Source organism: Barbus barbus (genome assembly GCF_936440315.1).
Source record: "Barbus barbus genome assembly, chromosome: 9".
Lineage (NCBI taxonomy): Eukaryota > Metazoa > Chordata > Actinopteri > Cypriniformes > Cyprinidae > Barbus > Barbus barbus.
The window spans coordinates 14382505-14511960 of NC_136737.1; the positions used below are offsets into that span (position 1 = coordinate 14382505).

At 37.3% G+C, this 129456-nt stretch overlaps 8 protein-coding genes across 10 annotated transcripts; 4 read left to right on the forward strand and 4 right to left on the reverse strand.

Annotated features, from left to right (window-relative positions):
• Window positions 1-2300: 2300 nt before the first annotated feature.
• Window positions 2301-6611, forward strand: amh (anti-Mullerian hormone). Its single transcript, XM_079426035.1, has 7 exons — window positions 2301-2454; window positions 3647-3958; window positions 4076-4245; window positions 4469-4580; window positions 4665-4800; window positions 5084-5505; window positions 5651-6611. The coding sequence occupies exons 1-7, from the start codon at window positions 2337-2339 to the stop codon at window positions 6070-6072; spliced, it is 1692 nt and encodes a 563-aa protein (XP_079282161.1). The 5' UTR covers window positions 2301-2336; the 3' UTR covers window positions 6073-6611.
• LOC306875457 (uncharacterized protein) lies at window positions 6131-8634 on the reverse strand. Its single transcript, XM_079426036.1, has 5 exons — window positions 8576-8634; window positions 8160-8195; window positions 7887-8021; window positions 7354-7424; window positions 6131-7279 (listed from the first exon to the last, which is right to left on the reverse strand). Coding segments are annotated over exons 2-5 (384 nt in total). The 5' UTR covers window positions 8161-8195; window positions 8576-8634; the 3' UTR covers window positions 6131-7102.
• A 740-nt stretch (window positions 8635-9374) lies between these two features.
• On the forward strand, window positions 9375-13896 carry oaz1a (ornithine decarboxylase antizyme 1a). Its single transcript, XM_079426038.1, is given in 6 exon segments — window positions 9375-9529; window positions 11236-11281; window positions 11283-11369; window positions 12851-13026; window positions 13135-13220; window positions 13309-13896. Coding segments are annotated over 6 exon segments (645 nt in total). The 5' UTR covers window positions 9375-9410; the 3' UTR covers window positions 13440-13896.
• Window positions 13897-13962: 66 nt separating this feature from the next.
• On the reverse strand, window positions 13963-18310 carry LOC306875458 (inactive tyrosine-protein kinase PRAG1). The gene is made up of 4 exons (XM_079426037.1): window positions 18068-18310; window positions 17733-17884; window positions 16821-17332; window positions 13963-16388 (listed from the first exon to the last, which is right to left on the reverse strand). The coding sequence occupies exons 1-4, from the start codon at window positions 18145-18147 to the stop codon at window positions 15330-15332; spliced, it is 1803 nt and encodes a 600-aa protein (XP_079282163.1). The 5' UTR covers window positions 18148-18310; the 3' UTR covers window positions 13963-15329.
• A 3805-nt stretch (window positions 18311-22115) lies between these two features.
• org (oogenesis-related gene) lies at window positions 22116-25567 on the forward strand. Of its 3 annotated transcripts, none has more exons than XM_079424929.1 (6): window positions 22116-22910; window positions 23012-23092; window positions 23644-23872; window positions 23965-24119; window positions 24193-24297; window positions 24387-25567. In XM_079424929.1, the coding sequence occupies exons 1-6, from the start codon at window positions 22857-22859 to the stop codon at window positions 24405-24407; spliced, it is 645 nt and encodes a 214-aa protein (XP_079281055.1). In that variant the 5' UTR covers window positions 22116-22856; the 3' UTR covers window positions 24408-25567. The 3 variants fall into 3 exon arrangements, with proteins under 3 accessions (XP_079281055.1, XP_079281054.1, XP_079281056.1); XM_079424930.1 differs by having other exon boundaries at window positions 22720-22910; window positions 23015-23092; window positions 24387-24594; XM_079424928.1 differs by having other exon boundaries at window positions 22707-22910; window positions 24193-24592.
• A 26494-nt stretch (window positions 25568-52061) lies between these two features.
• On the forward strand, window positions 52062-88034 carry LOC306874762 (leucine-rich repeat and immunoglobulin-like domain-containing nogo receptor-interacting protein 3). Its single transcript, XM_079425000.1, has 2 exons — window positions 52062-52483; window positions 84394-88034. The coding sequence occupies exon 2, from the start codon at window positions 84438-84440 to the stop codon at window positions 86253-86255; it is 1818 nt and encodes a 605-aa protein (XP_079281126.1). The 5' UTR covers window positions 52062-52483; window positions 84394-84437; the 3' UTR covers window positions 86256-88034.
• Window positions 88035-95345: 7311 nt separating this feature from the next.
• LOC306874526 (nuclear factor interleukin-3-regulated protein-like) lies at window positions 95346-105168 on the reverse strand. Its single transcript, XM_079424643.1, has 2 exons — window positions 104867-105168; window positions 95346-98768 (listed from the first exon to the last, which is right to left on the reverse strand). The coding sequence occupies exon 2, from the start codon at window positions 98639-98641 to the stop codon at window positions 97865-97867; it is 777 nt and encodes a 258-aa protein (XP_079280769.1). The 5' UTR covers window positions 98642-98768; window positions 104867-105168; the 3' UTR covers window positions 95346-97864.
• Window positions 105169-106958: 1790 nt separating this feature from the next.
• Window positions 106959-109334, reverse strand: LOC306875209 (uncharacterized protein). The gene is made up of 2 exons (XM_079425672.1): window positions 109161-109334; window positions 106959-108386 (listed from the first exon to the last, which is right to left on the reverse strand). The coding sequence occupies exons 1-2, from the start codon at window positions 109226-109228 to the stop codon at window positions 107429-107431; spliced, it is 1026 nt and encodes a 341-aa protein (XP_079281798.1). The 5' UTR covers window positions 109229-109334; the 3' UTR covers window positions 106959-107428.
• Window positions 109335-129456: the final 20122 nt, after the last annotated feature.

Below are 129456 nucleotides of genomic sequence, written 5' to 3' on the forward strand. Positions count from 1 at the left end.
GTCCATCGACGCTGTTTCCTGTTGGGGTGGCAATTCTTGAAATTGATGTGAAGCTATTTAAAATGTAAACGGATCATAATTCTTGATGTTGCGTTTTCTCAGGTACATGTATGAGGTTGCATTGCAAAGGGCAACTCAAATCCTTTCGCATGTTATAAAAAGAATAAAGAATATGTTCTGAATATGTAAATTTAGATATGTCTAAACATGTAAATTCATATAGGCTTTGTCTAGTGTCTCGGGAACGTCAGTTCTGGCTTTGTTAATAGTTTTGCATATTGAAAGGGAATGTTGAAAATATTGGCTGTCTTTCTAGATGACGGATATAAGTGAGAATGAGATTGCTTTACTGTGCATTATTTACCTGTGATAGAAATTTCCACTGAGCGGCATTTACTATTTTGTAGTCACAACTCAAAGTTTGTCTGTTGTAATTTGTCCCTTTTAAGTTATTATTTGTAACACATGCATTCCCATTTTCAATTAATTACATTCTTATGCTTTTTCATTGGTCAGTAGAAATATCACAGGATAATTGTGCAACAACAGTAAACTCCTAAGAGTTGTCATATTTGTGACACTGTTTGGTGCTTTTAACTTAAAGACTTATCAACTGAATTAGGCTGTCATTATAAGTTTTTAAATCTCAGCTTTTTGTTAACAAAGTTAATAAAGTGTTTCTAATGAAAGCTCAGTTTGATCGGTTTATTTTATTTTTATTGCCTTACTAGCATAATGTACAAAGATTAATGCCCAGCTGGGAAAGGAAATTACACAACCATTAAGAAAATAAAACAATTGCAACCCAATTTAAAAATAATCAGAGGCAATGCAGGTGAAGGTCACTATACTGTGGCCGCATATTCCCTGGGACCTGCTGATAAATCATAACACTTGCTGAATGAAATTAGAAAAGAATGAAGATCATTCCCTTGCAGCAAACAAAAAAACAACCTTTCTGCTCTTCTGAGTACTCGCCGAACAGGCTTAAAACAGACTCATCTGTTTTGAGAACTACTTATCTTTTAAGAGAGCACTTGCAGTTTGATTGACCAATATATACTTAATCGGCAACATTTAAAGTATAAGTGTGTTTACGTTTTTGTAGAAATGCATCACGTTGTACTAAAAATCATAAAACTGGAGCAAGCTTGTAAGCATTCAAGAAATACCCCTTTCATCAGGAATCCCAGATATGGCAAACAATCTATCATTTTGTCCTCTGTGATTTGTTCCTGTTCTTTTGGCTAAAAGATACCTGCCTTATCTTTTGGGACTGGTCAAACATCTAGCAAACCAGCACTAGAAGGACCTTGAAAGTCTGGAAAACAAGTGCAGCTGTATGTCTTCCAGAGACCAGGACTAGGAGTAATGAAAGGATTATTGTTGCTGTTCATTTCACAGTCAGCAATTCACCCAAGTCAACCTTTATCACTTCTATTTTCGAAGTCTATCATAAAAGAGAGATAGGGAAGTGTTAGAGGGAATTGAGAAATGGTGCAGGCATATTTGAACCTAGGTCCCCTTAAGCACTACGGCTCTTATGTGTTGTAATCACCCTTGCACATTTATAGTACGTATCTGTAAATATAATGCCCAGCAAGGCACATAAACTCAGGTTGCTAGCAATAAGAAAACTAAAAGTTGCAGGTGTCATGGCACTGTCTTGTCTAAAATGGTAACCCATGTTTTGCAGAAAGTCTTGCAAACTTAAAAAGCCATTGAGATTCTCTTGAGAGTTTTTCGGTACAAGTTTTTTCGGTTTGCCATATAGACATAACAGTGCCCCTGTTCATTGTTTTTGGATCAACTCCATGAGGGGTTTGACCATACACCCTTTCAGTTACTGACCCAGATATGCCCATTTGCCATGCAATGTTTAATGAAGTCAAGAGCAAAATATAGTAATTTACAATGGGGATAACAAAAATGTACCCCAAGAGATGAGGACACTCTCTGAACTGCATCCCATGGGAATGAAATGAAGAAATTGTGTACAAATTTAAAAATATAATTTTGTTGCAGTTTGCCGGCAAGGAGGACCAAACTATTATCCGCTACTACAGCTGTGTGTCTGGGGTCTACAAAGTAATCCATTGTTTGGAAGAATTCCTCCTCACCTTATCAAAGCTCAAGAGCATGTGATGTCCATTCACTATCCCTCGAAATTCACAAATCCACCTCATGCCTCAAATACCCACTGTTACTCCAAGGACAAGATTTCTTGGCAGGCTAGCTCCACTCTGGAGCACAGGAGGGGGTGTATATATAACACATCCCCGCTGTTGCCCACCCTAAAACAAGTGCTGGGTTTCTCTGCATGTGAATCAGAGAAGATGCTGTCCCACGCAAGATTCTTACTAGTGCTGTTGCTGACTGTGGCGACTGGGTTATATGGTGCCAGCGTACGACACGAAGAGCAGGATAACAGCCCGAAGGTCACCCAACTATCAGGTCAGTCTCTTCCATTTGTCCCGAATCTGTCTTGATGCACTAAAAGGATATTCACACCAAAATTAAAAATGTCATTAATTATTCACCCTCATATCGTTCCAAACCTGTAAGACCTTTGTAAGATCTTCTGAACACAAATTAAGATAGTTTAGATGAAATCTGAGAGCTTTCTGACCCACCATGGACAGCAATGTAACTGACAGTTCAAGTTCAAGGCTCAAAAAGGCAAGGACATCATTAAAATAGTCCATGTGACATCGGTGGTTCAATTGTAATTTTATGAAGCCACAGAAAAAATAATGACTTCATTCAATAAATCTTCTCTTCCGTGTCAGACTTCGACATGCGTTCACGATAGTACCATGATGCATGCATGTGATGCTGCTGACGCAGGAACAGTGAATGCACATGCACGTGTCCTGGTTCTGTCGTAAATGTGCGTTAAAATCTGACACAAAAGAGAAGAAATTGTTGAATAAAGTCGTTATTTTTGCTGTAGCTTCATAAAATTAAGGTTGAACCACTGATGTGTCACAGACAATTTTAACAATGTATTTACTACCTTTCTGGGCATTGAATGTGGTAGTTACGTTGCTATCTATGAAGGGTCAGAAAACGATTTCATCAAAATATCTTCAATTTGTCTTACGGGTTTGGAACAACATAAGGGTGAGTAATTAATGACAGAATTTTCCATTTTAGGTGAACTATCCCTTTAGTTGAACTTATTGCGCTTTTAGATCTCACAGACCAACTAACATGCTAAAGCAATAGCTTTTAACTTGCAGTGTGCAAGTTTGTTTTCTTGATTATATTTTTATAAAATAGTACCCTGAAGTGGTTGCAGGGGTGTAGGAACCATTTGATAACTTTTGGGAACACGTTAAAGCAGGGGTTAAAGTACGTTAATCCTGGTTCTGGACGGCCACTTTCCTGCAGAGTTTAGATCCAACACACTTGACTGGAAGTTATTAGTTGAAGACCTTGATTAGCTGGTTCAGGTGTGTTTAATTAGGTCTAGAGCTAAACTCTGCTGGGAAGGTGTTAACTCATCTGCAAGATTTGAATTGGGTGTGACCAATGAGAAAGACATCCAAAATGTGCAGTGATGAGGGGTACCCAGGACAGGGTTGAGAACCACTGCTTTAGGTAATGTGTTCTGCCCTTGAATGGTTATCTGATTGACAAACAGGATGGAATGGAGATGAGCAGGAAGTTGCAGATATGGTACGCGTACCCCGCAGTGCCAGTGAACGGCCGATTGGTCCATCTGCCCATTCAACACATTCCACTGAAGACGTGCCATGTGATGAAGAGCAACTAGCTCACAGTCGTGACATGGATGAATTCCTGTCAGCCCTGAACAGGGAGAGTGAACTGGGGAGGATGGATTCCCAGAGGTTCGGAATATGTTCATCTGGAACTTCGGGTTTGCACATTTCACATCTAGTACAGAGTTTGGACCAAAAACGAAGTGGCCTCAAGGGTGTACATGCCACAAAAGGTAAATCCATTTTTCTTGGCTTCGTAATTTGATTTCCAACTAAACCCTGGTTTAAGTTGGATGTTCATCCTTCTCGACTAGCTAACACCATTAGTTGAGTTGTTTATTTTTTTATAGATATTTGGGATGCTGAGAATGAAGGAGCGATGACTTTAACCCTCACATTCCCAAGGCATGCTAAACCAACCAGCCAAGCCTCTGTGACGCTCCTGTTCCGTATCGATTCCATGAAAGGAGATGGTTTGAGAGTGAATTTCAACAGTCATTCCATCCATCCAAATACACAGGTTAACCTCAATGATGATTTCATGATGGTAGAGAAAGAACATGAAATGATGGGGTGAAAATGGGGCAACGGGATTGTGAAATGTCATATTGCTGGCATGTCAAATCAGGGGTGTAGCAACATTGCATGTCTTTCTTCCTCAACTGGGTAAACATTATCTTCCCTTATTAATATTCATTATAATAATGTATGCCCTCAGTATTCCTGTGCTATTTGCTTTTCAGACGGTTTGCATTTCTGAGGCTACACGTTTCCTGGTCCTTACAGCAGGACAAAGTCATGCCCATGTTCACCTTAGACTAAGTGTAACAATTGAGACATGGAAAGATGAAAACAGTGAGACCTTTTTCCCTTCAAAAACAGACTTCTCTTAAGAGGCCTTTCACAGTGTAAATTTGAACTCATTCTGTTACATTTCAGAGCCGAAACCCAGTGTGTCTGAGCTTCAGGAAGTGTTGATGAGAAAGGAAGATGGCAGCAATGTGTCGATGAGGCCAATCTTAGTTTTCCTCTCTGACCGTGATGAGCAAAGGACACCGCACTTACAATATCAAGGGTAAATGATTCACTTGCTAAAGGTTTAAACTTCTCCATTTAATCCTGCATTATGTGATTCGATAATAACCAAGCTGTTAAGCCATGACCCATTTAAAATTGTGGCTTCTTACAGTAAAAATGAAAATGGGATAACATACTGCAATACAACTCTATTACCTACTACATGCATCAGCAAATTGTATGGAGCTCTATATCCCATGATGCTGATACATATACTACACAGTATTCACTAAGATAATATTCCATTCAGAACATTGCCAGTGTTTTTTTTTTTTCTTCAGAAATCAGAAACTCCCATCCAGAACTTATCTTTTCCTCTGCGAGCTGCAGAAGTTCTTGAGTGATGTCCTTCCTCAGAAAGAGGGACCAACTTCTCAGCAAGGTGCAAACAGTGTCTCTTTGGATGTGCTGCATTCCCTTCCACCTCTCAGCCTTGGAGAGTCATCCACAGAGTCCCTGCTATCAGGACTGGTGAATTCCTCCACGCCGACTGTATTTGTCTTCCCTGAGAGGCAGCAAGGCCTGCAGACTCACAGAGTGGAGGTGACACTAGATTCTCCTCTGTTGTCTGTGCTCAGAATAAGACTGGATGAAGCCATGGCTCAGGTGAAACAGCAGGAGGCGGTGCAAAAGGTGATTGACAGGCTTCAGAAACTGAGTAAACTAAGTGGCCTTTCTCCAGAAGGAGAGGACGAAGAAGCAGGTGAGCATTAAATATATTTTCATATACACTACCTTTCAAAAGATTTTTAAGCACCAGTATTTTTAAATAAAACCCAGTTTTATATGTTCCCATTGAATTGCATGCATCAAAAATACTATTCATTTAAACTATGATTCATTTATAGTCACCAAGGACCACAAAGAGGCCCAGTACCGGTCTGTTTTGCTTCTGAAGGCCCTGCAGATGGTACTCAGTACCTGGGAGGTGGAAAGAGCTCAGAGAGCAGCCAGAGCGGATGAAGATGGCCCATCAGTTCCCAGTCCGTGTCGGCTTCAGAGCTTGTCCGTGTCTTTCAGGAAGTTCTTACTTGAGCCCTCTAAAGTCAACATCAACAACTGTGAAGGAGCGTGTGGATTTCCCCTGACCGGCAGCAACAACCACGCCATCCTCCTGAACAGCCATATTCAGAGCGGCGAGCCCATCAATCGCTCTCTCTGCTGCGTACCGGTGGAGTTTGATGATCTGAGTGTGATCGAGCTGGAGAGCGAGAGCACCAAAATCTCCTTCAAGACCAATGTGGTAGCGACCAAGTGTGAATGTCGCTGACCCCCTCCTTTTGCTCTTTGAAATGCGCTTATGGATGCGTATATAGCAACATATGAATAAAACCTCATACATCTGCATTTATTTTTGCTTGTAAATACACAAAGCTCTAGGTTTTCTCAAACTGACCTGATACATATGCAAACATACAACAAACTGTCATTTGAAGTGTAAATTAGGTAATTAGGGGAATATTTTGCATATGCAATGATATAAACAAAATTTTAGACCACTTTAGCTGTATGAAATAGTTGTCCTGTTAACAGATTTGCAACAGTGCTGAGCGCATTAAAATATTTGGCTGTGTTAGAATAAAGCAAATATTCAAAAAGCACGTTTTCTCTGTCTATTCACTTATGATTCCTGCAAAATTCTCTCAAAATGTTACAAGTGGTTTTAGGTTTATATGAAACATTACAGATGAAAATTTGTATACAAGTAAGTATATATATATACACTAACAGTCAAAAGTTTGGAATAATTAAGATTTTTCAAAAGTTTTTGAAGTCTTGTGATCCTTTGGTTCTCATTATTAAAAATGCAGAAAAGAGTTTTGGCTGCTTAATATTTTTGTAGAAACAGTGATACATTTTATTCAGGATTCTTTGACCAATATCAAGGTCAATGAACAGTATTTATTTGACAAGAATCTTTAGTAACATTATAAATTCCTTTATCAATTTTGATTGATTTAATGTTTCCTTGCTGAATAATTTAATAATTTATTTTAAATCCTGTTACTTTTAAATGGTAGTATATCACAGTTTCCACAAAAATACTGAACAGCTCAAATGTTTTCAACATGGGAAATAAGAAGAAAAGTTTCTTAAGCAGCAAATTAGCATATTAGAATGATTTCTGAAGGATCATGTGATACTGAAGACTGAAAATTCAGCTGCGATCACAGGAATAAAGTTAATAAAGGAAGGAATAAATACATTTTAAAATATATTTCAGAATATTACTGATTTTACTGTCATTTTTTGACTGGTAGTGTATACTTATATATAATATTTATTTCATCTTAACTGTTTTAGGAAAACTCCCTCTCCTTGAGAAATCCTTTAGCCATTTCTTTGTTACGGATCTTCCGTGGTCCAACCTTCTCTCCATCCTGCTTAGGCCTTGCAGCTCTTTTCTTTTTAAACTCCTCCAGTTTATCCTCAGATCCCCAGTTCCAAAATGCAAAGGTGTCCCACCATGAATCAGACTACAGCAAAGACAGGCAATTCAGAAACGATGAACTAGCTAAAAGCTGTTCAAGCAGATTGAAATGAGCCTTACCTCTGCTTCACCAGCCTGAAGCTCTGATCCAGGTTCTTCTTCTGTTGCTTCAAAGTATGGCTCTATTGTCTCTGTTACACAGTTGTGGCAGTTTTGATCAATTTAATGTGTACTTGCTAAATAAATGTATTAGATGACCCAAAACTTCTGGGCCAGTATTCACAAAACATCTTAAGGCTGAAAGTAGCTCATAACTCGCAGATTTAGGAGAAAATCTTACAAATAATCCTAAATGTTTGCTCTGAGAGTATTTCACAATGCGTTTTAGCAGTAAAACTAGCTCCTAAATCTGTGAAACGTTAGGAGTATAGTGAAGAGGACTACTAAGACCAAGCCACAAACTATTCCTAAAATGGCTGTTGCCTCTGAATGTAAACATTTTAGAAACATTTGACAATAATGACCTTTTAAAAAGGTACCACCTTTAGTTTTGGAGGTTATCCAAACTCTACGGCCAATCACCTTGTGCATATATTCATTTTGCAATAATAACTGACAAATATTTACTACATAACTCATATTCAAGAATTCACCTTGTACTATCTCAACCGTTGAGCTGACCATCACAACGACCATGGCCACTAATATACAGCGGTTGAGAGTGATGGCCTTCCATGGATTTTCCACCTTACTCAAGGATTCCACGGGAAATATGCGCCGATACGTCACTGTTGAATGGAGATAGTTGAGTAACTCAGAAATGAAGTGTGATACAGTTAGAAATTCAATGTAATGACAGATATACAGTGAATTATTTCAAAATATTTAAGTTTTATAAATGTAGATCACAGGTCAGTGATACATACTTGTTCTGATGATCCTTTCTGGAAGTTTCTGTGGAACTGGAGATTAAAACAACTTACTTGTAAATATCTTACACTTAAATTTATATATTAAAGTGCATTTAAACTTAATTATGTACGCTTATGTTATTTATTATATGATTTTATTTTATAGATTCACACAAGTCTGTCTCAGGTGTCGCACAGCTCAACAAGTGATGTTCTCGAGGTGGCTATAACATTAAAATGCTAACTTAAAACTATTTAAGCTTGTGTCAAAAATTCCTAAAAATATAACAGAAAACATCTACAGTCTTTTACAGCTGCAAACAGTACAAGAGCTGGCAAATGAGTAATAGGGCTGATTAATGTAATGCATATAATTCTGAGTATAAACAAACTGCATTACTGGTAGTTAGTATTAAACGAGCAGTTCTTACCAGGCAAAGCTAGAGTGGTCAGGCAAAAACCGTGTGTAAGGAGGAGTCTCAAGTTCTTCAGAGCCCTGATGGACAGGAACAGCTGAGACTTTATTATTAAAAATACAAGCACTTATGATTTTACATGGCCGATTTGCAATCTTGAATGTTGGTAATATTTATGTCCATGTACATACAAAGTAGCCATTTTTAGATGTTTTCCAGTTATTTTTAAGTTAATAATATAAATACATTAATTATAATGAATCTTAGATTGGACTGCTTATCATGTTGAGTACTGTAACAATGAGATGTATAATTAATTATTTACATTTAGTCATTTAGCAGACGATTTTATCCAAATCGACTTACAAATATGAACAGATTTTTCAGATATAAATTATAATCTATCCTATGAATGGCAAATATGCATTCATAAACCAAACGTTACGGCTTATCATAACATTGTGTGACTACAATCTTTTTTTTTTGTTTAGTTTTTTTTGCAAATTGTACATGAGACAGGGAACATCCAACAACATAAGGCACATTCACCATAAATAATATAAATAATCAACATAAATAATAATTATTATACTCACAAGTTACAACAAAAATAACAATGAGGGAAGGGAGAGAGAAAATAAAAAACGACACAAGGAGCACGAATCAATAGAATCATCACACTCAATTTTAATTCGTTTATTTCCACTTTTAGTTTGTTTGCTAAAGCGCATGACGCACCGCAGAAGCCACGCCCACTCGTGTTTCAGACTATAATAACTGCGGGCCTACAGACATTAACACTTTCAGTCGGCGCTCGGACAGAGAAGAGTAGGGCCTTGACGTTGGCCGGATGGTTAAATCCAACCTCCAGACGATCCTGAATAGCCACTGTTTTGTCAGAGAAAAAGAGAGTAATATATCCAACATGCCAGTGAACGAAATGACCCGTAATAAACCAGAGAATGAAAGGTAATGTGGGACTTTTATGTAGATAGCTCGCGCGCGGCCTTGTTTTAGCTGTACAGCCTAGCGAGCTTTAAATTGTATGACGAAATACAACGTAATGTATATTAGATTGAGATTTAAATCGACCCATCTGTCAAAATTCCTTCTGTAGAGGTATTTTAAATGATTTCTGTTAAATATCACGCGAGTAAGCCGCTGTCTGTTCAGGTGGAATCGTGTTGTCAATCATTCCCGGATTAGAATGATTGACAGGCCTGTTGCCAGGTAACCGCTTTTGTCAAATTCGCTTAGCGTTCTAGAAACTTCCAAATCATGTCATAATTCTGTCATTATTGCCAACGGCTGGTTTAATGTATTTAGGAGTTTATGTAGTCTCGGTTTGGCTTATGAGATTTAAACATCATTATGTAGCATCATAACATGTTGTTCGTTTTATATTACTTTATAGATTTGCAAAGGCTTCGCGGGTTTATTCAGGTGTCGCACAGCTCAATAAGTGATTGACGGGTAACGTTAGGTGTTCGCGAGGTGGCTAACGTTAAAATGCTAACTGGATAAAGCGAAAACGGTTGGGTGTATTGCTCTTTTGTCACTCTTATGAATAATACGTCGCGTAAGAATACCCAAACGTCATATAAATGAGTAATTGCCCACAAAATGGCTGTTAAAACCGGTTTGAGGCGAATTATAATGTGCTAATGGCTAAGCGTCGCCTCGCCCATCCCCCCCCTTGTTTGTTTGTCTATTATGCGTCATTGCTGTACTGTATAGAGTACCATGATGATTTTATTGTTTTAAGCTAGAGTTGACTTCTTCAACAGTTGATTTGTATCTGTATTGTAGAATTAAATCCGAACGTTCTCATTGTAATCTAAGAGAAATCTATTTTGGTTCTGTTTATCTTGATGCATTCTCCTCAAAGAATAGCAGGTATAAAGGGGAAATGTCGGTTAGTACACGTGAATATTTTTTTTTTTAAGATGTAGTCATGTCTAAACTTGTATGTGTGTTGTTTGCAACACCAATTACCTCTAGTCTCCTTTTTGGTAGGAAGTTGCCCACCAGGTTATTCATTTGTGTTTCATGCAATGATGCGGCACAAATCCAGGTTTAAAAATATGGGAGGAGGTTTTAGCTTCCTTTTACTTCGCCTACGCTTTCATCAGAGGTGTTCTGGTCTTGCAGTAACCCCTTGTACTCATTGGGTTTGAATGATGTCGGCGTTCATTCACCTGCTACAGGCTGTTGTGTAACTACCGTTCATCCCCTCCCATGTGATCCCAGCCTCTGTAACAGGCTCACTGTGTCTCTTGTGAATAGTCAAGGTTGTCTGACTTCAGGGATTAGGCTGTTTTCAGTAGCACAAAAGAAAGTTCTTGTTGCTTTCCTCACGTTGCTTTGCTGAAGTGAAACGAGGTTTGCACAGACACATTCATTTTTTGTTCGGGTTAAAGATTTGCATACTCTGTTGCGTTTTTTTTCTTTTCTTTACAAGTATGGTCTGCAGATGCACCATTTATAATTCAAACCGTCATGGTCTTGCATAGACCGGTTTATTTTTAATGCAAAGGACATACAAATATACCTTTTTATATATAATTATTAGTTTAAAGCTTATATTTAGCTTTTGTTTATTACGTATTTATACATTGTATATTGATGTAATGCTGTCTGAGTATTAAGAAGTGTATCGTGTTTTATGGTTCCAGTTCCCATCGCTGCAGTAACCCGTGTCCGGGGCCTCTGTGGTGTTCCTGATGTCCCTCTCCCACCCCTGAAGATCCCAGGTGGGCGAGGGAATGATCAACGGGATCACAGTCTTTCAGCTAAGCTATTCTATTCTGTGAGTACAAAGGGTTTGGTTCACATTTCACATCACATGAAAATGTATTTGTGTGAATAAATGAGTTATTTTTTTTAATTTTTTTTTTTTTTTGGTCTGAGTTTTACTAATGGCTCATTTCCACTGAGTGGTACGGTTCGGTACGCAATTATGTCAGTTTCCATTGTCAGAAGTTGTGAATGTTACCAAAATAGCGAACCGTACAGTACCACTTTTTTGGTACCCTTTCCGTTGGGGTACCTAGCACAGCAAATGGTACCAAAAGGGTGGAGCTAAACTCACCGCAGAACGTTGATTGGTTGACTAGAATCGTCACTTTTGCATGATACAAGGGGATAAAGCTTCTTCACTCGTTCCACTCTGCTGTCCATGAATGTTGGGCTTATTTACATCAGAGTGCGCAAACACAAAGTGTACTTTATATTTTCACCCAGACAACAGACATTTTTCAATATGCATTGTCTGTTCTTGTGGACTTGTGAAACGTTGTTGCCCAAAAACCTGTGTAATTCTCAATTACGCCACTATTACTGTTAATGTGTCATGAAATGTAGCTTTAAGAGTTTTTCAGGCCAGAATGTAGTTGTTTAAAACTCAAATCTGCGGTTTATTTATAAAGAGCGCCTATTTGAAAATTTGCCCATTTCAGAGCTCCATGCGATCACCAGGTGCTCTGTTCTCATCCTCGAGCAGCCTTGGCTCGTCTAGTCCTTCCAACATTTGCCACGGACTCCGATGTCTCTGTGATGACTAAACGTGAGCTACAATTAGTTTTGGGTATATTTAACAGGCCTTCGTGGTCTCATGAATCTATTATTTGTTCCTGGTCATATTGTTTTGGCTGGTCACAAAGTTATATTTAACTTTATATTTATTTTGAACTTTACCGTAGTACAGCACTGATTTTGTAGCGTACGTTTTGTTTTTTATTTAACTTTTAGGCTATTTAACCAGGAAAGAAACGGAATTGTTTGCTTTTGTCTTTTTCTCTTATATAAGCCTCTTATACTTTGTACATATGCATTTTATAATGGTGTGTATTGTTCATTAAAACTGACATTTAAGGCAGAGTTGTGCGTATTGTCGCACTTTATCATCGATCACTACTTTCCAGCATACGCCACACCTATCAAGTAAGGGCATTGTTGGTGTTGGTGGTGGAAACGCAAGCTGGATCAGGGTGTTTGGTCCCGAATTGTAACGTACTGTAATCTACTGACCCGTACCGCCCGGTGGAAACGAGCTATAAGTGTCTTTTAACTGTGTTCCTCATAAAGACAATGTGTGCATGATGTATGCTGTTAGATATCCCACTGTACAAGGGTCGTCATATCTGCATATTAATATCATCACCTGTGGAAACTGACGTTGGACATTTCACCTTGCCTAATTTCTCATGTTAATGATTTAAATGCTACAGTTTGTTGCTGTAGTAATTGTCCTTGACTGCATATATGCATAACTGTATTTTGTTTTTGAAGGATGCTCAGTTACTGGTTCTTGAGGAAGCCCCTCAGTTGAACAGCCGTGTACGTTTTTTGCTCTTTGAGCGGCGCTGCTCTGTGAGCAAGCACTTAGTCTGGAGGGGAGCACTGAAGGGGTCAGACCTTTACATCGAAATCCCCACTGGTGTCCTCCCAGAAGGGAGCAAAGATAGGTTTGTCAATTGAACCCTTTATCTTTTAAATTTTCTTTTCTCTCTACAGAAAGTTATATGTAGCTTAAACTGATTGTTCCCCTTTTTTTTTTTTTTTTTTGGCAACAGTTTTTCACTCTTGCTGGAGTTTGCAGAGGAGAAGTTACAGGTTGATCACGTTTTCATCTGCTTCCATAAGAGTCGAGATGACAGAGGTAAGGCTTTTCTCTTCCTGTATTCTTGCCTTTTTTTATTTTTTTCTTATGAATTCTCTTTAACTTCCTTTTGCACTTCTGTCTCCAGCATCGCTGCTGCGGACGTTCAGTTTCATGGGCTTTGAGATTGTGAGACCGGGTCATCCCCTCGTCCCAACCCGCCCCGACGCTTTCTTCATGGCTTACAGCATCGAAAGAGACTCCGATAGTGAAGAATAAAGCTTATCAATCACATATTGCTTCTAATTACTATGCTGTATCTCACTCAACATGGTCACCATTAAAAGAAACATAGTATGAATGTCAAATTTGATTAGTTTTTTTTTTTTTTTTTTTTTTTTCAGTTGTATTTGCACTAGTGTAAACCAAATTTCCACAGTGACCATTAGTTTAAGCTATTACCACTGGGCTTAACTTCCAATGTAATTGGATTCTTTGCTGATTTCCCCTTCACCCATTCCCACACTAATCCTTTTTAGTGCATATTTATGGATAAGAACGCTCAAGCAGCAACGTTTGTAGAATCATTGTTTTCATTGCTGATGTTTGTTTTTTTTAAACCAGTGTCTTCAAGTTTTCTTAATGTGTGCATGAATTGGAGTTTTTAGTTATGACTTCAATAGGATCTGTCTGCATGTTTGACAGTGTGCAGAATAAAAATGCTCACCTTACACCACTACCTTCGTTTTGCTACCTCTATTCAGTTCCATGAGCACAATGTAAATTATTAGACCACGTCTTACTGGGTTACTGGAAGACTTTATTGTTGCACTTTTAGCCCTGTTGAATGTTTCGCAATGCTACTTTTTCCAGGTATTAAGTAAACGCCACAAGGTCAAACTCCAACAAGCTGATTTTGCAATATGTAGTTTAGTCACACCTGCGAGATGTTTGCGATTACACATTTCTAACTATAATATCTTGGTCTAAACTTAAAGTAATCTTGATAAACTATATATCATTTGAAAGGTTTTGGACTCTAGTTTTCATATTTGGTGACTGTTTTTTCAAAGAAATGACAGAGCAATAGATAAATGTCGATAGATTCTCCATTTGTGATATGGTGCCAAACACATTCATACTATATGCATGTTTTTATGTGTTTTACAGATTGAATTAAAATCAAATATTAAAGTTACCGCCCAAACTATTTCTGAATATGACTACTTCATAAATATTTTGAAAATTATGGAAATATATGGTTCAGAGCACTCAATGGATTTCAAGAGTCATCTAGTGGAAACGTTTGGTACCGCATCCACAAAATTGTACTTGCAAGTAAATTTTTTGAGAACCTAAAATTTGGCACAACTTGTTCAGATGATTGCCATTGATTTTCTTGAAGATTTGGTGTTAAACGTGTTTTGTAAAATCGCTATTTTATATAAAAATAAAAATATATATATTTTTGTTTTACTTTTTCATTAAATTTCTAGTTTTTTATAAATCTATTTTTTTAACTTCTACAATAGTCTGTGATGTTTCACCTTTAAAAAGATACCAATCTTAAATCTGTGCTCTGAAGTATTCAGGTTTTATAACAATAGCTGGAAAAGTCATTTTTATTTCTATGCTCAAAAAGTGGGACTTGCAGTTTAAAGGTTAAACAGTTTTGTTTTCACAAACTTTGAAATTAAAAGTGGTTAAACTCAAGACACTGGCACTAAGAGGCACTTCAGCACTAGAGTTGAGGAGCTCTGATATACAAAGGAATTTTTTGTCATTTTGTGTCTGTACAGTTACTTTTGAATGGCTGCTTGTTCCTTTAAATTGTGGCAAAGATCTACCTAAATTAAAACAAATTGGTACAACATAGCAACGATTTACCAAAAAAACGAGGTAACAAAATAATCAAACTTGAACCCGATTTAATTAAAATAAGGGACAAATTCTTAATTTGTGGCCACGATGTCTAGATTTTTCTGCGTGTTGTGCAGGGCTTCTGAAGTATACAGCAGCTCATGAATATGAATTACAAATATGGGACAAGGTGATCTGTTCTTAGGATTGTAAAACTGTAGATCATATCAGTGACATTACGAAATACAGATCAGTTAAATCTGAGGCTTACCAACTCATAATTGCTGTCATTACTATTTACATTATCTGTTAAGCAGTTGTAATGAAATCATGAAGGACCAAACGTTCAGTTATGCTACGCATAGTCTCTGGGTTAGTAAGGGACAGATATTGCAGACAGAGATAGTCTTCCCAGTCCAAGCCAGTCTGATACTGAAAGAGTCCTTTTCCGGCAAGCTTGAGAACCAAAAGAGAACGCTTAATTAGTAGCCAATTAGAAAGCACAGAGTTCTCCATTGGATTCTGCTGAAAGAGTCCCTGTCGAGGACCCCAAAGCAGGGCCTGGAGGACACCCACCACATCAGCTAATAGTAGCCCAGGTTTCTCAGATGTCAGCTGGGTGACCAGCCATAGCAAGCCTGGAGTGTATGGAGTGTCTTGGGGCACCTTCCACACAGATGAGCAACTGTCGGTGAGATGTAGGCAGTACCTCAGCAAAGTCCCGAACTGGAACTCTTGGGATATTGGTTCTTGCAAAACCTCATCCTCAAAATGACTCTTCAGGACCAAACGAGGTGTGCCCCACTTCTCCCATAAGGTTTGACAAATCTCACTTTTCGTCCTTTCATCGTCTGTGTGCTCTTTGGACACTGTGATCATGGATATACCTGTAAAATAATCTGTATTCATGCTTCCCCTTTTCATCTCACTAGGGTAATCATTAAAGTCAGCCTCTTTGCGGATGATACTAGGCCACACTAATGTCACATTCTGTGGTTTCAATTCCCTGTGAATGACTTTAAAATGTCCCAGTTGCTGTAGTCCTAGCACCAACTGGAGGGCAAGAAGACAAAGCCTCCTCTCATAAACCTCAGGAAGGGTGGAGTGCAAAGAGTGTCCTTCCTCAACAAAGTCCTCCAGTGTTTCCAATGTAAAGTCTCTTACCACAATCACACTAACACCTTTCTCAAGAAGATCAGCAACTGTTTGCTGTTGGCATGTGTCCCCATGTAAAGGCTCTGGAGTTGTCTGAGCATGCTGTGAAGTTTGATCTGTAGCTGTGCACTGTGGAAAATGGACCAACCCTTGCTCAATGTTAGGATGTTGCATGGACATGGTGCAGTCTGATACTGAATCCCCTCTGTGAACCTGACAAAATATTTAGGAGTAATTTTGAGTTTTCACACATAAGTAACATGCAACATATAGGATTCTTTAAGTTCTCCAAGTCCTTTACCAGAAAACTGTTGCACTGTGACTAAAAACATGCTCTTGGTAGCACATGTCAAACTGTTGATGCTGTTGCTCAACACCTGGCATGATGAAGGAAGTGTGTTTTTTTTTGAGGGTTTTCTACTGCAAGCTAGGGCTGCCTTATAAGGGTGTGCATTCTGTTTGTGGTTCAGGGGCTCTGCCTGGGAAGCATTGATGGCCTACTTACAGCTTTGGATTGAAAACCCTTGTGCATTATTGCCACATATACAGAAACAAATTCAGATTGCTACAGTTACTAACTAGATTCCTTGTGCATCTAATTTAGATCGATGGTCTCTTATGATATTATACTGTTGATGTTCTTACCTTCGCTGAAAACAGTCTCCCAGGAATCTTTAGACAATGCACCAAGTAGAAACCATCCCTCGTAGCCCACTGCTGCTCACACAATATAAAATCATTAGGCTGAGAAGTCTTTGCCATCTCCATTTCCAGTTCATTTAGAAAGACGCTCGATTCAATGTTCTGCAACGTGTTCTTGAGAAACTGAAGGTAACACTCTTGGATGCCCATGGAAACTTGCTCATGGCTCTGGAAGCTCCTGAAGACACTTTGAAGTTGCTCATCTGGTGTATCAAAGGTCACCTTGTGCAAGGACAGACTCTGATATTTCTCCTCTTGTACCTCTTCCTCTTGTAGTGTAAGTGTTTCGTGGAATGGTGTTATCATATATAGGGGATTTTCATAGTTGCAGGTTCTTTTATGATCGTGGTAAGGTGGGTTCAGAGTCTCCTCTGGGAGGGACAGGGTTCTCATTAGACTCTTTTTGGGTACTGGAGGAGGAGTTTCGTCTGAGAAGAATCTCACCTGGTGATTTTCTGAGTGACAAGATATAGGTAATACATTTAGCAATGGAAGACACAACAAATACACATAATGCATGCACACATACATGCTCAGATGTTGTTTCATGTCATGCATTATGGAACCATGAAATGAAATTCAGTGGAAACTGTCTCAGTTCCCACATTACCGTGAAACACAGACTACATGTGGGATAATTGTCTGTCTAGTGACTAACTGTATTGGTTTCAGGTGTTATATCCTTCAATAATACTTTTGTATTCAAGAAATAAAGTGTAAAAGCACATAAACAGAAATGAGGAAGGCTACGCATGTGAAGTTACAGTAACCAGTTCTCATTTTATTTAGATCCTTATCACTTGCCTCGGAACCTTTTTGTATTAAAATAAACTTGTAAACGTTGTCAGTGCTTACCATAGCGATGATGTATTGGACAGTGGACTGCATTACAGTAAGCAGGAGTAAACACTTCAATAAATGGAGACACAGGGGTCTGTGGTCCAGGCAAGTGTAGATCTCCCACTTTCAGCTCTAGATCCTGGATGGAGCTTGAAGAAGACCTGCTCCTAAACGTGCATATTCGTATTTACAAAAATCCAGAAACATTAGAACATTATGAAGTTACTAGGCCAGACCTGCTTCACTTATGTGATATTTCACTATACTGAGTGTTGAGTAACTTTCGTGGTATGAGGTTTCCTGTAACACAGCTCACATGTGTGTCAAGTCATAACACTAGCATCTCTTACCTGCGCTGTTTGATGGGCAGTGCAGGTGGCAATGTCCCTCCTGATGCTCCCAGGAGAGCGTAGTCTGTTGCTTGATGCATTGTAGATTAGCATGTGACAGCGTGAGCGTTCGTGAATATGTTTCACCCAACTCCAACTGTCAGTTCCTGTAGTTTTCTTCTAGTTCATTAGCACACATGCAGTTACCTCATTTACTTTCTCTCTGTGGCTGTCTGAGACATCGCCACAGCATATCTAGCATCTGAGGTTGGTAGCGGAAAAGCAGAGTGCATTTTGTGCACATCTGTTCACTTTACTTTCAAATAAGGAAACTATGAAAGAAGGAACTAGTTCTTACTGTCATTGGATGACATGCATATGTACATTGTGCTCATGTACTAAGAAAATTGTGCTCACTAAGGAGGTAGGACCCAGCTCACCAAGGTGAAGAGTCCTTACTGCGTATCTATAATTTGGGGAATATTTTATAATTTTGATATTATATGTTTATATTTTCTACAGAACATAAAATTAAGCAACTTAAAGTACACCAGTCAAAATAACTCCTTGCAAAACTGATTTGAAAAGTGCTTGGACGGAAATAAACACTTTGCAAGATACCAGAGATAAGAATAGATATGTAAAAAAAAAAGCATTGTTATTATCAAGTCACTAGAGGATGCTGTTGCTTCTTTATACACAATGAGCAACCTCGACTTGAGACCTTGGCTCAAATGGGCTCAATTAAGAGTTGATTCTGTTGACCAAGGGTGCATTCACACCTGTCTTGGTTTCATGTGGGGTTTTGTTTACAGTTTCTGGTTCACTTGGAAAAAGGGCAGTGTGAAAGCGAACAGCACCAAAAAAAAACAAAACAAAAAAAACAAATCAACATTGTATTTGGTCCGGACCAAAGTGAACTAGCGGACTTTCCCTTAAACTGAGTTTCAGATGATTCAGTTTAATTTGACTGCACCATTTACACATGACTTTTAACAATGCACAATTCCCCATTTGAGCTTTACAGAGTGACACTAGCAGGAACAAAACCCTCCCCACGTCTAAGAATAAAACCTTAGGAGGAACCAAAAATCAACACAGAAGGTGGAACCAAGAGGTATATCAATTTAAATGAGCCTATTAGTCCATTATTTATTTTACTTTTGAATGGTGAATAATAATAATGTGTGAAGTGTGGTTGGGTCATATGTAATTTAATATTTTGTACAGGTTGGCCCTTGTTACCCCCAGTTGGTAGATTCTGTAATTACACCATTTGCACTGCATAAGGGCTTATGCTGTGCACTAATTGCAATCATAATATGGCCTTGAAGTATACTGACCTTTAGTATTAATGCTATTGTCATTAAATATTGGGATTGTGAAGATGTGATACTTTTACATTTCGAAATACAACATAGCAAAAACATTGTATTAAATTCATCTGTAGGTGGACCTAGATTATTCAGCAAAAATATACAAAAAGTGTTGTCAGACTGAATTTACAAAGCCTCCATTCAAACTGAGCTCTGTGAACAATCTGTAGTGTCTTCAGATGGCTCTGGGTGTAGCTCTTTTGGCTGGAGGGTGAGAGTGAGTCAGAGAGGGCTTATTGTTTGGGTCTTTTGTCGTCATTATGTATAGTTCAATCTGCAGAGTGCTTGAAAACACCCATAGAAGACCTATGACTAAACAGATTTCATAAATTTCCTTAAACGGTGAACACGGTTATGAAATACTAGCTGCAATAAGACAACAAACAGCTGACGGAAGGATTAAACCAAAGGTGCAAACAGTAATTTGTAAATTAAAAAGGTGAAATTTTCTTTAGTTTCTTCCAGAGTGCAATATTTTTTTTTTCTGACATTTTTGGCTCCCACAAAATGGGCATATTCCTCCATAATAGTAATCATTCTATACTATGAATGCATAGAAAATATAAATTACAATACACTCAACTCTTAATTTTGGGTTCAGTGCTATGTACTGAAACTTGAAAACATGTATTCATCCAGAATTTTTGTGTTGTTTTACGCATTTTCCAAAATGTTCTAATGCGCAAAATGAGTGCATTTCTTACAAGTCCATTGTGTTCATGAAGTGCAGATCAAAAGATGAATTGCCCAGTTCTAATTTAAGACATGGGTGCAGGGAAGATGCCCTCATCAAAATGAAAAAGAAACAAGGAAAGAGTGCGAGGGTGAGGAGGATACAATAACAAAGCAAGCATTGAAGAGACCCTGAAGTGGACCATCATTAAGCTCATATGCTGCTCTCACTAAAGAGACTCTTCACATGCTGTGGTCCTGAGTGCTGGGGGTTCCTTTTGCAGATTTTTACCACAGATTTACGTAAGCAGCCTTGTAATGTAGTCAGTCAATACTGACGAACTTCAAACTGTCTTAGGAACCCACTTAAACCCAATGGATTCTCACTAGTACACCGCATTCATAGTAAGGATGGCAAGCGGATTTTATCATTTTTTGTAGTAAAATTTAAAACCAAAGAAACATATTTCAATAAAATGTTTTGTTTAAAATGTGTGTTTGTGCTATATTTCTTTAAAAAAAGTCAGTTTAATTTACATTTTATCTAATGACATTTCTACATTTTAATTAGCAGGGTTTTTGGAGTCACTGTAGATCAGAAGACTGAGGCTTTTGAAATAATTTGTATGTTCAAAAAAATTATTTTCTTCATAGGGTCATGCATTCATTTCACACGTCCAAATGTTCAGATTAGTCGTTATAGATGTTATGCATAAAATAAATAAATTCTCACAAAACAGACAGCTTCAAAAACGAGTGCATTTACAATAGAAGGCACTTGATAGTCATGTTTATGAGCAGCACTGCTCTGGGTTTGTTCATTTGAGGTTTGAATTGAAATCGAAAGACTTTCTGTCGGCTTTGCGAAGAATTCCCCAAAGGCTTTGCTTGCTTGACTCATTGCTCTGAGCCAGTTGCTTCTGGATCTTAATTCCAGTAATGCTGTGGCTTCTAAAGAAACGATGAGGAACGGGAGACTGATGTGGAGGGGTGCTGGCATGTGTCTGGATGGGTGATGTTCTGACAGTGATGCTTATTTTCAGTTCCAGCTTAGGGTGTCTAGACAGGTTTATCTCTTCATCATGACCCCAACGTCTATGGCCCTGGAAGAAGAGCGCCTCTTCGTTGGCCATTTGTGGGCTTTTGCTCAAAGTTACAAAGCCGTATGGGGTGGTGACTTTGGGAAGGTGCGGTAAAGAAAGAGCCGCTCGGCTGGCAGGGTCAGAGCAATGTTCAGCTTCCACCAGACAGTTGCTCTGAGTTTGAGCCCGTTTGACGTCTGAGATGACTTTTCTTCCAGGTACAGGAGATACATTGAACCCTGAGGATGATGATGACGATGAAACTGATGATGAAAGAGAAAGCCTAGGATGATAGGATCCACTAATGTCATCAATGCTCCCCCAGTCCTCATCTTCTTCACCTTGTCGTTCTTTCTCATTCACTCTGGATCTATAGCTATCCTCCAGGGCGAGTTTAGGAATGGTGAACTGTGGGATGCTGTCTGGTGTCACGACGATACTGAGTATGCTGCCTTTACTCCCGCGGTTTTCTGACCCAAGCGAACTTCCGAACGAACTACTTCTCGCGGTGGCCCATTTGAGCGCGAGTATTCCCGCGGAACTGTGTCTGCGCGGGAACGGGAATCCCGCGCTTTCTGGCTGGCTTTCGGCGCTCGTCCCCGTGCAGATTCCAGCACTGATGGTGCGCGTAACCGTCATATTCTTGTGCAATGCTGCCATTCTTTGCTCTGTCTTACCATATAAAATATAGAAAAAGTGATGTTTATTACCTGTTTGTGGAACGTTGTGACTGACAGAGCAGCCTCAGAGATTTATAGTCCTCCAGACCCTTCAAATCTGCCCCCTCTCTGTTTGTTTTAGACGTGCGTAAATGTGACAAGGGAGCCGTGAGCGGAAACATGCCCAAATGTGGCTCTCTCCCGCCTGACGGGGCTCCTCTGATGACAGAGACTGCACCCTCAAGAAATTGTAGTTTGGTAACCATAATTACTGCAATTACTGTTAATAGAATAAACCGGAAAACAAAACCAAACAAAATGGCATAAAGATTATGAAAACTGTTTGAAGAAATATCCTATGTTGATGTATTCATTTTAAGTCGATTTCACATTTACATTTTTACTGATAGCATGGTACTGTCATAAATATACTAGTTAAATAATTACTATACGTATTTGTACTCAAATAAAGTAATGGTAGCTTATAGCACAAGGTTTTACTTTTATGTTAAAATTTGTATGAATGCATAAGTTATATTTTAGGAATATTTAGCTTGACGTGCAATCATTTTGAGCTAATTTATTTATTTTGAGGTAATTATTTAAGATAAGTTATACACTTTAATTAATTTAAACGAAACGGAAAATGTAGGCTACCTTATATTAAATTATTAGAAATAGGCCTATAGCCTACTTATATGTATGTATATGTATATATATATATTGTTGAATTTTTCATGTTTGTTTTTACCAAGTTTTAAACATGAATTTGTTTTTATGTAACAAGTTCTAGTAACTGTTGCTTTGTATGGTTTATCGAACACGCGCATAAGAATATTTGTGTATTTTCCCCGCATACTTAATTTTTTTTAAGTATGTAGTGTGCAGTACGCAGTACAAAGCATGGGCACACGCGCGCAAACCGCAGTGGGCTGGAAAAACGCACCTGTTTTAATTAGCACGTGCGTGGCTGCCTGGTAAATTGGCGGTGAATCGGGAGATTAGTTCAGAGCGCATCGAGATGACTGGCCAGAGCAACTACTCCGTTGAGTCTGAAGCCGTCGAGGGCCAAGAGGCAAGTTTATTTGACCGAGATAAAGCAGTGTTTATTTGGTTTCTACTAGACGTTCAGGACAAAATGAGCGTTTATAACGACAAAACTTTTGTTCTCAACAGAAGAAAGCTGTGGTGAAGAGAGGTGGAGTCGTGTCAGCCATCTTCTGTCGAATTTCACAGTTTTGGCCAGTCAGGTTCACTGTGAGTAACCCCGGGTCTGAGTACTTGTTTGGGTTGGTTAATCGTTAGTGCACATTGTCAGTCTTAAAGTGAACAATTAATCCGTGCAAGTTAATCCTCTGAAAGAGTTTTTGTCTTGGTAAATTTGTGTAACTTAATCCTCCTTATTTTGCAACTCCGAAGAAAGCGGTGTTGTGCCACCAACCGGTGTCGATACATTTTAAATTATATTGTAACGTACCAGTTTGCAATCGGTGTTATTTTTATTTCATTAAGATACTGTAATATTTTTAACACTTTAAATCTGTTTTTAATTTTAAAGTTTTTTTTTTTTGTCACTTTTAGTAGGTTTTATGTAGTTTTAATTTGTATTTCAATTTATTTTATCACGTTAAACTAAATTACATTTTTTCCAGTAATGAAAAATATATTTTTTAGTTTGTGTTTTGAAATGACCTGAGGGTGAGTAAATGAGTTTTCTTTTTTGGGTGAATTATCCCTTTAAGAAAAAAAGGTGGATACTGTATCTTCAATAGATATTTTCTGTTTGATCTCCTACACCTTTTCTACAGATGCGGGCTCTCTGTGGCGTGTGGTGGCTATTTGGGTTCTCTGCACCAGTGAAGGCCATCTCTCCGGCTCGGGAGGAAAAAAGTGGCTCCCCAAAAGAAAGGCAGTGCAGAACAGTCCGGAAGCGTCTCCACAGGGTCACACGGCTGCTGTTGGCCATTCTTCCCCGGCACATCCAGAGCGCTCTGGGTTACTCGGTCTGCACCAGCATTGGCTGCGGTGTGTCCCCTGGTATGATTATACCTTTTTTTTCAGGTAAATACGTTTTGAGATGTATAAAAAAAAAAAAAAAAAAATGTAGCAGGTGTTTGTTTCTGCTCTAGAGGTGCGTTGTTCCCCTACCAAGCCTTGTGGCAAAGGCAGCAAGAGAAAACAGGATGATCTGGATGAGGAAGAGGAGGTAGAGCAGCCGTCCTGGGTGGAGGCGCTCAATCAAGATCTGGCTGAGGAAGACCACGCAGTTGATCCGGACTATGAGGTTTGCTTTACCTTCCAAAATCCTGTTGGTATGCATCACTTGTGCCAAATTTCGGGGTGCTTTTCTCCTGCAGCCCAGCGCAGTTGAAACGGACAGTGAGGAATACAGGTCACACAATGACACTGAGAGTGATTTGGAAGTAGAGAAGAATGTCGTGGTGATCAAAGATTTGGAGACGGTACAGATCTCCTTGCTCACCCACCACCCTTTTGCTGTTTTTCATTCGTCTGAGCTCTGTATTCCAAGTCACGTGTTTCTCTTTTTTAGGTAGTTCCTCCTGAGGCCTAATGAGGGCAGTGTGTACTAATACTAGTATGCAAATCAAGAATAATGCAACAGTTGCAGAATGTGTTCGTTCTCTGGCTTTTCTTCTGACAGACTCTTTTGATGGCTCCCAAATTGCTGCTTGTCTTCAGTTAATTTTGTATCTTGTGTGTTTCAACGTTAAACTGCCAAATAAAAGGATTTGTAGTACATCTAGTTGATTTAAAGTGTCCTTTGCAGTTATGGCCAATAGGTGGCAGATGATCACAGATTTTGATTGATAGGTACACAATTTTGATGCACCAAATGTTTAAGTGTTAAGAATTCGGTGTTCATTTAAAGACAAATTTTCAAGTTATGGTTTTGTGCGCTTTAATGTTCATATACATACACAATGCAAAAAATATATTGCCTATTTAATTTATGTGTGCATGTGAGTGCAGTGGTGTGAAGTAACGAATTACAAATACTCATGTTACAGTAATTAAGTAGTTTTTATCAGTAATTGCACTTGAGTAGTTTAAAAATTGTGGACTTTTACTTGAGTACATTTTAAGTGATGTATCGGTACTTTTACTCCGCTATTTTCCTCCGTTTGTGGTCATTACATGCTAATTTTATTTTTATCCATTAATATGATTGGATAGGGAGATAGTGTCTCGTGACTTTCGTCAAATCAAATTGTGCATAGAAAACTTTAACCGCCAACTGCTGTCTATCATGGCTGCTGGAAGTGCATTACTCAAGCATCAATGCAGTCACATCTTCCTCTAATATGTTAAGGTAAATTCTGGATTTCTGCTTACTAAATGATTTGTATATATGCTTGCCTATCTACACGACCTGAAATTTGGTGTGAGGTCGCGGGTATTGCGTACAGTGTTAACTCCCGCAAGTGCCACGTTCAGTAAATTCCCACTCACTTAAGAGCCGCGCGATTTGCGCTGCTTCGTCTCTCTCACGCGCGTTCAGCTGCAGTCACTTGGATAAGTTTTTACTTGTTGACTTCATGAATTTGAGCGTGTGATGCGCGCTGTGAAAAAGTTTGTTGGAAACACTGTAAAACGATTTGCAATATTGTACTCGAATTGAGGACCAATCTGCACCTTATTGATGACCTGTGGCGTTAATACTGCATCTGTGTCAGCGCGTGATGTAATAAAACTGCAGCTCATTAATAAACTTAAAAAAAAAAAATGTATCTATTTTATTAAATCCACCTTCATTTAGCATGTGCACTCGCGCACAGGGGCGTGTCTAGAGCATTTTAAATGGGGGGGCCAGTCTGGGGCACTGCCTTAAAAGAGGGTGGCCGGGGGGAGGGGTTGGATACACGATGTTAATAGGCCAATCTTATATAGGCTATTAATTGCACAGTGTGAGATTCATTGGTCCTCACAGAATTTTGTGAGATCGCGATGAACAAAGAGTGACAGCTTTATTGGTCATGAGCACTCTTTGCAGCTTTCTAAGCAATCCATTTAAAATGTAGAACTTTGTTTTTTGGCCACACACACGTTGCAAAGTTTTGGGAATGACATCTGCATATTTATGCGGGATTCGCTCTCGAAGTAGCAGCATATTGATAGCAATAGAAGGGACAAAATATGTGAAAATGTGCATTAAGAGAGCACCCCCACTTATTTCAGAAGCAGCCTTAGTGATTATTTCTGGAACCTGGTTGATTTGCTTCTATAACTATATACAAAAACCACAAAATACAAATGTACGACATAAAATAATTTAAATGCATATTTACAATTTAAGCACTTAACTAAAATAAGTATTAATAAAATTAATAACTAGAGAAGGCTAACTATATTCAGCTTGCTTCCATTTAGTGAGAAAAGCCTACTCTTCACTTGAATTAGAAAAAAAAGCTTTTCTGGTCTTCAGTGATGCGAGGATAACGTTTGAGCATACACACAATATCTGAGTGAGACCCGAGCCAATTCATAAAAGAACAACGTACAGTCTTGGCCAAAAGTTTTGAGAATTACATAAATATTGGAAAAGTTGCTGCTTAAGTTTTTATAATAGCAATTTGCATATACTCCAGAATTTTATGAAGAGTGATCAGATGAATTGCATAGTCCTCCTTTGCCATGAAAATTAACTTAATCCCAAAAAAACCTGTCCACTGCATTTCATTGCTGTCATTAAAGGACCTGCTGAGATCATTTCAGTAATCGTCTTGTTAACTCAGGTGAGAATGTTGACTAGCACAAGGCTGGAGATCATTATGTCAGGCTGATTGGGTTAGAATGGCAGACTTGACATGTTAAAAGGAGGGTTATGCTTGAAATCATTGTTCTTCCATTGTTAACCATGGTGACCTGCAAAGAAACGCGTGCAGCCATCATTGCGTTGCATAAAAATGGCTTCACAGGCAAGGATATTGTGGCTACTAAGATTGCACCTAAATCAACAATTTATAGGATCATCAAGAACTTCAAGGAAAGAGGTTCAGTTCTTGTTAAGAAGGCTTCAGGGCGTCCAAGAAAGTCCAGCAAGCGCCAGGATCGTCTCCTAAAGAGGATTCAGCTGCGGGATCGGAGTGCCACCAGTGCAGAGCTTGCTCAGGAATGGCAGCAGGCAGGTGTGAGCGCATCTGCACGCACAGTGAGGCGAAGACTTTTGGAAGATAAAGAAGCCACTTCTCTCCAAAAAAAACATCAGGGACAGATTGATCTTCTGCAGATAGTATGGTGAATGGTCTGCTGAGGACTGGGGCAAAGTCATATTCTCCGATGAAGCCTCTTTCCGATTGTTTGGGGCATCTGGAAAAAGGCTTGTCCGGAGAAGAAAAGGTGATCGCTACCATCAGTCCTGTGTCATGCCAACAGTAAAGCATCCTGAGACCATTCATGTGTGGGGTTGCTTCTCATCCAAGGGAGTGGGCTCACTCACAATTCTGCCCAAAAACACAGCCATGAATAAAGAATGGTACCAAAACACCCTCCAACAGCAACTTCTTCCAATAATCCAACAACAGTTTGGTGAAGAACAATGCATTTTCCAGCACGATGGAGCACCGTGCCATAAGGCAAAAGTGATAACTAAGTGGCTCGGGGACCAAAACGTTGAAATTTTGGGTCCATGGCCTGGAAACTCCCCAGATCTTAATCCCATTGAGAACTTGTGGTCAATCCTCAAGAGGCGGGTGGACAAACAAAAACCCACTAATTCTGACAAACTCCAAGAAGTGATTATGAAAGAATGGGTTGCTATCAGTCAGGATTTGGCCCAGAAGTTGATTGAGAGCATGCCCAGTCGAATTGCAGAGGTCCTGAAAAAGAAGGGCCAACACTGCAAATACTGACTCTTTGCATAAATGTCATGTAATTGTCGATAAAAGCCTTTGAAACGTATGAAGTGCTTGTAATTATATTTCAGTTCATCACAGAAACAACTGAAACAAAGATCTAAAAGCAGTTTAGCAGCAAACTTTGTGAAAACTAATATTTATGTAATTCTCAAAACTTTTGGCCACGACTGTAGATTTAAAAGCACACGTCCAGTTTTGTGCGAGTGAAGGAAATCCGCTTGCGAGTGGAGAGATTCGTGCTCGCGCATTTCATGATCGCGTAACATTATGCGCTCTCGACATTTGTCATTTAGATCACGCTAAAATGCCTAAAATTAATAAAGAAGAGAAGAAAGCGGCCCTAGGCAGCTGCCTACACATGCCAAGATACGCCAGATGCAGTTAGAAACTAAAAACAAGCTTATCGCAAGACATCTGGTAGGGGGGGCACCTGGGGTGGCCAGCCAAATTTCAGGGGGGCCGGTGCCACCCCTGGTCACCACGTAGACACGTCCCTGCTCGCGCATAAACAATTTTCAAGGGCAACACTTTTTGTTGCATTCAGTTGTGGATGCTGCTGATTCACCGAGACCGCCGCGGCTCAGCAAGAGACGTGCGTTTGTTTTCTTTTGAAAATGTTTCCCCAGAAATACTTTAATGCATTTTTCCTTACTAATTGTTTTATCGACATAATTCGAGTAATGTACATGTAATGTGCATGATGCCATCCTTCTAGAACAATGTGCATTTGTTAAAATTGTAACAAATTATCAAGTTTAGTTTTTCTTGTTTCTTTATTGCAAAACGCTAAAACTGGCACCATTTTGGAGAAAAATGGGCTCTCATTTGAACCCATATCATGGTGTGTGATGCTGAACTATGAGTTTCTAATCGTGTTTGTATTGGCACTATTCTAAACATTAATATTTTATGTGCAACAACAGCATGCTCTCAGTGGCCTTACACATGATTTTAAATCTATTTTTCAAACTTTATGATTTAAATGGGGATACTATTTTTACTATTTTTCAAACTTTATGATTTAAATGAGAATAACTTTCATCTTTTCTTCAACTGAATACTGTTTCCGTGCTGTTTTGATGTGTTTTAAAGAGTTGGCAGTCAAAATCAATCAAAACTGCTGGATTATAGATATTCTTCATTCTTTATGACAAACAAGATAATGTGAATTCCAGAATGTACAACGTTTTTTAAAGGTGACCCAGGACCACAAAACCATAAGTGTCAATTTTTCAAAACTGAGATCTATACATCTATACAAAGCTGAGTAAATACGCTTTCCATTGATGTATGGTTTGTTATGATAGGACAATATTTGTCCGAGATACAACTATTTGAAAATCTGGAATCTGAGGGTGCAAAAAAATCTAAATATTGAGAAAATCTCCTTTAAAGTTGTTCAAATGAAGTTCTTAGCAATGCATATTACTAATCAAAAATGAAGTTTTGATATTTACGTTAGGAAATTTACAAAATATCTTCATGGAACATGATCTTTACTTAATATCCTAATGATTTTTGGCATAAAAGTAGAATCTAAAATTTTGACCCATACAATGTATTTTTGGCTATTGCTACAAATATACCTCAGCGACATGGTTTTGTGCTCCAGGGTCACACATGTGTAGAGCAGTTATTATGAGGGGGTATAATCCACAGCTCAGTACTCACTACTCAATACTCATGAGTACTTTTAAATAGGCTACTCTTTTACTCTTACTCAAGTAGTTTTTTTGGACAAGTACTTTTACTCTACTCAAACTACATTTTTTGGAAGGTAATGGTACTTTTACTTGAGTATATATTTTCAGTACTCTTTCCACCACTGTGTGAGTGTGTGCTATATGTACATTTTTTACATTATGAAGTGTTTGCACATTTTGATTTCCATACAAAAATAGTTAAAATTAACGTTTGTATGCGTACACGTGTGTACATGGATATCTATTTTTGCATGCTAATAATTCACATTTTTTTTGCATTTTACTCTGTGCAAAAAAGTAAAACATTAACATGTGCCCATATATAAATATTTAAAATCTGTTTTGCGTAATTTATAATGCAAAACATTGTTCCATACGGAAACTTATACTAACATTTGAAATGCACACCTAATGTCCCCGCATACTTAATTTTTTATATGTAGTGTGCAGTACACAACATGGGCACACGCGCGCAAACCGCAGTGGGCTGGAAAAACGCACCTGTTTTAATTAGCACGTGCGTGGCTGCCTGGTAAATTGGCGGTGAATCGGGAGATTAGTTCAGAGCGCATCGAGATGACTGGCCAGAGCAACTACTCCGTTGAGTCTGAAGCCGTCGAGGGCCAAGAGGCAAGTTTATTTTGTTTCTACGAGACGTTCAGGACAATAGCATTTATTAATCTTTCGTCATTGGTGAGGTAGAAAACAGCTTACAAGCTCTTGGGTGTTTGCTTCTCAATGCACTACCACCTACACTGGCTCCGGCCTCAGCTCCTCATGAGAAGACGAGGGGGTGGATTGCTGCCAAGGACTTTCTTAACGGCCCTTTGTGCCACAAGAAATAATTTTCTGGTTGCATGCAAGAAAAAAAACATGCTCTTGAGAACAGTCTCAAGTTCGCAAATGAAACAAGCACATTCAATTCAGTTGTAAGGCGTTGCGGAAGTGCGCACATGTCTGTGTAAAGGAACAGATCGGGTCGGCCATCAAAACAGTTCTTGTTTGTTGACCTAGCTAGGAGGTTGTTTTCCCCAGATGTTTTTTGACAACTATAAACAGGCGGTGAGGAAAAATCGTAGTGAAATGCGATTGTTCTTGGAGGCTTTGAGAAGAACAGAAATGCTGAGGGGGGTAAGAACGGGGGAAAAGCTTCAAAGTATATATCAGATTTACGGCCTGCTGGGATTTCTTAGCTGTTGGCCGTTTTTTGAAGAGGAGCTAGTTGAGTCTTGGGAGAGCCGTGTTTTTAGTGTGCCTGAAATAGCGCTTATGTACCAGGAGCTTCTTATCCCTCATTTCTCGAATTTTCCTTTAATGTAGATGCTGCTTTGAAAGATTTGGCTGTGTGTGAGTTTGGGGCTGATACGATATGTTTTTTTTTTTTTCGTGGTGCAATGATTCACAAGCTCCATTTCCTTAAGCTATGCTTAGACGTTGTCTTATGGACTAGATGCAATTTTATGGTGATATTCTGTCCCTTTCATGCCTTCAGTTTTAATTCTTGTCCTCGGGGTCGAGATACACATTGGCCTGCTTTGATTTGGCACACACAACCACTTCCCTCAGCACATTCTGACACTGGTTCATTGTCACCACCTTTGAATGACAACGGTGTCTGCAAGAGTGCATTGTCTGACCTGAATGCTATTAACAGCTAGATTATCTCATACTCCCTGTGCTTGTAATATGATTCCATTTGTTTAATGTAGGGCTGTCAGTGGATATTTAATTGAATTAGTTACATGGTATGTGGCTTAATTTGCTTAGTTAATGGCATATTGTAGTATTTGTTGAGAAAAGCCCCCAGTTGAAGATATTTTACTGTGGCAGACAAAAACATTAAGTAGACATGTTAATTTTATTTTCATATTGAGCATAAGCATACTGTCCAGAGAAATCCATTTTGAATTTTGTTAGCACGTCTGAGGTAGATTTAGAGAATGTGCCAACAGCACCTTTTTTTTTTTTTTTTTTTTTTTTTTTTAAATGTATTTTTTGTACTATATGCAGTATATAATTTATCGGCTAAAATATAGATCTTTATTTAATTGAATAAAATTTGGATTATGCGTAGATACATTATACATGTAATTACTAATAAATATATTGTAATAACTGTATTTAAAATGCTAAAATACATTAATATAATATAATGCGTATAATGATTCGTATAATGATAAATTGTGTGTATGCATTTAAAATCTGCATAATATAAACCATTTATGATTACATTTTATATATAAATCTTAAATATATCATAATTATAATACTATAACTACAATAATACATTTAATATTCATAACACATTTAATATAAATACAATTATTAATTGTTGCATAATTTATACAGTGCCCTCCAAAAGTATTGGAACAGTAAAGACAAAATTGCTCTGTTGGCTGTGGAGTCAAGACATTTACAAATATGATTAAAAGATGAATATGAGATTTGATTATTTTATACACCCCATTTTATTATTGGGTGATTCAACACAGATGTTTCACCAGCTAAGAAGTTCAGCACTTTTAGAGTTTCATCCCTCTATCTGATGTGAGTATAAGTATTGGAACAGTTGCCTCACAGGTCTTTCTAAGTGATCAGCTGTGTCCTGTTGCATTGATTCTTCAGATATTAAAAGCAGGAAATGTGTCGTATCAGTTATATCCATTACTTCTGTATTCTGAATCCTGCAATCGATGATGACACACACAAACCAGGATGAAGACGAGGGAGCTGACTTTGAGAGAAAAGCAAGCAATTTGGATGCTAAAAGAAAAGAGGAAGTCAATTAGAGCTCAAGCTAAAACAAAGGGCATGGAGAAATCAAGAGTTTGGAAACCACCAGTGACACCAGCAACCAACAACGACCTGATCAGCTGAGAAAACAACAGTAGTTGATGACAGACAAATTAAAAAAGCTATGAAAATGAACCCTAAAAGACGTGTCTGTAAAATCACCAACAACTTCCAGAAAGCTGGGGTGATGCTCTGACAATCTACTGTCCTCAGGAGACTTTGACACAGAATTACAGATGCTACACAGCAAGATGCAAACCTCTGACCTGCACCAAAAATAGAAAGGCAAGATTAGAGTTTGCAAAGAAAGCACAAAGGTGAGCCAGAAGAGTTTTGGAACTGTGTTTATGGACTGATGAGACAAAGATGAACCTTTATCTAAGTGATGGGAAAGCAAAAATGTGGAGAAAAAAAGGGAACTACAAATGATCCCAAGCATACAGCCTCATCTGTAAAGCATGGTGGAGGTGGTGTCATGGCATGGGCATGCATGGCTGTCTCTGGAACAGGCCCTCTCAACTTCACTGATGACTTAATGTATGATGACAGTAGCAGAATGAATTTGGAAGGGTACAAAACCATCTTGCCTACCAATATTCAAGAAAATGCCACCAGATTCATTGGGAAGTGCTTCATATTGCATCAGGACAATGACTCAAAACACCCTGCCAGTTCAGTCAAGGAATTTATAAGGGCAAAGAAATGGAAAGTCTTAGATTGCCCAAGTCAATCTCCAGATTTAAATCTGATTGAACATGAATTTCACCAGCTGAAGAGGAGAGTAAAGGCAGAAACTCCCCAAAACAAGCAACAATTGGGATTGGCTGCATTAAAGGCTGGGAAAGTATTTCAAAGGATGAGACCAAGAGTCTGGTGATGTCTTTGGGTCACAGACTCACTGCTGTGATTGTGCGCAAGGGATCTGCAACTAAATAATAGCTTTTAATCTTTTATATCTGCCTTATGTTCAACTGTCCCAATACTTATGCTCACATCAATGAGTGGGATGAACTCTAAAAGTGCTGTTCTTTTTATTTGGTAAAACATGAATGTGTTGAAACGGCTAATAATAAAATGTGACATTCTGTAGTTTTGTCTCATATTCATCTTTTAATCATATTTGCAAATGTCTTGACTCCACAGCCAACAGAGCAATTGTGTCTTTACTGTTCCAATACTTTTGGAGGGCACTGTATATAATTAAATATTGTAATTAAAATTCTGATAATGTATATTTAAAATATAACATGTTTTATATATTTTTAATTATAATTATATAAATGTATTTTATAATTTTATATTATATTTTCACACTATAACAATTAAATTCCTAAAAATATTGACTGAATTTTGAAGACATTTTTTGTTGTTTAAAAATACTACTTATAAAAATTATTTTGTAACAGATGCTTTTGATTTATACTCAAAATATCTGCTACATTTTATGTACGTCTAAATGTATAGTATTTTAAACGACTGTTTTTTTTCTTTTTTGTTTTTCTTTTATCACTATACATTTTAAACAGCCATGCCATATTTATAAAAAACAGTATGAAATTTTTCATATCCGTTCATCTCTCATATGTGACCCTTGAGCACAAAACCAGTCATAAGTAAAATGGGTATATTTGTAGCAAAAGCCAAAAATACATTGTATGGGTAAAAATTATCGATTTTTCTTTTATGCCAAAAATCATTAGGATTATGTTCCAAGAAGATACTTTGTAAATTTCCTATCATAAATATATCAAAACTTAATTTTTGATTACTAATATGCATTGCTAGGAACTTCATTTGGACAAATTTAAAGGCAATTTTCTCAATGTTTAGATTTTTTGCACCCTCAGATTCCAGATTTTCAAATAGGCCTAGTTATATCTCAGCCAAATATTGTCCTATCATAACAAACCATACATCAATGGAAAGGACATTTATTCAGCTTTCAGGTGATGTATAAAACACAGTTTCATAAAATTGACCCTTATGACTGGTTTTGTGGTCTAGGGTCACATATGCGCATGCAGCCTGACATCTTGCACCACTGCATTCAGTATTCGCTTTTTATCAGCGTCTTGGGCCTCAAACAAGTTTTAAAGCGTGAACAGTGAAGTCTTGATGTTCCTCTGTCCTCTTGTGTGCCATCCAGCAGAAAAAAACTGCATTTTACTTTGCTGTTTGCTCTAAATTGTTCAAATCAGATGAATATGTTTGTAGTTTTTCTTGGTATCAGATCAGATGTGTCTTTAGCTTAACTCTCCCTCGAGCATTGCAGCTGTTACTTCACATCCAGTCAAGGGTTTCTCAAGCTGATTTTGAACCATTCACAAAGGGTTTCTAAACTGCTGCATTGTTTAACATATAGCCGCAGAAAGGTTTAGCTGCAGATGACACAGCTGTCACATCATTCTTCTTTAATCTACGCCGCAACGGCCAACCCCTGCTGTTTGACGATACCGTGACGCTCCGGTTTTCCAGCATCACTCTCAGCAGCCGTTTTTCCCCACGTATCCCAGAGGTAATTACCTAACATGAGCACCACAGATGAGTGCTCTGCAATTGTACTGCAAATTGTTCAATCGATAGGTTTGAGCTCAGGGAGAGAAGACGCCGTGCCAGAGTTTTTAGTATTCAGACTGAAACATTAATTAAAAAGCCTCTCATTGCTACCACATTACACGAAAGGAGCTTTCTGTTGAACAAAGACACTACAAAAGAAAGTTATTCTGCTTTGTGAGTTTTTGTGTTTGACCTACATTTCGTGAAAACGCATTTAAATTCGCTGCTTATGTGTTGCTTGGCAACAGCCTATAATTAGGCTAATGAACTATATTACTTAGTGAAAGAATTGTTTACTTCTATAATGTGTTTAATTGAGCATCTGTGTCTTTCAGTGTTGCGTTTACAGTCGTTGCATAAAAGGAAAATTTGCTGAACGTTTACTTAGCCTCAGGTCATTTAAGATTCTTCATCTGAGCAGATTTGGAGAAATTGAGCTTTACATCACTTGCTCACCAATGGATCCTCTGCAGTGCAATATATTGATTTCTGGAGTAAATAGTCATCTTATCTGAATTAGGAGAGAAATATGCACAGATCAAGCACAAGTGAAAACGGTCCAAAACAGTTTTGTCAGTGGTTTAAACGTGAGAGGACAACAGAGAAACAACTTTTTTTTTTACTGGAGAAGACCATGTTATTGATTATGGATTTGTATTTTGGCTAGAAGCAAGTGTTAAAAATTAAAATGCCTTGAACGCAATGTAAAAAAATGAGTTTAATTTTAACTGTAAAATATTGTAAAAGTGCTACAGGAAAAACTGTTAACTGTAAGTTCCTATAGGCCTACTATATACAGGGAAAAACTGTAAAAGATCTAACCAGACATTTCACATTTTACAGACAAGTTTACAGTAAAAATGCTATTAATTGTACAGTTTTTAGAAGTAAAGAACAAATCAAAACCGTAAACTGACATTCCCAGAATTCCCTGCATGACACTCCACATTTGAAAGCATTGTTTAAATAATCATGTTTCTTAATAGTTTTTGTTGTCAGTTATGCACATTTGGTTTTTGTTATCTTCTGTTGTTTGTTGAATGTTTCTTGCATTATTTAGCTGTTGTGTGTTACCATGATGGTGTTTTGTGTTTGCGTGAATGACCTTCTGTATATTAGTATATACTTCAGCTTGTGGGAAAACTACTTGTGGTGAACTTTGATTCTTCATGTTTTTTCTTTTTCTTTTACCACCTGCATTGGTTGGTTGGTGGTTGTCAGTATGGTACAAAAGATTTTCTTGTTTGTAAATTAGTTTTATACTGTAGAATTTACAGTTTGTTCTGTAAATGTCAGTTTTTCTGTATTTTTTCCAAAATTAGTTTGGAATTTCTTTATAGTGTGGATTTGTTTTCACTTCACAAGTTCACGTTGTGAACTGGATTTGTGTGGATTACTTGTGGATTATTGTAATGTTTTTATCAGCTGCTTGAACTCTCATTCTGACGGCACCCATTCACTGCAGAGCATCCATTGGTGAGCAATTGATGCAATGATACATTTTTCCAAATCTGTTCTGATGAAAAACATGTACATCTTGCATGGTCTGAGGGTGAGTACATATTCAGCATTATGTTTTATACCTAATGCTGTTTTATACCTAATGAACTATACCTTTAAGGCTGTCAGCTGCAGATTTTAAAATGTTTAAGCCCATTTTAGGGTCTTTTGTCAAAGAATGTTTTAAAATCACTGTGATGCATTCTCTCTCTCAAGTTTTTTTTTTATTTTGTGCTGTATTATACTAGATGATGAACCATGCCTACCCATTTTGGCATTTATTTTTGTCCAAGTGTAATTTTTTGGACTTTCCCCCATAGCATTTAAATTCTTCAAAGTAATCAATAATTAATTTCTGTCTTGTCCCTCTGCTGCGTGTGCTTGTCATAATCAGACCTGTCAATCTTCAAGATTTGTTAATCAAAACAGCACAAAGCTGTCACTTCAGATTAGTGTCCACTCGCCAACGTAATTTCTAATGAACTAAAACAGTGTTTAATATCTCTTTGATCACAAATCTTTTAGTGTTTTAAAACTCACAGTTGGCTTCTCCTCTAAAAGCATCCAAGACCCTTCTACTGTCTTCAAGAATTGCGATGGAAATATCCTGAACCGTTTATCTGTCGATGTTATTTATAAATGGATTTTAGTTTACTGTAAATTATTATATTTGTTTACATTAAATATCTCTGCAGTGTATTTTTTTTTTTTTTTGACTGTCTCAGAGTTCAGTTAATCATGCTTTGATAACTTGGAAAATTTGAAACTTAAATGCACTGTAGTTTTCAGTCAGATTGGTTCAGTTTAGGCCACATCTTCTGGTTTCTCAAGCCATGCAGCATGTCTAACTTACTATATTATTTATCTCGCTTTATTAGAGCATAAAATTGCTTGCACATGCAGTGTTAGTTTCATAACCAAGTTGAAGTAGTAATTCGGCTCTCTCATGATGCACTTGTTAAAGAAAAAATACAATCAACCATTTTAAGTTTAAGTTTAAGTCGTGACGTATTGTCAAGTATACTCGAAATTGGTGCTCTGCGTTTAACCCATCCAAGTGCACACACACAACCGTGAGTAGTGAACAAAATGCGCGCGCGCGCACACACACACACACACACACACACACACACACACACACACACACACACACACACACACACACACACACACACACACACACACACACACACACACACACACACACACACACACACACCCGGAGCAGTGGGCAGCCATTTATGCTGCGGCGCCCGGGGAGCAGTTGGGGGTTCGGTGTCTTGCTCAAAGGCACCTCAGTTGTGGTATTGAGGGTGGAGAGAGCGCTGGACATTCACTCCCCCCACCTACAATCCCTGCCGGCCGGGGACTCGAACCCGCAACCTTTCGATTACGAGTCCAATTCTCTAACCATTAGGCCACGACTTCCCCCATTTCAATCTGGAGTAGCAATTCCCAAATAAGCCCTATTATTATTATTTTTTTTTTTTTACTACCCGAACCCCTGATATAGTGTGCAGCTGAAATAGACTCCCTCTGCGATCCCGTCAAGAGACCGTAGCGTTCTCTACCCAATTCCTTTCATGCTGACAATGTTTTGACAAATTAATAAAAGCACAGTTGGCTCACTAAGTGACTTGCAGGAGGCCAAGATTTTTTGACAATCTCAGTGAGTTTTTGCACACTTCTTAATTAGGAGTATCTGTTTCCCTTGTGGATGCAAAGTTGAATTTTGTTTTAGAAACTAATTAGTTATATCTGAAACCACTCTGGACTCTTAACCCACGGGTAAGCATGTATAGCCTAACAGGGTGAAAGTTTCTAACAAGATTGGAACAATCTGATTCAGATGAAGAATTCTAGCTTTTTCATTTAAATAAAAGCATCATTTACATTTTATTACCTTAATTAGCCTTAAACTCCACCGACTTTAATTGACTGGACGAAAATAAAATTAATAGTCATGCAGTTTTGGTACAACATGAGGGTTTTTTGTTTACTGTCCCTTTAATGAATATCTCACCTAAAAGTTTACTCTTGGATCTATCGGCTTTAATGTTCCATAGAATGAATAAAGTCATACAGGTTTGGAACAACATGAGGGTGAGTAAAGTGACAGAATATTCTTTTTTGGTGAACGGTCCCTTTAATAAATAACTCGCCTGGAAGTTTAATGTTGTATCCTTTTTGAAGCTTAAAAGCCTGGACAAGAGCAGCATGGACATTTTGCTAAAATTCTCCTTGTGTATTTTACGGAAATAAGGACTCCTTTGAGGTTTGGAACAACATAAGGTTGAGTAAATAATAACATTTTCATTTTTGGATGAACTGTTCCTTAAATTAAACCCAAAATAACCCATTGTGTCTGCAGTCGGGTTATGGTTCCTCCAGTCACATTGTGTTCATGAATCATGCCATGTCCAGGCTCCAGTGACTGCCTTATGTAAGTGCCGTGGGCTGGACCCTCCCAGCAGGACAGCGGTAGAAGTACATGAGCCAGAGGTAAAAGAATAAAATAAATCCAATTGCGTAGGCTGGAGGCTTCATGAAATAGCTTATTTTTGTAACTTTTTACTACTTTTTCATTTTATTTCTTTTTTTTATGTAGTGTGTTTACTTGAAAGTAAGACTACAGGAGATGTAGTGTCAGTCTGAACAATATCGGTTGGAATGAAGCCTAACCATGCATTTCAATTGTTCTGAACATGCTCATGTCATTAAGCCACCCACGACAGGCTCTTCACTGTCTGAATCTGCATACGGCGTGGGAGGCTATTGTGTGGCCTCTGTTCAGTCCACATAAATAGGCACATTAGACTCACCGCTGCACCTTCCATCTGCATAAAAACACAGTTGTATGGCATATGCAGCAAAGGTTTCAACGTGAAATGTTTACGGCTGCACTGTCTTGTTTATGTTAATGAAATCAGGACATCTTCACACTACGAGTGACTCAAATGCACTAGCTTTTTTAAAAGCTTTTAATCTTGCCCATTGTCCAAAAGAACTGCATAAATCTCCAGCGTGTAACTTAAATATTGGAAGTATCAAACTGTGATGCAGTAGACCCTTGCAGATCTACTGCGGGACGTTTTAGGTCCGGAAAAATAAAACAAAATGATGGCTTGACCCGTATGAGTAAATGAAAGGTGACTTTTATTTACAGTGCGCCGTAAAAATATCCAGTGGCGAGAGTATTTACACAAGTGCTCAGTCCAAAAAAAAAAATAGCAAAGTAACAGCAAACAAAACAAAAAAATAAAAGAACAAAATAAACAACAAATATTATGTACAAACGAGTATCCACAATATACAAGAGCTCTAATTTTGCTTACGGCACCGCAGTAGCACGTTCGCTGACTTGGTAAACAAGCACTTGATGTGAGCCTGGCCTCCCTTCTTATAGGCCAGGCTCCACCCCCTACCCGGAGGGTACCATTATCAGGTAAGTATTTAATCTTATAATCTCAAGTTTAAATCATCAACTTAATGTAAAAACATCAACCACATTATGAAATACAAAAACTAATAAATCATTATTAACACATATTAATAACAAATCAGTAACATTTACCCTCTTTTCTCTCCACAGAAAAGACGATACAGTTCCTTCCACAAAACAACAATGGTTTAGTCGGACTACAATCGCATTGTGCCGACGCGGCGCAGCCGTGACGTCATAAGCGGGCGCCGCCTGATCGTTTGGTTTCGCCGGCGCAACGCGAGAGTCCGACTACTTCCCACACACACACACACACACACACACACACACACACACGAGACAAACCGAACTAACAATCAAACTTCAAACTAAACTACCAACAGTGTGTCTGTGTGGTTTATCCGGGGTATGTATACTGTAGAGGTGGAGAAGAGTGTGTGAAATGTCCGTGTGCCATCGAGATAACGTGTGCACCCGCTCTCCGATGGCTAACCGGCAGGGGTTGGAATGAGGTAAGTGTGTATGTATATGTATACTGTGCGTGCCAGTACTGCCGTTCCCAGCGGTGAAGATCAACTCTTCACACAAACAAAATGCATAATTTTTTTTAACATTGTCCAACAGTGACACCAGCAGGTAAAGATACAGCTGGAGTCTACATCTCTCTGGCCTCCCCTGAGCCCATTAAGTTTTAACAGACCCCCTAAAGCGTGTGTTGAGTTTGTTTGGGTGGGGGGTGGGGTGGGTTTGAGAATAAATGGGAGAAAGTCACGTGAGAGGAGGCAATGCCTCCATCGCGATATGATTGGACTTGACTGGTTATGTTCGGCTGTGATTGGTTCATGCAATAAATCCCGTCTCATGTGTTTGTGCGTTCCACATTCGTAAATCAGTCAATTTAATGGCGTTAATGGGAAGACTAATTTTAAAAGGCAAGTAAACGCCTCTCACGCTTAGATGTAACCACTTCTTACATCAAAAATAAGATTTGAAATGGCCTGAAAACATGGTCTGCGGGAGTTCTTAGTGAGTAATCAGCTTGGTGAAATTTGAAGTAAATATTTACTGAGTTTTGATCATCCGGAAAATTCTAAAATAGTTAAGTTCACTATTAAAAAGAATAGCTGAACATAAGTTCACAAATAAAATATATTGTTTAAATTGTTACTGCCTGGAGTTGTTATTTTGGAATAAATGTAAAATGCTTAACACTAACTTGATGAGATTCATACATGACTTTAGTAAGTGGAATATTGATTTACATTATTAATGTAAAAATATAATTTTTCTTTCTTTTTCTAATAGTGTAAGTAATGTTTATTTAGCCAAGAATATGCGACTGGGTCAGGAATTTACATTTGATATAAAAAATCAGTGAAGACTTTGCCTCATTTCATATCACCACCGCACACCACTATATACAGTATATGGTGTACATGTAAAGTTTTCAATTGATTTGTTTTCCCAGATATACTGTATGGTATTGAACATCTTGTTTTTTTGTGTGTGAGTGTTCAGGAGGCTAGTGCCTAAAGCCTGTGCTGATATGAGTATATGGAGAACAATAAATCCATTGCTATTCTTGGACAGGCTGTGGTGTATCATTCTTTATAAGCTGATATTACACTCCTCCACGGCAATTGTTCCCTCTGATTGCTTTCAGCGCTCTCCGCAATTGTGTATCATCCTATCATTCCGTAAGTAAACATTGGGAGATGGCTTGGCGATGTTGCTGTATCATGAGGGACGGAGGCAAAGGAAATTGCTTGGGCCCTTTTTCAAAAACCTCCCGTCTCATTACGTTCCTGCTGGGCTCCAAAAGCCAAATAAATGTGTTGCTTATTGACTCTAGAATGGTAAATTTCACACTGCCATTTTTGTGATGGATTTGTTTGTAAGATCCAATAACTTTCTGGGCTAGGCTTGGCCTTAAGATTTTCACACATTGACTTTCATAGGCCTTTCATAGTATGTGCTGAATCTGGTAAGTATACAGTTGTGTAGTATGCAGCATTAGTTCGGCCTGCTAGCTAGTAATAATAGTCTTTTTGCAGCGTTCTTGGACATACTACATCCACCATCTTGACATTGTTTTTTTAATGTTTGACGTATTAACAGCAACCCTGGAAAAACAACCCAGAGCCTCAAAGCTCAAATAATGATAATAGTTTTTAGTACCGTGTTGACCAATTTCATCTATGTTAGCTCGGCCTGCTAGCTAGCAATGACAACAGACAATTTTTTTTGCAGCAAACTTAATGTTCTGTTCAGTCTTCCTTGTTTAACTTTTAAGTTGACAATTTACTTGGGTGTTGTGGTGGAACAACTTTCTTTTACATCTGAAAGAAAAATGTTTTAAGCTGTATTTATGCTTAATCATGAGAATGTTCGTCTTCTACTACATAACGCATTACTGAAGCTAAAATGGTCAAGCTACAGATTTCTTCGTCTTTGCTCTCAGTTAGCCTTCAGTTTTCAGTTAAGCCACCTTTTAACTGGTTCCATTTTGCCTTCGTTCATCTTTGGAACGCAAATAGATATTTTAATGAAATCTGTGGGAGTTTGTGGTAGTTCCCTTGCTGTCTATGCAGGGTCAGAAAGCTCTCGGATTTGATCAAATATTTAAATTTGTGTTCCGAAGATGAACGAAGGTCTTACGGGTTTAGAACGTCATGAGGGTGAGTAATCAATTACAGAATTTTCATTTTTGAGTGAACTATCCCTTTAAGCTAACAGCAACAGCATGTGCTTCGACAGTGACAGTGTAGTAAAAACAAGTTTAAGGCCCAAGAACAATAACTGTAATAACTATACTAGTGTCCAAACAGACACACAATGACATTTTATTATAAGTGTTTAAATGCTCAAGCTCTGTACAATGAGAAGAGTTCTGATTGGCTGTCAGTGTTTTTATCAGCTGGAAAAAAGTAAGTGATTCCAGTGGTATCATTTATCATCTTTGGTGTGAATGGCCCTTAAGTGTTTTAAGACAACACTAGCCTTCTAAAATGCATAGATGGCATGGCTTAGTGCATAGTATATAATACATACTGTAACTAGGTATGCAAATAAACTCTTTTGATTAACTAGAACAAGATATTGCAAAAACATGCTGTGTTTTTGATCTTGCATTTAGGATGGGGGTTTGGCTCTCACCCAACAGCGTTTTTGTTATCTCCTTAGATTCACAGCAGAATCTGCAATCTACTTAGGATACTCTGCGGCCTTATAGGATAGCAAAGTGTCCGCTGGTTGCACACTTGAGTCTCAGGTCATCCGTATATTGTTCGCCTACTTATTAAACATGCTTAGCTACTTTTTCCATTCCAAGTCCAGCAGTTTATTAAGTGGCTGGGGTGGTTCTCTTGTTAAAAAGTGTGTTTCCAAGGTAAGTTAAAGTCTCCTTTTGTGCCACTGGTTTTCATTTTGTTTCCCAGTGTTCCTGTTCAGTGCACCACATCTGCCTTATCTGCTTTTTACCAGAGGGACATTTATTTATTTGCGACAGCTTGGAAATTGGGGTCCATGACCGTAACTGGTATAGACTCCCGTCTACCCAGGCTTTTGCTATTCACTCCGACTGTGCGTAATCAAGTTCTGTGTAAATGCAGTGACACCATTTTGACCCCATTTACAATTCCTTGGCTCATCTGGAAGTGCATGCAACTCAAATTTCGAAAGGTCCGACAAAACCATTGGCATCAGCGCTGACTCAGTCCGCCATAATGTTGAGTGGAAAAAAGGTAAGAAATGGGGCCTCTTTCACAATGTTTGCTTTTGCCAGGCAATTCCTCCCTGCCCTGATAGCGTCGCGCTCCTCTGTAAATATTGCTGTGTGTCTTCATTTGAACCGATGCGACACCACTCACGGTGCCACTGGGAACATGATTAAGAGATTAGTTTCCTTGTTAGATGCTCTCTGAAGAAAACAGCACAAAAAGCACAGTCAAGGTACTCGCAGTGCAATGCAGACTGCAATTTCCTCATGCCCCAGGGATGTTTTTGAGACCGCTGGATTTTGTGTTGTCACGTTGGACCGAGAGCATCCCGAAAGCTTGATTACAGAACATGAGCCAGTCATGAAGCAGACAGATGGCCCCTTGTGGAAACACACGGCACTTTTGGCCGATGGCACCCTGTTGCCGTAGTCTGGATTTTGTAATAGTAATGGCTTCGTTTTCTCTGGCGACTCTCCCAGCGCTACTCTGGCATGTATCGCGTGGCAGAATGCTTGGCTGTGTTCTGAATTGCTCATTACATTCCCAGAGGCAAACAGGCCAACCCAAAGATACAAACAAAGACAGACGCAGCCGACAGCAGGGAGACCCCCCCCCCCCCACACACACACACACAATGCATGGTGACTGCTCGCATTTCTCTTGCAGCTAGCATGCAGTCTTAAGACCCACTTGCTGATAGCAAGCCATTAATTCAGTGTGTTTAGAGTAGGGATGTGCAGAACTGGCTATTTTTAAAATCGACTACTTGGTCTCAAGGAAGCCTTGTACAATTTGCCTGATTTTGGGTTCGTTTGGTCCTAAATTGAACATGTTGTTAGGGGGATTTACATGTTTGCGTTTGTGCATTCAAAAACCTCTAGACTTAGCATAGGAATAAAAGTAGGGACTTTGAGAAACATTTTTAAATGTGCATCTGAATGGTTGTAGTAGCAGCGGTTTAAATAATATGATTTAAAAAGAATAGAGAGTCACTGTGCCAACAGTTAGTGCCACATGCTAATTAAAAAAAATATTAGTTGTATTATTGAAACTGCTAATGCACACTTTTTTCCCCAGTTATTCCTCCGTAGCAAGCTACTGGCTTAGCATAGTGTTAACTGGTTAAGAATGGCTCTTTTGATTTACTTTAACAAGATGTCGCAATAACAAGCTATGTCTTTGAGTAGGTAAGAGCGGCTAGCAGTGCTAGGTCAAATTTTCTAGACCTTAGAATAGAAAAGGTTTTGATAGCCTAGATGTTTAACATAGCAACTCTGATCTGTCCCATCATAATAAAGGTGAAAATGACAAAAATAAATGAGAAAAGAGAGATTTGACTTGGAGACAACTTTCCCAGGAAGGGCTGTGCTAAGAGCTAAAGCATTCTAACTGAAGCACCATTGTTAAAAATATCAGTTACATTACCAAAGCTGCTAATGCTCAAACTAAGGGCTTAGCATATAAACTTAAGCCTCGTTTCCACCGAGTGGTATGGTTCAGTACAGTACAGTACACAATTACTTCCATTTCCATTGTCAGAAGTTGTGAATGGTACCAAAATAGCGACTCGTATCATACCACTTTTTTGGGACCCTTTCGGTTGGGGTACCTTGCACAGTAGTTCGATACCTAAAGGATGGAGCTAGACTCAATACAGAATGTTGATTTTGTTGATTGGACACTTGCTTGTGATACAAGGTGAATGACAACACGAGGGGAATGAAGCATCTCCTTCACTCGTTCCGCCATGCTGCTCATGCGTGTTGGGCTTGTTTACATTACACACAGACAATGTTGCACTTTCTTCTTCATGCGAGAATGACGTTGATTGCTACTTTCTGGCATAAACCCCACCTATCGAGTAAAGGTTCTTTTGTACCGCCCCAAATTGTACTGTTCGGCTTGGTGGGAACGAGGCTTTATTATAATGACAATTGGTTAAGAATAGCTGTTATGATAAGCTCAAACAAGGTTTTGTAATATCGCACTGTTTTTGATCAGTCAAGGAAGAAGGTAGAATGTTGTACATTGACTAGCAGTTCTGCGCCAATTTTTTCCCTTGACTTTTCCAATCTGTCATCTCCTCAGCTCATGTGGCCTTATGGGATAGAAAAAGTACTGCTCGCCTACTTGTTTAACAAAGCGACAGGGCTTTAAAGGGAATGACTCATAGAGAATCCAGAGAATCTTTGTCTGTGCTAACAGCTAAATCACAACATGCTAATTAGCGAACAGGCACTAAAAATACAAAAACTAAAGGAAAATGCATACGAAAAAATCGACATAAGTTAACGTTGCTTATGGTAAGTTAGTCATTAGACAACTAGTCCTGGGAGTGCATACTGTATATGTAGCTGCTTGTTGAACCAGATCAAGTGCTCATTTCCACAACTTTGTCCATGTACACACTAGGAGGATAAATCAGCATTTTGGGGTTAGTATATTCATCTGTATGAATAAAACGGTGTTTGCAGAAAGGTATCAAAGTGAGTCTCCGAATTAACCAGAATTGCAGTGAGGCGGCTTGGGGTTTTTTGAGCATGAACGAGTGGATATTAATTCATCTCGACTGTGGAGAGATGGCATGTCGTGTGCGCTGGAACCCCAGGATGTGTAAGCTTTTAATGAATTGCTGTTAAAAGAAGCCAAGGAACAAGTCCCAGCGTCATGCTGAATGTCAGCTGTGGTTACAACTCATCATCTGGATACTTGAGCCAGGTTCTCGTAGATTATCTATTATGTAAATGTGCATATATTTCTATGTAATTTCTCTGTTTCTAGCACAACCACATGAAAATAATGATTATTTCATATGCAGGTTTTCCTTGAATACTCCCTCCATCTACAATTGGTTACATGCATGGCTACATGTCCCGCCCATTAACTCCATTGGTTGAGCTAATAATGCGGCATCAGGCAGGTCAGTATGTTTCCATTATTACACTTTGAGGCAACTAACAAATGACTGACTTATAGGTTTTTTTTTTTTACGTTAAATATTTGTTTTACTTTTTGAGTTTTTCTTTCAGCCTTTCTATGCATCTTAAAGGGATAGTTGGATAGTAAATGAAAATTCTGTCATTAATTACTCATCTTCATATCGTTGAATGTCAAAGTCTGACAGAAAAGAAATTGTTGAATAAAGTCGTTATTTTTGTTTTCTTTGTGCACAAAGTATTCTCGTAGCTTCATAACATTATGGTTGAACCACTGATGTCACAGACTATTTTAACGATGTCCTTACTATGTCTCTGGCCACAAAATGTTTCCGTTGCATTGCAGTCTATGCAGGGTCAGAAAGCTCTTGTATTTAATTAAAAATATCTTATTTTGTGTTTTGAAGATGAATGAAGGTCTTACGGGTTCAGAATGACATGAAGGTGAGTAATTAATGACAGAATTTTCATTTTTGGTTGAACTATCCCTTTAAAGGCAGCTGCAGTTCCAGTTTTGGCTCCAAACAGTGTAGCACTGGCATATGTAAATTAAGTAGATTTTAACAACATTGTAAAAAGAACTACTTTTTTTGACTACTTTTCCTACTCTATGCAGGTTTCCCCAAAGGAAATGGATGGATAGTCTCACCCTCATGCCATTGGTTGAGCCAATACTGAGCTATTGAGCAGGTCAGTATTCTACAGTTTTTACACTTTTTAAAGGGATTTACTAACAGATGACTGACCTATAGTTGTCTGTACACAGCTGAGATACGAAAAAGTATTTTGACAAAAGTTGCACTTTTAAGGATTTTGTTCACTGCGTTTTCACTGCTATGCATCTGAAGGCAGCTTTAGTACAGTTTCAGCATCAAAACAGTGCAGCAATAGCAAATTTGACATTTAAATTAAGATTCTAATTCACATTTTGCATGATTTCAAAATCCCCAAGTTTCTGAGTACAGCTCTTCCCTAGAAATGTACAGTGAAATGTCCATGGATAATCCTGTTGTAGCCCCTAGCATGTATTTTAAGCTTACAGCATGCAGTTAGCATTTACCAGAAACCTGGCTAACGAATATAAATGGCTGCGTTGTCTTAAATTCGTACAGAGGAACAAAAGGTAATGTCATACTTTAGGAGAAGCTGGTTGTCTATTTATATTCGTTAACCCTCTGTGGCTTTAGCGTAATGTGCTAGCTGAAAATAGCATTCATTATTTGAAAGTAGCAACTCAAGGTTCGTGTGTTGGTCTACTGCACTTGATTTGTTCTAAACAGATCATCACATATTTTGCCACCGTTGCTCTCCGAGAGCTTTCTCGTCTTGTGGTGTATGGCTGCATCAGCAGTATTAATGCAGGTGTGCGTGCCTGATTCCCAACGCTGCCTTTGTCTGCAACGTCAGCTTATTTCCACTTCACAGCATTAGTTAGTGTCAAGCTTGAATATGATGTCTTTCTTCAAATTATCTTACCACACGAGAACATGCTCTCATGTGAACCCGACATTAAAGCCCATCTCAACCTCTTCTGTAGTGTAAGTCCAGAATTGCAATGACTTGTAGCTTATTGGATTTTAAAAAACGATGACCATGGCTTCATTTTCCAACTCATGAAATTCATGAGCTCAAGTCTTGTGGTCCTTGACCTCCTTTGGAATGATAAATCTAGAATATTGGATATGAAAGACATTTACACGTGGCTTTGTAGTTCAGCATGGTCAACTTGAGGTCTGAGCGACATCGTAAATTTGAGTCACTTCTGCCTTTCTGCCTCATGGTGATTTCACAGCAGCATGTCACTTTGTATTATTGTGTAATGCATCTCTGCCAAACTATGGCATGTTAAAACATGAAACGCTACAGTTTCCTTTGGTAGTACCACGGGAACTGGCTAGTTAGCCTCCAACTATTGGAATCAGTGGTGGGGAGTAACTGACTAAAAGTAGGCAGTGACCTTACCAAATTAACTACTTTTTTGTTGCACAGTTGTTTACAAAACAGTATAGCTTCTCTGGTAAAAAGTTACTTGTTAGCAAGCTAAGCTAGCAAGCTGATGGTGCAACATTTTACTAAATATTTCCAAATTTTTAATTGCAATTCTAAATATTAAAGGGGTGGTTGATTGCGATTTTAAATTTGTCAGCATTTGTTATTGTGTAATGTTGCTGTTTGAGCATAAACAATATTTGCAAAGTTACGACGCTGAATCAAAATTTAAAAGTTAAATGCAAATGGAGATATCTTTTAAAATTCTGGCAGTTTAACGCCTACAAAAACGGCTTGTAGAGACTACATACAACTAGATTCTTCCCGGGTTTGTTACGTCACAAACCCAGAAATTTATATAAACCCTGCCCCCGGCAACATGCAACAAAGGGACGGGGACATGTTGCTCGGCTTTAGAGAAGAGGAATTTGTAGGACCTGAAGGATGAAGAACAGCAGGTAGTTTAACTGTTCAGGTTAAACAAGGGATTCATGAACAACTATCACAAAACAAAGAAACAGCTGCGGATCATTCAAGTAGCAACACAGTATTAAGAATCAAGGGGATGTAAACTTTTGAACGAGGTCATTTTTATAAAATAAACTGTCGATGTCAAATTATGTAAATGCCATCTGATTTAAAAGAAAAATGCATTGTGTAATTAGCTATCTTTTGTTAGTGACTTATACCTAACTATTTGTTGTTTAGCTGCTTTAAGTTATGGTTAGCATGTAGCTTGGCTAGCTACAGTTTCAGAGATGCTTTAGACTGGAGCTACAATTATCTCTTTATAATTAATGTTAATTAACGCACAGTGCCCCCTAGTGACTAAGATTACCCAACACAGTGTCATCTTACCATATGCAAAAAGCCATCCGGCATTGAGCATGATAAACGCACAAACGTGACTTCTCGATGCTTCTCAATGTTTTGTGGCCACTTTATCACCTTGAAAGCATTTTAACAGGGTTTACCACCCTGAGGGAAAACACACACGCGCGTCAAGGTGACCTCCTCCAAATGCCATGGGAAGACCCTTGCCTTTCCCACATTGAGTGTCCTTATCACGAGTTTATTTTGCTGTGAGCTGTTCTCACTGTTCTCAGTAATGCAGATGGTCTCACCGGATGGAGCTCAAACACGTCCAGGTGCCCTTTTGCCGCCCTCCACCAAGGTTTGTTGCTTCAAATAAAGCGTGACGCACTCAGGCACTTCCACATCTCAGAAAGGTCAGTCAGTCTTTTTTTCCTTGAAAAAGAAGACAAAGGATGTTTTTCTTCTGCTGCCCCAGAATTCCCCTGTCTCTTCACTGTTCTCTAACCATTTTTCACAGCTGCCACTCAAACGAAGCCATCTTAGAGGTTTTAATGCTCAGGCTGAGGTGTGTGAGGGTGTTGAAGTGTGTTTCAAAAAACACCCACATCTAAGGCTGGCTGAAGACATTAGGAGCAGAGACAGCTTTGCGATGTGTGCATTGTTATCTGGTCGTTTTAAAAAAAGGTGCCAAATATTTTGGACTCAATACTTTAAGGAGTCTCAATAGAGTATTGTGGACAGACGCTGATTATGATTCAGTTATGTAGTCTCTTTGTGACTTTGTGTCTTTAAAGAAGGCCTTCAGCAAAACCGAGAGGTGTTTTTTTTTTTTTTTTTTTTTTTTTTAGTTTTTATTTCTTTGAAAGAAGTCTTGTGTTCATCAGGGCACATTTATTTGCTCAGAAATACAGTAAAAATAGTAATATTGTGAAATATGATTACAATTTTAATATATTATACCTGTGATGGCAAAGCTGAATTCTCAGCATCATTACTCCATTTGAAAGTGTCACATGATCCTTCAGAAATATTTGTTGCTCAAATATATAATGCAAATATATATAACTTTTTTAAAAATATAAGCCAAGTATTTGTAAAAATCCCATACTCATGCTTTTGGTGTACTATTTTCAGTGTACTATGATTTATGATTGTTATCTCGCATACTATGTGGGACAGATAGGATGTGAAGAGGGACGAAGGGCCTCTCACACTTATAGTCCAGTGCATGTGTAACTCCTACACCAATAAAAATACTTTGCTGTTATTGCGAGCAGCTGCAGTGGTGTGGTGCTTTGAGTTTTGGCTTAACGTGGCAGATGAATGTAGCTAAAATGGCCATTGTACAGTAGCGGCTGGTTATTTTGGGGATGCAGTTTCCTGCTTCTCCTCTTACTGTTGCTATCTGTTTTTCCTCCTGTTGTAATAAATGCTTCTACTGTCATTCCAATCCTCTATGGCTTTTCTTCCATAGATATGTTTAGGTAGATGCCACGATAAACCACTCCAGACACATCGACATATCCATGTCCGCTTGGAATGATCAATGTGTTGCCACACATAAAAATAAACGAGTTTCAAGATGCAACAACATTGCGAAGCCTCTGGTTGTAAAAACTGTCAAAATGTAAACTTTAACAGGTAAGAATGTGTTGTTTTGTGTTTTTAATATATATTCATTTATTGTACCTTTTTAAATGTCTATTTAGCTAATGGCTTAGTCTTGTATTGTTTTAGTTGAGCAAAACCATCTGCTTAAGTCTATTGCAGGTATAAATATTCATACATGCGTATATAACTAAGGTTGTTGACATACAGATAACTTGCTCTTGAGTGTTCACAGTCCTGTTTTGACCATTACAGTATGGTGGACGGCTTACATATAGTGGCCAATAGAAGCAGCCGCTAATAGGGAATCTACCTATACATATCTAGGTTTTCTTCTATGAAACAAACAAACAAAAGATATTGAAAACATGTCTCAGTGTTTTTGTCCATTTTGTAAAAGTCAGTGGCTCTAAATGTTTTTTGGTCCCCATTGACTTTCATTGTACAGATAAAAACAGTTCTTCAAAATATCATTAGCAGCTTTGATACTATGAAAGCCAGTTTCAGCCTCACAAGACGTGCATTGGCAAACCAAATTATGTCAAAATTATGAGATCATGTCTGAGATGCTAAGTATGTCATAATTTTGATTTATCTCATGATTATGACTAAGTCATAATCTCAACATAAAAATAAAAACAACATACTAAATAATTAGTAAAAACTTGGGTCAACATTGAGTTATTGTTTTTATAATTATGATTTTGACTTTTTTGTAAATTTTGACTTTTTACATCATTATTCTAATGTAATATCTCGCAACGTAGGATTTTAGTCATTTTGATTTACCAAAGCATTGATTTTTTTTTTTCCGTTTTTATGATGTTAAATGGGCTTCCATAAGCTACTTCTCAACAATGATGAAATATTCTCTCTCTCTCTCTCTTTGTCAGCATCCACTAATCTCCTGCTGGGGAACTCTGGAGGAAAACCGATGAAAAAAAATGAAAACAGGATAAAACATCAAAGGATTGTGCATGTCTGCTAAAATTATACGATTCCAGCTGCTGGTCTTTGCTTGAGTATTCAACCCCTCATGGACCTGGAGAGCTTTCAGTGAGGGACTGGCTGGGTTGTGAAGTCAGCGGTGAGTATGAAAATACTACAAGCACAACTAACCAATACAGAAGAGTCAATTCCCATTTAACTTTTTGTAAGAACCACTGAGTCCTTTAGGTATCACCTTAGGAACGCCAAGTGGATTGGCTCCTTATGGATGGCTCTTGATTGTTTTGAGTGAGTTTGCACTTTCGAGACGCTCCCTAAGCGATCAGTTAGCTGGCAGTGTGAGTTTTGAAGCCATACAGCCGTAGTGGAGAGTAGAAGAGAGGCAGGCTCGCTCTCATATCACCTCTTCACAGAGTAAGACTCATCCCGCCTGATACGCTCACACACTTGTGCGAAAAGCCACACATCAACCCTCCTGTCATTGGGACAATGTGTACGGAGAACCTGATGACTACTGGCTGGTGACAATAGAAAACAAAAGAACGATCCAACAGCGGGAAGAGGGACGATACGGTTGGGATCTTGGAAGCCGATGCTGCAGCCAGGAGCATCTGCAGGCTTAATTGGGCGACTCAACCCAAGCAGCTGTGCACAGCCCACACGCAGAAGCTGAGAGGGACAGCCGAAACCGAGCTGTACGCGTACGCCGAGCTGACAGGGCTGGCTGATGTGGACGTACCATCTGTCAAGTTCTTGTCCTGGGTGAGCACTTTCATCTTCTCCAGAAAAGGGGCTGTTTAGTGTGGCAAATTGTCAGTGCCCCACCTGTAATTAGGGCTTAAATATAGGATTGGGGAAGTGAGACCTGTAACTTGTCATCTTTTCCATTGGTTTGACATGGACTCAGCAAATTCCGTACTGTTCATTTCAGTCAGTTCCTATTGCTTTAGGAGCTTCAAAAGCTTTTCTATCCCATGTAATGCAACAATGCTGCATGCACCCACTAACAAGAGCTTAATCACCTCTGCGGTGTTCATGCATGCAAATAACGAGCCTCATCATTTAAATACGACTGGACTGTCTTCTCTGGACGTCCTCTTCAAGGTGGTTTTAAAGGGATAGTTCATCAAGAAATAAGATTTTGTCATCTCTAACTCGCTCTCATGCTGCATCTTAATCCGTACGATTGACATTTTTCATGGAATTGGACAACAGGAGATGTTTTGAAGATTCGTTGCAGATCTTTTGTACGACAAGTTTATAGAAATCACATCTGTCCAAAAAGGAAAAAACGGAAGGGTTTTTTAATACAGAATGTGTTTTTGCATTTAAAAACACGTGATGCATGACTGTGAGGTGAAGAATGGTGCAACGCTTCTCAAAACGCCATTTTAAAAAGTTTAATTTGAGAGAGAATTTTATAGTGACCACATCTGTCCAAATAGGACAAAGACACATGGGTTGATTCACACAACCCACAAAAAAACCACATGATGCAGGGCAGTGAATTGGGAAAAAAGTAATATGTTTTAAGGTATATTGTTTTTTAAAAGTTTAACCAAGAAATAGATAAAAATTCAAGTCAATATTCACAATTTGTTTTTGAAACGTCGTTCACATTCGTTGTCAGATTCAAAAATAGCATGCCAAGGCATCGTGCAAAATTTAACGCCATTGATGCCAAAACTTACCGGTTTGCACGTGTCGCAACTAAAAACTACATTCCAATTTGAATATCAGTGTTGGAAATTTGTGTCTTTCATCACATAAAACCAGTTTTCGGGGATAGTCAGATAACTTTTTTCAAGTAACTAGTAAAGTAATGCATTACTTTTAAATTTACAACAAAATAACGGTTACTTTTTTCAAATATGTAACGCAAGTTACTTTGTTTTCCCATTTATTCACTGATAACTCTCCTGTCCCCGTGTTGAGAGAAATCGGGAGTGAGTTGCAGAGGCACTGCCTTTAGCCTAAGGCTTATTCATTTCACGTTTGGTGTGAAAGAGCCTTTACAGTTGCCAAAAATAAATCTTATAAGTAATGTAATATAAATATAAAGTAATAAAAATATAAGATTAAAACAAATAACTAAGCCCAGCCCACGTGACAAAAACTAACACAAAAGTAATGTAATGCATTACTTTCCATAAAGCAACTAAGTTATGCAATTAGTTACTTTTTTATAACAATCTTGTAATACATTATATTTTCAAGTAACTCAAAAAGACTCAAAGTAGTTCATGTGTTAAGTCAACCGCCTTTGGTCCCTCATATTGACCAAAATAAATTTCTGTGTGATAATTCTTATTTTTCAGCTACTTGAGTGTGAGTAAATAATGACAATTTTCATTTTCGTGGGAATATCTGTAAATCATTTGTTGTTGTGCAACATTAATTTGCACTATTAATAGCATTCATGTCCTGCTGGGAAGTTACGATTCATGAATTAGGATGTTGTAATTACAACATCAGGTTTTCTACCAAAAATACCTCCTCTACAAAATGATGAATACAGTGCATTAGGTCTGTTTTGTTTGCTTAGTTTTTATTGAATTTATGAAGGTGCTTTAAACGGAATTGTATTTTCTAGAATAATATCTCATTATTATTAAAAAAAATAATGCATCTGCATCTGCCATGTTTTCTCCCTGAAACTCTGAATAATTTCTACATTGTGCTGACGTTCATGTGCATTGAGCTCATAAATATAATCTTCCTGATGTGACTTGATTGCACCGAGTGTCCTCACTATTCTCATCTTGAGAACTAGATTACTGTTTTTCACCAACTATTCAGAATTTTATTACAGTGTCCATTCTCAAAGGTCATACATCAAAACCATATTAAACACAAGTTCTGATGGCAATAAAACAGATGTGAGGCAATTTAATTTTGGCATTGCTGGTCTTGAGGGCATTATTGAAATGGGTTCTTCAGCCCCCACTTACTGTAAGAGACAGTGTTTATTGGATCAGCAGAATTAGATTTCATTGTTGCCTTCATGACAACAGTAAGATACGAAGAGCTCCTGATGAAAGGATGATGAGCGGAGAGGATCACGCCGCATGTGGGCAGTGGAGGAGGAGGAAAAGACATCTCTTGTGTTCGGATCAGTACAGACAATAAAGATCAAGCTTGCAGCTGGGAAAGAATAATCACCTTCCTGTCCAATTAGATCAGTCCAGCTTATGAGAAGAACATACTGCGTCTTTAAAAGCTTGTTTGTACGGTTGATCTTTCTTATGTTTAATGCTAGAGTATCATTTTAGATGAGAATCGACATGGAATCAGAATTGACCCTATTCACTTTTTTATTGCATATGATTACTTTTATCGTTATATTTAATTTTTATTAAATATTAAGGTAACATTAAGATTATTTTTCCAGTCACTTGTGTTCTTTATTGAGCCCTTGTAAACTGCTGCCGTGTCTCTTTGGTTTCACGTTTAATGATCTAGCTTGAGATCCCTCTGTATCATCGCAGGACTGGGCCTCCTCCAAGCCGAAGTACAGTAATTGGACACTTTAAAACATCATGAAAAGGAGACAAAAGCAGTTTTGAGCTAATCGTTCATATATTATTCATTGCCTCGGAACAAGGCTTTATTTTGCATATCTGAGGCTACTGATGGTGTACAACAAAACAAGAGATTTGACATTCAGCACATATGACGAGTATGTTATGTTTGTGGTTTGCATATAAATTGCTGGTCAAAGATGACTGTATGTGAGGCCTGCAAACTCATCTTCCAGATTAAAGGATTAGTTCATAGTTTCTCACTCATTTATTCATCCTCATGCCGTTCCAAACACATAGGACTTAATTTCTTCTGAGTAGCACAAAAGGAGATGTTTTGAAGAATGTTGTGGTTGCTCTTTCTTCATGCAGTTACAATAAATGAGGAATATAGCTTTCAAGCTTCAAATATGACACACAACTCCACAAAAGTAGTCCATGTGACTCATTCATTCTATTTTAAAATCTACTGAATCATTGGATAACTTTGTGTGAAGAACAGACCCAATTTAAATTGCTATTTATTGATAATTTTCTGTTAACAGCTTCACTTCAAAAATTACTTAATGAGACTTTAGTCTTAAACTCTTTTAAAAACGTATTTTCCATTTAAAATATCTAAAAATTAAAGTGACACCGCACAAGATATTAAGGCATTTTATAGATTGTATAAATGTTTTTCTTATAGATATTTTAACTTTAAAATAAGACAAAAATACTTGTACATAGCCAGATAGTTATGTATTTTTTCATTTACTACTTTTTATTTTAATAATTTATTATTTCATACTCTCTTTATTCTCAAAATATTATTACTTTATACATTATCTGACCAGTTTTGTGAACAGATTAACTGAAGTCGTTGAAAAAAATAACTCGACTCAGTTTAGCTCATGAACGCACGGAGCCTAAAACCATAAAAACAGTTTCATTACTTGAAATAAATCCAAAATGTAAACTTATTTGAGCTTGGTAAGGCAAAATTTCTCATTTGCATTCAAGTTGAGGGACTAAAATAACTAAAACAAATTAAAATGCCCCCCCCCCCCCCCCCCCCAAAAAAAATACAGCTGTCACAAACACAAAAAAAATTACTAAAACTTCAACTAAAATTGAAATGAAGACTAAAAATATAATTATTTTTAAAAATATGGAACTCTTATAGTATGAAATTAGGGATGTCCCGATTAAGGTTTTTGTGCCCCCAATCCGATCCGAGTCATTAAATATTGAGTATCTGCTGATACCAAGTCCTGATCCGATACATACAGTGGGTACGGAAAGTATTCAGACCCCCTTAAATTTTTCACTCTGTTATATTGCAGCCATTTGCTAAAATCATTTAAGTTAATTTTTTTACTCATTAATGTACACACAGCACCCCATATTGACAGAAAAACACAGAATTGTTGACATTTTTGCAGATTTATTAAAAAAGAAAAACTGAAATATCACATGGTCCTAAGTATTCAGACCCTTTGCTCAGTATTTAGTAGAAGCACCCTTTTGATCTAATACAGCCATGAGTCTTTTTGGGAAAGATGCAACAAGTTTTTCACACCTGGATTTGGGGATCCTCTGCCATTCCTCCTTGCAGATCCTCTCCAGTTCTGTCAGGTTGGATGGTAAACGTTGGTGGACAGCCATTTTTAGGTCTCTCCAGAGATGCTCAATTGGGTTTAAGTCAGGGCTCTGGCTGGGCCATTCAAGAACAGTCACGGAGTTGTTGTGAAGCCACTCCTTCGTTATTTTAGCTGTGTGCTTAGGGTCATTGTCTTGTTGGAAGGTAAACCTTCGGCCCAGTCTGAGGTCCTGAGCACTCTGGAGAAGGTTTTCTTGGCCGCATTCATCTTTCCCTCGATTGCAACCAGTCGTCCTGTCCCTGCAGCTGAAAAACACCCCCACAGCATGATGCTGCCACCACCATGCTTCACTGTCGGGACTGTATTGGACAGGTGATGAGCAGTGCCTGGTTTTCTCCACACATACCGCTTAGAATTAAAGCCAACAAGTTCTATCTTGGTCTCATCAGACCAGAGAATCTTATTTCTCACCATCTTGTGGTCCTTCAGGTGTTTTTGTGTGTCTTGCACTGAGGAGAGGCTTCCGTCGGGCCACTCTGCCATAAAGCCCCGACTGGTGGAGGGCTGCAGTGATGGTTGACTTTCTACAACTTTCTCCCATCTCCCGACTGCATCTCTGGAGCTCAGCCACAGTGATCTTTGGGTTCTTCTTTACCTCTCTACTCCAAGGGTCTTCTCCCCCGATAGCTCAGTTTGGCCGGACGGCCAGCTCTAAGAAGGGTTCTGGTCGTCCCAAACGTCATCCATTTAAGGATTATGGATGCCACTGTGCTCTTAGGAACCTTAAGTACAGCAGAAATTTTTGGCCAGATCTGTGCCTTGCCACAATTCTGTCTCTGAGCTCTTCAGGCAGTTCCTTTGACCTCATGATTCTCATTTGCTCTGACATGCACTGTGAGCTGTAAGGTCCTATATAGACAGGTGTGTGGCTTTCCTAATCAAGTCCAGTCAGTATAATCAAACACAGCTGGACTCAAATGAAGGTGTAGAACCATCTCAAGGATGATCCGAAGAAATGGACAGCACCTGAGTTAAATATATGAGTGTCACAGCAAAGGGTCTGAATACTTAGGACCATGTGATATTTCAGTTTTTCTTTTTTAATAAATCTGCAAAAATGTCAAAAATTCTGTGTCTTTCTGTCAATATGTGGTGCTGTGTGTACATTAACGAGGGAAAAAAACAAACAAACAAAGAGTGAAAAATTTAAGGGGGTCTGAATACTTTCCGTAACCACTGTATATTTTCCTAGTGCCCTCTATTTATTCACAAACTGTATAAAGAAAGACATTGGTAGATGTAAATGCTACAATGATAGACATTGTAAACAGACTGTCTTCACAAATATTAATATAATTATTAATATAAACATCTTGAATATTGTATGTACAATAAGCAGATTAATTACATCATAAATGGAAAAATATTTAGATAAGTTTAGAAAGCATGAAGTTGGCGAATGCCAGTCTTTCAGTCAAGTCCCAGCAAGATGCAACGTGTTATGATAACTACGTCTCATAGTCTGTCAGTAGATAAAACTAAATATAGTACTGTACAGTGATTCCTTACACAAAGTGCACATCAAATACCCTAAACATGCGTGTGACATGCTAGAGCAGACCTCATTGTTCTCGCGTGTCGCGCAAGCACATTTGAGCATCTTCTTTTCCTTTTAATGTCGGTGACTATTGAAAGAACATACCGCCACCAATTGCACGACACCGCCATGACAGCTAATGAACCACCAGTAGATCGGGCTTAGGAGAGCCGATAGCGATCAGTTAAAAATGCTTAATCGGTCCCAATCCCGATCCTTGAGATCAGCTTGGGACATCCCTAACTAAAATATCACAAATGCTGACTAAAGTGAGAGCGAATGTTGAGATTTTTGACAAAATTCAGTTATATGGCTTCAGAAGTCTTGTAATGTAGAGCTTTAGTCGTATGGACCACTTTTCTAATGTATTTTGGTGCTTTTGTGAAGCTGATGTGGAATTAATGAAAAGATGACAAGTTCAATTTATCAAAAATGACCTATATTTCACAGAAGTAACAGTACTACGGTGCTAAATATGTGTACTGTAGTATTTAAATTGTACTTCAAAGAATACTAGGGTATAACAATAATGCCTGGTTCACTCCATACTGGCAGCATTCATTGTAAATGTAGTTTTTTTTTTTTTTAGTTGTAGTTGCTGTTATTGCTTGAGGCAGGTCAGCCTATGCTGCCTAATCGCACCGTGGGGAAATGTGACGCACGTAATGCTTTTCCAAATAACTTCACTTTTAATGTGACCGATTCTTAAAGCCCTTGACATCCGACTTTCTTCCACCGGGTTCAGAGGACGGCGTATAGTGCTTTTCCTCTGCTCAGTCATGGACTAGATTTACCTTTTCACCGTCCTTGGATACTTTCTAATGTCCGTTGTGAGGCTCAGGTTGCATGTCTTCAGTGTCGCCCTGCGCTGGGCCTTCATTTCTGCCAGCTCTTTAATTATGTAATTGGATTAACAACCTACACATCAAACAAGCCCTAAAGCTGTTTGTCCTCTTCTATCAAGTTGAGATTGATTTGATGGGAAGGTATTTGATAACCCGTCCCCTTAATTTCCACTCATTGGTTGCTGGCAGATGGAGGTTGATTAATTTTTTAAATGTTAGTCCCCAAAATAGCCCCTCTGGGTCGAACGTCCACCCACAGGTTACAAAAGAGGCAGATATCTCACGCTAGATGGCATTAATAGACGTTTCCTGACTGCTGCCATGTTGATGTTGACATTAAATCAATTATTCATTGCACTCTACAATTTGCTATCTCTGATCCAACCCGAGAGATGACATATTAAGGCCACGTTTTGAACGCGCCTCCAACTTTCAGCCCGTCAATATCCGGTGCTATGAAGGGTAATGATGTATAGAGACTAATAACTCTATTCCGCTCATTTCCACGCATGAGAATCATAGAGTCAGTTTAAAGACTTCAATCTCCCCTCTGTTCTGCATTAAAGTCGTGACTCATTTCATCAGGCAATTTTACTGGCTGAGACGGAAGGAGAGAAAGCCATTTAGCCTGGTGTCGCTTCAACATATACAGTTGGGCAAAAAAGTATTTAGTCAGCCACCAATTGTGCAAGTTCTCCCACTTAACAAGATGAGAGGCCTGTAATTTTTATCATAGGTACACTTCAACTATGAGAGACAGAATGGGGGGAAAGAATCCAGGAAATCACATTTTTAATGAATTATTTGGTCACCTACAAACAAGCAAGATTTCTGGCTCTCACAGACCTGTAACAACTTCTTTAAGAGGCTCCTCTGTCCTCCACTCGTTACCTGTATTAATGGCACCTGTTTGAACTCGTTATCAGTATAAAAGACACCTGTCCACAACCTCAAACAGTCACACTCCAAACTCCACTATGGCCGAGACCAAAGAGCTGTCGAAGGACACCAGAAACAAAACTGTAGACCTGCACCAGGCTGGGAAGACTGAATCTGCAATAGGCAAGCAGCTTGGTGTGAAGAAATCAACTGTGGGAGTAATTATTAGTAAATGAAGACATACAAGACCACTGATAATCTCCCTCGATCTGGGGCTCCACGCAAGATCTCACCCCATGGGGTCAAAATGATCACAAGAACGGTAGTGAATGACCTGCAGAGAGCTGGGACCAAAGTAACAAAGGCTACCATCAGTAACACACTACGCCGCCAGGGACTCAAATCCTGCAGTGCCAGACGTGTCCCCCTGCTTAAGCCAGTACATGTCCGGGCCCGTCTGAAGTTTGCTAGAGAGCATTTGCATGATCCAGAAGAGGATTGGGAGAATGGCATATGGTCAGATGAAACCAAAATAGAACTTTTTGGTAAAAACTCAACTCGTCGTGTTTGGAGGAGAAAGAATGCTGAGTTGCATCCAAAGAACACCATACCTACTGTGAAGCATGGGGGTGGAAACATCATGATTTGGGGCTGTTTTTCTGCAAAGGGACCAGGACGACTGATCCGTGTAAAGGAAAGAATGAATGGGGCCATGTATCGTGAGATTTTGAGTGAAAACCTCCTTCCATCAGCAAGGGCATTGAAGATGAAACGTGGCTGGGTCTTTCAGCATGACAATGATCCCAAACACACCTTCGTAAGAAGCATTTCAAGGTCCTGGAGTGGCCTAACCAGTCTCCAGATCTCAACCCCATAGAAAATCTTTGGAGGGAGTTGAAAGTCCGTGTTGCCCAGTGACAGCCCCAAAACACCACTGCTCTAGAGGAGATCTGCATGGAGGAATGGGCCAAAATACCAGCAACAGTGTGTGAAAACCTTGTGAAGACTTACAGAAAACGTTTGACCTCTGTCATTGCCAACAAAGGGTATATAACAAAGTATTGAGATGAACTTTTGTTATTGACCAAATACTTATTTTCCACCATAATTTGCAAATAAATTCTTTAAAAATCAGACAAATGTGGATTCTTTCCCCCCATTCTGTCTCTCCTAGTTGAAGTGTACCTATGATGAAAATTACAGACCTCTCATCTTGTTAAGTGGGAGAACTTGCACAATTGGTGGCTGACTAAATACTTTTTTGCCCAACTGTAATTCATATCCATTCACCGGAGGAATGAGTGCGATAATAACAGGAAGTGAATTTGTAGTGCTTTCATTTTCTTTTTTTTCTTTTTGTGTAACATTGGAAGGTTAGTAAAAGGGTCATTCGGTTGGTCATCACATGGTTTCTGGTATAAAAGCATATTAAGCAGCGTTTGTCTTTGGACGTCAACTTTTGCGACAAAGTTTCAAGAATTGCGAGATTGAATTAGAAATGTTTTGAGAATTAAGTCAAAATTATGATAATGATATGGTTGCTAATTTAATTACGTTTTTTTTCTTCAATTTTTACTTTTCTCAAAATAGCCATTCATGTCATTTTGACTAATGTATTGTTAATTTTCTTAAAATATTGCTGCCCCTCATAATTGTTTTAATATTATTATATAACAAGTTGCTGCCGCTCTTTGAAAATGTTCTGCTCGTGTTGCTGTTGGACAGTGTTATTTTAGAAACATTAACAGTTTGGACACTATTTCATCAATTATGTAGTAGTATTTTATGTAATTTTTTTGTCTTCTGCACTGCCCTCCTCTGCAGATGGCTGGTTGATTTTTTTTTATTATTTTTTTTTTTTCTGTAAACGAAACTATGCCAGTTATTCCAGAAACTTTTGGACTTGAAGAGGCTTTGATGTCGATCATAAGCAAAACAGCCTGTTCCCCAAGGATGGTTTAATTGTTCATATTCCTTTATTGGATCGTTCTTGACAATATGGCGACAGATGGTGAGAGAGAGATCAGTTTAAACCCACACCCCTTTACTTCCTGTTCCCTGAGGAAGTTGTCAGAAAGACCTGGATCATTTCATCAAATGGATTTTGTAATGATGCTCCAATTCCACACACCAAAGTGGAATCAGCAAGAGAATTTGTTTACACCATATATCGCAGTGTCTTCACCCCGGCGCTCAGCATGTGGTTCTGGGGCGGCATCCAAAAAATGATTCACCTGCGCTTTGTGGAAATGGATCTGCTCCATGGAGGCTTTGCCAGATGTCGTGGTACTTGTCTGTGTAGTTGTCAAATGGAAGAAGGATGTAGAAAGAACAACTAAAGGCGATTGATTTTGTTTTTGTTGATGGACAGGACGCCTTGTTGAGCTTCAGAGCTCCAGATCATTCCTATGGGATGTTCTGTAAAGCTTATCTGACCGAGCAACAGTAACCAAAGTGGGCTGAAAGGACTGTTGTTAAGAGCACAATCAGGTGCTTCATTGTCAGGGTTCGATCAGGGTAACGTCACTTTGAACGTTCTCGAAATGAGTCTGTTTTATTTATCTAATTATTTTGACTATTGTTAATGTATTTCTAGTTTTATCACAATCTGTCTTCTCATAACTGATTTTTCCTAAAATATTGCTGTGAATCCCATAATTTTGACTTTACTCTCAAAATGTTAAAAGTGAAAATTACTCATTTTCACTTTTATTATGAAAATATTAGCCACTATACTTCTCGAAAATATCACTCCTTTATTCTCATAATTTTAAGTTTATTCACAAAATATTACTCTCATCAAAATATCACCACCAATTTATTTTGAGAATTTTGGCTTGAAAAGATATTACTATTTTTCTCAATATTATTATTTTTTTTTCATAATTTGGACTATTCTCAAAATTTCACTCCTTTATTCTCATAATTTATACACAAACTATACTATCCTCAAAATGTTTCAAATTTATTTTCATAATTTTGAGTATTTATAAAATATTGCTCCATTTCTCAATTTTTCCAATTTATTCGCATAATTTTAAATTTATTTACAAAATATTACTACTATTCTCAAAATATTACTACCTTTTCATAAATTTGACTATTCAACAAATATTACTATTCTCAAAATATCTCGTTTTTCTTAGTGTGAAATGGCTTGAACAGTGGAAGCCTAAAAGCCCAGACTAGACATAATAGGTGAAGACTTTCTTGCTAATGTTAAAAATCTAAAGAACCTTCTTCCACTATAAAGAACCTTTGGTGCAATGGATAGATTCAATGGACATTAAGGGTTCTTCTAGGAACCATCATTGCCAATATAGAAGCAGAGTGTGACCTTAACTTCCTGTGTCAGTGTGTTGTTCAGTTGCCCCCAGGGCCTCAAGGAGGCAATATAATGACCCCTATGACAATGCATCCACCTAGGTTGAATTCAGAATAGACAGAGCTGATGGGACCTTGGCTCCTCGGAGGACCTGCCATGAATTTCTCATGTGACTTAAAATAGAAAGTAGAGGCAAGCTTGGAACGTCTCCAGCCTGTTGCCAGGCATTGATGAATTATTCAGCTATAATGGAAAACACACTGTGATCATAGAGCCACATGTGGCCGTTTCAAGCAGCAACTACAAATTCTCACTTTCTGTCTCTGTCTCCTCCTTTCTTTTAAGCTTTTACTTTTTTCCTCTCACACTGGCTTGGCTATATTGGTGTGGTCGTGCTTTGTGGTGAGTTTTATTTTATTTTTTTTATGTGATTTTGACTTTGTCATTGTGGGAAAATTTGTCAAGGACACAATCAGGTTCTTCATCGTCTGTGTTCAATCGGGGTAACGTAAAATTGCAACTGTCAGAGCTCAAAACTGTCACTCAAGAAAGGAAGCAAGAGTTGTAATTGGGTAATCCATCTTTTTTGTCACATGCACGTCATTTCTCAAGTAAGGCCATCTGCGCAGTTTGCTGTCTGCTTTTAATGAAATAAAAAAGAAAAATGTGTCCTGATTTTTCATTGAAAAGATCTGTTTTGTCTGTTTGATGCAATGTTCAAACTAAAAAGAGTAAACTATATTTATTTTATTCAAATTATATATATTTATGTATGTATTATATACAGAGAAGATTAAGCTTTTTTTTGAATATTAGTAGTATTTGCTTTGTAATATTATTTTCATGAAAATAAGATTTTCACCCTAAATTCTCATTATGGTAATGTGGAAAATATTATTACTGTAATACTTAAAATTATAATATAAAATGTTATAAAAATCTGTAAACTGACATATATTTAGCAAAATATAAATTTTATTTTTGCCCCAAACCTTGTTTATTTGCTGACCTTGGTAACCTTCTATAATGGAATTTTAATAATAATTTTATTTTCATTTATAATAATTTAAAAAAAATCTTATAAACGTACTAAATGTATATAAAAATTCAGAATTATTATTTTCACTTATTATATGCATCATAGAAGGTTATCAGGATGAGAAATTAAGCAGGGCTTGGGGCAAAAAATCCACTGAAAATGACAAAAATGCCCTAGATATTTAAAATGGAAATGAAATGCCCTGTTACGTTTATTTTTTAATTATTATTATTATTCTGTTATCCAGTGCTATATATTTTATATTGTAGGGATGGGATTAATACCTTTGCAGATACTTCAGTTGTGAAATATGAATATTCACTGCTTCAGAGGTGAGTGTACTTGAATGTGGAGTTTTATATACATTTTATAAAAACTCTGAACATTTGAAACTGCAATAATGTCAAACTATTTATTTACAATGCATTCCAGCAGAGCATTTTTTGTGTCTTAATTGTTATTTAGTATTTAACAAATTTGCAGTTATTGTTTTTGTAATTTTTTTTGTCATTAGATAACAGGTCCTCATAAAGAGTGTCATGTTCAGAAATAATGAAAAAGAGACTGCAGTCCTTTTGAATTTGCAGAGTTTGCTGGAAAAAAGCTGCACGTTGGATATTCCTCTGTACTTTCTTCTTACTTCATATCTCATTTCATCCTCCTTCCTTTCTTCCCTCTTAAGCCTGTTCTCAACGCCAGGGCAGTGACGGTGCTCACACCCACAGGATTTATATGGTGACTGCCAAAATGCCAAGTTTGAGCTCTCGGAGAGTAAGAAGGGACCCGTCAAGTTCCCACTGTGTCAAAGGCTTTCTGAAATTCCTCTCTCCCCGAATCCCCTCTTTCTTCCCGTCTTTCCCCAAACCGGGTTATGTCATGGTGTATAATCTCTCTGAGAGTAGTTTCCCCAAATGTTTTAAGGGAACGAATCATTCTTGTTCACTTGCATGCACTAATTTTTCCTTCACTATCGCATAAGCCTATAGCATTCGAGCAAAGAATCATTTAATTGGTTGGACCTACTAAACAAGTCTGAACGAGAATGACATCTTGTTTACATTTAAATACTCTTTCTAGAGTCTCTTACTAGATTAGTAGCTATTTCTTATAATAATATTCCATTTTTTTTGTACTGAATTGGTTGAGTGAGTCATTCAGTTATTTACTCATAATGATCCAATTACTCATTCAAAACACAAATAATTTAAATCACTGGAATGAATATGCAAATCATTCACAATATCACGCAATGACAGTGTTGCATGAGTTGCAACCTCATTAATCATTCAGCGTAGTTTTATTTTGATGTAATTGCATTTTTTTCTTGTAATTGGGAGTTTATCACTGCAACTCCTGTAACTGCAAAATTGTAATGTGAAATTTGCACTTCTTTAGTTATTTCTTTGGCATTATTTACTAGAGAGCTTGTTTAAGATTGTAAGATTTTTGCATTTACCTTAAGTACAGCTTTATTTTTTTTGTAAGTACCAGTACGTCCTTTCTTGTAATTTAGACTTATATCTCACAGTGTTTGTGTTTCAACGGCTTTAACTGTTTTAACTTTTACTGTTTTATGATTTCAGCTTTTTTCTTTTAATTGCAACTTTTTTCTCCCCTTAATTGGGAATTTTATATACCACAATGTGAATATTTCTTTCATTGGGACTCATCGTTCACACAATTACGACTTTATTTCTTATCAGTGCGACTCCAGTAATTGCAACTTTATATCCAACAACTGAGATACTGGCATATTTGAACAACAATAAGTATTTCTTTGCATCTGAATCTGCATTTCTTTGGTTATTTTTCAGCGTTATTTAGAGGGCTCATTTAAGATATTATTTACTTGAAGTTATTTACTTGAAATTTGTATAGACTTTTCATACAAAACCTATGGATTAAACAGACAAAATCCAAACCATTTCTAGCCACAAGATAATCTAGTTCAGTATTGTGGGTGTTAGAGAACTGCAGCAAAACACCTTCAGATGTGTTTTCTGGGGCTGAAGGGATTGACAATAGCAGAACTGTGATAAATCCCACAAAGCGAGAAAACATTAGCGATGCAGCAGGTTTTACGTGAGACCTCTGCTGCTGGTTAGCCCTCTGTCGTGTGGTCTCTTTCCTAGAGACAGTATAAATCTGCCAGCTGTCAGCGCTAGGTCACTGTTGTGTAGCCATTGCAGAGATTAGAGCTGGTTATTGGAAACAGCAAAAGCAGGCAGTGTGCCACAGCATTAAAGAAGATGCTGAAGTAGGCCAGGCTCGCATCCAGAACAAAAATACAGAGGCCACTGTCCCAGAACATTGCCCCATGTAATAATGGTTTATCCTTCTATTTTACACCGGCACATGCGTGTCATATTTCTGGCTAGGTTGGACTTTATGCGGCATGCTGCTGCTTTATTTTCTGTAATTTTTTTTCTTGTAATTGTGACTTTTATCTCTCACTATGTAATTAAATTGCAGCTTTATTTTTTGTAACTGCAACTTTTTTCTTGTAATTGAGACTTTTATATCCCACAATGTGGCTCTGTCATAAAATGCAGCTTTATTTTTTGCAAATACAGCTTTTGTCTTCTAATTGGGACTTTTGTATCTCACAATGTTAATATATATCATACATTGCAGCTTTATTTTTTGTAATTGCAACTTTTTCTTGTAATTGGGACTATTATCTCACTGTATGACTATATATAATAAATTACAGCTTTATTTTTGTAATTGCCAATTTTTTTGTAATTGAGACTTTTATATCTCCCAATGTGACTATATACTGTATCATAAATTACAGCTTTATTTTTGTAATTACAACTTTTTCTTGTAATTTGGGACTTTTATATCTCACTGTGTGACTATATATCATAAATTGCAGCTTTATTTTTTTGTAATTGCAGCTTTTTGTAATTAGTCTTTTATATCTCACAATGTGACTCATGAATTGCATCTTTATTTTTGTAATTGCAACTTTTTTCTTGTATTTAGATTTATATCTTACAGTGTAATTCTTTCACAGCTGTGACTTTTTCATAATAGCTATTTTTCTTGTAATTGCAATTATATATTACAATGCGGCATTCACAATTCACAATTGCAGCTTTCTCATAATTTTTCATAGTTGCAGAATTCTGTTTCATAATTGTGACTTGTTTTCTTGTAATTGCTGCTGACAATTATGACTTTATATCGTAATTGCAGTTTTCTTTCTTGTAATTGCAACTTTCTCACATTTGCAACTTTATTTCCTATCATTGCATCTCTTGTCATTGCAACTTAATCTCACTTTTTTTTGTAACTGGAACTTTATATCTTAGAGTTGTAACCTTTTCTTATAATTAGGACTTTATATTGCACAGTCCTAATTTGACAGTGTCTCCAGTATCAATTATCTTATTTTTCACTTTAAGGTGGAAACTGATTTCCATTAATCATCAGCAATCAAAAGCCTGACTGGATTTTTTTTCCATGAGGGCTTTTTCCACTTGCGTGTCATAATGGGTGTCCCATGTTTTGTTTGCAGCTCAAGCTGGAGACTACATAGACCTGTATTTTGCTCAAGTCACTCCAAACTTAACCTCAGGCTCATTATCCCACAACAGCTGCTGGGGTCAATGGTGGCCTGGTGTCAAATGGTTGTCACCATGTTCTCAAATTTATACAGGCCAACTGAATGCAGTGATGAAGGTATGGAGTCACGTGCTAGTATACTTTGTAAATCCTCTGTCAAAAGCTAAATTTCCATGAGAAGAGCATAAAAACTAGTCAAGGAGAAATTACAACCTCTTTTTTTAATAGAGCAACCATTTTGAGACACTTTAAAAGCAGTTTATTCTTTGACAGGCATTTCAACAGCGAGACCTCGAAACACTCAAGACACCCTTGAAATGGCAATTGTATAAATGTCGTTCTATTCTCACTGACAGTTTATGGATTCCTAGCCTTTTTTGGTTGATGCTCCATCTAAAACACAGTAAGCTGTCTACAGAGGTAGTATTTTAGGGGATCACAGGCTCTTCCGAGTGTTCAGGTACGCAACTAAATTATAGTGCCTTTTTTAAAGATACTACTAATGCTTTGCGTTCAAGCTCACTTAAAATGATGATTAAATGTTGTTTATAAGTTCCTGTATTTAATTCATTGAAAAAACGTGTTGCGGTAAAAGTTCTGTAATTAAAACTTGATTTTACCTAATTTATGTTAGCTTGAATGTACATTTTATGCTTATAATATGCTGTTAGCTTAGCCACATGCTAACTAATCACGTCGCGTTCTCCTGTGAGGAGCATTATTTTGTTGTTGCCTATTTAGTGAGCTCCTAGTAATTAGCCACACATAAAGTTGCATGACAGCTAGGATTCAGCCTATGTAGGCAGCTTGTTAGTTTCTTAAAACATAGCTACTATGTCAGAGGAGAATTTGTGGGTTTTTGCCAAAGGCTTCTTATAATTGGGAGGAACGGGGTAAATTACTGAGGTAAAGGCTGAGCTTTAGCTTTCACACAGCAGGAGGATAAGAAACAGCTCTCACTGGTGCTTGATAACTCCAGCTAATAGTGTCTAATTGCTCTTGCTGATTTGTAAGCAGCAAGAACATTGATTAAAGGTGACGATGTTGCGAAGAGGCAGCAGACGGGTTGCCAACAGCCTAGGAATAAAGGATTGCCAATCTCAACCAAAGGTCATGCTCTGACTAAATGAAAAACTAGCATATCTAGTAGCACATTAGCATAGCGGTGCACTAAGATCCTGTGTAATAGAAATATGTCTCAGATGATGGTCCCACAGGAGTAAAAGTGATCCAAAATGTTTTGTGAGATAGTCAAAAAAAAAAACATGTAGCTGCTTGCATTTGTAGCATAAATGCTCATTCGTTCTGGACTTGCTAAACAGAACCAAAGTCATACTTCAAAAAATTCAGTAGAATATCTAAATGTATGTTTGTCTTTTTATGTGACTGATTCTGAAATCATGTGATATACATCCACATACACTCTCATGGAAGGCAAGGCTAACCCGCTAGGCAGTGGCCAGGCAGTCTGAAGTGATTCGTTTTGACAGGGTTAGAATGCCAGCCAGTGAAGGGTGTCTTCTAATGCATTCAAGCCTAAGAGACGACCGTAGGATGGCATCCAACCTCCGCCATGCGACCTAGCTAGGTCGTGGCCTTTTCTGACACTGCCCGAAGATATTTCTCATGCAGTACCAGGCTGGATGCTTGCCTTTCTTCAGCTCTGTCGTCCTTCTAATTAAAAGCTTATGCAACGTCATAATGCCCTAATGGAATGCCTTGTAATTTTATCGCCCTATGTTTACGTGTAATTGGCCCCAAGAGTCAATTGCACCAATGAATTGGCAGTTAGGATAAGTATCTAAGCATCTCAAGAGGTTACAGTGGAAGGCATCATAATTAGATGTGTACTTTGTTGCATGAGTATGGTTTTTACTTTTACTCTTATTTTTATTTTTGAAGTGACTTGAGTAATATGCATCTACGATAATTAATCTCTGGGTAGTTTAAAAGGGTTTCTCGTGTTAAGTAAAAATTTATACTATACATCTATATCTATAAATTGCACTGACACTTCAATATATATATAATATTATCAAGATTACTATATATTTATGCCTTCAGAAAGGTAACGAGATGGTCAGTTTTACCTTTTTTTTTTTTACTTTGGCTGAACAATATATATGAAATATTTTTTTATTCAGTTTTTATTAATTTTTATTCAGAGGGTGAAAATACCCTGTTGATGCCAAAGGTCAGAAGAGAATGGCCTGACTGGTTTGAGCTGATAGAAAGGCTACAGTAACTTAAATAACCGCTTGTTACAACAGAGGTATGAAGAAGAGCATCTCAGACATCACATCGAACCTTGAAGCAGATAGACTACAGCAGCAGAAGACCACAACAGGATAAGACTAAGAACAGGAAACTGAGGCTACAATTCACTCAGGTTCACCAAAATTGGAGAATAGAAGATTGGAAATATTTGCTTGGTCTAGTCTCGATTTCTGTGGCATTCAGATGGTAGGGTCAAGATTTGGCATAACTTGAAAGCATGGATCATGCCGCCTTGTATTAATGGTTCAAACTGGTGCTGGTGGTGTAATGGTGTGAGGGATATTTTCCTGGCACACTTTAGGCGCCTTAGTATCAACTAAGCATCGTTTAAATGCCACAGGCTACCTAAATATTGTTGCTGACCATTTCTATCTAATGCGTTATGTCACAAAACTCAAATAATCTCAAACTGGGTTCTTGAACATGAAAAGGAGTTCACTGTACTCAAATGGCCTCCACAGTCACCAGATCTCAATCCAGTAAAACACCTTTGGGATGTCAATTTGTATCAAAAGCTCTGAGGAACATCTCCAACAGGTTGAATCTTTGCCATGAACAATTAAGGTATGGAACAACTCTGTACCTTAGGCTTAGTTTTATTAACTTTATAGCATACTCGCAAGACTGTGTTTCAAACTAGTGGTCAAATGCTTAGCTCGAGTCATGGTGATAAACGTTTGCAGTTTATGACTCCACACTCGTGTGTAATCACAATCTTCATGCCACTTCTGTAATCCTCTTAACTTATTTCCTCAGCTCTGAGGATCCAGTGACTGGCGGCAGTCCTGTCAGTGCCGTGTCTCAATTTGGAGGGGCTAACAGAGAGGATGTTAATTTACGGGTACTGCTGGCTGTGCCCAAATGCCAGGGGTGCCGTACATGGCTGACCTACTTTACTATTGCCCTGTTCACATGCATGCTGACTGCATTGCTGCAAGGACCTGGACTACCCAGTGGATCTCATTAGCCGCTGAGTAACTACAAGGGGAACCGATCTTGTGAAATACCGAAGAAGCGGAAGGTCATTTATATTTGGTGAAAAATATTGTGAGGTGTGCATTTTGACATTTTAAAGATGATACCTGTTACGGAACGCAGACAGGCAGGCAGAACAGACTCAGGAATATCGAAAAAAGGGTTTATTGACAAGAACTTCGTGTCAGTAACATAAACAATAACCGACAAACCACAGAACTCAAAGGGGATCTTAAATAGGACTGAACATAAGGTTACACACAGGTGATGGGGATTAACCAATAATTACTTAATGAGGGTAAATGAATCAACAGACTGAAAACCAAAACCAAATAAGAGAACTCAGGAACACACAGGAAAAAAGGCAAAAGACAAAACTAAAGTCCACACATGTGACAATACCATTGGCACTAATTATTTTATTTGCTCAAGAGAATAAATCTGGAGATGTTTCAAGATTTGAGTTCTCCGGGATGTCAGTAGACGCTAAATCTGATGAGTCATGCCATAATGGAGAATGACATCCACCATCATTGTAATCTGAGCTACTTCATCCAGTGACTTAGTGAGTTTTGGAAAACCTTAGTATGTTTTATGTTTTCTTTGAAAACAGTTACAAATTAAGTGATATCTGAACAACATTTCAACTTGCTGGAGTGATACATTAGTTAAAAAAAAATCAAAAAATACATTTTAGACAAAATCATTCCTATTACATTACATCATCTGTTTTTACAATGAAAATAATTCCACATGAAGCCACAGAAAAATCAATAGTCGCACATCTCCAAGCAATGCACCACAGTTGTATTCTGTTCCGTAATTAAATTAATGTGATTGTGTTTTTGAATGAATCCACTGAGTGATTCAATGATTCGACCACTTGTTAATGCAACCACTTGTTTAGTTCCTAAATAAATCAGTGTTCAAGGAAATGGTTTTGGTGAATGATTCAGTGATTCACTCATGAAAAAAGTTGCAGTCCTGAATGAATCAATGGTTTTGAATCAGTCAGTCTTATTAAATTATTCTATGCAAGTCCATTTTTGCCATGGAATAAAAATATAATTAGTGCTGTTAAACGATTAATTGCGATTAATCGCATCCAAAATATTTTTGTTTACATAATATATATTTGTGTACAATTTTTTTGTACGGTACAACATATTTTACAGCTTAAACATGTATACAATATTTCATTTAATCTGGTTTAACATGCGTTTTAGATGTAAAATTAAACATTTAATCGTCGCGAAAAGACCAATGCAGACCTCCGAAAAAAGTGTGATTAATTAGCTATTTTTTTAATCACTGACTGCACACATATATATATATATATATATATATATATATATATATATATATATATATATATATATATATATATATACACACATATGTAAGTGTCCTGTGGTTAATTTTACACAATGATTACAAAATTTGTCTAAATAGAAACAATTAATGAAACATTTGCCTTATTAAATTAACTATTATTTATAAAAAAAAAAAAATTCCTTCTGGGGCCTGAATTTTGGTCAATATTGATAATTAAACAATATTTTGTTGAATGTGTTTTTGTGCTGGCACCTTGGCTGATAGGTCTGTCATAGATAAATAAACATAAAAATAAAACCGCCAGTAGGTGGCAGCAAGTTCCTGTTTTAAGAAAGGACTTACTGAATCATTCAAATCAAACGATTCGTTCAAAACGGCTGATTCAATAGAAACGAAACAAGTGAGACCATCCCTGCGTCCCAATGTGCATACCATCCGCCCTAAATAGTACTGAAAATGACTAATATCACATAAAATGTAGGATGGATAGTATGCACATTGGGACACAGACCATCTGAATGGTCCGCTGAATCACAGGCTCACTCGATTCGTTCAAAAACTGATTCATTCCCGTGTTGCTCTGCACTGTTGTATAAAACTAATACCACATTTGTGCTCGCGGCCACGCGCACATGTACTGATATACAGAAAAGTACATTGCTTGTGCAATGAATATAAAAACGTAAAGACTCATACATGGGTATTATTTTTGTTTGTTTGTTTCATAGCTGGAATTATAAGGGCATTCTAACTGTATTCAAATGGATTTCATCGCGCAGGGAATGCTTTTTGGACTCTCAAGACCGGTTTTTTATTTTATTTCTTTCAAAGTTGTATAATGTCAGCTCTCCTATCGTCTCTCCCTCACAGTCACACATACATTATGTCAGGAGAATGTCTTTAAATTCTAATCAAGGAAAAATCATACCTTGTTGTCTTCAAAAACTTCAAAAGTTGCGCTTGAACCATTTTGCGCGAAAAATGACGAAATTGCTTCCACTTGTGCGCATCTTGTTACATTACCCAGTTCTGATTGGTCAATCGCCCTTATTTAGTTCGTAAATGATTAGAAGTAGAGAATTTTTAACATTTCATGTGCATTGTAAGTTTTATGTAATACACAAAATTAATAACCCAAAGGGGGGATGGTGGTTTTACAGAGGGGATGCTTTTTGTCATTTTTTTCGACCAGGGGGATGTCACCCCCCTCAATTCGAGCCCTGGCTATAGCCTTTTGAAGGCAGGCAGCAGATCTGATTTCGGGAAAAATCACCAAGCAATGTTGCATATTTTCCTCCAATTCTTTTCTTAATAATAATTACTATATTATTAATCACAAAATAGCCATTTTTTATTTTATGTTTGTTACTAAATATAAGAACAAAGATGCAAATAACGGTAATCAAGAGCAGCGAGTGATTCCGTACTTTTTATGTAGCCTATAATTAATATTAAGACCTACTGAAATGCATGTATCAAATATAATGTTACACATCAGATATTCCCCCAACCATTAACTAAACGTTCATGTAAGACATAACAGACTATGATTTTGTGAATCTCTCAATACATATTTCGCAATAATTATACTTTATAAGGGAGATGCTGCTCTTTGCGCAATCGACCTACAACGTGGTGAAGCAGCAGTGGTCCAGAAGCGAGCATAGAAAAGGTACTCCTCTCAGAAAACGTACAAATAAAGATCATTTTAGATGTTTAATTACTATTTGGAGCACTGAGATAGCTTGAAGAGGGCTTAAATAACTCGTTTTTGTGAAAACCTCAAATTCGACCAAAACGGACATTTTTTATTTTTATTTTTTGCCTGTAGCTCAAAATTAGTCCGTGCGCATTCCGACTCATCTTGCAGGCACAGGTCACAAATAATCGTTATAATTATCAAAAATAAATAATCGCTTTCGATTATATAGCCTACATATTTAACTTGTTTTTAACGTTTTATGTGGGACAACAGGCTATTGCCATATCGAAATCTAAAATTTGAGCTTTTATACTGTAGCTACCAGTCGCTTCTAGACCTCAAAATGCGTTTTACGTGTCAGAATAAAGAGCTTTATTGTCAAAAAACACAAGAAATTGGTCTTGGTGACAGGAGCATCCAGTGGAGAAAGTACAGAGAGAGTGCAAGCATGCATATAATTTAAGGTAATGGAATGAAATATAAGGCTAATAATAAAGAGAAAAGACAATGCATTAAAAAATAATAACTATATGGCAATAAAAATATAGATAAAATAGATTTATGAATGTGCAAATGTATTAGGAGGTTATTTACAAAATATAGAGAAAATACTGTGAATTGTAATAATTATGAATGTGCTATTTTACAGATGAAAAGTTTTGAGAAGTTATGTACAGATGGACATTCCTGAGATGTTAGGCTTATATGTTCAGGTGGAACAGGCTATAGCCTGAGGGAAAAAGCTGTTCGTTCAGTGATGATTTATCTGTGTCCAAATGCAAGAACAGAAACAATGTTTTAGTATTGAAGGCCAAAATAGATCTCAATTAGGCTAATTCATGCACATGCTTGTTTTCTTTGTAAGATGGCAGAAGTGATGCAACTGGAAAACTCAAAAACGTTTCTCATAAGCACTCAGTTTCTCGTGCGCACGCAAAAGTCTTCTTTTTTTTGCCAATGTCCCTTTAGGGCTCCGTAGTAATATAAAAAGATTTGTGATTCTTCTTCTTTTTCCATGATGCAAAAAATGTTAACTGTGACTTGTTTCACAATACTGACTTTTTTCTAATAATTGCAAGTTAATGTCTAATATCTCAAAAGACTGAATTGCAGGATATAAACTGAAAATCTGAATTTTCTTTGTTTACATCTTATGATTCTTAGTTTATACCTCACAATAATTTTTACAATTTACAATTCTGAATTACATCTCTTAATTCTTTTTGTTTCCACCATGTAACAAAAATCTTAAATTAATGTTTTTAAACCTGACCTTTTAATATGAACAGCAAAATAAATATGCTTGCAGATTGTGATTAAGGCTAATTTAATTGCTGTTTAGTACAGGCAAATGGCCCTTCAAAATCATTAGACTCCATCTCAAAGTTGAACTTTAGTACTGCTGCATATTGAAGACTTTCAATTATAATTGTGTAAATGAGTCAGACATGGCCTGAGGGGCTGTGAGTCAGACAAAACTGTGAGCACGGTGAGCCTTACGTCATTGCTTTCTCTCCTCAGTCACATTCATTTGACGTTTTTTGGCCAACATCCATTGTTTTCAATGTCATTATCAACATCCTGTGGAGAAACTGCGCTCTCCATATGTCGATGGAAATTGGCTGTAAATAGCATTTGTTGATCTAGTAATGAAACCAAATGGCGTCTTCCATGAAAGCTGGATGTTTTTTCAAGGTCAATCCATTTTGGCCTTCATTGCATACTTAAAAAAACAAAACAAAAAATTAGAATGAAATTTAGAACCAACACAAACCACATATGCAAAAATCATCTTTGTGGCCTTAAAATATGGAATCTGAAAAATATTTAAAGATATTTAAGCTATTTGAAATATTTATATCTTAATACTATTAATATTGTTTAAATAATAATTAAAAACATTACTGTGGGTGGTAATCCATCCTTGGCCTGGCTACGTCAATTCAAAGTAGCTTTGATTAGAGAAAACGACACCATGAAGACGATGCCAACAGTGGCTGTCTGTTTATGTTTTCCTGTCTTGATTGCCACATTTAGTTAGTACCAAGCCTGTCTTTTGACCTACTTATCTAGTTCCCTCACCATAGCTGGAGCCAAGCATCAGGTCATCCAACCTGACTTTCTGAGCGAAGATAAAACCAGCATTAAGCGCCGTGCCAAGCAGCTGTCAAGTAGAGCATCAGTCAGTTTATTCACAGGATTGTGAGCCAATAAAAGAGCGAATGTTCAATTCTCTACATCACTATTCTTGTTGGCGTTGGTCCATCAGGGAGCCGTGGTCAGTCTCTTTGTGATAGTAGGTCATGTTCATGGACCATGATAATGTGAATAATTCATTGCATCAGGAAACTGAGCAATGACGAATGTTGCTAGCATAGAGGGCCTTTCTGTTCTCACCTGTATCAAATATGCATGTTAAACAAGTCATGTTCCCAGTCTGCACTCAGCCATTGTCTTTCTTCCCTGAAACACAATTGACACTCTATCCCCTCAAGAGTTATGTGTGATTGTCCTGTGCCGCTTCTACAAAAGAATGTCATCTCTCATTAGCTTTTAGCTGATTAGCATGCCTGTTCATGAACCAGATCAGGTGAAGCTTCATGAATGTTTTAACCTTCTTTTATTAAAGGTGATATGATTTTCATGTTCAAATCCTATATAATGTGCGAGAAAACTAGAACTAGAAGTAGGGCTGCACAATATGAGGAGAAATCATAGATTAGTTTTTTTTTTTATTTTACTGACAAAATTTGCGATTGTTCTTTCACCACCTTTAAATTATACAGTACGTTTCTATCGGCGTTCTGGGTGGTTTTGAGATAAGCTTAAAAGTTTTTGAATTCCATGTACTTTTTAGATATAACCTTTTTGTTTGTTTGTTTGTTTTTAATACAAAGTCCAAAAATGTACACAACTTAAAATAAATCACATAAGTAAATAAGTCACATAGTGTAGAATAAAAACATGTGAATAACTCAATTTGGACAAAAAAAGTAATATAGAACCTTATAATAATAAAAAGGTGAGTTACCCCAAACTTTGTGATTTTTATATCAATATGACAATATAATAGTAGTATTATCATTACTGAATAAAAATATTAACAAGAAATAAAACTAATATTTTACCGTAAAATACAAATTTGTGAATAAAATATTAAATAAAATTATGAAACAAAAAAGAAACATTACCATTGTAATATATTCCTGTAAACTAAAGATAAACTTTAAAATAAAATCAATAACTGTTATTGAATAAAAATATTAAACAAGAAATATTACTGTTGTAAAAAATTCAAGTGAAAAAAATAAGTAATTTTTATTTAAATGTAAATACTGTTATTGAATACTATATATATATATATATATATATATATATATATATATATATATATATATATATTTTATATTTCACTGTAAAATATATACATATATAGATAGATATAGTTATTATAATATTTTACAGTATAGCTGACTTAATTTCTTCATTTTCAAACATTAAAACTGAAACAGGCAGCGCACAGCCTTTGTCATTTAATAATCACACTAATCCATATCGCGATTTTGATTTAGCAGACACTTTAGCGACTTACAAATGAGGACAATAGAAGCAATGAAAACCAACAAAAGAGCAACAATATGCAAGCGCTATGACAAGCCTCAGTTAGCCTAACGCAGTACACGTAGCAAGGTTTTTTTTTTTGTTATTTTTGTTTTTATAAAGAAAACAAGTAGATAGAATAAAAAAAGAAAACTAGTGTTAGAGGGTCAGATATATACAAAGAAGACTAATAAATACAAAGAAGACAGATAGATAAAACAGAATTAAAATAGAGAGTGCTAGAGTTAGAGGGTCAAATAAAGATGGAAGAGATGCGTTTTTAGCCGTTTCTTGAAGATGGCTAAGGACTCAGCTGCTCGAATTGAGTTGGGCAGGCCATTCCACCAGATGGGAACAGTTAATGAAAAAGTTTGTGAAAGTGATTTTGTGCCTCTTTGGGATGGTACAATAATGTGTCGTTCACTTGGAGAACGCAAGCTTCTAGAGGGCAGATACCTGTAGGTCTGAAGAAGTGAATTTAGCAGCTATTGGTAGCCAGTGAAAATTGATGAACAGAGTTGTGATGTGCGGTTTTTTTTTTTGGTCATTAAAGATTAATCTTGCAGCGGCATTTTGGATTAATTGTAGAGGTTTGATGGAACTGGCTGGAAGACCTGCCAAGAGAGCATTGCAATAGTCCAGCCTGGACAGAACAAGAGCTTGAACAAGGAGTTGTGTTGCATGTTCCGAGAGAAAGGGCCTGATCTTCCTAATATTGTATAAAGCAAATCTGCAAGACCGGGCAGTTTTAGCAATGTAGTCTGAGTTATGGTTGATGAGCCTAACTGGAAAGTAAAATTGTGATGAAATGATGGGTTTGTTGAAACCACAAGCAGTTCTGTCTTAGCCAGGTTGAGTTGAAGGTGATGGTCCTTCATCCAGCAAGAAATGTGTGTTAGACATGCTGAGATGCGAGCAGCTATCGTCGGATCATCAGGATGGAATGAGAGGTAGAGTTGAGTGTTTCTAAATGACAGAACCTAGTGATGCCTTGTAGACAGAGAAGATAAGCGGTCCAAGAACTGAGCCCTGAGGCACCCCAGTAGCTAGATGTTGTGACTTGGATACCTCACCTCTGCAAGATACCTTGAAGGACCTATTTGCGAGGTATAAGACTCAAACCACTGGAGTGCGGTTCCTGAGAGGCCCTTTCCCAATAGGGTTGACAAGAGGATCTGGTGGTTGACAGTATCAAAAGTAGTGGACAGATCCAGTAAGATAAGTAAAGACTTGGAAGCTGCTATTGCAAGTCTTAGGGTTTCAACAACTGAGAGCAAGGCAGTCTCGGTTGGATGTCCACTTCTGAAGCCAGATTGGTTGCTGTCCATGAGGTTGTTCTGTGTGAGAAAGGCAGAGACTTGGTTAAACACAACTCGTTCAAGTGCTTTTGCAATGAAAGGTAGAAGGGAAACCAGTCTATAGTTCCCTAAAAGAGTTGGGTTAAGAGTGGGTTTCTTAAGAAGTGGGGTTATACGAGCCTGTTTAAATGCTGAGGGAAAAACTTCAGTGTGAAGGGATGTGTTAACGATGTGAGTGAGTGCAGGTACAACTGCAGGAGAAATGGCTTGAAGGAGATGAGATGGAATAGGATCAAGCGGATCCTAGGATCAAGTAGTAGGATGACTGGAAAGGATGAGTTTAGAGACTTCTGCCTCAGAGAGTGGAGAGAAGGATGTGAGCGAGTGTATATTTGTTGGTAAAACGTTTTATGATTTATTAATTTATTAAATTACATTTTAATGATTTATGGTTTAGAGTGTACATTTTCAGCTTCTGTTAAATTTAATTTCTTTATGATCTTACTTTATGATCTGGTCTTGTTTATGTTTACAAGCCTATCTGACTATTTCTTCTGTTGATCATAAAAGAAGATATTTTGAAGAATGCTTTTTTAAATTACATTCAAGTCAGTGGGGTCCAAAACTAAAACCTATGGACCCCATTGGCTTTCAATGTATGGACAAAAAAAAACACATTAAGACTTTTTCAAAATTTAAAATTTTCTGTTCCTCAGACGTATGAAAATTGTTCAGGTTTGGAACAACATGAGGGTCATTTTTGGTCAAAAGTGTCCCTTTAAGGTTCTCAAAATGGCTTCTATAGTCTTTAAAAAAGACATAATCATTTGTTCTTCACACAGTCAGCATATATAAAGTCAGCATTTCGCAGTCCCTGCTCCTTGTTCGTCATCTCCTTGAACTCCCAAATATCTGCTGAATCCGAAAACATCCCTGATCTCAGATGGCTTCTGTTGTCCAGCAACACGCCGATGGCCTTGTCGGTTTTTGTTTGGCCAAGGTTACAGTTGCCTCTGTGAAGTGCGATGTCCCCTTGAGACATCACCTCCAGGGAGTCGACATTCACCCTGAGGATCCGTCATTTGCCCCTTTCTCATCCTTGGTCTGTTTCATCCTGCCTGGCTGTCTCCTCTCGGGCCACTGTCGGGTTTCCCTGAGCTGCAGATGATATATGGGCTTGTGGAGAAGCAGGAGACAGACTGAGGAGGATACGTACGGTTATGTAAAGAGATGTGTGGGCAGCATTTGAAGTCGATGTGAGTTGAAGAGTGCCATCAGCAGCACTAAACTAGTGCAGATCCAGTGGTGATATATGGGAAAGTTGACGCCTCCACACACTTCCCTTCAGCTCATGGCCCCCTCCATGAGTTCTTGCACCTGCCCTAGAGTTTTTTTTTCCCCCTTTCTAGTGTGCGTTCATTATTTCTTTTAATGTGCTTTCTCTCTAATTAAGGTACTAGGCTGCCTTAATTGCTCCCGGTCTGTATCATCTGTTTAAGAGTTTTTTTGTTCTCTTTTTCCAACCCAGATAGACTTTTCTCTCTGATGTTTGTGCGATTTCAGTCTTTGCTTATGCTGCTATTTTTTCCATTCTCATCATTAAACCTGGTCTTGTTTATGTAGGACAATATCCCAGATTCGACAGAAACATCAAGCACCACCTAGTTAAGTGTTTTTCACACTCAAAACAAGCACTGCTTCAAAAATGTTGAATTTGTTTTATTTACTTTTCACTCCGGCATGCTCTAAATAGTATGATTCCAGGATGCATTGATTTTAGGCTTCTTATGATTGGATAATATGACTAACACTATAAATGGTTAAGTAGACAAAATGGTAAATGACACTTAAGTCACACTTAAAAATGTATGAATGCCATTGCACTATAACAAAATATAGGTAACACTATAAAGCCTTTATGCATAATGCATTATAAAAAGGTTATCAAAGGGTATAATGCATTGCAATTATTCATAATGTGTGTTGTAATACATTACATCTTGTCGTAAATAATTATAACCGAATTTAAAATACATTGTTTAACAATTAATTGCTAAGTATTATAATGTATTACCTGTGATTACAGTTAGATTGTACAATGCATTGTAAGGTGCATTACAAGATTAATGAGATTAATGCATTGAAAACTACTTTTATAGTGCATTATACATAAAGGCGTTAAGTGTAGTGTTACCAAAATATCAAACTAGTATACTATTATACTATTAACAGTAAACTAGTATACTATTATTGTATTTCTAATGTTATATTATAGTATATATATATATACAGTGCCCTCCAAAAGTATTGGAACCGAAAGACAAAATTGCTCTGTTGGCTGTGGAGTCAAGACATTTACAAATATGATTAAAAGATGAATATGAGATTTTATTATTTTATACACCCCATTTTATTATTGGGTGATTTCAACACAGATGTTTTACCAGCTAAGAAGTTCAGCACTAGTGAGTTTCATCTGATGTGAGCATAAGTATTGGAACAGTTGCCTCACAGGTCTTAAGTGATGAGCTGTGTCCTGTTGCATTGATTCTTCAGATATTAAAAGCAGGGAATGTGTCGTGTCAGTTATATCCAATACTTCTGTATTCTGAATCTTGCATTCTATGATGACAAACACAAACCAGGATGAAGATGAGGGAGCTGGCTTTGAGAGAAAAGCAAGCAATTTGGATGCTAAAAAAAAGAGGAAGTCAATTAGAGCTCAAGCTAAAACAAAGGGCATGGAGAAATCAAGAGTTTGGAAACCACCAGCAACCAACAACTAGTTTGTAACAACTACACACATTTGTAAGTGTGATTAAAATGCCCAGATACTTTTGGTGTTTAGTGTAGATTTGGCATGCAGCAGAGTTTTTTCTTTTCTCAATCTGTTTTTAGAACATTGGTCTTATTTTGTATTTATATTTTATGTTTAACCAGCCTCTCGACAGCTGTTGCTGGAAAATAAACACTAATTGCTTGATTTGCCCTTCACGTATCGACTAACAGCTGTTATGTAATTCTCAGGTGACATGCTACCTTGTTGAGGTGAACAACAGAGCAAAGAGGTAGCCGTGCCTCTCATTTACTCCTGACAACTTTCAGGTCGAGGTCAGCTCCATTTAAATTCCAGTGCAGGGGAAGCTCAATTTGGAGTTAAATGTATTTTAGAGACTATTGTAATCACCCTCATTTCGCTCCAAAACCCAATGACATATTTTAGCACACAAAAATATTTTAATTTCTGGGTAAAATAGCCCATTAAGGGGGTAATATGTTTTTAAATTTATTTTCCAACTATGCAGTGGTACAGTTACAGTATTTTTATTTCAATAGTTTGGAGATATTTCACATCTGCATGGACATATAAATTCATATGAGAGTACTTTCTTGAAGACAATTAAATGTAATAAGCTGTTGAAATATGCTTTGTTGACATCTCATGAGGAGGAGAGACAGTAGGGTTGGAAAGAAAAGTGGCAGGGTATTAATCATTGCCTATTATTAGTATGCATGGTTTTTTGACATAATGAGCTGTAACACAAGCTTTGACACCTGAGTCATAGTCAGGTGTGGTTTTCTATTCACCTCACACTGCTGATTGACTTATAGCAAACATGTGCACTCCGTTTGTTGTTTTAAGTAGTGGTCTGTGCTGATTGGACAGCTTCATAGTGTCAAATGATATGGGCTTGAACCAGGGGCTGGTCATGCGTTTGGGTTACCAGAGATGATGGGGGAGGGAGAAGAAGGGTTGTGCTGGGGGTACATTTGAAATGTCACTTTTCAATAACAATTTGGTACTCTGGAACTGGACTATAAAACTTCTGTTCCACGGGTAAGTCTCGTTATGTTTAACTGTAGCACCAGGGTGGGCCTGAATGTTCATGTCAAAATGCACTAACTGGGATGTCTTCCATTGCATATTTGTAAAGACCATGCTAACTAACATAAATCAACCATGATATTAAGTCATTTTGAAGCCATGCCTAGCTCAAAGCTCGATACAGTTCATTTATTTCTTGGCTTAAAGAAAGAAATCATGATCCTAAAAAGGGCATTAAGTCATCTGAGATTTCAGCCTGTTCATGTGTAAAGTGTGTATGACATATTAAACGGATAGTTCATCGAAAAATTAAAATTCTGTCATTATTTACTCACCCTAATGTGGTTCCAAACCTGTAAGACCTTTGTTTATCTTCAGAACACAAATGAAGATATTTTTGATGAATTCCGAGAGCACTCTGACCCTCCACAGTCAGCAAGGATCCTAACACGATCAAGGCTCAGAAACGTAGCAGGGACGATGTTAAAATAATACGTGACATCAGAGGTTCAAACGTAATTTTACGAAGCTACAAGAATACTTTTTTTGCACTAAGAAAACAAAAATAACGACTTTATTCAACAATTCGTCTCCTCCGCATCACCCTATAGCACCATTTTGGAGAGTATCACATACATACGTTGCATACGTTTCAAACGTACAAGTTTGGAACAACATGAGGGTGAGTTATTAATGACAGAATTTTCATTTTTGGGTGAACTATCCCTAAGCTTTTTCTATGTACTTTTGTCCTTACCATTTCAGTGAAAAACGCTGGGTGCCGAAAGTTTTTTACATTGCATTTAACCTTAAATAACACTATTTTTTTTATTTAAATGGCTTAATCTTACAGTTTTAAAGGCCTGTTCTCACAAACATGAATGTTAGTCATGAACATTTATCATCCAGCTTGTTTATTTAGATCCATGCAAAAAGAATGGCAGACTGGATGAATGAAAATGCAAATTGCTTATAGTATGTGATGCTTATAGAAAAGCAGAAACATCCCACTTACCCTGGTAAACACAAAGCAATGTTGAGCAACTTTCAGTTTCCGACAAACATTCAACTTGCCGTGAACAGGTCTGAGAATAGTTACCAATACAAAATTGTTATATATAGTTATAAATACCAAAAATAAAAATTCTGTCTTTAATTACATTAGTAGTAGTCATGCTCATACAAACTGTAAGTAGTCATTTGACTCGGGACAGCTTCACAATGCTGTAGAAGTGGTTATAGATGAGAGTTGCAAAGTTGTGGTTAATCAATACCTGTTTTTTTGTGTTTTTTTCTCTAGGTGTGAGGTGCAGTGATTCAGCCCCAGTAAGGTAAGGAAGGGGCATGGCGGGTTGTCCACGCCTGAGCTTACCGGGGCTGTTTGTGCTCCTAATCGCTGCATCCCTAACACATGGCCAAAGCTGCCCTCAGCGCTGTGACTGTATCTCTAATCAGAGAGCCGTGATGTGCCACAACAAGCACCTGGGCTCTATTCCTGGAGGCATCCCGACTGACACACGGCTGCTGGATCTGAGCGGCAATAGTTTGCGTTGGGTGGAATACAATGACTTGGCGACTCTCTCGAGACTTGAGGATCTAGACTTGAGTGAGAATCTCATCAGCGTGTTGGAGCCTAATGCCTTCTCCAGCTTGCTTAACCTGAAAGTGTTGCGTCTACGAGCCAACCAGCTTAAACTCGTGCCCATGGGTGCCTTTTCACGTCTCACCAACCTCACCACGCTGGACCTAAGTGGGAATAAACTGGTCATCCTGTTGGACTTCACCTTCCAGGACTTGAAGAACCTCCGCAATTTGGAAGTTGGTGATAATGACCTGGTGTACATTTCAAACAAGGCTTTCCTAGGACTGGTGGGGCTCCGGGAGCTAACAATCGAGAGGTGCAATCTGACCTCTATAACTGGACAGTCTCTTTCCTACCTTCGCGGCTTGGTGACTCTTCGATTACGCTACCTCAGTATCGCTTCGTTGGAAGAGCAGAACTTCCGTAAACTTGGTGGACTGCGGGGTCTTGAGATTGACCACTGGCCCTTCCTTGAGTACATCTCTCCACACAGCTTCCAAGGTCTCAACCTTTCTTGGCTCTCGATTACCAACACCAACATTTCCACCGTGCCTACGGGAGCCCTTCGCAACCTCATTCACTTGGCAAGCCTCAATCTGTCTTACAACCGCATCTCAGTCCTTGAGTCCTGGGCCTTGAGGGATCTTGTCCGGTTGAAGGAACTGCACCTAGTTGGTACAAACCTGATATCAGTGCAACCCTACGGTCTTGGAGGCCTGCAACAGATACGATTGCTCAACTTGTCAAACAATGGATTAGTGACCCTAGAGGAGGGATCCTTCCACTCGGTCAATACGCTGGAGACCTTGCGTGTAGATGGCAACCCTTTGTCCTGTGATTGCCGCCTACTGTGGATCCTGCAGCGCCGGAAGACCCTCAACTTTGACGGAAAGTCGCCTGTTTGCGCCATACCCGTGGAACTGCGAGGAAAAGCACTCAGTACCTTCTCGGACTCTGCACTCTTTGACCATTTCACCTGTCAGCGGCCTAAAATTCGCAACCGCAAACTGCAGCAGCTGACAGCACGTGAAGGCCAAGTGGTGTCGTTTGTATGTCGAGCGGAAGGAGACCCAACTCCGATCATCTTTTGGATTTCACCTCAGCGCCGACGTATCACTACCAAGAGTACTGGGCGAGTGATTGTCCTACCTGAAGGTACGCTGGAGATCCGTTACGCCCAGATAACAGACAGCGGGACCTACATCTGTATAGCAAGCAATGCTGGTGGCAACGATACCTACTTTGCCACCCTAACAGTCAGCGGATTGCCACTGGATGGTGCTTTGGCTGCCAATCGCACCTACTATGTGGGAGATCTAAATGACACAAACTTAAACGACACACGTGTCTTCCTGAAATTCACATTGGACCTCAAGACCATCCTGGTGTCCACAGCAATGGGCTGCATCATGTTTTTGGGTGTTGTGCTTTTCTGTTTCATTCTCTTATTTGTATGGAGCCGAGGACGAGGTCAGCACAAGAACAATTTCTCAGTTGAGTATTCATTCAGAAAGGTAGATGGTCCTGCTGCCAGCGGGGGTCAAGGAGGGGCACGAAAGTTCAACATGAAGATGATATAAAATGGGCACACTATCAGTTTAAAGGAGTTAAACACACATTATTGTTATTTCAAACTGAAATACATTTCTACTGTCAGTCCTGCATATGACTATGGGTTCGGATTTTAAGACACAGAGGGTTTTAATGGGAGCAATGAATAATTGAGTTGCTGAGTGGTATTTTCCATCAGCAGCTATTTATAATCTAACCTTACTTTTGGTGTCTTGGGATATTTTACACATTTATTAAGACATTTATGCTGAATTATGTACTTCTGGCTGGCATTAGGTACCCGTTTTAAACTTTCTCATGTGAGAAGGCCAAGCTTGTAGTGATATATAATGACCATTAAAAACACTACCATGCAATTTTCTACAGAACGTCATTCTAAAATGAAAGTTCAATTATGCTCTTAATATTTCGGAGGTTGTTGTGAGAAAAGTCCAGAATGATTTAGATTATAATTATTTAACGAGGTGCTTTCTGCTTGCCAAGAAATTGCCAATGCCCTCAAAAGGTAAAAAATCGTACATTATTGCATTTTGCTAGGCAGTTTAATTTATATGCTCAGTAGTTTGTAGGCAATAAAGTGGGCATACACTTCACACTGCCAATTTAACAAGGATTTGTTTTTGGATTAGGCCCAAATCTTAGCCTGTTAGCAACTTTGTTGGAAACATGAGATGCTAGAAGACAGTTTAAAAAGTTAAAACTGTTAAATTCTATCTTAAAAAGTTGGTTGATTTAGTTTACTATGGATAATAAGGAGACCAAGTGCTTCTATATTACACTGCCACCTTCTTCTGAGTCATGCCCGAATAAAGTTACACATACACGCATTCAAAGGTACTGTAGTAACAATATAAAGCACATTGTCTTTATAAAAACATTACATATTGATCAGCTAAATACCAATAGCCTCAGTATCTAGACTGGGTTTATGACATTTTGTATCTTATTGTATATATGGCTGTTTTGTGTGCCCTGTTCTCATGTTAAGTAAATTAATGTGAAATACTTTTATTCAGTTTAAAATGTTCTTAATTAATGAAAGATAATGTGTGAAAACTCTTAAAGAGTAACTGCTTTAAAAAACAAAAACTTTCTTAGCATTTTATTAGAGGTGAATTTTAGTTGTTGTATGTATTTACGCCTTTTCTATGCAAGTGTAAGTGTGTTTAAAAGGGAATGTCGGTCTCATAACTTATTTCATGTTCATTTGCATGAGTATACAGTCAAAGATAGCTTTTTGTGCACAGGCCACTGATCCTTTGATCATCCAGGAGTTCTTACACTTGCATTTTCTGTTTATAAATAGCATTTATCAGACCTTGCTCAAGTGCTGCCTCTTAAAATGAAACAGGAAGGCACTTTACAAAGCTGTTCTGCTGCCCCCTAATGTTAAAATACGACAGTTTAAAGAACACAGGGTATCAGTCTCAACCTTATTGCCTTCTACCGATCAATCTCTATTTAACACAAAGTTTAAATTAATTCGATTATGAGCTGTTTTGTTTGAACAAATCAATTGCGCCCTGTACTGTCTTATTTTAAGCAGCACTGTATGTACATTGCAAACTGCCAGAATTTGTCAATAACTACTGTACAACTGAAGGAGAAAAGAAGCTTTTTGATATTTTTGTAAAAAGTCATTTTACAGTTTTATTTAATGTACCTTAAATAAATGGGTATCCACAGCAATTTTATGTTCTGGATAGTTTTATTCTTAAATATGTTAAGAATATTGTTCTTATATTGTACCTATGAAAAAAAAGCTGTTTATAAAAAGCATGTATCTAAGTCCCTGTGTTGGAATTTCTTCTTTTTCTGATTCGTCATGCCATCATAACATAATATTATATATGAATGTTTTTGACTGATTTATGTAATGCAGTGCATATATAACCTTTAATGGTTCTCAACTTTATTTTTTATTTTTGCAAATGCCAAGATGATGTTCAAATTAAACATTTCACACCATTTTATTTTATTTTTATTTCTTTGGTTGAAAAACTGACAGTTTACCTTTTATTTTTAAAACCAGAACAATAAAACCCAATCAGAGGAGCATAGCAGGTGAATAATGTCAGATATTCATGTTTAGGTTTAGATCGGTACCAACCAACTTACAAACCACCAGCCCTGATTCTATAAACAGTTTTGACTATTTCTTCCTAAAAAACTTTCAATAAAGACATGCGCTTGTCAGCATACTTCAGTTTGGTCCCACAAACTTTAAATGAAACGACATGACGGCTGAGCAATTGTTGGCCATAAGCATCTGGTACAGTCATGTGTGCATAAGAAAATGTCAATTATTTTCTTGTCATGACACGTTTCTATTCATACCATCTGCTTTATAAAACAAAACAAAGTTGTGTTTCCTGCAGGATGTAAAAAGCACAGACATGAAGGCAAATAATGGTGTACTTAAATATAAAAAAATAAAGCTATTCAAAAGAAAAGTATATTTAATCAGATGACCTTTTGATCTTGCCTCTAAATGAATAATATCACACAGGTAAGTACTGCATTTTCACACAACAATGCTCTTATTTACATATAAGGGTGTTTCTGCAACTACGGGCACTTTTAAGTCCCAGCAGTGAAATTTTAGATTTATGTTCAAATTTGTCATATGTTGCTTTATAAATATATTCACAGTGTAATTACACACCTTGTCAAAAAAAATATAGTTAATGATTAATGTGATTTAATATAAAATTATGAAACATTTATAGGTCCAAACACCATTTTTGTTCATGTCCCACAACTCTGCACTGTAAAAAAAAAAATCTGTTAAATTCTACCGTGAAAAATACTGTAGCAACATTTTCGGATTTACAGAACTGTTTAAATTTACAGTGAAAACCCGTATTTCATTAACTGATACAATGTTAATACACAAATTTATCAGTTAACTCATTTTATTTGCAGAAACCGACTACACTTAAATTGTCTAACTGCCATTTGTTTATAAACTAATATTTATAATGTTTAAGTAGTGAGCATAAGGGTATTGAGAACTATTTTGCTTAAGTACATGAAGAAAAACCTACTGATTTATGCAAACTCATTAAAAGCATCAATTCAACTCAAATGCACACGCACGCACAAATTAGCCAAGAGATTCTCTTTTAGGTGTTGTGCTTTCATTTGAAGTCACCATATTGGCGTTCAGTGGTTGCTTTAGTTGGGCTCTTGTACCGTGACTTTTTAAAGTTAGTATTTATTTGGTTACTTTATGTGGTTATTTGGAGATTGATGTTTGTGATGTCAAAACCGTCACGGTCTAATCTAATGCACTGATTTTACCCAATGTTTAATCTCTTATTAAATATGTGATACGTTAATACATTTAAATCGCACCGTTGATACTACAGCAGTCAAATGTTGCTAAACAGCTCTAAGCACAATATGCATAAATAAATGTATGTAACTACGGCAGAACTTAAACACACACAGACATCAACAATCAGCGTATGAATCTCAAAATTGGTGACAATCAAAAAAAAAAAAAAAAATAAAAATCTGAACTATGAACATCACAAAACAGTCTACTGAAAAGTCACAACCAAAACAATACCATACTAAAAGTAAATAAAGAAAATAGTAAGAACATTCAGCTGCATTATTTATTCATGCTGCAATGCATGCTGGGAGTTTTGTACTGGCACCCAGCATGTCACCATTGTCACCATTGTTGAGGTTCATGTGCTGATTCTTGATTAGATTAGATTAGATTAGATTCAACTTTATTGTCATTATGCAGAGTACAAGTACAGAGCTAATGAAATGCAGTTAGCATCTAACCAGAAGTGCAAGAATATAGTGTTTTATATACATATAAGTGCAGAGTAAGTGAAGATATGATTTACAGAATGTACAGTGGAATTGCTATATACAGTATTGAGCAGAGTATATACAGAATATAAATAGGAATGCAATGTAGGGATTGTATGTACATTATGAACAGAGCAATGTGGGATTATATATACACATTATGAACAGCAGAGACGTGAGAACAGTGGTAATAAATAAATACAGCTGGATGAGTGTGTGCAAGTATTGATAGAACAATGTATTCTATGCAAAATAACAGTAGTGCAATATTTTATAGAAATAGTTTACTGTGCTTTGTACAGAAACAATTTTAGACAGTTTATAGTGTAATAACTTTAACAATGTGCAGTCTGTGCAAAATATGAGTAGTGCAAATGCATGTGTGTAAAGTACTGTGACCAGTGCAGTAATAAGCAGGTGCAGGAGTTAGATTGGTGGTGTGGCGTTCAGAAGTGTCACAGCTTCGGGGAAGAAGCTCTTCCTGAGCCTACTAGTGAGAGAGCGTAGGCACCTGTAACGCCTGCCGGATGGAAGGAGGGTGAAAAGTCCATGGTTAGGGTGAGAGGCATCCTTGATGATGTTTCTTGCCCTGCCCAGACAGCGCTTATGATAAATGTTCTCAATGGAAGTTAACTGGTTGCCGGTGATCCGTTGAGCAGTTTTCACCACCCGCTGGAGTGCTTTGCGGTCAGATGCGGAGCAATTGCTGTACCATACTGAGATGCAGTTCGTGAGTATGCTCTCAATGGTACAGCGGTAGAATTCCACAAGGATCCTGGGATTCAGGTGAACTTTCTTAAGGCTCCTTAAGAAGTAAAGGCGCTGCTGTGCCTTTTTGACCAGAGTGGAGGTGTTATGGGACCAGGTGAGGTCATCAGAGATGTGGATGCCAAGGAACTTGAAACTCGACACACGCTCCACTACAGATCCGTTGATGTAGATGGGTGTGTGTGCATGACTCCTAGTCCGCCTGAAGTCCACAATGATCTCCTTTGTCTTCTGGGTGTTTAGTTCTAGATTGTTGGTGGCACACCACACAGCCAGGTGCTGCACCTCATCCCTGTTGGCTGATTCATCGTCATCCTTGATCAGACCTACCACCGTGGTGTCATCTGCAAATTTGATTATGGTGTTGGAGCCATAAACAGGAACACAGTCATGGGTGAAGAGGGAGTACAGGAGAGGGCTCAGTACGCAGCCCTGTGGCACGCCGGTGTTCAGGGTGATGATGGAGGAGGAGAGGTTATCTAACTTAACAGACTGAGGTCTGTTAGTCAGAAAATCTAGAATCCAATTGCAGATGGGTGTGCTGATTCCAAGCTGGCTGAGCTTGGAGATCAGCTTGGAGGGGATTACAGTATTAAATGCAGAACTGAAATCTATGAACAGCATTCTCACATGTGTGTTTTGACTGTCCAGGTGGGTGAGGGCAGAGTGAAGTGCTGTTGAGATGGCGTCCTCTGTTGACCTATTGTGGCGATAGGCAAATTGGAATGGGTCTAGTGTAGCAGGGAGACAGGATTTTAAGTGGGATGCAACCAGTTTCTCAAAACACTTGGCAATGATGGGGGTGAGTGCAACAGGACGGAAGTCGTTAGGGACCGAGGCAGTGGAGTGTTTCGGTACTGGTACGATGGTGGAGGTTTTGAAGATAGTGTGTCTGTGTGTCTAAATGGTGCTATAGCTCTAAAGCTCTTTGTGCATAAATGTTTTTAAATTCCTTCATAATAGTTTGTCAACTTATCTTGTAGAGTAATATTACTACCACAAACAATATGAAATTAATTACAAATCACCCATATCGTTTGACACTAACTGAAATCAGTGTATCAGGTCATTAGTTGATGATGACCATCAACAATTAATCAAAACTACTTAATTAATTTCTCTTATCATAACAAACATGCTTCACAAACACAGTTATAACAGCCAAAGAAAAAAATAACGTTAAAGAGTCAAGGGTCAAGAGCATACACCGATCACCAAAATGGTGAGGTCAAACAAAACATAATTCATAGATATATGACAGAAATGAAGTCAAACTGGTTAGCAATAAGTGGAGCTGGTGATGCTGTTTGTGGAGTTGTTTAATCCTCTGCTGATTTATTTCAGTTGATTTATATCAAGGCTGTGGCTGTATGTCAGTTGTAGTTTTGTTTCTGGTTCTTTCCTTCAGTGATTGTGTTTGTTAACAGCAGGTGTTCATCAGTGTCTGAATTCACTCATATGTTCTTAATCACTCTGTCTAGTCTAGGAACTAGTGAATGAGGGTTTAGAGTGTGGTTTCAGACAGTATGAGTGTCAAATCTGAGGCTACTTTCTCGAAAACAAAGGTTAGCTCTATTACAGTTATTCACTGGATATATTACGGAAATGTACTGTTAATCATTTAACAGGTTTTTACTGTGGCATTTTTACAGTCTTTTACCGTTAAAATCACGATCAATTTTTACAGTGTGGTCACAATGTTGAGATAAAATAAAGCTAATTGAATTAAATAAGCTAATTGAATTACAGTTTGACTATTTCAAATATAATTATTTAATATACATATTACTTTACTGCATCTTATTTTATTTTTTTTTATTATTTACTGATAATTTTTATGACTTTTTCAACTAAATTAGTCCTTACCGCAACAATGAAAAAAGGCTTTTATTATGACATTTTATCAAAGACAAACAATTCTAGTTTCTATGGAAACAGAAATTAGCACATGAGCACATTGCTGACAGATTGGGCCACTTCACTACCTCACTCACAAGATCCCAAAAATATGAGGTAAATAATCTTTTCCGTGTCAGTATTTATTGTGTTGCCCTTACCATACAGCTTAGTAATTCTGTACTTTGAGCTACATTTTAAAAATAAATGTATATTACTATTTCATTCATGTATTTTAAGATGCTAAGAGTGAAAACTAATGTAGTAGATCTTGCTAGCTCCCAATTAGCTGCAATTTTAGCAAAAATATAATTTCCGCAACATGTCTTTACCGCAGCAAATTTAGGTGTTGCGGTAGAAACAAGTTCAAGGTTTACTGTATATTAAATTACAAATATTCAGTCTATATGTTTTCTGTTTCTTTTACTGTTGTTCTCTACAGTAGCCTTTTTGATTTCATGGCACTTTAACATTGCGTCCTTGACACAAGATGTCATTACCACAGCTCTGTTTTATTTAATTAAATTTTTTCATATTTTTATTTGCAAAAAATATTTTAACACTTAAGTTCAGATGATTTTCACATTGAAATTGCAACATCTGTCATAAAAAGCTAAATATATTATCTTTAGTGTGTATGGAAACAATTGACATCTAAGGTTACTGTCTAAATTTTACATGGCATAGAGAAAACCATGACATCCCTATTTTGTATATTATTTTTTAATATCGGTATTTACAAAACTGCGCAAAATTTGAAAAAGCTACTGAAATATATTACATTTTTATAGAAATTAAAAAAGAAAAATGTATGTAATGAACGTTATTGTAACGTTGTGGTAAGGACATTTTGTAAGAAGAAGAGTTGAAAAACATAAAAACTTGTTCCAGATTAAAAATCGTAATGACTCCATGCTATTTTGTTGACCTTTTTATATGTATTACAGTCTCTGATGGTTAAAATTACAATTCATAGGGGTTGATTTTCTTTTTAGTTTCAGAAACACCCATAAACAAAAAGAAAATAAGTGTAATCGTAAAACAAAATGGGAGTGGTTTTGATGTCTTGATGATGTTATAGATCTAGTCACCTGGTATTTTGTACTGAACAGTCTATGAATAAACTGAAAAAGAGAAGTGTTGTGTTTCACTTTCACACCAAAGATGTACAATTTCTATCAATGCAATATGAATATGTATTTATCCATTATAGAAATTAGCACTCTGTACAAAACAGATAATGATATGTGCAGGTATTGTGTTTTCAAAGTCTTTTCCATTTTTAATATGCACTGCACATTGTTATTGTGTGATTGATGGATTTGTGATGGAAGTACTGAATCATTCTTACGCCTACAAATTTTCTAATAGTGTTGCTGTCTGGAATATTCACCTTCATGCTATAATTTTGCGCTTTTGCTAACCTATGATATCACTGCAAAAAGCCTGTGCATATGGCAAGCAATGACTCAAACTGAAAGAAAAATGTGTGATTGATGAATCAAGGCTGTCATTAAGGAAGGATGTTTAAGAATGTGGTGTATATTTTTTAAGCAATCATTTCTTCTATTAGACTTGGCATAACTAGGCTAAGTTCCTTTAAATCAGTCTGTGGATAAAATATAACAATGCCACTGTTTGTATCTTTGGTGAATGATAGAAAAGAGATGATAAAGGCTTAATATGGATATGTGAAAAGAAAAGGTGCTAATTAGCATTGCTATTGGTTGCACAGGATATATCTTAGCAATCATTGTACAAAAATATTTGATTGCAAAATAACGGGATTGGCCAGTTTTTATCAAGAAAAATTTAGAACCCAAATTTATCAAGCTGTGTCATGTAATTTGTTAAGATTAGCATGATTAGCGAGCCTATTAGCTTGTAGCTTCTGCTAACACCAGAAGATCATATTGGTTCAAAGAACTGGCTAAAATAGATTTCCGAAAATGATTAACACAAGAAAACAACTAGATCTTGCGCTAGAGGATGTGGTTTACAGATGTAAAAGGCAAAGACAATATACTTTTAACTTCCTATTTCTTCATTGTACTTCTCTCCCTTCATCTCTCAGGTGGCTACAGCAGGAAAAAGAAGAAATTAAGTACGTTTAACACTAAAGTGAGAGCGAAATGTATGCTAATCCAGTTTTCAACAACAAAAATGCTAAAAGCAACTTTGGTTAATGAAGAAATTTCATAGTTATGCAAGATTTCTTTGAGTTAGGCTTGTTATGCAAGTCACTGAATCACTCGATTGTCTTTACTTTGCGCAGTGTGTTTGTGGCGTATTTGCTGTAGGCATCACGATTGATCATGAACAATGACTAATAAGTGCTGAGAAACCCCCACTCCACCTTTCCCACCCCTACATGCCACTGAAACTTTGTTTGCAGCCCCCTTTCACACTTACAAACCGCAGCAGCCCCGTGGAGTCCTTCGACCTGTCACCAAAAGCAAGCAGCACAACTCACACACTTCCAGTCTCACAGCCGTAAGTGGAGGGGAAAACACATTCAAGATACAAGTAGTAGGCCTACTGCATATTATGATAATAAACTCTGTGTTCTGAAGTGTGAACAATAAAATAATAGTCAAAAAGCTGAGATTTTCATTTGCACTTTATTGTAAAAATGATAACATTCTGAAGATCATACAACTTAATGCAGATGAACAAAAGACTGAAATAAAAGTAAACTTTTTTAAAACAAAACAAAAAGTGTTTAAAAATATATGTAATTTAAGTACTCATGTATCTTAGCTGTTAGCATATGACACTAGCAACACCATAATCACAAGTTCAATTATACATGACAAAAAGTAAAAAAAAAGTCCCTGTGAAATGCATATATGCAAATAAGTACAAGTGAAATTGGATCACTATTTTGTTGAACCACTATTTATTTTACTTTTTCTTTTTTTTTTTGCTTGTAATCCACTATGATTGCAAAAAGGGATCAATGATCTGCTGATAAAGGGAAGACTTAAGGTAAACCATTTTCAGCTAATCATAATTTCAGCTGTAAATCTATAATACATTCATATTTCATTAAGTGTAATGAAGCTAAAAAGCATGTAGGCAAAAGTCAATTATATTCTGTATATCTAAATGAAAATGAGTTAGTCAATCAATAACACAAGGTAAAACAGTCGGTTACAGATATCCTCCTTGTTAATTAGCATAACAGCTAATAGTTTGTCAGCAGTTATTGTTGCTAGCAAGTTAGCATAGGCACACATTTGTCTTCAAGCATTTAACAAGAACTTAGCATGTTTATTGTTAAATCCATTGAATAATTCCTGAATGTAAGTGGCACTGAATGCAGTTCAGATTCTTATGAACAAGTTGGCTCTTCGCAGCCCCTGAAATACTGAATTTAGACGAGTTTTGATACTAACAGTCCAGGAGACTTAAAGGATTAGTTCACTTTTAAAAAAACTTTTGCTGATAATTTACTCACCCCCATGTCATCCAAGATGTCCATGTCTTTCTTTCTTCAGTCGAAAAGAAATTAAGGTTTTTGATGAAAACATTTCTCCATATAATGGACATCAATGGGACCCAAACGGTTCAAGGTCCAAATGACAGTTTCAGTGCAGCTTCAAAGGGCTTTAAACGATACCAGACGATGAATAAGGGTCTTATCTAGCGAAACGATCGGTCATTTCAAAAATAAATAAAAAAGTTTAAGTTTTATAAGCACAAATGCTCGCCTTGCTCTGTTCTGTGATGCGCGTTCATGACGTCACGTAATACGCAATTGCGTTGAAAAGGTTTAACCATATATTACTCTGCAAAGGCATTGTATGGTCATGTGTTGCACTGGTTCATGCAGTTTGAATTTCAACAAGAAATCTTTTTTTTTTTTTTTTAAATACTATAAAAAATTACAGAAAGTACTAACCACTTATTGCGTGGTCACAGCTTTCACTTTTGAGTAGCAAGCAAGCAACTGTTTTCACAGAGGTCACAGATGACCTTACTTTGTGCATGTACACCTTTCCAAACACAGGTTCTATATCAAACAAGTCACATGACTGAGATGTCACATAACAAGACAAAATGGAAGTCAAATAAAAGTACAAACATGCTACTTTCACCAGTTGGATCAAGGGATTCCAGAAATATCCTCTTATCCCCTCTTTTCAGACTCTTTGAGGCGGTGTGAGTTTCCCTAAAATCTCATTTGGTCTCATTTGCATGCATCTGATTGGTGGTTAATCAGTTACTGTTTTCGGCCTCTCAGACACACATATTCACATTTTGAAAGCAACTGTAAAGAGATGCCATTAGTATTAGTTTACAGTGTTCTTTGGATTATAAAACATATAATATTTTATCATGTGTACAAATCCAACTTCTTTTTCATTTCTGCCTTTAATTTTGTTAATAGGTGCTTTGAGGACTCAAACATAACCATTCTGTAGCTCAAATCAGTAAAACCATTTAGTAACAGGGAACGCATGAAATAATCAAATGTATTGTTTGAATGCAATGTAAGTTGCTTAAAGCATCTTTGTAAATGTCAGTCTGACACCAGAGGCGAAATTAAATCAGACATAGGTTATATTCTGAATTAAACAAGTAGGTAGCATTACTTTAGCTCAAACAGTGGATCATGACTTGGTAGCAACACCAAGGTTCAATTTCCAGGGAATGCATGAATGATAAAATGTATATATTGAATGCAATATAAGTAGCTTTTGGATAAAAGCATCTGCCAAATACATAAATGTAAATGCATACATAAATGCATTCACAAATGAGTGATTGTGATAGCAGAGTGAATGGTTTGAGTCCAACTTCGGTCAATTCCTTTTTCTATTCCTAAAATCCTGTTCTCTTTCTCTCACCCCCTACTTTCCCATCTATATTAAAGGTAAAACAAAAATTAGTAAACACATGTGCGTCATTATCCCAATTCAAGTTTGCCACTTTCACCTCAATGATGGAAATATTGACTCTATAAATGTATCTCGGAAACTTTATCTGAATATGTGACCTTTTGATCAAAGAAATATTTTCATTGTGATGGTTTGCAACAAACTTCCTGGAATATAGCCAATGTTCAACTATCAAAAATGAGTATGATGACTCATAACTCCTGAGTAAGAGCTTGATTTCAATCTGACATGTATGCTGGATTTGGAGACGCAGATTTATCTCTGTTATCTTTGCGCTGAGAGTTTTGCGTCTTCAGTCTTAGTTTATGGGGCAGGGCGGTGCTGGAATCTGCTGGCACCTGCTGCTCGCCCTCCTCGTCCGATAAGATCCTCTGATTGCCTGGCTGGAGCAGGGGCCGTCCTGCCCAAGGTGCTGCTGCTGGGGCGAGGTGTGGAGGAAAGAGTAAAGGTGCAGCTGTAGTAGAATGGAGGCTGGGGAAGTCTAGGAGATATGGGCGGTTTCTTCGTATGGCCATAGGATGGAACGCCGACCCGGGGTGGGTGCCAAGACTGACGGGTGCTTGTTGGTTCCCCGATAGATTAGAAGCTTCTCTATCTTGCCGTCTACTCCAGTGCAGGTCTTTGTCTAGGCAAGAAACCAAAGGTTGTGGCACCAAAGCATGAAGCTGAGACAGAGCCCTTTGAGATGGGGAATAGGGCATCCCAGGGTTAAGCACACCGTATCGAAGCTTTAGAGCCAACAGCTCGGCTCGCAGACGAGCGTTTTCCTCGCTCAACAAAACCAATCGATTCTCCAACACATAGTCGTTGACCCTTCGCTTCTCTCGCGAGCGCTTCGCTGCTTCATTGTTCTTGCGGCGTTTCTCCCAGTAGGTTGCGTCTTTCTTGTCTTCAGGTATGAATTCCCGTTTGCGACGCAATCCCAGACCTCTTGGAGAGAGCTCTTCGGCTTCTTCCTCAGGTTCCCACATCACCCGTGAGAAAGCAGACTCCATTTTCACCAGGTGTGACTTTTTTGATTGGTTTTGATCAAGATGCACCTGTTCTCTTTCTGTGTGTGGCGTCTGAAGTTACTCAGATGTTAGTGCCTCTTCTCAGTCATACTGCCACCAGGAGCTTTACCTAGAACGAAAGAGCACAGTTATTTCCTTTGCAGGTGGTCTTGTTGGTGTGTCAAATTTCACCAGGCATTGATGCGAAGTTATGAGTGTCATAGCAAAGCAATTTCTGCTGAACATGTTGACCTTTGCTTGCTAGATAGCAGCTTGGTTACAGGTGCCTCACGTCTGAACCTAAAACTCTGTAATGTTCTTGTCATTAAGGGTGTAGATGAAGTAATACATCAAAAATCCCCTTGTGGTGACTGCTGTTGTTGTTGTTGTTGCGCTAGTCAGTAAAACAGCTACACTATTGTTCTGCTAACTAACAAAATAAACTATAAACAATTATTGAAGAGTATTACTAATACAGGTACCTTTAAAAACTCAAAGTTAAGGACTTTCTTCCAGCTCTGTTTCAGCTCTCTGCCTGTTGCCAATTCTGTTGATAGTTCAAAAATGTTTGAGCAATGCTAATAGCAGAAGCCTTTTTGAAGTGACTATAAAGTGTTAATCAATACTGGAGGCGTGTGAGCATCCTGGATATGAATACGACCACTGGGGTGATTCAGAGAGGGTGGGAACCCAAGTCTTCCAAATGGGGGTTCCAAAAACACCCACACTGTCTGATGGGCCGTCGTTTTGTGGGTTACCAGTGGAAGAATGGCTGATAGAGAAGGACAGAGAGCGATCTAGTGAGACCAAACACTATGCCTACAACTGTAAAGACCTACTTCCCCTCTGATGTCATTGACACATTGTATTCTGTCTCTACACTGACACTTATGACTGGTAATTTTAGCTTCCTTTCCAGACTAAAGGTCAGATAAAACAATTTCCTTCCACATGATCATACGCGTCTCATGTATTAGCTTTCTAAAGAGTAAAAGTAAAGTTAAACCTTCTGATCCCACAGCATTTGGACACTTGAGTCACATTTACAAATGTCTGAATGCCATAGCCTCTCTCTCTCTCTCTCTCTCTCTCTCTATAGACTAATGTTCATAATGTTATTTTAAGTTAATGTTATTGTTAAATAATGTTAAATGTTAAATAATGTTATTTTTCAAAACAGAAACCCTGGAATGTGAACTTTAATTAATGTATTGATTATGTAGCAACTTAAACCTAGTAACTTTTTTGTGAGTAGTTTCAATTAAAACTATATAGTTTTTCTTAATAATTTAGTTTATATTTTAATATTTGCATTCATTTTCATTTTAGTTTAAGTTGTAGTCATTTAGTTTTGTTTTTATTCTTTTTTATGCACTTTTATTTCAGCTTTCAACTAGTTTGAGTTATTTTGCAACTAGAAAAAGTTTACTTATATATTTCAGGTAATGCTTATTTTAGTACCAAGTACCAAAAATATTCATTCAGGCTTTTAATTTTAGTTAACTATAATAACCCTGCTACATGTAATGCAAAATTCATAAATTTTTAAGTGTAGATTAACTTTTTAAATCATTTGTCATCCACTGAATGCATATGATCAAAATCTCAACAGTAGCATCAGGGTACACGCAGATCTTCTAGTTCTGCGCATCTTGTACATCTAACCCCACGCTCATTGTGGTTTCTTTTTTCTCTCCTCAGAACCTTTCTCCAAGTTAACAAAGTGTGTGAGTTTTCATGTAGGCTAACCACATCCTGTTCATCCCTTTCTTTTATCTGCTCTGCCTTTTCATGAGCTGGAAATCTGGGCTCAAAAGCGTGACAGCGAGGTGCATGTATGCTTACCACAGAGCAAAACAAACAGACTGTTAGGCCAAGCCACGAGCCAATGAAACATGAATGTAGCAAAAGAAGAGCATGGTCTTGGTGTGGAGGGGATGAATTGTGGATGCTCGCTCAAACCACAGCTATGAGACCACGCCTGCAAAGCGGTGCTTTTCCAAATGGAAAAAACAGTGCTTGCAAGCACTTGTTATCATATATATATATATGTGTGAATGTCATTATGTTAAATAATGTTTAAAATCATTTATACCAGAGCCTTTAGATATGCAAAGTTGGTGCACTCAAGTCCTGCTTTCTAAATAAAAGGGCCAATCACCAATTGGTAAAGTGATCATGTCTCAGCAACAGCCGTTAGAAGTTCTGGTTGCCAGTCATTGCTCATAGAAGCATGTTTAGGACTTCATGTTGATTGGGCCAGCCTGAAATATGAGCTTTGTAAATGCTATTTGAGTGTAAGAAACATTATGGGCAGTTCATGTGAGATTTTGTTGCTGATTTGAAATATGACACGTTAATGTGAATGTGGAAAGCAATTGCAAATATGACTGGCCAGTAAACTAACTTTCTTTAAAAGGGACTTTGTTTGTACGCTCAAAATCATGTTTTAAAAGCATAATAAAGTGGAGAGTGTTGTCTCATGGTGGGATCACATGATCAGATAAATCTAATATTTTTTTACCTTGGTGTTATTTAGAATATTTGCTGGCTATATAAATTAATCATGGTTAAATCGCACCATAAATCGCTAACCGTTAACCTTTGCTTTTGCACGATGCTTCTTCCACACCACAGTATAAGTTTACATTCAAAACATATAATTTCAAGGCAAGTTCAGTATAAGTTTAAGTATTTTAAACAAATGCAAGAATAGATCCCCACAAACAGAGCACTGCACGGGTGACATATTTTTGTAGGCCAAAACCTGGAAACGAGTTTGCATTTAGCACTTCCGTTTCATGCTGAACTTTTTTTTGGTTTTTTTATGGGTTTTTGCTTAAATACCTGAAATAAGGTCTGTGGTGAACACAACCTCAAGATATTTTCACATTTTATTCAACAGCATAAAACACATCAGTTATACCCCTTTTTGAAGCTTAAAAAAGGCAGGTTGCTGACAAATGGCTAAATGGGACTACAGAAGCTGTCAAGAAAAAAACCCCCATCATCCGAACAGTTAAAATTCATCTACTCACTTTCTAGTCACTTTCACAGCCTCATTGTGTTGGCCTCTCTGGTAATTAATATAACTTAAACTTTCTTGTTCATTTATATCCTTCGTTTAGCTTTTTACTTCAGGTGGTTGTATCAGGCTTCAAAATGACTAATAGTTGTGTTTATTTGTGAAGATTATTGTGAAGATGAACGAAACGTATAAGAATCATAAACTTTTGTTGGTTACAGAGCTTATTTTCTGAAATAATCTGAAAGCCAATGGATCCTATTGGAACAAGGGCGATGCTAATTTATAGGTTGGCCTACAAAAAATGCCATCACTTCATTGCATTTTCCTTTTAGATTTATTTATTTAGCAGGCACTTTTATCCAAAGTGACTTGCAGTGCTTTATAGATCACTCTTAACTTTTCAGTATGCAAATATTATATTGTCGGTTAGATTTTGAATGATACGCATTGTTTATATGCTTCATGGATGTTGGTCTGTGATACATAAACTCAATTTTACCCCTGGTCATTTTACATTTTCCTACTGGTGAATGGAATTGTTGCCCCCTAACACTCATATAACTAACGTTAGCTTGCAAACAGACCCCTTTATTTTTTAAATGATTGTGTGGGCAACAGTGGTACGCTAACCACAGTGACATGCGGTTCTTCTCCAAGACTAACCTTATTCTCTTTATCAGTCAACATTTCTTAGTGATGTGTCAAAATAAAAGACTTTAAGGTGTCAATGCGTTAAAGGGGTGGTGGGTTGTTAGCGTTGCAATTTGAATGGTGTTCACATGAGCCTTTTGACATCAGCAGCTTTGCTGCTCTCCTGTAAACATGTAGCATCGAGTTGCAGTCAAAATTCTCACCTTTTGTTTCCGATATTTTGTTTGGTTTCATCTAAGACATCTGTTTATGATTATTGTAGCCTGTTTATTTTCAGCCAGTCACTGGAATGTGAAACTGTTGTGCATTTTACATAAGTTTCTAACTTGCGGATTGGCATCTGGCATTTAGCAGTTTCGACTAAATCTCTCTGTTGCTAATTATCTAACAGATTTTGAAAACCATCCTCCGGGGGAATGTAAATTTGTGATGGGCTTTGCTGGCCAATTGCGCGAGGTTTCTGTTGTCTGCCAGCCTGCTAATGCGGACATGCGCTCATAGGATATGCTAACAGTTTAGGTGTGGTGATGGTGACACATGCTGTGTAGCTAAATATACCCTGTGCCTGCTTTGTCGCTGTGCCACAGATATACACACACATGCATACACAAAGAGAAAGTCAAAAGAGGTTGTTCACATGCTTTTCCCCTTCCTGTGTTGAGTATACAATGAACAAAAGTTAGTCAGAAAACCAGAGAAGCTCTTGAAATACAATATGCCTTGCAGTGTAGCATGCTTAAACATAAAAACAGCAGAATGACTCTCTCTTTCTCTCTCTATATATCCTAAGCCTATCACAGACCATTCACTGACTTCCTCCAAATAGTATGAACCTATTGGGGCATGTTGTCACAAAACCTGTGTTCCCAGGAAAGAACAGTCAAATTTTTCAGTGTTTTTATTTTGTAGCTAGTCCTTTTTGGGCATCAAACACAGCTTTTGATGACTGTAGATGTATGATGGTCTCAAGGCCCCCAGAGGCCTCAGTCAGACCTGCACCTGTTGCTCACTGACGCTCTAAGTTTAGATGGTGCTTTTCAGTAACAAACTCTTAAACTTCTCCTTTTTAACAACCTATCTGTTGGCTTTCTCCTCACCACCTGCTGCTATGTAGATCCTGGCCTATATTTTTCATATTTTATGTATTTTTGGCCTCTATTGTTTTTAAACGAAAGGCTCAGATGTTTTCATAGAAAATAACGTTTGCTATTTTTTTTTTTTTTTTAACCGTGAGTTTTTCCCTTGAAAGTATACAGTTGTATTGCATATGTTCAATGTTGTTCATTTATGCCAGTTTTATATAGTTTATACTGTATCAATCAATCCTGTGGAGTTCAAAAGTCAAAGACCATGTTGGAAATCTGGGATCAAAATCAAATTTAAACCTGGAAAGGTTTTAGGTTTTCTAAAAAAAAAATAAAAAAAAGAATTATGCATTATTTCTAATCAAATAAGTAAATTTGTGGCATTAATCCTGAGAACACTTTTGAAAGAATGATCTTTGGACCTCAAATCATGCTGGAGAACATGATTATCAGGTTTTACACAAACTTGTGGAGTTCATGCATTGCTATTCTTGCAATATAATTTGCAATTAAACATTTTAGCTTTAAATTTTGTAATAAAAAACGCAAAACATGATGAGTTTTCACAAGTGGGGTAGTCAGACTTTTGGACCACTGTTTGATGGATGGGAATAGCAATTAAATATCTTTAGCACAGGATGCAGAGAGAAAGATGCATACTTCAAGCCAGAGCTACATCAGAGATGCCATTTAAGACTTTGAACATGTTTTGCACAATTGTCTTATCTAATAGTCCCTTGAAATAATTTTGATCAAGATACCACACCACACACCCTTTCCAAATTACCCACATTTACCAGACTCACAAGATGTTTGAAGCTTTCATAAACTGAAATTCTCAATAATTGGAATATCTGCAGGGATTTTACATTTACAATTGCAATTTGAAACAAATCAAATGCAGTTTTGCACTTTTGCAAGACAATAAGACCAAATATAGCTGCTTTAATAATTGAATGTTACATGATACAAAATATATTCAACACTATTAAAAGGCTTATATATGTAAAGTTGACCAAATTAAGCTAAAATCAGACTACTTAATATGTGTACTGACTTATATAATAACTTGTTTCATTCTGAGATTGGTAAATCTGATGCTTACAATGGCAGTAAACCAAAGGTTACGTTTGAAATGAGTTTTAGTTACAGTTAGTTTAGCACACCGTCTACCGCATTCAAGCGCCATGAAGCATTTCAAACTACGAACATCTGCATATCAGATGTGTTTTATTTAGTTTTCTTTTACTTTTAATGCAAAATTAATGCAAGAAAGCTTTTAAGATCGCAAGATGTTTGTTAAAGTAAGGCCAGTGCAGTGTTTTCTTATTTCGCTTGATGGTGTCACATCTCGAATTTCAAAGGAAGTCAAAGGAGGTTTGCTTATTTTTTATCATTACATCACCTTTTCATAACTGTTAAAAGCTGACCACTGATGGACACACAAAAGCCCCCGTTTCTTACCTTCACAGCTTCTCACAGTTCTTGAAGCCTTGTAGGGTCACCCAGCATTGACATCTCCAAGGATGCTCCTCATTACTGAAACCAGCAGACTCTCCAAACTTCAAACACTCGTATTGTCTCTGTGTGACCTGAGTGTCTCACCTGCCTCGCAGCGTTGATTAAACGCTCTCCTCTCTGACTCGTGGCTTCTCTTTGGTGTGAAGTGTGATTAAAAGTTAGAGGCTGCCTGTTCGCCTCTTTATGAGATCAGCCCACAAGCCCCTGTCTGTGTCTACTTCTTTTAACACAAAGCTGATGGCTCTACTACACCATGGCCCACATGTCCCTCACATGCGTGTATCAGTGGGGGTGTGTGCATTTACGAAAAAAGAAAAGGTCAGATATGGAAAACCACTCTTATTGATTGTTCAGATAAGCATTTCTGATGGCCAGATGCTAGTCTACACTCATCCTTGACTGGTTCCTTGCTGTTCAGCAGCTTAATTTTCAGCCATTAAATAAAGTCACAAGGGCTCTAAATTTAAGTTTAAGGGATCACTGTTCTGGAAAGACCTAAAATCCTAGATCACCTTCAAAATAGGCACTTATTGCCAATGCTGTAACCACTGTAATCACCTCACAATAATGGTCAATTAATATGCATTTTTCAATGGCAGATTCTTAAGTTCTTAATATTGTTCACACCAGCCATGAATATTGTCACATTATTGCTAGCTACTCCTTTTAGATCAATGACTACATAAATGTTGTCATGATTCTGTAAATGTTTTGCTATTTTGCTTGGCGTTTTTGTGATGTTATCACATATATAACAATACAAAAAGACTATATTGCCTCATATAACTAGAACATAACACATATAATAGCTTTGTCAGATAGCTAATGTGAAGGGATGTGACTAGTGTGCCTTTCATGTGTAGCCTATATTGTTAAGGACAGCACGCCCCCTACTGGTTATTCTAATAACTGTCAGCATTTCATCCATTTGAATTTTAGTAGAAGGTACGTAAATATGTTAAATTCCTCAACTCTAATTATAAAAATGAATAATTAATAATTTTACCGATCAAGAAGGTATAGTGCAGTTACGCATAAACTGCTGAAATACAGAAAAATAAAATTTTCTATGAAGCTTCATACTGATGAATTATTATATAGCCTACACTTATTATAAGTTAAGCCTTTATGAGCGAGTGTAGACGATAGAGGGCTTTTAAGGATTCACTTTTTTCGTAACCACATGGACGGCCGTGTTTGTGTTTGAAAAAAAAATGTTGCTTAGAGGTTCTCCGTATTGGCCTGTGTATCAATCCGAGGAACCCTAAAAGGTGTCCTAAGTATCTTTACATTTTTACATAACATCTATATCATTGACATTTTTTTTTCATAAATCGGCTTCCATTATTAGAATGACAAAAGAGACTTAAATAGCCTATTAAGCAATTCAATTCTATAGCCTACAGTAGGCTACTGTTGAGCTAAACTGGATTATACACCTCTAAATTTGTCTTTATTCTACTTCACACAATCGACTACATGTACATCCACACATCAGAAGTGTGAACATGTGGTTTGACAAGCCTGAGTTCAATCAGATATCAGACAAATTTACCCCAGCCTGAAACCATCTTCATTGTGATCATGTTTCATATTTAATCATGAGCACTTTAATCATACACTTTACAAATACCCCATATATTAGGAGGGAATCATTTATGAATATGTCTACACAATTACTAGCACGGTTGTTTTCCTTACACATTCTATGTACAAAATACTATGAAGCAAATTAAACCATTTTTAGTTTTGTTGTTACTTTGTGTGTGTGTGTTGCAGCAGCCACAATGTTTTACTTATTATTCTGTTTTTCCTATACATGGAACATTATGGGCTCATAACAGCTTCGGTGAAAGGTTGTTTTCGATTTCATAATGTGTTAGAACCAGTATTTCACACAAGCAAGGTGAATACTGATAATAATTTCCATGAAGCAATCAATGATGTGCCTGTGAAAATATATAGTGTAGATTCCCAAACTTGAATCAGACTTGAATCAGATTTATATGCGATAAGCAAATAAGGGAAATGAGAGTAAAATGTTTAACTACTTTTTATTACAAGTGGCCCCATATTTACAGAATAAACATTTTGATATTATCCAAGTCATGGTTTATCTATCATTTGCTAGGCTGTATGGGGAGATTGGCTTGTACATCATTACATTAAGCACAGCTAAAAAAAAATTAACCTTAAAGAAATAGTTCACCCATGTCTTTCCCTTTCTTCAGTGGAAGATATTTTGAAGAACTATTTTTGTCTATACAGTGATCAATGGGATCAATGGGGTCAATGGGGTCCAACCAACACTGGACCCCAGTGACTTTCACTGTATGGACAGAAAACACAAAGACATTTTTCAAAATATTTGTGCCCTACAGATGAACGAAAGTCATGCATGTTTGGAACATCATGAGTAAGTCTACATTTCGTTTTCGGGGCGAACGACCCCTTTTAGCAGGTTATTATCACAATGAAAAACTGTCCAGGCAGCGTTGCTGCTGATTAAGAGTTCTCTGAGCAAAATATTCTTCTGAGCTGTCCTGAGATCTCAGCAGACAGCATGCTGTACCTGCTGTTGAAGTTCCACAGGGACCTTGCACCATTAAAAGATCCGTCTGTGTCTCGTAGCGACAGAGGGAAGGACAGCGGCCAGTTGGGATGAAGGGGAGATGGACGCAAAGACGACGAACCCCAAGATAGCATCTGGTTGCTGTGCTGGATGGCAGACTTGCTCAATTCAGGCAACAGCTGAGGAGGGGGTGGTGAGGCCATAGATGCTCTCTGGGCCGGAAACAGTTGTGGGTGGCTTGGTGGGTCGTTGCTGGAAGAGACCTGTGGGTGAGATGCTGTGTCTTCCTCTACTGGGTCAGCACTGTTGTCCAAATGGCTAATCTGTGAGGGTAGTTTGGCACTTTTAGGAGGCACCCTCAGGGGTGAGATGAACGGAGATGACCCGTGCCAAGAGTGGTACAGCTCTGGAGCTTCTGGAGCATTACCAGTAGGCAAACCCCAAAGGGAAGGCTTGAGATGGGACGCAGTGGGATAGTGGAAGGGCACCATGGGATGATTGACATCCAGACCTCGCCCACTCCCCATGTGATACTGCAAACTCAGCACCTCAGCCCGGAGTTGGGCGTTCTCCTCGCTCAGCGCCATAAGTTGCCCCTCTAGCATGACATCGTTGAGTCGTCGCTTCTCTCTGGAACGCTTGGCGGCCTCGTTGTTCTTCTTTCGTTTCACCCAATAAGACGCATCCTTTTTCTCAGTAGGAGTCATCTCGCGTTTACGTCGTCTGTTGGGCATGAGCGGGTTGCGGTATGGCTGGAGGTGGAACAATCGTTGTGCCAGTAAGGATGAGCCGGTGAGCGGCAGAAGCCTTCTTAGAGTTCCAGGGTCATCTTTGCTTGTCAAGATCTCGCCTGTGGAGGATGGAAGACAAGCATCTGCTAGATTCATTGTTCTGGAAAGATAAAGACCTTTATCAGTTAGCCAAACCAATACTTTGATTAAAAAAAAAGTATCACTTTTAGGCTTGAGAACGGCAGAAGTCATATAAGTGTTGGTTTTGCTGTACTGGTGATATTAGAATTTAAGAAGAATGGTGCGAAAGCTCAGGATTTTTCCTCTTCCGTGAAAGAACACGCCTGCTCTATTAAATGCATGTTAAATTCATTACCACTTATTAGTGTTCATGCAGTTTCCTGTCTGAATGAGGGTAAAAATAGATGCGTGAAGCTTGCTAGCTTAGCAAGGAAACGTACAGGGCAAATCCTAATTTTAAATGAGCAAAATAATGATATAGTATGTGAGAAATACGATATGCTCGTATAATGATGTTGTTTGATTGGATCTAATGCATGTAAACTTGATAGGATACATTTTTGAGGTCAACCATGAAAAAAGATCTTGATTTGCTAAAAGCAAGATGAAAATTTGTATGTCATTTGAAACCATTGCATATCTGCAAAATTGACATAACATCAAATGGTGGCTATTCATTTTGTGACTTTTTTTTTCTCCAAAAGTGATATGTTTGGTGAATATGAAAACTGCCTCAGCTTCTTGGAAAAATTCAGATATATCAATCCAGAGTTAAACAACTGCATGATTTGCTTATTTAATGAATTGAGTATTTTAAAGTTTGCATACAGAATACTAAGTATTATATATAAGTACTACTTTGCAAAGTCTTAACTGAGGAGAACCGTTGCGAGAAAAAATAGCTTTACCTTACCGTACGGTGCTGTCACAGGAATCTGTCACAGGAATGATGCTAGAAAGTGTAGATGAATTAAAGGACATCAGCTTAAAACTAAAACTCTTTGGCTGGAAACATGCAGACAAACTCTGTCAACCAATGGCAGTCAAGATGGCACATGTTTATTGCCTATTGCATGAAAGGAGCTGTAGTAGGTGAGGACCACATCTTCCTTCCTTAGTTATGGAGGCGGAGACTTGCAAACAAGTATCTCAAACCAGTGGTTTGAGTTATGACTCACTTTTTTGTTTGTTCTACTTTTAAAAGAATGAATAAAAGAATTTTTTACAGGTGCACTCAATATCTTGATGTTTTGTTTTCATTTGTGTTTACACATTGTCTTCCCTTCCAGTGGTTATCCATGCCGTTAGCTCTTCATTTTAGTTCTAAACTAAAACTGAAACTTTTTTGTTTATTGGATTTCACACACCATTATCTGTTTGTGAAATCATGATTTTATTTAAACATTTATTTTTAATGTCATGGATGCCCTGTGAAGCAACAATCCCACACTTAAACCAAAACTAGTTCATTAATTAGATTTGTCAAACATAGAGCACAGAGGCCCATCAGTGTGGTGGTATGTTCACATTTAGGTTATTACTGCCATAATTAAAATAGCGTATGCTAGTATGGGCATATGTGTATTACATTCTGCTTTAAAATGTACTAAACTAAGATTATAATGTGTAAAATGCAAGCAGCATAATAACGTAATTATTCATCATTTCCTAGTAAACCAAATTCTTCAGAAAGCGGTAGTATGTCATTCAACCAACTATAAGAAGTTGAAGCGCAGTAAACACCGAAACTGAAGATGGTGAAGATCATGTAAAACAAACTGTCAATTGTGGCTAAAAAGAATAGATTACTAAGAATGACTTGCATGAAAAAATAGAGGTTTTTGCAGAGTTTACGTATGTCATCTGGGACTGTCCTTCCAAATTTCCGCAGAAATTGTTTTCGTGTTCTAGATTATGACTAAATCTGTATGGGTTACAAAAACTTCGACCTGTGGCAGTTCCACTGCCAACCACAAAGTAAAAAAAATAAGATAAAATTAAATGCATAATCCAGGAAAAATATAATCTGAAGAATGCGATGTTCATGCATTGTTGCCTTCACCTCATTTATGAGAGTAATGCTGTGCATCACCTGTGGTTACAAAACTCTGGTTTGAAAAATTAGCCACACTTGACATTTTAAGACTGTGTCTTCAAGAAAAAAAACGGGCCATGTATCGTTCGCTAAAAAAACACAAGATGTTGTTGGTGTTGGATCATATCTCAGGCTTGGGGTCGCATTGGTCGCAAAGAGTGTTGGTGGGGCGGCATACCTGTTGGTGTTTACCGGTGACTCATCGAATAGCTGTTGGATCCCTCTGTGATTTTTTTCTTCTTCTTATACTCGGTGACTCATAACGCTACCTCAAAGCTCCACAGAACTCAAATGTTTTAACGTGGGACATAACCTGTAGTTCAGATGTACCGTTTTGGTTACCGCACACAGCCCCCTCACGTGGTGCGAGCATTCACACGCGCAAACACAGTTCGGGCTTAACCTGGTAATCGGTCCTAACATGCATTTGTTAAAAATGTAGATAAAACAGCACATTTTTCAAGTATGCTACAGTGGCGCGTGTGAATGAGAATGAATGCCCACCGCAGCTGGTGCGCATTGAAGTTTGAACTTTCAGGCCTCACCTTTTGCATACAGTTCAGCTGCGTTGTTTGTCTGTACAGTAACTCCAATCACCTCTGTTTCTTTCTCAAGTGAATTCAAACCACTTCCTGTCTCTGAGTCGTCAGTGTTTTCTCCTCACAACGACCTCATTTTAACTAGCCCCTCTCCCGTTTTTGACTCGTTCGTCGGAACAGAAACTAAAGCAGCGATTGCAGAGCAGCAGACAGGGATATACCCCAAAAACCTCATTCGAGGCCACCTACTCACTTCCCATAAAACAAATGATTTTGCTGATATTTACATTAGATGTTGGGTGTTTGGAGCGCTGATGCCATGACATTATCTGCACACCTTTCATTCATTGGTGTATTTAGTTCAAACTCATGAGGGATGTTGAAATCGTAAGCAAATCGCTGTTTAGGGTGGCAAGGATGGATAGAAAGGCCTAGGAAATGGTGATGGTGAGACTTTGATTTATTCAAGTAAGATCTGTGGTATTTTGCAACAAAGGCGCCCAGTATACATGTTTATTTGATGAATTCAGTGCAAGGTAATATTAGAGCATCTAAAATATTTTTTTTTTTTGCAAATTAGCTTATATAGACTATGTATAACAGAGCTTGCTGTTGTTCAAAAGTCAGGGATTTTATTATTATTATTTTTTAAAGAAATTAATACCTTTATTCAGCAACAATTAAGACATTTATAATATTACATCCTGAAGAAAATGTGTAACATTTTCCACAAAAATATTAAGCAGCACAGCTGTTTTTAACATTAATAATAATAATGTCTCTTGAGCAGCAAATGAGTATATTAGAATAATTTCTGAAGGATCAAGACTGGAGTAATGATGTTGAAAATTCAGCTATAGAAATATATAAAAGTTATTTAAAAATGTACTTTTTCACAATATTGCATTTTATTCTGTATTTTTGATGAAATAAATGCAGCCTAGTTGAGAATAAGCGACTCAAAAACATTAACGAATGTTACTTGACCTTTGACCTCTAAGAGTGATTGAGAACCTTTCAGCTTTTCTCTGAGCATCTATCAAAACAAAATGCTCAAAAGTTGTGTAGGCTATAAAAATGTGAAACAATGTCTGGATATGTTATATATATATTTTTATTTTTAATATTATTTTTTCTTAAACTAGTAAATTCATTAAAACTATAACATTACACTAAAGAAAGTCTGGAAATTATGTTACCACAAAAAAAGTCAAATATATATATACATTTTAATTTAAAAATATATTTAAAGGTAATATACTGCATATACTTTATCAATAATAATATATTTGAACATGCATAAAGTCAACTACCATTTAGATTTCTTCACGGCACACTCTGTTCATTCTCAAACAACTAAGCTTGAGGTGCATTCTGGGATGCTTTTGAATTAAAATTGCAGTTTTGTAATGAAAATGATATATATGCACCATTTGTTTGTCTACACAGCTAATTTCAAGAAGCACCGAATGTGTCCAAACTTTAGACTGGTTTAGTGTATATAACACTTTTAAAGGTTTTTCTCCATTAATGTTGAGCACTCAAATAGCCCTCTAATACTCGGTAACACTTTATTTTGATAGTCCACTTTAGACATTCCACTAACAGTAACTTTGCAACTCAGAGTATTAGTAGAATGTCTGCTTAATATCTTCTAACACTTTATTTTGATGGGTCCACAACACACAGCATAACTATGAGAAACTTTGCAAGTATATGTCAACTTATTCTACTAATCCTAAACCTACCCTAACCGTCTACTCTGAGAGTTAGCAGGCATGTAGTTGCAAATTAATGAGAATTAGTTGATGTAGATGGAAAGTTACTTATAGAATGTCTAAAATGGACAATCAAAATAAAGTGTAACCAAGTATTCAAATAAAAATATAACACACAGTGACTACAATACCATTCTCTGCTCTCAAGAAGGCCACATACGCATGTTTACAATATGCAACCTGCGGTTTTGCCTTTTCATGCAATTTAAAATATTCACTGCGTTCTGATTGATTTGAGATCACTGCTACCATTTGATCGCAAGGTCATGGCCATCGATAGACCCTTCACTAGGCCTCCATCAGCACCTGTGGAACCGCATGCGGTGAGGCTTTCAGAGTGAGATATGTGCACCCGTTGCGGTTTGACAGGCTTGGGGCAACAGTTAAACTGTAATGGAGCATTGCCAATAGCAACCTGGTCAGCCGGTCACAATGGCTCTGTAGGTCTGGGTCTCCCCTCATCTCGCAAACCACTCTGCATATGAGAGGGGCCACGTGTAAAAATAGATGAGCTTGATAGGACTTGAGACACGTTATCTCACGCACACACATGTATGCGCAGTCAAACCTCCTACACGGCTTCAGTGCAGCCCACCGAGTTTTGATAGCCTAAACGCAGGGGCCACTATAAGGGTAATTCTTTGATTTAAGAGCTTAAAGGGGTCATGATATGAAATGAGGAAGACTGAAGCCCTTTGGGCCTTGATATGGTCTTGCAGCAGGTGAATGGATGCTAATTAAGCTGCAGTGTCTTTGGCTGCCACTAGATGGAGCGCTAGTTGAAGAGCATTGAAACAGGAGCATGTGTGTTAGCGATCCAATTTAAATTAATAAATAGATAAAAAACAAACATTAGATATCACAAATGTCCTCACTGTTGTTATCTGAGAGATAAGTCTTCATTTGCACCTTGTACAGGCCGACGGGCCAGTCTTCTTCACACCTAATGCAGTTCTCAAAACACTTTTAGCGCTAGTAAACTTCCTGGCTTAAGTTAGATTGTTGTGGCATATAGCTGATGTGTAAAGTTATATCTGTTTCCATGAAGCAAAAAGGAGAAGTGAAAATGATAGATGACAACAAGGACAACAAGATTAAGGCATAATAAAACAATATCTTCTCAACTTTTCAGTCGGCTGTGAAGAAACCTTCACATTTGAAGGCGCTTCAATGTAATCATGCACACACAACCCTGTTGAAAAAACAGCATATATTGGTTAGGTATGTTTTGAAGCATGGCTGCCAGTTTGAGCTGGTTCTTAGCTGGTCATGTGCTGGTCCTAAGCAACTAGCTCCTGCTCAGGACCAGTTTAGGACCAGCTCAAACCAGCAGTCATGTTTCAAAACATACCTAACCAACATATGCTGAATTTTTCAACAGGGAATGGGTCGAAAAATATCCGCCTGTAGAAAATTCACAATGACAATATTTTGAAAAAACTAAAAAATAGAATTATATATAATACAGTATAAAATATATGATAAAATATACAATATAAATTTATATATTTAAATTTAAATTTCTTTTACCACTTTTTCAGACATCTGACTTTGAAGAGTAATAGAAGTTGACAATGCTTATCGTTCTCTCTTTTAAGGACTGTTTGCAAACTTAGTGCATTTCTGCCACCTACTGAGCTGTATCAGATCCCATACATTATTACATAATATAAATTATATACACAACTTTGTGATTATTAATAGGCTATTTAGTAGTCTATTATTTTTATAATAAACAGTCAGTAGCTTAGGCACTCTACACTGCACTTTCTTCCTCATGATTTATGTTTAAATATTTAGTTGTAGACATAGGAATTGTGCATACTTATGAATTTCACTTGTGTGTGTGTGTGTGTGTATTTATTGTATATAGATATATACTTTAAATGTCTTATTTGATTTATGCCACTCCCCATTGTCTTGTGTCTGAGGGGAAATCTGAGGGAAATCCCTTTTGGAATTCTGTGTTTATGTATACTTCTGTTTAAGGAAAGTACCTATAATTTTTTTTTCCTTACTTCTCATGCTATTTTAAGCAGTTACGCAATAGGGAAAATTTTGTCTTAAACCCTGTATGAAGCTTGGGGTTGACGCGATTGTCACAGTGACAACAGCCAATCATATTACTTTTCTGGTGTTGCTGAACGGGATTGGCTAGCATCTGCGCTAGGGTATTTACATAAGGTGATCTGATCTGATTGGCTGACATCTGCGTTGGCGCTTGAAAAGTTGAAAAGTTTTCAACTTCTGCCGGAGCAACGCCAGTGAAGCAACGCAACGAACCCACAATTCAGTTCGGCAACGCTTGATGTCACTCCATTCAAAGTAAAAGAGAGGCATTAACGCCGACGCCCCGTGTGAATGAGATGTTACCCAGGACCATTCTGCACTGAAAAAAAACATTTTTATTTTTTTTGCTTCTTGTTCAGTTGAATGAATTAAAATGAACTGAAGTAACATGATTATTTAAAATTTTGTTGCCACTTGACTGACCCTTCACAATGAGTTTGATTGACAGCCAATCTGACCAATCATAAAGCCGAATCTGCCATTTTGTCAGACAAACAAACCAGACAGGAGAGTAGATTAACTTCGGTTAACTTGAACTTGATTGAAACAAGATAACTTCTGATGTTCATTCATGTTTATTTTGTGCTTTAGCTAGTAAATACGAAAAGATGACTGGTTTTTGAGCTGCTTGAACTGAGGCACTACAGCGATCTGTCGCGACATATTAAAGGGCCACAAAACGGTATTTATAGATTGAATTTCTTACAAAATGCCAAATTTTTAAACTGAGACTTTGTTTCACACCAAAAGTAACCTGCTTTGTCTTGTCTGTTAGAGTGCTGTCAGTTTAATCTTTTCTCATTTATTTCTTACTGCGTGAGAACATGGCTCACCGGATGCAGCAACAGTATAGAATGGGGGGCAGGTCTTTGCTAATTTCATTGTGTTCACGCTAATATATTCAAAATTGAAGTTTACATAATGTTGACATAAACTAGAGAGTGGATCTCTAGTTCCCAGCATTCTTTGCAAAGGACTGCATTTGGAGAGTAAATTCAGGGATTTAGGGACTTTTATGTGTTTTTCAGTAAAGGGAAAGACATGTTAAGTGAAGTGACCTGACGTGTTGCCAAGTTTAGTAACCTATACTCAGGATTTGTGCTCTGCATTTAACCTATCCAAGTCCACACAAAGCAGTGGGTGTGTTTAATTAAACCTTTTTCAGTTAAATTAAGTAAGGGTAATGAATAAATTTTTTAAATGGGTGTAAACTACAAAAAACAAAGTCATAATACAGAATGATGTGAGGTTGCATGAACAAATCTGTACAGTCACTAAACCTCTGCACTGGGGCAATACAGTCAATAAAATGAAGGAGGAGTTACAGTCAGAAATGTTTAGTGGGATTTTGGGGATTTTTTGATCATCCGCTAAGCAAAAAAACAGTATGATTGGTTAGAAAAACAACCTGAGTCAGAACTGAAGGCTTAATGATGCAATGCACTTAACTTGACCTTTCATTTGCATAAACAAATGATAAATAATATCAGCCATGCCTATTAATCAAAAATACAATAATTAAATGTGCAAAATAGCCTTTTTATTTGTGAGATTTCATATGAATATTTTTATTCTTATTTTGTCCTGTCATACTGCAAAAGGGCTAATGAAAGAGACATGATGCTAACATACAGTATATGAGACTTATGGATTACAGGTTACATGAATGAGAACTGTACCTGGGTGAGAAGAAGAGGATGTGATGTGAACCATGGAAGTAAAAATGAAATGTTTCAGTAAGCAGGTGAGGTACTTTGTGGTTGAATCTCCACATTTTACATTTTTCATTTAACTCTTCATTGAACTGTTTTCATTGAACTAGATATTTAGTAATATTTTGTTTTACTACCTCTAATGCAAATGCATCATTGCAATACATACATATATAGCTACAATATTTTTCCACAAAATGTGAGTAGCTAGAAACAACAACAAAATGGCTCATGTTTTGTGATATGCAAAATACAAATTTGTCAACACCAGTATAGCTTTATTTCAATACCCTATTATTTAATTATTTTTAATAGGTGAGTCTGTGACTCAATAAAAACTGTAGTCTTAATGTATTCTTAATCACAACCGAATACTAGATTTGTCAATGTTTATAATAAATATTTGACGTGGCATTTAGTGCATCTTATTCAGACAAACAGACACATTTTATGAGAATATGAAAGAAGCGGGAGGTTGCACTAGACAAATTTGAATATGTAATTCAATAATACATAGCCTGCATGAAAGTGTTAACACATATAAATAATCCAAGTAACATTCGGTAACACTGTTTTTAGTTTACAAACAGCGTCTGAGATTTTTCACCAACTGTGGGTCCAAAATATGAATCATATTGACAAGCATAATGTGGAAAATGAAACTTTTGAATGTCATGAGAGCTTGTCTTTAACTCGTCAGATGATTTCAGTTGGGAAGTTCAAGTCAACGGCTGCTTTGATGAGAAGTTGTGATGCAAATCTTTCCGATGTTTGCACCGGATCCGTTAATTATGGTATAACTTTGAAGCTGTTTTTGGTCATACTGACCTGGGAAAGTCACTAGAGTATATCTATTAAGACATACTGTAAAGGGTTGTTGCCATGGTGTTGAAATACAAAAATATGCCATGACCTTTCTTCCCCATAACCTGTTAACAGTTTCAGTGACTGGCAAACACTTTCTTAGTTCTTGTTTTGGTCATGGAGGTTTGATTTTCCTAACTGTGATAAAAGGTTTTACACTGTTACACATCTAAATGAGAAATATGACAGCATATGTTTCCTATAATGTTGTTTTCGTGATGTCAGTTTGGATTCACCAATAATATAGTATAGCATGCCATACTGGCGGACATGTCAACTTCTCAAAAGTATTTAATGTAAACTACTGTTATAAAATTTATTTTGCAAACCACGCTGTTTCTTTGAAAACAAAAATTGACAAAAAAAAAATTTCAGGATAGCGTACTTGTGTTCTTTCTCATTATTTTTATGTATAGCCTACAAATAAAATTATTATTATTATCAAAACGCCTTTTACTGAATTTCTCAGATGTTCTCAGAAGCATACATTATGCATTGATTAGGAAACTTTTAGTCAAAAGACTGCTTTATATTCACCAACCACCATGGCACGGCATGTCACCACACACTAATGGCAAATTAAAACCAAGTTTGTCCTTATGAATCATTTGCGTAGTGCCTAGTGGTTAGACTAAGGTTACTGGGGGTGTGAAAATATGCTGGTTGTGCATCATGCATTTCATTCAGTCTGTTTCTTTATTCGCCTTGGTTTATCGAAATTGTGCTCCTCCTAAATGTTCTGTTTATGCGTGGGTTTAGAAATCTGCCCGTTGGTATAGTGAGTGGAATTGGACTTTCATCCGTCACAATCTTAACCAACACTATTTTCAGATAGAGTTACAATGTTGTTCTGTCAGTGAACCACAGTCTTTATTATGTAGAAACATTTGTGGGTAAGAGCATCTCCCCCTGGCCAAACACTATAACTGATTGATTTCAACTGAATGATTCTTCACACAGTATTGAATGCAATTACAAATAAATAATGATGCCACAGAAATATATATATATATATATAGAGAGAGAGAGAGAGAGAGAGAGAGAGTTAATATCTAAATAGCCTGAAATAATACATTTCAATTTAAATATCTGTTCTGGGAGTATGTAACTCAATATTACAGGTTTTTAAACTATTGTAACTTTTTGATGTCATGATAGCTAACGCCTTCATCTCATTGTATTGTGTTCATTTAGCAAAATCACTGCTGAAGTCTGTTGCAGGTATGATATTCATACATGCATATATCTATGGTTGCAGGACCACAGTCAACTCTACAAGGAGAAGCCGTGCTATCAAAATCCTGCCCAAACCCCCACAGACCCAATTGCAAACACACAATCATGACACCACACACAGTTAGCATCAAATAAGTAACTAAAAGCAAACTTATTAAAAAAAATTAAGACCTGAACATACATCAGTGTGATATGAACGATCTAAAATAATGGAAAACATCATTGGGAAAAATCAATTTGAAGTGTAATTTGATTGTTTAGTTTGGCTCACATCCCATTTGTTTACATGGAGAGGGTGGAGTTAATGACCTATACTGTAGACAGCCACCAGATGGCAATCAAAACGGTAGCCATAGTGCGCCAAAACGCCACCAGACACCAGCTTATTGGTGGAGAGGAGACAGTGATGAAGCCAATCAGTATATGGGGCCACCCCCATGAGGCCATGATGGTCAGAGGCCAATGGGCAAATTTGGGATTTTTATTGACCACAGAGAGTCAGGACCTCGGTTTAACGTCTCATCCGAAGGATGGGGCTTTTTACAGTATAGAGTCCCCGTCACTATACTGGGGCGCTAGGACCCACCCAGACCGCAGGGTGAGCACCCCCTGCTGGCTTCACTAACACCTCTACCAACAGCAACCTAGTTTTCCCAGGAGGTCTCCCATCCAGACCATGTTCAACCCTGCTTAGCTTCAGTGGACAAACAGTCTTGGGAAACCGGGTGATATGGCTGCTGATATTGTGATATAGGGTGATATAGTAGGTGAAAAACAGTATGTGACAAAAGAAATGCTTCCGAATTCACAGTACTCATAAAAGAGTAGGCAAAAAGTACCCAGATGACGTACTACTTCTGGTGTGAATCTGAAGTGTGCATACGATGGACAATTCACCATCCCATGAGGCCACAGGAGGGGATTAACTGACGCTGGTAGCTCTCGTGATTATATAGTCATACTATATAGAACTATATACTATGTTTGCAATCACAAAGTAATTACTTATTCAAAAAAAGTATCTGTGCGATTTCAGATGAATATGCCTTGGTTCATGCTTTTACCACCCGAGCATTGACTTATGTATAGTGGCCAATAGAAACAGATGTTAATGAGGAATCTAAGTATATAAAATCTATATGTACAGCTATCCACTGTAATTAGGACAGTGGTATATTTAAAGGTAGGGACACACCAAAGCGTCGCCAAAGAACTAGCGCTGAGGATAGCCGACTGTGGCATCACCTTGCGTTACCTTATGTTGCCTCCGTTGAGGCAAAAAAAGTTGCACTAGGACACACCAGACAGACTGCAGCTGACTGCCAACTAACGTGTACACTTTGAACATGCATGAGAGAACATAATTCTCCCATACCATCAGGTGGTAGTAGTCTGCATTCAGCATTCGACAAACAGGGAAACAAAAAAAAAGCTAAAACAGCAAGCAGCGAATAGAATGACACGTGTGTTGTGTCCTGGGCTTAAAAAGGGATAGTTCACCTAAAAATGAAAATTAACCCATGATTTACTCACCCTCAAGCTATCCTAGGTCTATTTGACTTTCGTATTTCTGACGAATACAGTCAAAGTCTTATTAATATGTCCTGGCTCTTCCAAGTTTTATAATGGCATTGAATGGGTGTTGAGATTTTGAAGCCCAAGAAAGTGCATCCATCCATCATAAAAAGTGCTTCACGCGGCTCCGGGGGGTTAATAAAGGCCTTCTGAAGTGAATTGATGCTTTTATTTTGCTTCAAAATCTCGACCCCCAATCAATGCCATTATAAAATTGGAAGAGCCAGGCTTGAGGGTGAGTAAATCATGGGGTAATTTTCATTTTTGGGTGAACTAATTTTGGGGGGGGTCCAAAGCTCCAAAAAATATACAAAATTACATACAGATGCTTATAAAATACATTTAACTAATATAAATAAAATAAATATATTTTATTTTATGGATGTTTAGATATTTTACAGAAAAACAAAATGTTGTGCAGTTTTATGATTAATATATTTACTATTAAAAAAAGTATTTTTTAATTTTATTCTTGAAATTAACATTTCAGTCATTAGAGAAAACTGTGGAGAGGTTATTGTCTATTTGGCTCATGATGGCTGTCTAATGTCTCAACATTATTATTATTCTTAACATTATTATATATCAAGTTCTGTCAGGCCAATACTGAGCTGAATGGAGATCAAACTGAGAAACATGGGTAAGCAAAGACTAAATCTAAAATTCTCATATTTTTAACTTAAACTTTCCACAATGCAGATTTTGCTCCGGCTCAGTTCAGCTTCCTTCGCAGGCTGCTGCTGGTACACGGGCACTGGTCATACTACCGCATCTGCATACTTCTGTGCTATTTCCTCTACAAAACCACTGCTTTTACTCAGGTGCACATTTGGTATAGTTTCTACAATGGCTTCAGCGCTCAGGTAGAGCAACTAGGCCTTTACACCCACCAACTCCAACCACACTGCAAAAATATGTCATTACAGTCAAACTGAGATACGATCGAGATGTACAGTAACATGTTTGAAGGAGGTCAGATCATTATCAGTAATCAGATTGAAATCCAAGCGCGATTACTGAGACCGGATAAGCCATACGCAGTTATATCTGTCTTGGGCAAATTTGTCTATAATTGTATGATTTGTGAGCATAAAAAGTTGATTTGATTTGGTAAGTTGTAGTTTCAATGACATGATGATCTATTAATTTATTTAAAAATACATCAAAAAGTGCAGTTTATACATAGAATGATTTGAATACACCTATTCTATAATGAGCATGTTTTTTATTTCTATATTTAAAATAAAGAAAGAGATACAAGAGTCCTGATACCATAATACAGAAAAAAAGGCTCATTAAAAAAACTAAAATACTGAAAATAAAACCTTACGTAGTTTTGCACAATGTTGCATTATTGTAATATTTTCATATATTTTAAACATTGAAACTAAATCTTTATTAAGTAGTTAAAAATTTTCAGAATGTTTTATTATTGTCTTCATCATCGTCTTTTTAAAACAAATCTGCTTAATATTTTAAAAACTTTTGACTTCTTTATGACAAAGCAAGGCTAGTTAAAGTGCTATGTGGTGCAACCAAAAATGTAACAATATTTATACATTAATAGTTCATAATATTTATAAACTATTCATCATGTTATGTTATCGGTGCTGATAGCCTTGTGGGTAGTGCACTGACATACAGCGCTGTTGAGCTATGGGCGTCCCGAGTTCGAATCCCGGCTTGAGGACCTTTCCTGATCCCGCCCCCTCTCTCTCCCAATTTGCATCCTGCCAACTCTAAACTATCCTGTCACAATAAAAAAAAAAGCCAAAAATATATAATAAAAAAAAGCCTCATTAAAGAACAAATTAAATAGTGTGGCAAAATGTTTTATTTTTGTAATTTATGTTATTTTTATTGTAATTTTTTAAAACAAAATTGTAAAGTAGGGGTGGGCGATATGGCAAAAATATCATGTCATGATTTTTTTTTTTAAATATCACAATTTCACCACGATTCTTTGTCATCTTGGTTTTACTATTTTGTTTGAGCAGTACAGCCAAACTAATTTCCCTATTATAAAGACAAAGCCTTTCAAGGTTACAAAATATAAAAAAGAATGGTGGATATTTAGGCCAAAGTGGGCAAAGATAAAAATCTTTATCATTATTTTATATTTGTTATTAAAGAACAAGAACAAAGATACACATAACAAATACACATAATATACAAATAAAACAAACAGTGCTTTATTTTCAGGTGCAATAGGCCTATTTAGCAGGAGCATTCAAGAAACTGAATGAACAAATATAAAAATAAAACATTATATAGATTGATTCCTATTAAAGCAACTGTATTATTTTTTTCAGTCAAGAGTAGCGAGTTATTTTTTTGTTTTGTTGTTTTAACATTAAAGAATAAAAATTCTGTCATCTGTCTGTCAATTCTGTCATAGTGTTTTATACCATCATTTACTCACTCAAAATTAGTTTTAAACCTGAATGAGTTTCTTTCTTCTGCTGAACATAAATGCTATTTTGGAGAATGTGGGTAACCAAACAGTTGCTGGTTCACAGTGACTTCCATAGTATTTTTTCCTGCTATCAAAGTCAATGTGGACAAGCAACTGTTTGGTTACCCTCATTCTTCAAAACATCTTCTTTTGTGTTCAGCACTAGAAAGAAATTAATACAGGTTTGGGACAACGTGAGTGAGTAAATAAATGTGGGCTGTAGCGCGATACTACGATATTTCTTCAAAAGCAGATCGTGGAGACATTTTTATCGTCCACGATCAAAAATCGTCATATCGCACACCCCTATTGTTAAGTGATTATTAATATTTGAAAAATATTTGACATTGTGTTACAAGGCAATGTTAGTTCAAGTTAACTGCTGTGGTGCAACTCACCAAAAATTTAAAATTATTTACCTTTTAATAATTCACAATATTTATAAAACAGTCATACTATATATATATATATATATATATAAATTGAAACTTTCATATATTTTAGATTCATTACATGTAAAGTAAAACATTTCAAAAGTTTTTTTGTTTTAATTTTGATGATTAGAGCTTATGGCACATGAAAGTCAAAAATCAGTATCTCAAAATGTTAGAATATTTATATTTGAGTTTCAATAAATTGCCATCCATACAGTATACATTCTGGGTATCTCTTGTTCTTTGAAACCACAATAATGGGGAACACTGCTGACTTGGCAATGGTCCAGAAGACGATCATTGACACCGTCCACAAAGAGGGTATGTCGCAGAGGGTCATTCCTGAAAGGGGTGGCTGTTCAAGGAGTGCTGTATCAAAGCATATTAAATGCAAAGTTGACTGGAAGGAAGAATTTGGGTAGGAAAAGGTGCATAAGCAACAGGGATGACTGCAAGCTTGAGAATACTGTCAAGCAAAGCTGATTCAAACACTTGGGAGAGCTTCACAAGGAGTGGACTGAAGCTGGAATCAGTGCATCAAGAGTCACCACGCTCAGACGTCTTCAGGAAAGAGTGAGTGAGAAGAGTGAAGTGACATTCAGCCAAGTATGGTGACCCATACTCGGAATTCGTGCTCTGCATTTAACCCATCCAACGTGCACACACACAGCAGTGAACACACACACACCGTGAACATACACCCGGAGCAGTGGGCAGCATTTATGCTGCAGCGCCCGGGGAGCAGTTGGGGGTTCGGTGCCTTGCTCAAGGGCACCTCAGTCGTGGTATTGAGGGTGGAGAGAGCGCTGGACATTCACTCCCCCCACCTACAATTCCTGCCGGCCGGAGACTCGAACCCACAACCTTTGGATTACAAGTCCGACTCTCTAACCATTAGGCCACGACTTCCCCCTACCAAGCCACTTCTGAACCAGAGACGTCAGAAGCATCTAACCTGGGCTGTGGAGAAAAATGTTGCTCAGTGGTCCAAAGTCCTCTTTTCAGATGAAAGTAAATTTTGCATTTCATTTGGAAATCAAGGTCTGGGGAGTCTGGAGGAAGAGTGGAGAGGCACAGAATCCATGTTGCTTGAAGTCCAGTGTGAAGTTTCCACAGTCAGTGATGATTTGTGGTGCTGGTGTTGGTCCATTGTGTTTTATCAAGTCCAAAGTCAATGCAGCCGTCTACCAGGAGATTTTGGAGCACTTTATGCTTCCATCTGCTGACAAGCTTTATGGAGATGCTACTTTCCTTTTCCAGCAGGACTTTAGCACCTGCCCACAGTGCCAAAACCACTTCCAAGTGCTTTGCTGACCATGATATTACTGTGCTTGATTGGCCAGCCAACATGCTTGACCTGAACCCCATATGGGATCTATGGGATATTTTCAAGAGAAAGATGAGAAACAGTCAATCAAAACAATCCAGACAAGCTGAAGGCTCAATAGTGCCTCAGCAGAGCCACAGGCCGATCGCTTCCATGCCACACCTCACTGATGCTGGAGTTTGTGCTAAAGGAGCCCCGACCAAGGATTGAGTGCAGAAATGAACATACTTGAACTTGAACTTGAACTTTTATGTTTTGCAAATCCTTTTTTTGATTGATCTTAGGAAATATTCTAATATTTTGAGATACTGATTTTTGACTTTCATGAGCTATAAGCTCTAATCATCAAAATTAAAACAAAAAAACTTTTGAAGTGTTTTACTTTACATGTAATGAATCGAAAATACATGAAAGTTTCACTTTTTGAAATAAGTTACAAGAAAACAAATGCACTTTTCAGCATATTCTAATTTTATGAGATGCACCTCTTTTTTACTTGATGGTTACACCACATTGTTAATTAAATTTTAAACTTTTCTTGGTATAATTTTCCAAATGTATATAAAACCAGCATCAGTAAAATAATACAATTCTTACCACAGAACTTCACGTTTTAAACTATATTATAAACAAAATTCCTATTTGTTCCTATATGTCATTGTCCCTATAATTCTCAGTAAGAGTAATTTTCTTTTCTTTGCTTATAACATGTTCGGACACAATTTTTGTCCCTTTGTCTTTTCCCCAGTCTATATATGAGAGATGGTTTACTAGCCTCTACACATTAACATACAGATCTTCGCCTGTGTCTGGGAATTTCCACTGTCAAAGTAACTTGATTCACAAACCCATTTGATTGCATATTTAAGTGAGCATGATGGACGGCCACAGCATTTACATTAGATGACATGCAGCATCTATGCAAAAACTGAATCAAGAAACTCATCCCAGTGTGGAAATTTGGTTTCTGGTTTCTATTGTCTGTTCTAGGTTACAAGATCATGTTTATTGTAGCATTATAGCATCGTTAGTTTAGTGTAGTTCTTTCTATCCATACTCACTCATATTTGTTTTTACAATTTACAATTTTTGTTACAATTGTCATGAACTTGATGAACACATTTCCCTACATCTCTTCATTATTTTGTATAGTACAGTCAGAACACATGAAGTTTGGCTTACTGTATTTGTGCAGCTGTCGCATGTTGTAGTTTTATTGTCTACATACCTCATGGATCCACATATGATATACTGAGTTGCAGTTGCGTTTTTATAGAGGTGCCTTTCAGCGACGTTCATTTTATATGGTGTCTTGCTCAAGGGAAAGGTTTTAGAAAGTTAATCACCAAGAGTTGGGTTCCCCTGCAGTCCCCAAGGAACAGGAGAGTTACAGCAGATTATCTAAATAAAGAAGAGAAATGGTGGTATTATTAATTATATTGATAATTAATGAGTTTGCAAACTCATGTACCATGGTTAAAGATCAAGCCAAGTTGCATTGTGGAATATTGTGTTCCTCACAGTGATTGTTCTTTACTGCACATTCAGGCAAATCTTGTCCATGTATGCAGAATATTTGTATACTGCGTAGTGTTCACACTACATATGCAATATAATACAAATGCCATTCTGAACACATGCAGTCATGCTCTTTCCATGAATTATAGAACATCCCTCTGATTCAATAATAGCACACCCTTTATGCTATTTTGACAATAAATGACTCTTCTCCTGCAGGATGTTTTGATGAAAAACAGATAATTTAGTCATACTTTGACATAATATTTTCCAGTGATTATATACGTTTTGATAACATTCCCACTAAGTTATGAAAAGGTTTTTGTGTACTGTTCTCTGAACGTTCAAGATGTCCCGTTTTAAAATGTTTTAAAAATGAAATGTTATGGTGACGTTATATTATTGTTTGTCATTGTTATTAATTTACTTGTGATTTTTTTCAATTTATTTTTTCTTTGAATGTTCTTAAAAAAATTAAATGAGCTTCCAGCTAAAATGTTTCACAAAAAAAAAAAAAAACTTTCCATGATATGTATAAATAATATTGTTCTGCTAATGTTTTGAGAACATTATTAAACGAATGAACAGAACACATGTCCTGTCAAAGTTACAGGAAAGACCTTAGCCAAAGTTCTGAGAAAGTTTCCTGTTATCTGGGTAGAACATTAAAATCTGTTGCTAATGTAATTTTATTTTCATTATTCATTTAATCTGAATTACTTCACTAAACTGGTTTTCTTTCAAATGATTACACAACCCCTCCCCCCATTTATTTATTTACATTTTATATTAAATAGTACTTTTATATTAAAAGTACTTTTTAATATTTTAATAATTCACAATGTATGTATAGTGCAACAATCAATCAATCAATCAGTAATTAAATAAAAGTTTTCAATACAAATTAGCAAGTCAAGCTGCAATACCAAACCGGACCACAGGGAGACGCCAAAGACCACTAAATGGCCTGCCTTTAATATACGGATCCATTCAGAATCACTAAATCTCTGACCACCGCATAATCAGCTTTCATTATAAAACACTCTTGCTTTTAAGACAAATACACGCCTTAAGATCGGGATAACACCAGTGCTTGAAGTGTGTGTTTTCGCATCCGTAGCATGCATTTTGATAGGAAAGGATGAGGAATAGTCTACGAAAAAACGGAAAAACGCACGCGAAAAGTCACTGAGCCCGAAATTTTCGCGTGCGTTTTTCCGATTATCCCGATAACGATTATCGTCCACATAAACGGCTCTGTTTATTGTACGAGCTGCAGTAAAGTCGGGTGGGTTGTGACTGACTGTCAATGTTCTTATCATCGATCTGAAAGTATTTGCTGTTGTTTAGTTGTGGTGGCACTCTCTTGAATTTATCTTTATTAACTTTGAACTTAATGGGCCTTTACACCACAGACATTCGTTCTCGAAGGGATCTATGGGGCCTGTTTTTCATAAATACATTAAAACGCAAACTGCTTTCCCTTTCCTGTCCTGTTCTCTCACATTACTCGTCGTTTTTTCTCTCCTCCTCTGATTTTCCCACCTGTGCTGCTGCATATCGAGTTCCAGCCTCCTTTACCTGGAGCGAATTTGCACAAATTCCCCAGCCGCGCATTTGAGAGGGAGGAGATCGGGAGAGGGAGGAGATAGCGCTGGAAAGAATGAGGTTTGAGAGGAGTTTATCATTAAACACAACATCCAGAAGTAAACAGAAGCGCGAGAAAGAGAGATATGATTCAACAAATGCGTTAAGATTTCCATGAAGCTCAAGGGTTGTTTAGCGCGAGGAACACCTGGATGAGACGCTGGGGAGAGTGAGCCCTTTGGGATCTGCTATCAAGGAACAAAAAAACAGTAAGTAGGTGAAACTCCCAAGTGTTCACAGTTTAGCACTTTGTTTTATTACTCTAACATGGCAGTGAGTGTTACTGTGTCTCTTTCTCTGTCTGGAATGTGTCGTTCCCAAGCACCGGAATAGGACAGGTGATGCTAATTTAGATATTTCTCAGTGTGCACATGCTTGTTTATATTTCATTGTGTGCATTTACCATGTCATCCAGAAAAAAGCGCGTTTTGTTTGTATGCACCAGGTAATAAATTGTACTTTAAAAATATATTAATTTATTCATAAATGTATACTTATGTCGCATGTAGTTTGATTAATACTTTTATAAATATATATTAAAATATTTAAAACAACTTTATTAGTGTATTTTGTTCTTTTAAAAATACAATTAAATGATATATTATGACATTTATATACGTTAAATCTGCTAGTTGGGAAGACTTTCACTGTCTTATTTGTTTCAGGTCAGCATGGTAACAGTATAATGAATGACAGATTTAATGCAAGTGCTTCAAGCCTGGTCACTGCAACTGACCTCTGTTAATATGGGTTTCATCCTTCATTTCCAGAACAGACTGTCTCTGTGCATTACTCTGTCATGGCGGATAGCAAGGCAGAAAGAGGTTTGTGTTACTAACATGCTTTTATCTTTCAAGCAGCGTAAACTGTATATTTAATCATTTCAATAAATTAATATTCCTTTATATGCAGTGATCCAGCTGGTCCAAAGCGAATTGAACCGAAAACTAGGATGAGATGTATTGTAGGCTATATAATTTATAACTGCATAAATAATATCCTTGACATTATTATTATTTTTTTAAATTATGTATGCCCTTAAATTTACATTTTATATTTTCTTACTGATTCAAGATTTTTATTCGTCACATACACAATTATACGGAGTATAACCAGCAGTGAAGTGTAAGTCATGTCCGCTCCAAGGACAGTGCAATTATAAAGAATACAAATATTAAGAAAAAGAAAAGTAGAAAAAAATAAATAAATAAAAGATAAAAAAATATAAATGTGCAGGTCAGTATGTTGTTGACATAAATAGTAATATAACAGGAATGTGCAAAAGAATGTGCAAAAAAGTTGTACAGGGTATTAAAATATTGGTAATAGTTATGCCAGGCCAAAAGAGTATTTCTTCAAAACTCTGAATATTTTTATTTGTGGACATTTTTGGAATTTGATTTGAAAAGTCTTGATTTTTATCAGTTTAAAAAAAAAAAAAAAAATATATATATATATATATATATATATATATATATATAAAAATTTCAGTGTTCCAATGTTTTTGTTTGTTTTTTCCCCCTGAAATGTCTTTTTTTGTCTTTATTATAATGTGTCATTAAAAATTCTGATGCTTTTATCTTGACGCATTGCATGCTAAAGTAATTACAGTAAGAATTATCTGTAAACCACTCCATGTATTAAATGTTTGTATTAAACAAGCATTTAGTCAACATTAAATGCTTGTAATCATATTACTCACTTTATTTATTTAGCAATATATTTATTTGTGAAGGCTGAACATGAACTTTGGGTGTGTGTTGTTTAGTACTGACAGAAAAAAGCTGTGGTATTTCAGCCACACAAATAAAAACTTGTGTTGGGTGGGTTTGTCTCTTATCATAAGATGTGGCTCAGAATTTCCATTCTTATGAAATGATTAATTTCTAACTGAAAGTTTTGGATGACGTGATCATCTTTTCTCAGGAGTCAAATGGGAGGTTCGAGCCAACGACCGTC

Coding starts and splice junctions, on each gene's coding strand:
- LOC306874526 (XM_079424643.1), bottom strand. CDS start 98,641: ATGGAGTCTGCTTTCTCACGGGTGATGTGGGAACCTGAGGAAGAAGCC.
- org (XM_079424928.1), top strand. CDS start 22,857: ATGACTGGCCAGAGCAACTACTCCGTTGAGTCTGAAGCCGTCGAGGGC. Junction 23,873..23,964: donor TGGCTGCGGTGTGTCCCCTG/GTATGATTATAC, acceptor TTTCTGCTCTAG/AGGTGCGTTGTTCCCCTACC. Junction 24,120..24,192: donor CAGTTGATCCGGACTATGAG/GTTTGCTTTACC, acceptor TTTCTCCTGCAG/CCCAGCGCAGTTGAAACGGA.
- LOC306875458 (XM_079426037.1), bottom strand. CDS start 18,147: ATGCATCAAGCAACAGACTACGCTCTCCTGGGAGCATCAGGAGGGACA. Junction 17,885..18,067: donor CTGCCCATCAAACAGCGCAG/GTAAGAGATGCT, acceptor ATGCACGTTTAG/GAGCAGGTCTTCTTCAAGCT. Junction 17,333..17,732: donor TCCAATACATCATCGCTATG/GTAAGCACTGAC, acceptor CTTGTCACTCAG/AAAATCACCAGGTGAGATTC.
- LOC306874762 (XM_079425000.1), top strand. CDS start 84,438: ATGGCGGGTTGTCCACGCCTGAGCTTACCGGGGCTGTTTGTGCTCCTA.
- amh (XM_079426035.1), top strand. CDS start 2,337: ATGCTGTCCCACGCAAGATTCTTACTAGTGCTGTTGCTGACTGTGGCG. Junction 2,455..3,646: donor GAAGGTCACCCAACTATCAG/GTCAGTCTCTTC, acceptor ATTGACAAACAG/GATGGAATGGAGATGAGCAG. Junction 4,581..4,664: donor GACATGGAAAGATGAAAACA/GTGAGACCTTTT, acceptor GTTACATTTCAG/AGCCGAAACCCAGTGTGTCT.
- LOC306875209 (XM_079425672.1), bottom strand. CDS start 109,228: ATGTCCTTTAATTCATCTACACTTTCTAGCATCATTCCTGTGACAGAT. Junction 108,387..109,160: donor TCCTGTGACAGCACCGTACG/GTAAGGTAAAGC, acceptor TTATCTTTCCAG/AACAATGAATCTAGCAGATG.
- LOC306875457 (XM_079426036.1), bottom strand. Junction 7,425..7,886: donor AACGGTTGAGATAGTACAAG/GTGAATTCTTGA, acceptor ACTGTGTAACAG/AGACAATAGAGCCATACTTT. Junction 7,280..7,353: donor TTCAGGCTGGTGAAGCAGAG/GTAAGGCTCATT, acceptor TCTTTGCTGTAG/TCTGATTCATGGTGGGACAC.